This window comes from Tinamus guttatus, unplaced genomic scaffold, assembly GCF_059628265.1.
Source record: "Tinamus guttatus ecotype Peru unplaced genomic scaffold, ASM5962826v1 Tinamus_guttatus_pri_ptg000150l, whole genome shotgun sequence".
NCBI lineage: Eukaryota > Metazoa > Chordata > Aves > Tinamiformes > Tinamidae > Tinamus > Tinamus guttatus.
In genome coordinates this window covers 13,489,359-13,619,295 of record NW_028288684.1, presented here as the reverse complement: position 1 = coordinate 13,619,295, position 129,937 = coordinate 13,489,359, and the positions used below count along the sequence as shown (strand labels likewise).

General features: G+C 39.8%; 2 protein-coding genes across 5 annotated transcripts; both read left to right on the top strand.

Moving 5' to 3' along the window:
- Window positions 1-24,348: 24,348 nt before the first annotated feature.
- Window positions 24,349-33,952, top strand: CFAP300 (cilia and flagella associated protein 300). The gene is made up of 5 exons (XM_088522362.1): window positions 24,349-24,455; window positions 24,800-24,881; window positions 26,283-26,355; window positions 31,566-31,732; window positions 33,776-33,952. The coding sequence occupies exons 1-5, from the start codon at window positions 24,355-24,357 to the stop codon at window positions 33,950-33,952; spliced, it is 600 nt and encodes a 199-aa protein (XP_088378488.1). The 5' UTR covers window positions 24,349-24,354.
- Window positions 33,953-44,235: 10,283 nt separating this feature from the next.
- Window positions 44,236-128,365, top strand: YAP1 (Yes1 associated transcriptional regulator). Of its 4 annotated transcripts, none has more exons than XM_088522341.1 (9): window positions 44,236-44,766; window positions 47,174-47,421; window positions 87,894-88,009; window positions 96,347-96,460; window positions 109,019-109,212; window positions 110,736-110,783; window positions 121,861-121,991; window positions 125,963-126,075; window positions 126,573-128,365. In XM_088522341.1, exons 1-9 carry the CDS (start codon window positions 44,434-44,436, stop codon window positions 126,809-126,811), a joined length of 1,536 nt encoding a protein of 511 aa, XP_088378467.1. In that variant the 5' UTR covers window positions 44,236-44,433; the 3' UTR covers window positions 126,812-128,365. The 4 variants fall into 4 exon arrangements, with proteins under 4 accessions (XP_088378467.1, XP_088378469.1, XP_088378468.1 ...); XM_088522342.1 differs by having other exon boundaries at window positions 44,237-44,766; window positions 109,019-109,200; XM_088522343.1 differs by lacking the exon at window positions 110,736-110,783.
- The last annotated feature ends 1,572 nt before the right edge of the window (window positions 128,366-129,937 follow it).

The following is a 129,937-nucleotide window of genomic DNA, read 5'->3' as shown; positions in this document are numbered from 1 at the left end:
ATACCTCATGTTTCAGTGCTTATATTGGTGGTGTTTTGCAAAGTACTGCAGACTGACTATTGCCCTCATTCATTAGTTACATCCGATGGCCTTAAAAGTGACTGTGCTCCCAATACTGTATTTCTCCTGGCAGCTGCTCCTGCAGTTCTTGCTGAACTTGTTCAAATTTGTGGGATTTCTCCAGGTTTTCTCCCTAACATCTATCAATACTTCCTCAGTTCTTCCTCAACACCTCTGGTAAAGAAGCCCAAGCTGAAATTGTCAGGAAACTAGACAGATGCTTCCAAAGGCAAGTACAAGCTATTGGCATGGTAGATGCACTATCACTGAAGCACTTTGGAAACATCTATACCTCAAAGTCAGCTTTAGGCCAAAGCATTTATTCTGGAAACATAAATCCATAAGCACCCAGCCAGCTCACCAGCAGAACTCTTTTTTGGTTTTCCTAATTGCATTTACTTCTGAGAGTATCCCACTCTCTAAACTCTCTTAATTAGTGGGGAAATGCATCTAGAAAGGTTGTTAGTTTTGTTAGTTAACTAGCCTTTTGTTAGTTAACTAGCACAATAACTAAATTCCTAAAGTTAGTTACTGTTCTTTAGCTATTAACTTCTTAACTCCCTCTCTTTTGCTCTTCTTCTGCTGTTTCAGTACAAAATAGATAACATTGCAAAATGCTGAGAAAGGACAACAAATCTGATCGGCAACAAAAAACAATACAAGCGCTTTACGAAATCTATGGATTTTTAAGTGCTTTAAGAGTGCTTAGGAAACAATCTCCTTCTTAAAAGAAGATAAAAAGAAAACATCTGTGTCCACCAGTAAAATGGAGTGTTTATCAAGGGCTACTGCCCACGTCAGCTGTGCGAGCTACACGTGAAGCAAGTAGCACAGCTGAAATTTTACAGAGGAAGTTTGGAGGAAGATTGATTTTTCTCAAAAAAATGCTTGGAAGAACAGAACAATACTACCTTTCAGCTACAGGTAACATCTCTGGATGAAAAGTCAGATACCTTAGATGGGTTATGTAGATCTGGGGCCTGTTTAGATAAACTGTGTTTAACACCAAAATTGGAGAAAGCTGATGTCCTTTATAATCGCTATTGCTGTTACTGCTGCCAGAAGAGGGAAGCTGCAACCTACATACCTAAAGATTCTGATGTGTCTCAGTGTTATTGGATCTTTGTTGCTCTATTTGAGCAACAGATGTATCTACAAATGTAAAATTCCCTGCACAAAAGGTGTGCGTAGCCTCAGAGCAGATGAACAGGGGCCTACTTAGTTGAACTCAAAATCGGTTTGCACTGAAAAAAAATGAGCCCTTGCATCTCTGTTTGTATGCAGTATACTGCAACATTCCAGGAGGGTGAGGATTTAATATTTAAATAGTGAGGAAAAGTTTCCCCACAGAGATTAAGAGAGGGAAAGCAAATAATCCAAATACCAGAGGCCAGGGATCAAAAACAGCCCTGCTAGTGCACAAGCAGAATGCCAGCTTGACTTCTGCTCCTGTTACTGAGTTTAGGTGGCAAAAGCAAGGCCTGTGAGTCAGCTTCCTCTTTTAATTACCTCGGATATCTCAAAAACAGGTGCCTGCATTTAAGTTTCAAGGAAAATATTTTCAAGAATTAGTTTGCACAGGGTCATAGGCTTCAACTAAAAGATAATAATCTTGTATTCTATATCACGTTGACTCCTTTGCTAATACTAAACATCTTCATTAGGTGTCTAAACAGTTTGATTCTCAGAAATAGGGAATGTGCATTACTACAGTGCTTGGAATAACGTGCACATTTGAAGAGCTAGCATTTTTTTCCCCCAATAGTTGATGATTATTCTCCAGATTGATGTTTCCAGGATTTTCTATTACATTGAAATTTAAAAAGGCTTATTTTTTTTTTCAAATATAAAGAAAAAGTAACTATGTCCAACCCAATAATCTTGATTCAGACATGGACATATTAGAATTTGAGTACCTTTGATTTCTTTCAAACAGTCTTCCTACCATCTTCACTGATTTTTAAATAGATTTTATAATAAAATTTTAGAAGACAAGGCTGAAAGAGGTTTAGAAGGCTTACAAGAAAAGATGAAAAACAGCTTAAAATTATGGCTTTCCAATACAGGCCTAAATAAAAAATAAATAAATAAAGCATCTTTAAATATGCACATGTATGCCTGGTTTTCAGTTTGATTGAACACCCACAGAGGTGGTTTCAGGTGCAAGATACCTCAGTGCTTTTACAGAAACACATCCAAATGGTCGCCTTCCAAACACAACGATGTATCCTCAGTACCTGTATTCCTCTGTGTAATATAAAGCAGACTATAAGCAAAAGACTAAAGACTAACAAGTCACAGGAAAGCATACAGGAGAATCTGAGAACCTAATTAATTTTTAATTGATATATTCTTTTTGATTTGATTGATAAGATAAATTTTCACATTTCGCAGAAAGTGAATGTGTTCCTCTCCTTGGAGAGGAATTTCCTGCTTTGCATTTCCCTTTAATTTCCTCCTTGAGCTTCAGTACCCTGGGTAAAGTAGTACATCCATAAATCATGGATTTATAAGGGAAATTTAGCTGTGGCATAGTATTTTATTTATATCACTGCAATGCCCAGGCAAACCCAACTCTAATAAGCACTGCAGAGATCAGAAAAGACAAGCAGACAAGCATTTTGCTCCTGGGCAAAATGAAGGCAAGATTGCAGCACAAGATGGCAGTTCCCCAGCTCTTCTGAGGCAGGTGTGTGACAACAAGCCCGTTCCAGCTTTGCTCTAGCTAGAAGTCACAGCAGTAGCACAGCCTCCAACATGACCAAGAACACAAGGAGCAGAGGTGAAGGTATCCTTGACAAAGTGGTGCCCAGGGCACAGATGAGGCTGGAAGAAGGCCAGGACTTCAGGAAAGGGTGCGACTGAGGTTAACGCAATCTGTATGCCTGGTCAGGGGGTGCAGGGCATGAGAACACCCCTGCCAAAATCCCCTTCTGCCAATGTCCCCTTCTGTGTTGGTGTGGCAGCCTGCGAAGCCAGGAAGATGATGTCCATCCTGGAGGGCGGCACCAGCGGGTGGACATGAGGTCTTCTGCTCAGGGTGGGAAGAGTCCCTGGCCACTGTTGATGCTGGAGGCAGGGAGGGCAGCCATGAAGGAGGCAGCTGAGGATGTGATGAGTGGATGAGACTGCAGCCACATGGGAGCTAAACCAGCTCATAAGAGGCCTCAGCTCCTGTCTCCTGATGAGAAGATAGGCCCTGGCTGGGCCTGGCATGACAGCCTGGGGTTGTCTGGGGAATCATTCTCCTTCCTCTTCTGACCCTTTCTGTCAGCCCCGGGAATGAGGCAGCAGGGTCCCTGCCTGTCCTGTTGATCAGGTCTTGCTGATAATGATAACTATGGTGATGACTGGAGGGAACAGGGCAGCTGGGAGACGTCACCGGCCTTCCTCCTTCAGCCTTCCCCCACGCATGCAGCTCCTCGCAGGGAGGGGGCCTGCCTACGGTGGGCTATGAGCATCTTCCCTGAGGGGGGAAGACGTTTCAGGATGGAAGTGGAGGCTGCAGCGCGGAGGGAGAGGGGAGTTTCTAAAGAGATCTCACTTGTCAGGCTGAAGCGGGAAGCCTGGATAAGGAACAGCTCTGAGAAAAGGGAAGAGAGACAGACAAACTACACATAGTATCCGAGGGTGATGAGAAGGGAAGAGGCAAGGAATACATGAAATGGGAAGATCTATGCAAAGGGAAGGAAAGGAAAGAACCCATTCATAGTAGGTGGGAAATCCTAGGTGGAGCAGAACAGGTGGAGAAGAAAAATCTAGAACTGTTAGACGGGCATGTGTGCGTGTATGTGTTTTTTGTGTTTTTTTTTTTTCTCTTTCTAAGAATAAAATAGCAATTATAAATAAGGACGGAGCAGTGAAGGAGTAGAGCACAAGTGAACAGGTAGAAGGAGATTGTTCTGCCCTCAGTCTCACAGGGTCTGTTTTGGGGTGGATTCAGACTCCTAAACTCGGCCTGAGTCCAGCAGCTGCCCACAGGGTGTCCCTTCTTGCCTTTACCTTGGTCTTGATGGAAGCAACCAAGGGTGCTGCAAGCTGGTTGAGCATAGAGGTCTTGCCAATATAGCAGAGACTGAACATGGAGAAAATGAAGGAGGGCATCATGACAAATCAGTTGTTAAAACCAGAGTCAAAAAATAACATGAGGGCAATGAGAATCCCAAGGAATATTTTAGCCTGGAATTTTTGCCCAGGACCCAAGCTATGCAGGTTGTTGAAGGTTACAAGAAAGAAGGTGAAGCACCAGCAGCCAGCCTTACCTTGTCAGCTCCTCGGTGGAGGGCAGCAGTCTGCTGTATACCCTTAACCTGCAATGAACAACAGCAGGGAGAAAACAAAGGATAATAATAGAATCTGTTTGTATCTCAGGACATGTATATCATCTCCATCTATAGCCATGACAGAAAGTAGCATATACAGGCGTGGATCTTTAGTCTGAACCAGTACACGTATTATTATCCATTTCTATATATGCAATGGATAATGTATGTTGGATGGATGAGGTTTTGCATGTTTTCTAAATTTCCAAGTTTTCATTTGTAGTCCAGCCTCACCACTGCACTGCACTAGCATGCATTTAATGCACAAGTCTTCAGTTGCATGGCTGGATCCAAGGTAAAGCTTCCGTTATGGTAGACAGTCTGACTGATGTTGAATTCTGCCAACAAAACCAAAACGACGACACACATTAGAAAGAAAACAGTAAGCAAAATGTGGGCAGAGTGAATAGAGGGAAGCACATCTAAAACATGTTGGTGTGTGGCCGTAATCAGACACAGTTGTCATCCCATACAGCAATATAACTGGATTTGCTGGATAAAATTGACAGGAGGTTCCATATTCTTAATTGGCCTCATCTTAATATTCATTAATAGACCAATTCAAAATCATTCCTGCTCTAGCTCTACTGCTTTTGTAAGAGAAAATTCACCCAGAGTGAAATTGACCCCACATGACTAGAGATGAGCCAGGAGTATATGGACTCCACGGCTTTCCTGGAATTGTATTTCAAATTATAGCCTCAGGATTCCTTCAATATTGAGCGTAAATCCTAATCCAAAACAATAGTGGCACTGCTCCAGGTGACAGAACCAGCTGTGTGTGACACAACTCTGCATATAACATCTCCATTATTGTATATACTTATTTTACATTTGTTTTGAGAAGGAAAGGATAATTCCACAATTTTATATAATCTATGTTCTTGCTCTTTGAGGCGAAGGGAAGAGAAGGGAAGGGAAGAGAAAAGGAGAAAGAGGAAAAAGAAGAAAAGAGAGAGAGAGAAAAAAAAATGAAGAATGAAAATTGAAAACTGAAAAGCAAAAATTGAAAATGAGAAGAGGAAAGAGGAGAATTATTTTCCTGTGCCTTCTCTCCAATTTTCAGCAATGCTTGTTTCTTTTTTTTCCTTTTTCTTTCTTTTTTCCATATTAGTGGTGGGATACAGAATCTCTTTATTGCTGTGCTATTATACAGTTATGTGACATATTGTCTGCTTTTCAAAGGTTGCTGAAGAACAGTGCCATTGAGCAAGATGAAATAAAAATATTTATTTCAAAAGGAAAAAAAATATATCTGTGAAATACTTCAAAATCAGCTAAGAGTTTTGGTCAAAGAGAAGAAATATTCAGAAAAGTTGAAATATTTCTATTTAGATTTAAAAGACTATTCTAACTTTTCACATAAAAACAAATTCAGAGGCTAAATATAGCTTAATAAAAGATTGTAGCTTAATAAAAGATCGTCTAAAAGCTATATAACATGTTTTGTTTCAGGTCTAGTTAAATATTTTGGTTATGTCTTGCCAATGGAAATTATTTCCCCTTTTCATTTCTCATTTCCCCTTCCATTTTCATTTCATTTTAGTTCATTGAACTAAAAATTATTTTCACAATCAGTTCAAGACCACCATGTGCTCTATGTGAACCTCTCTTCCTCCTTGCAGAGCTCGAGTTCTACCAGAAATGAAAGGTGACTTGATACCTCCACTCTAGAGTGATGGGTGTATATATATGCATATATATATACACACACATATATATTTATGTGTATACTTAAACAATTTCTTAATGCTTGCAAATAAATACTGTTTATGAGAGTGACAGGCATGATAACTTTTTCTATTATTTTTAGAATTCAGGCTGTAGCTACTACAGTGCCACCTCTATAGTGCTACCTCTGTGTTGTTGCTACAGAAATACCCTGCTGTGTGAGAGGGGGGGATTGGTCTTCATCTGAGGGGGGGTTTAGACCAAATATGGCCCAGGCTGGTTTGATAGTTCCCTCGTAAATGAAATGATGACAATCCTCTTGTGACTAGGAAACATTCCAGAGCCAGGGTGTAGAGTTACACAATGGTACAGTGTCTTGCCCCTGATTTATAATTTGAGAAGCAGATTGCGTTCAGACAGAATGTGAGCTGAACAATGAGGTTTCTAGTCCTGATCTCATTAACAGAGATTTATACCAAGAGGCTATTGTATCTTGTTCTTTTGCTTTGCCATGCCAGCAAACATTCATAAAGTTATTTAAAAAAGAAAGCTTCTGTCACATGCTTAGGTCAGAAAGTTCTCAGGGAAGCATCCAGTGAAATATAAAGTGGTCTCAATCTGCAGTTATTTATGGCTTATGTTTTTTGGCCTTAATAAGAATCATGCGAATGATTGCTGTATCAGACATCTCACATAAGCTCATTGCATGTAGGATCTGAGGAGATATGGCTTAAAACACCTTTACTCGTATTTATTCACAGTTAGGTCACTTTCTGATAGCTTAGTATGTGTAAATGCACAGCCGTGGAAAGGATTTTCTGTCAGTGCAGAAAAACCATTAGCAGGTGGAACAGCAGCCATATCCCGAGAGCGGCTTCCCATCCCCAAGCCCAGAGGCTCTGCGCTGACTGAAAGGTCATGAAGACACTGCCATAAAACCCATTCTCTGCCGAGGATGCACAACTCAACTCCTGTTTCAGCAGTGCTGCCAAGCAATGTGGCCTGACGAGCGGCACCGAGAGGTGCAGCCCCAGCCTCACCCTGCTCGGACGGGCTCACACGGCAGCCCAGGAGCCCGCGAACCACCGCCGCGAACGCCCAAGTCACACAGGGACAGAAGCCAAAGTCACACAGGGGCCGGCAAAGGCAGCTGGGCTCTGACGAGGGTAAAGGAGGGGGTATCTGGAGCAGGGGAGGCACGCGGCTCCGCGGTGAGTGAGTGCCACCCGGCTGTCACCACCGCTTCTCCGCACTGCCACCAACACAGGCGTTCATCGTTATCCGGGCATGTGACTTACTGGTCCCACCTGCACTGACCCCCGTGCTGCCGCTGTAAATACCCCAAAAGGGGCCTGTGAAACGCTGTCAAACGCTGACCGCCCGAGGGCTGCTCCTGCAAGCCAAGTTACATCCCCCCATGATGCACACAGAAGATAGAGCCCAATTTCTGGAGCCAATTTACATATATTAAACATCTTAGAGTATGTGAGAGGGCAGAGCAGAAAAAAAAAAAAACACATGCGAGGCAAACTTCAGTTGGCAGCTAGCTCCACATCACGGGAAACTGCTGCTAAGTACCATCAACTGCAGCGAGCGTGGACCAGGCCCATGGTGTGCAGAGATCACTGCCCAGGGCAGGGCACTGGGAAGGAGGCTGTGCACGCAGACGAATGCAGCTGGGATTTCCAAAGTCTGCGCTGTGAAAATAAGACACATTTATCCCATTAACAGTGCACATTTTCAGCTAGCTCTTCCCTTTGGGTTCTTCTGCTAGAGATTCAAAGCAATAATGCAACACCCTCTCAGTCACTGCAAAGAGTTTCATGGTATTCGTGGCCCTACTTTTTTCAGTCAAATTTGAAATCAGTTCAGGTTATCTCAGCTTCACAGCATGTCCCTTTGCGCTGGTGAGCCTGGGGAAGCAGGAACAACTTGCTCACTTTTTCTGTGCTATTTGCTGTTTTGTGGGCTTCCCCCAGAAGAAGAGTTCAGACTGCGCTCCAAAGGCAACTTTTCTATATCTTGCTAATGACATGTCACCGAATGCCAGACAGACCAAATATGGAATAATTAGAACAGTAATGGATGATGTTTTCTAGGCACTATGTGCATGATAAGCTGTAACTAACTTTGTCAAGAATTCTGCTTCGCAATTCGGAAAGTGACAATCCAGAGAGCTTGTTCTACTGTCGCTACTCTGTCAAAGTGCTTTCTTGAAAGCTGCTGCCAGGTCAGTAGCTAAGGGAATGGTAGCATTGGCTGGTCCGGAGGTTCAGCGGCTAGTGGAGGAGAAGAGAAAAGGAGGAGCTGCCAAACTGAGCTGTGTACAGACAGCTCAGATCCCAGGAGACCCTGCAGCGAAGTGCAGAGCTTGCTGAAAGTTGTTTTCTCTTTTGTTTAACAGGCGGCTCAGGCCCACACTGCAGTTTCCACAGCTCTTCTGAACTGCCTCCTGCCCAGCTGCCACCTAACACGGTACCGTGTTCAGCACCTGGCTTCCAATGCAACTATCCTTCGAGGGCACGCATGGAACAGAGGGTGTTGCTGTGAGCTTGATGTTATGGTTTATTGTTATATATGCTAGACTGAGTTTCCAGACTCATGTTTCTCATGTCTTCTTTTATCTAACTCCCTGGAATGCTATGGGGTTTATTTTGTTTGAGAGACTTTGTATGAATGAGCATACCTGCATTGTTTTCCTTTGTAGCAACCCAAACGATGAGAATAACACCAAGGCAATCTTTGCCTGAATAATATGTGGAAAACTTTGTTGAAATTGTTTATAAAGTGGATGATTTCCATTCCCTATTCAATATGAAAAGAAACACTGAGACTAGTTCTAGGTTCTTCTGCTTCTGCCAGTAATGAAGGAAAAGGGACCCCATACAGACCAAAACCCAGTTCCAGAAAAGAGCTAAGGAATTTCAGTCTCATCTGCCGGCAGAAGGTCTCACAAATACATTCTCTGAGGTCCTACCTAGGCTCAGTTATTCCAGGAAAATCAGTAGCTAATAGGATTCTTCCACCTCCCTTTGCAAGTAAACTTTTCTGCTCATGGCATTTATACAAAGAGGCTGCTCCAGTGAAGCAGGTTCACTGGTTCCAGGCTCCCTTTGGTCATTTCAAAGCTGCTAAAAAGAAACTATGCACAGGACAAAGCCTTTTGCTTTGAAGGCTGGATGAAGGAGATTATTGCGGGACAATACATGTAAGCACCATTTGTTAAAAACGTTTATATTCTGGAGCAAATCAGGTAAAACGGATCAGATGATATAGTCTGTGGACTCTGATGTCCCTAGTAACTCAGAATGCAATTTAGTTGCAATTTTTTCAAAATTTTGGATATTTCCGCATAAGATTAGGAATATATAAAGCATATGGGGAGATTAACTTTTCTTTTGAATGTTAAAGATAAATGCTTCTGAAGAAAAGTGGTGCCCATCTCTGCAAAATATTTGTATATTGCTTTGTTACTTTTGTAAATCCAAGACAAAAATATTGATATGAAATCATCAGAAGTGGGTTTTTTTGTTTTTAGGGTTTTGTTTGGTTTTTTTTTGTTGTTACTGTTGTTTTGGGTTTTTTTGTTTGTTTTGAAGGAGAAAAGGTGACCTAATTTATTCAACATAATGAAAGAAACATTTCTGGGGACAATTTTGTCATAATTGTCCAAAGTTTTATCAGGTAGTTTCACAAGGTTTTATTGTCAAATGAAGGGATGGAATTCGAAGCTTACATTCATTTTAATAGAAACTGGGTGCCCACATGTCTCTGAGGTACTTGCAAATCTCAAGTGCAGCTCTTAGGCCAAGTGCCAACACGGCGCGTGAGCAGCACACATCTGCACAGGGAGCAGCCAATGTGCAGAACAACTTGCCACAGATTAAGGTGCATCCGATGGAGATGCCTCGTTCAGTTCCTGAACACCAGCGTGCAAATCCTTTCAAGAAGTCTTACAGCAGAATCTTTAAAATAAGATACTACTCCAAAATGTGCAGACTTTCCCCAGCTCCATGGATCAAAATTCCCTTTTCCAGTGGCACGTGGCTGTCAGCCCTGCTGAGAAGTGAGCGTGAACACGTGGATTTAGTTCACGGCACTTACACCTGAACAGTCCTCTCAGCTTGGCACCGCATGCAACATCTGGCCCATAATTAATACATGATTTAAAGATCCTTCAGGTGCTATTAAATGCAAGGTATATTAAAACTAATAAGTCTAAAAGTTACCCTCCTTTTTTGCTGGAGAAGAACTGACGGGCTCAGGAAGGGGGGGTTATTAGTGTATTTTTAAAAGCAGCGATACTGGATCCTAGATCTCCTCTGTTCCTCAGATCTCTTTTGTTGCTCATCAGAAAGCACCTGCACATGACTAGGGGGTTGGAGGAATATCAGATGGCCCATGTCTGCTTAGATGTTTCCTACAAAAATATTTGTTTTCCTATAAACTGCTGCGGCCACTCATGTTTCCTTTGGCAGCTGGGAAGCTGAGGTTTAACGTGTGGTAAATTTGTAGGCACAGCAGAGCCTGGGTGCCGCCACGTCCATGTCCACTATGTGCAGGGGAGGCCACCAAGCTGACCAGCCCAGGGGCCACCACTGGCCCAGTGCAGTGAGCCACCATCTCAGCCACGTGCTCTGAGGCCTGCGCCTCTGCCGGCTGCTGCTCGGCTGCCTGGGGAGGGACTGGATGCGGTCTGGAAGCTGCCCCTCACTGCCCTGCAGTTGCTGGGTATAGCTATGAAGATTCAGTAAAATGTTATCTGCGTGCGAATTCCTGACACACCTGGTACCACCTGATGTACAGAAAATGAGCTGATCCTGCATAGATCTGTTTGGCTCTGTCTGTAGCAGTAAATAAAACGAAGCAGAGCCAAGTCACCAGCTCTGAAAGGAGGTAGCATGCTGCAGCCTGCAGCACGCACATGAAATCTCTTCCTACCTAGAATAGGATGCTGTCTTCATCCTGCTTATTGGTAAGCGGGCTGTGTGAGCCCCTGAGCTGAGCTTGGACATGGCCAAGGAGGGAGCTCGCTGGCAGAGGTCACACCGCACCAGGCCTGTGCTGCCTGTGCAGGCTGGGCCTAAGCACATGCCCTGCTTTGCTACATGCCAGTGCAGCTAAACGTGTTGATTAAGACTCCAGTAAGATGTATTGCCCAGACATAGTGCTGCATAAATAGGGTTATGGTATCCAAAGGGAGGGTGGTCTTCAAGCAGCCACCTCACATGTCTCTACAACTAGGCTTATCCACAACACAGATAATCTGGCCACAGCTGACAGAAAATTGGCTGCATTTTCAAAATAGTATTCCACTGTGAACATATCAAGGGAAGATACTATATACAGCAGCATGCTCAAAATTAAAATGGAGAGGGGTTTTAATATTACACCTTCCTTACCTTCTAGACTTGCTCTTCAAAACTTTATAGGAGGAAGAACATTTTCAGTGCTACCTGTGTAAGTTTCTCAGTTAAATCTAACCAACTTTGCTATGAAATTTTGAGTTACTGTAGGTAGAAGATTTGAGAGACAGGGAGAAGCTATTTCAAGTTTGGTAAATAAAAGATACATCCATACTATCTTTTTGGTGAGTGCTAGTCTTGTGCCCCCCATATTGTCTCCTGATTGTCCATGCTGTATACATGTTTCCTCATCCCCAGTCTCCACTCCGGAGTGAGCTCACATGCTCCTAGGCTGGGAAAAACTAGGCAGAGACTAAGAGGTGGTGTGTGCCAGTGTCCCACCCCCACTCCTGGTGAAGATAGAGCGTGAAGTGACTCATGTTGTGTTTGGCTTCTCCCACACTAACCAGTATTTCAGCAAGCCCCTCATGGCCTCACGTCCTAAGCCACCTTTGGTATTAACACAACGGGAAGACGTGTCTGGCAGGCCGCAAGGAAGACTTCTCAAGGGCAGCCCTGGGCAGCATCTTAAAAGGACCGTACTCAAATCAATGGTTCCACTGTGGGGAAGATTTCTTAGCAGTTATTCGAAGCTATGCTGAGTGCCATAGCTCACACTGGTTTTAGACAAACTGGAGAGTAGTACTGGTTGAAATTCAAATATATGTATGTATCTATGTATAGATGTATATATGAATTTTGATTCATGTGTATATGTGTGTGTGCATGCATGCATACAGGAAGGGCACCCGGCCCTGGGTTGCAGCCAGGCATAGTTGCCTTGTCCATACCTGTAATCTTTGTAAAAAGGGGCAGCAGCAGAGTTCTTCATGACCCATAGTTGCTGTGACCATCATCTTGAGAAGATGGTTTCTGTTTTGCTTCCAGATACCAGTATTGCAGGGAGTGTCAGGGAGGAGTCCTCTTTCTGTAGCACCCCAATAGAGACACGTGGTCTTCTAATTGACTCCTTATCACTGTTGCTCTGGATGCTTTTCTTAAGCTTTTGCAGCAGCTGCTTTTTTTTTTCTTGAGGGTATATCTATATTGCTAAAAGAAAGATGAGCAGATATCAAGCATTGGCACTTATAATCACATTGCTTAATTGTTTGTCCTCTTCTTGACTCTATTTTAAATCACTTCTTATCTTTAAGAGAAGCCACTTCCAGAGGGAGCTGAGCCTGGACACTGTAGACACAAGGCAGGCAGCGCCTCAGGGCCCCGGTCAGTCCTTCAGACAACTACAGCCAGTGTGAGTGCTGCCTGCTCAGTGCAATGCCAAGGAGCAAACAATTCTCATTGCATTTAGTGCCATTTTGGGGCTCTTAACACCACAGATGAAGCTGTTGAGCTATCTCGCTAAGGGCCTTTGTCTGATTGATAGGGTGAAAGATTGCAAAATCTATCATCTGTTCTGATTGAAATTTGCAGTGCTGCAGGGAAAGTTTAGGTTTACTATCAATGCTTCAGGAGGAGGAATTTAAGATGTTGATTTTGGTTAAAGAAAAGTCTGAAATAAGAAGGACATTCAAAATAAACAGGATCCTAGGAAGGGCATTCACTTTAATTTTATGTTTATTTTTCCCCAGAGGGAAAGAGGTAGAGCTTGCCAACTTTTTAAGTTGCTTGCTAACTACATAATAAATGGGGAGAAGTTAACCTTGACTGTGTTTTTAATTTCTTTTGGGAACTGGATGCCAATGCATTTGAAAACTTTCTGTTAACATCTGAATACTTCTATGCAGGGGCCACCTTATGCATCCAACATGATCTGTGCTGTTTCCAGATTAATCAAATATCTTATAGGTAAATAATTTGTCAGAATTACAGTCCAGAATATTTGGCACAGTTGATCTCATTTATGTATTTATTTAAATAAACAGATATTAAAAATTGCTTTCTGAGACTCCTTGTTTTATTCCTTGGATACTTTGCTATTTCATTAACACTGAATGTGGTTCTAAATCTAACTTTAAAAAGAAGGTTCTTATCAAATATGTATCAAGATTGAAAATCTAAATATCCTCCAGGAGTGATATATCAGCCTCTCTAGATATTCACATGTGAAAAATATGAATGACTCCAGCCCTTCTGCTGTTAAGAGGCAAAACTTCAGTAACTGCTGTGGGAGTGTTGTCCTGAAAGTGTAGCATCTGAAATTTTTTTATTGACTTAAAATGAAGGAGAGAAATGTCTAAATGTCTCTCAAATAAAATTATTAATAATAATAGTAATAATAAAGACCTTACAGCCAATTCCAGACATGTCCATCAAGAATAAGTTATATTAGAAGCCTTTTGAAAAAAAAATGCATCTCCTTGTACTTTATTTATAAAATAGAGAAATGCTTATAAGCGCTCTAGAAAGTTAAATGATTTTTTTTTTCTGAAATGTATAGGCTTTTCTAGATAGGAGTATGATGCACCAGACTGTGTATCATTCTGAGACATAATTCTGGTATACAAGCATGATTTTGTAAGCTCTGAAGGACGCAGTGGGTTTATTACAAACACCTTCTCCTTTTCCTGCTTATTGTGTCTTGGAGTATGGGCTTGAAAACTTTGAATTCCTCTCCCTCAGATTATTAACTTTTTTATTGTAAATATATCTGGCACAACTGCTCCATTTTTTTTTTTGGCAAGGATGTTAGTCTGTTGTTATATAAATAATTCCTCTAAATCTTGCTGCCTTTTTTTTTTTTCCTAAAAGGGTCTTAATACCCAAACATTTTAACACTCCAGTCTAAATATTCCTCAGATGAACTTCAGCATGATTAGGAAGACAACTGCAAATTTAGAGAAAATGGCAACAATCCCGTTGCATCCACCCAGGAGCCAGACTGTGCACTGTGCATCTTCCAGGAGGAAAAGATCTCGTGTCCTTTCATCAGGACTTTTGATTTTGAAAATATTATTTTGTAAGTTGAAATCTTTATCAGTTACTCATTGGTCCAAGCTCTAGCAAAGAGAACTTGGATTTGGAAATAGAAAGCATTAATATCAAAAGTAAAATGTTTCTACTGCTCTTCCAATCTTCGAATTAAAATCTGACTATCTGTTCTTCCCCATTTCAGTTAAAAGGGATAAGGTGCATCCGATGGTCTCTCTTTTGCAGAGGACAGAACTGATTGAGTCCATCAATTTTTATAATGTCTGGTTCAATTTTGCTTCTTATTCCAAGTAAAATATGTGTATTCTTGAAAACACTTTCAGAGAAAAAGTCATATCATCTTATATAAATTCTTATATAAATAATTTGGGTCAAAATAGCTCATATTTTAGAGTAAGTTTGTGGTTTACTCCTCAAGACAGTAATATTTTACTAAGCCAATTTCATTTATCCTGACTCTTTCAGAATGGAGTGAAAGGGGAGACAGGACTGACAGTTCCAGTTACACAACAGGATTGGTGTAGCCTGATGTTTGAAATAGGATGGAAACACCAGGTAGGAAAGACCTAGGTCAGATTTATAGATTTTAAAATAATTTTATGTACTTACAAAGTCTGCTTTAAAAGAATTTTATGTGCTTTACAAAGTCTGCTATCCTGCTACACTTACTGTGCATCTACAGCTTTTTTTTTTTTTTAAGTGCAAAATTATTCCTATGAGTTGCATTATAGAAGCAAATCACTGTCCATATCTAATTGGCATCTGTAGCCAAAAAGGTGAGCTCTTTGATCTGGTTTCCTCCCGGAGGACACGCACAACATTTAGGCTGCACATTTCATACACATAACTGAGCAACCCGCAGTCTCCTTGCAGACTTGGACCTGCATCTGGGGAAAATAATTGCTTCAGCATGACTTCTGAGGCATACTACTGCCGTAGGATCCACACGCTCCACAAAACACTCCACAGAAAATCCACACAACCCCTTGGAAGAGAAAGTAGAGAAGAAAAACTCCAACTGCTCCAGGAAGAAGAGTCTGTAAAGATAACATAGCAATCACATTCTCTGATGTGCTATTTTATTCACTGCATAAGCAGAAGTTTTTGATAAGCAGGCTTTCATTAGAAAAATCCATTTATATGACCCAAACCCAACTTTGCCCAAACACACAAAACTCTGAATAAAACCCCTCCTGGCCTCCTGTAAGCAAGAAAATCTGAATTACCTGGTAGAACAATCAGGAGCTTAGGTTTACCTGGCCTATGAATTCAGCACAGTTCTCTGGGCAGACAGATTGGGATTTCTAAGCTTCTTATTATGACTCAAGGGCCTAAAATTTCTGATTCTCCCAAGTGCTTCACACCAACACTGAGGAAGAAACCTAGAAGTTTTTCAGGTTGTAGACTTTCTGTCCTGCACTATTTGTTTGCTTCTTTGTTTGATCTTTAGAAATCCTGTAGGCTTCTCCAAAACCAGCAGAGAAGCCCAGAATTCTTCCCCCAGGTGTGGGGGGGAAGATAACGCACATAATTCCTGGAAGCCAAACCATTTTTTTTTCTTTTCTTTTTTTACAAAATGCACATACTCTTTCTTCTGTAGGCAGTGTCAAGTTTTTCTTCAGCCGGGATGAACATTTTTCTTCAACAACGTCAGTGTTTCCTAAGTTGACCCCATATTTGCTGACTTAGGCTGTCCTGCCCTAATGCATCCAAAACAGATGTTCCTGAAGGGCTACCCTCACTCTTCAATTAGTCCTGATTGCTATAGCCCATCAACCTATAGGTGGAATAGACTGACAAGAACCTTTTGCTTCAGACATATACATGGCCACCAATCTGCTCCCAGGTACTTATTATCTGTATATCCTTAGACATGTTGTCTCTTCTAGCATTGAATTTGCAGCGGCGACCAAGGACACTCACAGTGCCTGATGCTTAGCAAGGAACTCATTAGTACTGGCAGAATCTTGATCTCACTTTGAGGGGTGAAGCTGGATGAAATATCTTGGTTTCCCTGACTTTTCCAAGACAAGAAGTGTTGGCATTACCTTTGGAAATAAATATATATCTCGGCTAGTAACCTAATGGCTCCTGGAGAAGTCTGTAATTGTGGAAGAGAGCAACAGATGTTTGGAAATTTTCAAAGCAAATTAAAAAAAAAATCCAAAACCTTTTCTTGATTTTTTTTTCATTTCTCTGGACATGTCTGCAACCACCTTAACCTGAGCACAGTTGTATATATACCTATACCTAAGTGCCATGAGGATTCACAGTGTGTGCTTTCCTTTTTTACCTGCCTTCCTGAGCCCACTTCAGTGAGGGTTCTCAGGGCTGTCTTGGTAGACAGAATCTTACACAAAACAATGTTTACATTAGGGCCTGTGTTTGCATTACCTTTATCTTTTTGTCTCTGTAAAGCTCAGCTTTACCCAAAGGGGAAATGTGTCTTCAAATAATCCTCTTTGTAACTTCCAGATCAGAGGGCACTATAGGATTGATATCCACCAGCCTTGCTGTTGAAACCATCTCTCTTTGTGCAGAAATGTAATTCTTGGGAGGCTAAAGTGCATACGAACGAGTCTAGACTCAGTGGCTGGGGTATTCCACTGAGGCAAAAGAGGCTTCAAGTCTAGGGCTCACTTCTGTTCTCATGACTCATATGAGCCTTCTTCCGTTGCCAGAAGATATTCCTTTTGGCTGGCTTAGGTGGCTCTTTGCTTACAGTGGGGGGTTTTGAGAGGATCCCTACAACTTCACATTTTGTTGTGGCAGCACAGACATTTCACAAAGGATCTTGATCTTGGCAGGCCCCTTAGCCCAACATCCTTTGTGGATCTAGTATTAAAGTACCTGCTTAAACTGCAGCAGAAGCTTTGTGGCCAAACTGGGAACTGACTTCAGTTCTCCCAAACCCAGAAGCAGCAATCTGTAGTGGAACCAGTCTCTTCCTCCCTTTCTAGGAAAAACAGTAGCTTGAAAGAATGTGCACAGGAATTTAAACAAAATAATTTAAAATAACCCCCCAAACTTAAGGCATTTTATAAAGGTCAAAGAACAAATATTGCAACTCGGTGAAGACCTCAATTTCAGTAAACAAATGCTGAAAAAAAGAGAGCAGTTTCTCCATCCTCTCAGACTGGTTCAGGGCTTAAATTTCCAGAATTGCCAGCCACTAGATGGTCTTGGTTCAGATTCATGATTATGCAACGAAGGATGTCTGTCAGGCTGAATGAAAGAAGTCATCTGGATATATTTTTTTTTGTAATGTCTTAAAAACTTTGTTTAAATAGTATAAACAGCAGACAAAGGAAAGTGGATTTTGCAATAAAAGCTATTTTTATGAAAGCATATGAAAGCAAAACAGTCACATGACCTCTTACCCAGCTTTTAAAAGAGCAATAGAACTTGCTTTGCCTGCCAGCCCTGAAAAAAATACTAAATTTAAGTCAAAGACAGAATTCTTGTTAGGCAACAGAGCTACATTCCAAATCTTACATGTTTATAGCTTCCCCCACTGCCATAGCTCCACCTTCTACACTTGACAATAAAATTAAAAAAAAAGGCAATTAGGCTTAACCCTTCGTAGCCTTTGACTTTTAGCACAGCTGAGCCCATCCTGGTTTCTAACTAGGTCAAACATGTCAATATGTGGCTTTACACATAGTGAGGCATGTTTGCAAACACTCGGCTCACATGTACTGCCAGAGAGAAATCAAGGTCTCCATCTATCTTAAATATGCTGATTTTCAGTCATTCATGTCAGAATATATTCAGAATTGACACTGAGATATCCCTCTTGACACAAAATCATTACCATAGGCGATTGTTTGCTAATTCCAACACATGCACATAAAGCGAAAGTACTCAAGGAGTCTAGAATAAGAATATATTTTAAATTCTTTTTTAAGTTCAGTAGTCAAATGTAAAATGTGCAAAAAAAAAAAAAACAGAAAGAAACAGTTTAAATATAGAGACAATATTGTATATAGAACTTTTCAGGAAAAAAAAATATGAGAAAGAGTGGCAAACTAATTTTACAGAAAGTCAAGAGCAAACAACTGGCTGGCTTTGGTGTGCAGTGGAGCTAGGGATGAGACATGAATGTTGTGGTACAGAGGATAGCAAAGGATGCAGGGGTTATTGAGGGTCAGTGGCAGGAGAAGGGATAAGGTAATCCAAGATCATATTGGATGCAGCAGATATGGGAGGGACGTGAGGGAAGGTGCACATGACCTGGGATCCTGGAGATAGCTGTTATTTCTTTACAGGTATAAGAGCGCAGGGCTAAGCTGGGTTGTACAAAATACTCGTAGGGAAGATGTTCATCTTAGATGCTTTATCCAGTGTACAAGTGGAAGAGAAGGCGCCAGTGGGCAGATGAAGTAGGTTGGCAATAGGAGGTAGAGGTGGGTTTCTTCAGCCACTCAACCAGCAGCTCCATATGGAATTCAGCTCTGAACCCCAACTTTAGGTGCCTGTTGGGTAGAGGCATACATGTACAGAAGGTACCTACCTGTGCTGTCATACAATCAACAGAGATCAAGTTATTGAAGATTGTACTGCTTCTCAGCCCTATTGTAGACATTTTGTCAACTGACTAATTCTGTAGACTCTGTTGACAGTACTTGGGACTCTGATGCCTACACAAGGGTATCTAGTTCCATCTAAGACAGTGCTTAGTGTCTTCCTTATGGGGTTAGCAGATATATCATTACTTTCAGCAGAGTCAACCTCTAGCTGTCATTCCAGATAATGAGCAGAATATCCTTGGGCATCTGAAATACATGTAATTAAATTAAACCTTGGGTCTTCCCTGATGATAATGATAAGCTAAGCTTAGCTTAGCTTATCTGTAAATGTCTAAATGCAGACACCTAAAATTAAGTATCCAAAGTTAAAGCACACCCCTAGGTCTCAACTCAGTTGCTTTAAAGTCTAGTGCCATTTGAGATGCCCACCTGACCTTCAGCCACCAATTTGAAGGATCACAGGTCTCCTTTAGGTCTTGTATCCTGACAGCCTCATGAAGATGCTGAAGATGCTCTACAGCATTTCAAATGGCAGCAGACACTGAGTTTGAGCAGAGCAGTAAAGCCTCTACTGCCCAGAACTTTGCCCAGTTCCTACAAATACCCTGATCACTGCCCATACACACACCTCCTAGTCTGGTATTGCTATGTTCATGTATATGAAGTGAAAGGAACAGTTACACTTTGAGGAGAGTGCAACACTTGATCAAAATATAACCTATTTTCAAAATAAGAGACATGAGCATCCAATATAGTGATGACAAAAACACATCCTTGGACAAAATTTGTTTTTTAATACATCTGCAAACACTCTGCTGGGTGACTAACAGAACACCTCACAATATGGTTACAGAATTGCTTCCCTTTGTACAAATAATAATAATAAAAACCTACAGTTAGAATCAGTAAAAAAGGGGTTTAAAATAGGATTACTGAAGAATCTGCATGCCTAAATCCAAGACCACTTCAGTATTTCATATTAGTCATGCAGCCAGTGTATAGAAGTAATAAACAGTCTTTCGCACTTGGACAAGCCCCAGTGCTATCCCCTCCCTTCTAAATCCTCTAACCAAGAAGTTATAGGAACACACTCATGTTAATATGCTCTAATTACTATAGTAAAATGTTATTTTATACATAAGGAAGCAATTTCTGAGACAGAATTACCACGATCCATCTGTGAGCTTTGCTATGTAAACTGCTCATGAGAGTTGTGTGTGTTAGCCGTGTGTTTTTCACGTACATTCCTTGAAAACAAAGGATATAGGTCTGAACTCTTCAAGTACAGGGTGGGTCTGAAACTGGGTATTTCGCTTCCTGCATGTGTGCCTGAACAACTCAGGTATTGCTTTAAGAGATGAAGTAACTCTGCTTTTCTGTGGGTAAATAAATAAATAAATAAATAATCTAATCTTGAAAAAGGCTGTCTAATCTTGAAAGAGTGTGTGTAGACACTAACACTCAAGGTCTAGGCAGTGAAACTCAAGAGGACTGTGTGTCTTATGAAAGCGAGATGAGATGTAGGTGCCTCAGTCCTCTTCATTTCCCTCCTGGACAGTGTCACACACAGCAGGTTTTCCAGGCCTCACTCTATTCTTACTAAGCATTTTCAGGCACCTCACATTTCTATTTCAAGTACAAAAGGAAAAGCAGGAATTGTAATACTTATTTCTATGCTTTGTAATGTAATGGTTTGATGTCTAAACTTACTTTCAGGATTTAGTCTCACATATTTTCTCTATTACATATCTCTAAATACTTCTCATGGAGCAAATTATAAATGATCTATTTTGGCATTGCTTTTGGGTGAAGCCTCGTAACAGGCTGTAGTGCATATACAACAAAGTACCAGAAGTGCTTTGGAAACCGAGGTTACTAATGGAACAGTCATTCAAATATATTGAGCTGATTAAACTGGAATAGGGAACACAGACAAATCTAGCATAAAAAGCCACCTTTTTACCACATACTGTGTGCCATGCAGCAGCAAGAGCGAGCTGCTCCATGAGAGGAGGCGAGCTGGGGCCTGGTGGTGACAGCAAGGTTGGCAGGAGCAGTGTCCGCCCCAACAGGAGCAGCCCCACCACACCCGAGCCACAAGAGCAGAGCAGGTTTGGTGATGGTGACCAGTTTGAACTGTGAGCTCAGACCGCCAGACAAGTCTGTGGTGATGAGGCAGCTCTGAGGTCAAGCAGGGAAGTCAAGTGAGGCTGAGGATGAGGCAGGTTTATGATCAGGTAGCATTAACACAACTCAGACAAGGAGCGCAGGCAAAGGCGAAGCTGAAATGCAGCTCCCAAGCCAACAGGAGGAGATTCCCACCAAGGCTTCTCACAGCTCTGACTCCCTCTTTCAGTGGTCAGACCTCCAGTTACACCACTGCAGAGCTGGCCTTGAGACAGACAACCACATCACTGAGGAGAAAGGGTTGCCTTCCCATCCCACTCAGAGCCCTGACACTGTGCTCCAAATGAGCTTGCTAGGACACTATTGGGTTAATCTGGGGAAGATGACACCATCCCTAGTAACTGAGGTGCTTAAGAGATGTGAGCTTGGACTTTTCTCAAGCTGAAAGAGGCTAAAATCCACATCTCCCTCTTGCTGGGTAAGCACTTTAGTCACCTAAGACACTGCTTGAAAGTGGTTACCATGAGCTTTTTCATTGTGTTTAGAAAGAAAACCTCTCCTCCACAAGCAAAGGCGTTGGTGTTTGCCTGTGTTTGAGGGCTCTGGAGCTCCGGCATGGTCAGGGACCTAACTGAAGTACTGCGCCTTCGGAGAAGGGATGGGGGTAAAGTGGGCACTCAGATACACCATAGCCTTTCCTATTTGGTAGTTTATACATATTTCTAGTTGTCTTCGATGGTGTTCAACTCTCTAGTTGAACCTTCTGTCTCTCTATAGTCAATTTGTGAGTCTGGACTCTTTTATCAGCCCCAAGTGCCATCATTGACTATTATTTCCTTCAAGGCTTTTTGGTTATTTATTTATTTATTTATTTGAACAAGCATTCACCATAGTACTTAATACTTTCTACTCTGGAGGGCTGTAGCACTCCCTACGGAAAGTCTGCAGGATCTTGATCTTAATTTCCTCTCAAACAGATCTTTTCCCTACAGTTTTTTAAGGCTAGAAACACTAACTTACGCCACAGATGATATTTATCCTTTTCCTCCTCTCGGGGCTCATTCAGGCAGCTTCACTGCCTCCTCAGGGGTACTGAAGACTCCTGCTAGCAGGGAGGGAGCAGCTGCCCTGCAAGTCCTGCTCCCTCCCCAACAGGAATGGGCTGCTAATCTGCCACCAGCTCACCTTTGCCTTAAAAACTGATGCACTCAAAGGTCGCAAAGGTGCAATCGGGCTGCTCCTCTGTAGTCTGATTTTTGTTTGCCGTGGATAGGCTGGTTTGTTTGCTTTGCACTTAAAGGCCACAGTTTACGCGGTGCTGTAAAACTCTTAAAAATCGCATATAAGTAAATATGTGCAAAACAAATAATACTGAAAATTAGTCTGGCAATAAAAAAGTGAGATATCACTATTGCTCAATAGTGAGATACTGTTATTGTTTAATAATGTATACTTACAAGGCTTCATTTTGCTGCAGAAAAAAAAATATTTCCTCAAAATGTCTTCCCTGAGACCATGAAATCCTTAACATCCTTTTTTAAAGAAAACAAGTTAAACTACTATGTTTGAAAAGTGCTGTGCCTCACTGTCTGCTGCACAGCTTTGTAAATGACAGCCATGTATGAGGCCACTGTTCAACCGAAGAATCCCAAACATTGCTAACAACTTAAAACTGAAAATGTTGAATTACAAAACTAAGATATGTAGATGCATAGCATTAAAGAAATTATTCCATAATTTAGAGCTTCCTTTCTTGACCCTTCTGAGCTGGTTCTACAGTTACTCATTTCCTTACTCCTGATTCATCAAAGCATTTAAATAGTCCAGATTTCAGTGGGATTTAAATGTACACTTGTTGATTCAGTGCTTTAATCAGAGAAAATCCTTACTGAAGTCAGTAGGATTTTTTTGCCCCTGAACTCCGGGAACTAAAGTTTAGATCTTTCTTTATCCGAGTCTGCACAACTCTAAGTTGTTAATTAATGTCTTTGGTAGTTGTTACTACACACCACTCACCGCCCAAACCAGTTCTTTCACTCTGGCTATTTAATCTCTGGTTAATAATATTAGAGACAAGAGGAATTTCACAGATGGGGCAGCACTGCTGGACGTGGAGACAGGCTGAGAATAAGCTTCTAAAAACATGTTACAGGTGTCTCCTTTTTACATTGCATTTAAATACGAAGTAAAAAGACACACCTTCCCCCTGCTTATCCCCTCTTGAATTGCCACTGTAGTTTAAAGTATTCAAGTATCTTGCTGGCTTTGTTTTCTATCACTTTAAGGGCCCAAGTAAAAGCTTTTTTGGGGGGGAAAACAAACAAACAAAAAATGCCCCAAACCCCCCAAAAAACAAGCATGTGTTCAAATGCTTGAGGAAAACGTAAGGGAGAAAACATACACAGAGAACTGCCATTTAAATACAGAGCAGCTGCTACACACGAATTATTTTGCTGAAGTTTCTAACAGTGTCTGCATCCTTTCACAGCACTTAGCACGTACATAGGCAGTAATAATTTCTACAGAAGCTACTTTAAAACATACTTTTCCAAACAGACTTGTAGCACCTATTTATTTTGGACTCTTTCTATACAATCTGGTTCGCAAGGCAGAATACTTGACTAACACCTTGTAAGGGTGAAAAGCTACCAAAGGCACCAATGTTTCGGTGGTTCCATAGGGCTTCCAATGCCTTCCCAATGCAGGTGCAGGTTTGTAAGTTTTACCTTGGTTCTCTGCTTTTGTTCCACAATATATATATATATATATATATATTTGCCCATTTAAGTTCTGCACATTTATGTCCTAGTTTCCACTAAAATCAAATGTTATTTTTGTTGTTGTTTTAAATTAGGAACAAAAAGTCAGAGCACTGCTGGGCTTGTTACTGAAAAATCTACTGTTGGTTGGTCTGCTGTTTAACCAAGGCAGCAGGAGACGGGATTTTGTGTGTGTGTGTGGGGGGGGGGGGGGGGGGGCGGTGGGTGGATTAAGGCAAAGCAAGGTCTGCTTTTGGGCCAGGGGTGCATTGCTGGGGGACAAAGACACACGATGAGTTTAAACTCCTTGCGCAAAAGGCAGGAAATCCCCCCAGTTTTGCAAGGTATAGGTTGATCCACCAGGCTGTTACAAATAACTCCCTTAAGCAACAGCGTCCTTTCCTTGGATCCACCGCGGAAAGCTTGGAAACGTGACGCGGGGCTAGCGGGCGACTGAGATGGTGGCTGAGGAGGCTCCTCGGCGGCCCGAGGGGGCGTTTGAGGGACGGAGGCCAACGCTCAATGGCGGTTTCGGGGGCGGCGCAACCGCCCGCGCGGCGCCGTCTCCGCGGCGACGGCGGCCGGCGGGAAGATGTCGGCCGGGGAGGCGCCGCGTTTCGCCTTCCGCGCGCTGCCCCGGAAAAGCTTCGGCAGCCTCGAGAGCCGGGAGAGCCGCGAGCGGCTCCTCAAGTGGTGCGAGGGAGGGAGAGAGCCCGGCCCGCGGGCGGCGGGCGGGAGCGGGGCCCTCCATGATAAGGGGCGAGAGATAAGGGGTGATAAGAGATAAGAGGAGATACAGAGAAGGAAAAAAAAAAAAATGCGTAGTTGTTCCTCAAGGCAGGAGGGCTTCCTATAGTGCATCTAGGCAAGCACGAGGTGCCCCGTGTGCCTCAGAGTGCCGCCGTGCCCAAGAAACGTGCAGTTGAGGTGCTTAGGGACATGGTTTAGCACCATGGTAGCGATGGGTTACGGTGGGACGTGATCTTGAAGGTCTTTTCCACCCATAATGATTCTGTGATCTCATGTTTCCATTGCAGGTCCATGCAAGGCAGGATCGCAGCGCAGGCTTTCAGCTTTGACCAGCCATTCAAGCCCTATCTGAAGGATGACTTTGTTATGGTAGCTCTCATTCCCTTATGTTTGAATTTGCTCTTTTTCTATGAAATTATAGCTATTGGAAACCTGTGCAATGGAAAATATTGCAGCAGTGTTTGCGTGCTGCTTTGGCGTAGCCTCCTCGCTGTCCTGCTGGAAGTAGGTGATTTAGGTGTGGTGCTCCAAGCCTTATTTTGTGGATTAGCTGCATTGTCCAGGGAAAATATTTTAGTCTGTACTTATGTTTCCCCCTTTCACGAGGGAACAATTCAGCCATTCAAGCACAAGAATGGGAATCTTGCCTGGATGCTGATCTTGGCCACCACATTTAATGATGGGAAGTCCACACAGGGATACGTGCAGTTACTACCCTTGGTAACAGCTATTCTGACTTTGGCACAGTAATTAGACACACAATATACCACACTTCTGAAAATGCAAGATTTTTTAAACATACTGTGCCCCATTATTTTATAGCAGAATTGTGGCTTCTCCCCTTTATGAGACTCAGGTCGCCTACTGGCTTCTGTTCTCCATTTTTGTTGACTGCAAAGTCAAATGTGCTTATGTAGTTGAAGGGGAGAAAAATATTACCTGTAGTCTTAAAAACAGTGAATCTTTTCTCTCCCAGAAGAAGAATTCAGAGTTCCCTGTGTGAATTCACTTGATATTTTAAATAAATTAATCAGAAAACATTTTAAATGATTGAAGTTTATTAAAAATGCATTTGCCATCTCAAGGCTTGTCCCTTTTGAATTAGAAACATAAAATATCACTGTGAAACAAAAAACTTGAGTAGCTGAGATTCATTTGAGAATAAAGAGACCATTACGTTACATAGTCTCTCTGTATTCCAGAGAGGTGATGCAGAGACTTCATAGAATCATAGAAAATTTAGATTAGATTCATACTTTGTATTTCATTTTGAGTTCAACAGCATTGCATACACAAGTAGAAAAATTGCTTTATCTCCTTTATTTTTTTTTTTATAACTCCAAAGTTTTCAATCATTCTCTGCATATTCTTTAGTATTTCACTATAAAAACCTCACATTGCATACATAAATCATAGAATCATAGAATTGTTAAGGTTGGAAGGGACCTCTAGAGATCATCTAGTCCAACCCCCCTGCACACACACGGTCACCTAGAGCACATGGCACAGGACTGCATCCAAGCGGGTTTTGAAGATCTCCAGAGAAGGGGATTCCACAACAAAAATATTTTGAATGTATAAATAGAGAGATTGGCTACACAAAGTTACAGAAACATGTATTGAGTGGTATGATACTTTTTAGTTATACAAACTAAAAAGTCTACTTACTAATAGGATCCTTATAATTTGTTTTAAAAGTATAGAAAGCAGTGTATGATGATTGTATGTTTGTGACTTCATTAACTCTTTTCTCTTATTTGAATTTTATAGGCCTTTTTTAAAGATCAAAATGTGATCTCCAGTTTAAAGTTGCTTTCAGCTTCAGGACAATGGACTACATTGGGTAAACATTTATTTAGAATAAATTAGTATTAAGGAAGAAAAAAAATATGTTGTAACTGTTCTAGCTTATTTTGCAATAAAGGTAGTGCATATATCCATATCTTCATCTGCTTGAATTATCTTGAAGAATGACTCCTTTTATTAAGCAATAGGAAAAGATTCGTACCTAGTTTGTTACTAAAATGTCAAGCTTTACATTTTTTTCTTTCCCCCCCTCTACCCCCCCCCCCCTTGAGACCCGTATTGATCCATAAGTCAAGCTACTGGAAGTATATGAAAATGATCTAGGACATTGACATGGTCATGTTGTATCCGGAGATAAGCAGCCGTGCAGTGTTCATGGAACTACCTTATTCACAGATGTTACTGGCAGAAAGACACTCCTCTGTGGGTGCATCTGCACTACTTAGAGCAAACTAAAAATGTTACAAATTGAAGCTGAGGGAGCAGAAGATGAGGTCGAGCACACTCCTGAGATTGCCTAAATACCCTGTCTGTACAGCAAGAACAACTTGCTGCAGGAAGAGAGCCATGGAATAAGTTGCTCTGTTTATAATCATCATAAGGATGACTTCTCATTCGTTGTCATATCATTAACTGCTTGTAACATTTGGTTATGTTTGTAGATGCAGATGATTCATTAAAAGAAAAAAGTACCAAGCAGAAATAACATGTTGAGCTTGTGGCATCACTTTATAATTGCATTTTTGATTCTGTTAATGAGAGTTAATTTTCATGCAGATTGTGTATGATAATGTAATGGGTTTTTATGCATAATACAAACTCTCACATCACCACACTACTTTTCCTTTATAGATTTTAAAAGGGCAGTGTGGGAATCCCACAGTTTTTTCAGTTTGTCTGTGAATAAACTTATTGCATGTAAATATTTAATTAAGCTTTGGGAATTACTTTTCCATTTCTACTCTGAAATTGGCATGAGTATTCCCCACTGTATGCTGTGATGTGAGGCTTTGCCAACATTTGCCAGCAGAATCTGTTTTCCTGAGATGCTGTATCGGGATGTTAAAACTATAGAGACAGAGAAGATGCAAAGAATATTTCTGCCTCAAGTTTCCTCTCAGATGCCTCTTTTTCATTCTGGGACGCAAAAAGAAATTCATTTCAAAGCATGGACAACCCTTTTTCTTTTCCTGCTTTGTACAAGAATCTTAGACTATCTGTCTAGCCTGTGACTTGCTGGTGCCTATAGTGAGAGAGGTCAGTAGGTTACATACCTCGTGTTAAAAGCAAAGGGTCACCTGCCAAGTATCTCAGCTTCTTAACAGCCGATTTTCCTGAATCCATATTAACACAAAGGTAAAGCATTTTATTCCGAGGACTGGAAGGGCTCCCTCTCTAAATCCTGAACAGCTGGTACACCCCATTTGCTCTTAAAATTTCATCTTCCCATTCTTTGCCTATTTTGGGTGAGGAATGTTGGCACATTTTTCTATACTTAGTCTTCATGTGCATTTTTTAAAAATATAGTAAGAATAAGCTTTGAGTGGGAGGAGGTACAAAATCATCCTCCAGTATTTTCTTCTGAGGACATTTTGTTAATCCACATAGCTGTTTACTTGTTATTAAGAGTTACTCTCTAGTGACAAGTTTCTTTTCTGGCAAGGCGATAGTGAAAATGGGCTTACTTTGCTTTTAAAAAATCTAAAGAAATTGACATAATGTAGAATTCAAATTAATTCTCTTGCAAACAATAATATGTATATATATATATATTTCTACAGGGAGAGGAATTCAGGATGCATAGTATAATGATAAGTGGGGTATAGGTAGATTTTTAAAAAGCTCATTCTCCCCTCTCTGTGAGGAGAGATAACTGTATCACAAAGCTGTTATCTACCTAGTAAAGTGCTATCAGCATAATATAACGGATCAGTTATATTATTACTATATATATATTACTTTACTAGGGTGTTTAATTTCATAATCCTTTTGTTTTCTTTTGTTTTCTGCAGGCTGCAGTGCATTTTTCCCCCTAACTAAAATGATAAATTATCTTTCTTTAGAATCCAAGTGGTCCTGTTTTCACTTTCACGTATATTTCTACCTCTTCCCTTATTGCTGATCTCCTTTCCCTAAAGTCTATGTTTTCTTTACAACTTTTTTTTCCTCTTTCTTATCTCTTCAGTTTTGTTCTTCTCTTTATTTTCACCTTTTTATCACACCATTAACGTCCTCAGTCACCATCCCTTAGATCAAAAGGTGGCATAAAACTTGAGTTTCTTGAATCCACAATAGGACCTTGTCTAAGGGACTCCAGCTTTAATAGAAATTGAAATGCAACATTTTAAGTAAAGAGCACTCTGGGATATTCTTCTGCTTTATTTGATTATACAAATACTTTGTTTTATTGCCCCTCCTCACATCACTTTTTTTTTTTTTTTCCCCGTTGTTGTCTTGGTTGCTTCCCAGAGTACCCAACAGTTCTGTCATCGTGCTTTAAGGCCCCCTCTTCCTCACATTTTTCTAAAATAGAGACAGCAAAATGAACATGGTTTGATGCATATCAATTTACATATTAAGTCTTGCATTTTAAAATAGCTACAATGAAACGTAAATAGCAGTTTTTCCTTTGACACATCACTGGCCTTGCACCTGTCAGCAGCTGCAGGGAGGCAGGACTGTATCTGCTTAGACTCAATTAACACTTGAAAAGTTATCTTCAAAGGCATAAGGATACTGTCTTTTTGTGTAAACAGAAGTTTAGTATTTGCTTAAGAAAGGCTCTTAGTCGCAATATGTGCTTCAAGCTCCCATGACTGCTGTCTTAAGGTTTAAAAATCTTAAGTCAGCAAGTTTTCTAGACTGCTGTTGCAGGTTTTCATTTGCTAAAATTTTAGATATCATTTGTTATAAATTGGTGTTCCATACATTTTACTTTAAAAACCAGTGTTTTTAATGCCTCAGCTTTAAACTTGCGTTGTATATGTTCTGTGTTCAATTGTTTTTTTAAATAGTAGGTTGCAGGAGATGTTCCCAATGAACAATTTTTCCTTAAGCTTAGGAGGAATTTTCTTGGTTTTGTTTGTTTGTTTTCTATGTTTAAAATACAGAGCTGACAGCTTAGAAGTAGAGAGGAGAAATGAATGTCATTTGGAATTCAGTTCCCCATGCTTGTTTAAAAGCCTTCTCTTACAGATATTCCAGAACTAGCTGTTGCACAAAGTTCTGCTTCAGTATCTCAGCTCTTTGTTTTCCCCTCGCACACTTGTCGCTGCGTTGTTGAGACATTACTTCAATTTTATTGCTCACTTCTGCAGCGTTATTAGAACTGGTTACTCTTTTCAGGAAATTCTGAATCTCAACTTCCCCACCTCACCTCACCTCTGAAATGGAGCATAGGAGCTTCCAGCACATTCAAATGTTTCTATTTTACAGTTTGCTTTTTAAAACTACTCAATATATAACAGAACTCTTGATTGATCTTTCCTGATGGAAGGTTTCATAAAATCTTGCTTGGGAGCAGAATGTGTCTCCTCCTCCCCCTCCTTCTTCTCTCCAAATAAAATCCTAACAATGTGAAGCGCTATAAATAGCTCTGAATTTCTTATATTTTCAGCGCAATAACTGGGAAAATGTTAATATGTCCTTTGTTTCAGGTCATTTAGCATCAGGTACTATTAATCTTGAATCAGTTTTTGACTCTCGGTCTTTTCCAAAATCATTCCTGTGTTAAAGGCTGATTCAGTTCCTATTAAAATCTTTATGAAATTTCTATTTATGTGAGGGAAAGTCTGACTGAGAGCTAAAAATTAGAGGCATCTTGGGATAAGGGAGTGGGACGAAATACAAGCAAATAAAAAACACCTTTTTTTTCCCCCTAAGGTTTTGGGCTCCAAATCATGTTTGTTCTGAGTTGTTATTTTTATTTTATATTTTGATTATTTTTGATCGTTATTGTGTAGACAGCTAAGAGAATGTCCTATACAATTTCTTGGATAACAGGCACCCTTCGCCAGAGGCATATGTGTAAATGTGAAGCCAAACAATTAAAGAGCATGCTTTTTCCTATAATTGATTTTCTTAGCATCATATTTTCCCAATAAATTAGTTTTAAAATTTCATGTCAGCATTTTCAGTTTAAGTACGAGCACAATTTGTAGATTCCTTTATTTTCTTATTTTGTCTTAAGAGTGATCACATAGGTGGGAATGTTTGCCCAGGTTTAGATATCAAAATGGCAGCTGACTCCATTTATGAATAAATGATCTCTGTGTAATAATATGTGGGAGAAATCGTAGGAATTTGGGGGAGTGCAGGGAAGAGAAATGCTAGGCTATACTGTGCTTGCTGATATTAAAATGGAATATCGGAGATTTATGCTCTTGGAAGCATTATAGTGTGTACATCCTTTTGACATGTTTCTCTTCCTGAAATATTGTCCTATAGGGTGAAATTAAAACTCCTTCAGAATATTAGTCTTCAATTATTTTTTTGGGGTCAGTTTGGCAGGAAACTGATTAATTTTATGTTTAAGTATACAGTCAGCAGCCTTCCGATATTGTGATGTTGTGTCCCGTAGAGGGAATCTACATGGAACAAAAGATAATCTCATGGAAAATGGGATTTTCAGGACTGTTATCTCTGCAAAGCTGCACTGAGCTACCTTGTGCCCTCCCTTGCACTCGGGTTCTCCCTCTCTCTCTCTCTCTCTCTGTGTCTCTCCCCACTCTGTTTGGAAACAGAATTGTGTCTGTTTTTTAAAAGCCTTAAATCCCGTTTTCACTTTGTGAAGAGTTAGTAGCAGTTAGTGACTTCAGTACTCGGGTCCAAATGTGGTTTTCTCCTCAGATTCTTTCAGGCTTAAGTAGTGGAATTGCAATGTTCTAAGGTGTGGTGTTGAGTTTCAGCGCGTGTTTCATCTGTTATTTGTTTTGATTGATAGCATTACCAACAGAGGGAGCAAACGCGGGAGCCTTAACGTGAGGCAGCGTTCAGATGTTCTAGCCTTTCCTTTGCCCTTGTTGCTCTCTTAACTTTCTTTCTTTCTTTTTTTTTTTTTGTGATTAAACATTGTGCCTATGTGATCTTTATTTTTTTAAGAATATGCCACACACAGTCATTTAATGAAGTTAATTATTTTGGCACTCTATCAAATTATGAATTGTTATGAAACCATTAGTACCTGAAAATCCTGCTGTTACATTTTACAGTACAGCCTTGAAGTGAAGCCTGTCTATTATATTCCAGGTTCCAACGTGATAAAAGTTGAAGCTACAGTAGTGCCCTGTACACAGATTTCAATGTCATTTTTTGATCGTTTGTACACGGAAGGAGTTGTTAGAGAAACTGGACATATTGTGAAATGCTATGATGACTATTATGATGGTATTGTCATCTCTGATGAGTTAAGGAAGGTCAGTAAAGCGCACAATTATTTCTTGTAAATGTTCATACTCTGGTACTGTCAGGACACATTGTTCAGCATTTTTTTTCTTTTGATACATACTTTTCAAGGTAAAAATCGTGCTCTATAGCCATGTGATATAAATAACTGTCCAGTTCCCAAGTGTGTCAAGACAATTGTTATTTTTCAGTTGGTCCCACTTTCTCTTTAGGTGGGGGGAAAGTTAAAAGCGTCTCCTGGTCACCCTTTTCATAAGTAATCACTAACTGTAAAGAAAAAAAATGCAACTCATTTTTTTGCCTAGGAGGTGAAAACAAGAGGTTTCAGTGGAAAATTGAAAAACTCGAGGCTGCAGGTTCACCTGCAGGTTCTGAACATAAAGTTGAAGGTGCTCAATAGCTACATCCTGAAGCTTTCCTCACCAGGATCACGTGTGAAGGTATTTGAGGAAAGGCACCTTCCTATATTTCAGACTGAAACAAGGCGAGGAAACTATGAAAAGGGAAATTACTTTGAAGTGACTACTGAAAGAGGACCTTAATTTTAGGGGTCTTTTGGGGGTCTATGTAAGTAGCTCGAGTTTATGATAGTAAACAAGAGACATGCTTTTTCTGTTGATTTCATTCTTTAACGATTGTCTCCCCTTATGCTTTAATGATGTTTAACTGAGTGTATTTAGTGGCGTTCACTTTCAGGTAATGTAAGCTCCAATAAATACAACTTCCTGAACAGGCCTGTGAGGTAGTAGTTGTCTGGTACGTTCCAGTGGAGGTGTTGGAGAGCAGATTATTTTGAAAAATAACCTTGCGAGAAGTGGCACCTTCTTAATCAACATGTCTTCATCCTAAGTGTTTCTTTTGACTTCACAAACCCAACCAAATTCTTATTATTTATGTTTGTTTAGCATTAGCAAGGCATAGGCTGGGAGAACTGGATTTTGCTCTTCCTTGTATATATAATCAGCAGAAGTACTTAATAATTACAGAGTTGCACTCATTTGCACTTGGCAAACCCTTTGAAGACGATGTATGTGAGCAGGCAGTGACACTGCTTACAGCGTGAGGCTTGAAAAACTGGTCTGTCTTGTGAAGTTCTGGGAAAAGGACAGAGCTCAAACTCGTGTTTGTCGCTCGGACTTGGTTTGCAGGCTAGCTGTTCAAATACTATGTATTTACTTACAAATTGGGTATATATTGGATTTTTTTAATTAATCAAATTAAATATTTGATGTGAAAAGTAAGAGGCAACACTTAAAATGATATCATTAGGGTTTTAGTCCCTGTTCATTTGCAAGTTGAAGGAAAGTTGAAGTTTCATCTGAAAGTTGAAAGAATGTTCATCGATTTGAAGTGGACATGATTCCCAGTCATAAGGCTTAAGATGGCAGAAAGAATTTGGCGTCACAACCCCCTCCAGGCTGCCTCCAAGCTCTAGGTTGCCTGGTCAGCGCCCCGGCCGGGCAGGCTGCAGGGGGCAGCAGACTCTCTAGTCTATTTCTGTCACAGAGTAGGGGGCAAAATTTACTTCTTTTTCCCCCCTTTTGCTATGTGTTCACCTTGGTTCCACCAAGAGGGGGATTGAGATATGTGTGAGGAGGCCAAACATGGCATTAAGCTCGAATCTCTTTCTCCCACTTGCATCTCTCTGTGCTGGTGTATCTGCTGTTTGGCTGATGTGACTCAGCCGTTTCGTAAATTATTTTCAGATTACTGGTAGTTTCACTAGCAGGATGAACCAATGAATTACAAGGCTCTTGTAAAGTCTTCCATATCTCTTGTGGGCACAGATCTGAGAGCTGATATTTCTGCTGTTAATATTTTATATTGTACCTGTAAAGTGTGAACATGTTATTAATTGCAGCGTTGGGAAAATAAGGTCTACTTGGAGAGAAGTGTTCATCTATTTCCATTCTGTTTCTATATTTTATATGAACCTAAACTCTGCTTAACATATAACAAATAAATAGCTGTATTGTTTATTTATTTAATGGCAAATCAATTATTTAGATATCACATAGCTATCTGACCTTTTTATTACATTCTTGTTCCATAAGGTCTTGCTTCTGGAAGATTCAGACCATTATGACTTATTCAGTCAGTCAGATCGCCAGGAGTTTCTCTTTTGCCTTTTTAAGCATCTTTGCCTTGGAGGAACTTACTGTCAGTTTGAGGATATGCTTGGCCCATACTTAGAAACCACAAAAGCTTTATATAAGGACTTGGTAAGGTAAGTGTTTTCTGATTTTGTGCACTTACATATGTATGTGCTGTGCGCTTGGTGTCCATTTGTGTAAGTGCTGTGCATTACTGCTTTGGAAATAGGGATGCTTTTCATCAGTCTTCAAGCTCATTTATTTTCAGGTATTAATCTGTAACAAAGATAGCACTTCATTGACAAAAAAAATGTACAGTTTTAATGGCAACTGTTCTGACTAAAAAGATTCTACTGTATTACAGACATGGTCCCTGCTGTTTCATAATTCATTCCCATTTTAGAGACTTTTGTTTCTGAAATCCTCTACTGAAGATGGGGCATGTTACTGGAATTAGACTGTGTTCAATTGTCATTGATATAATTTCAACTATTGGTCTCTGTGTGTGTGTGTATGGACCATTTTTAAACTTTTGATTAAAAAAATATTTTAGTTTTTTTTTTATCTTTAAATATTTTATTCCACTTTTTTTAAAAAAAAAATTTGGATTTTGCCATTCTCAGGTCAAGAAATAGTGCAGTGACACATGCAGCTTAAATCTAAGGGGGCAGAATCTGACTGTTAACATGACATAGAGGATTAAAACATTTTTGGCCCAGTCTGGTGTATGGAACTGTCTGGAATTCATTTATTTTTGGTTAAGATTAGAGGCAATTGACTGTGATGGACAATTCAGAAAAAAAGGCTATTTTTTTTTTCTGTTTAGATATACACATATGGTAGAGTTCTCACAGTTAGAGGTAAATGTAGTGTAATTAAAATGTATAAAGATTCAGTCCTAGCTGAGCAGACAAGAATATAAACGTCATCAACAAATTTACTAAAATTTAGTGGTATACTTTGCCACCTATGGTAAGTATAGGTAGTGATAAGATAAAGTATAGTATTAGCTTGAGCAGTGAGAGTAGTAATAGACCTCAGATACGTGGGATAGTACAAGAACTCTGATAACACCAATATGAAGGGATGCACTGAAATGTGCGATACAAAGACTGCAAAGTTCTTAAGGTAGAAATTGTTATTTTCTTCTCCCTCAGGCATATTTGGTGTGCTGGGATTACCCGTTGTTTTTTCATCTCCTGTTTTAAGACAAGTGAATTTAAAAAAGTCCTGTGCAAGTTATATTCATTGCTGAGTTTCTTTTTTAAATGTCTTTGGATAAACTTAAGAGAAAAACTTAAATGTTTGAACAAAGATATGGTAGAAGAACCAGATCCAGCAATTCCTGCACACTTGAGTATTTCCTGACTTGTGTAGCACTTGTATAAATGTAGCTTGCTGTATCCAAACAGAATATAAAACTCAGAATAGTTGGCTCCCTTTTAGGATTTTTTTGTAATACTTCAGCAAAGAAGTTTACAAAACTTCAATTACCTCAAAGCAGCTTCATATTTTCTAATTGTCCATGCTTTTCAGGGTGCAAGTTGTTTCAGTCCTATGCTGTTTTCCAGGGTCATCTAAAATCAGTACTTAAAGTAGAACAGCTTATACAAAAAAAAAAAAAAGCATAAAGTCATTCAAAGAAAATTTTAGAAATAGCTAACTTGTATTGCTGCATTTATTAATGTGGATATTATGATTAGTCACCAGTGATTTCTTAATAGTGTGAACGTCATCTTTGGCATTATCATAATATATGAGAGAAATCCAGTGCATTCTTCAGAAATGTATAATATAACTGAAAAATAATTTATCAATTCATCACTAAGTCTCCCTTTCCTTTTAAATAATTCGCTCTGCACTTGAAACAAGCTGTTTGCTACTCTAATCCTTGGCCTTCATTCATTCTGCATTGACTACAGCTGTTTCTGATCTTGTGTTGTTAAATGACCTATGACAAATGCCAAATCTAATCACTTCTTTTACTTTCTTCCTTTCTTTTGCTATTTTTCCCCTATACAGGTCAAAGCCTAGTTCCGAAACACTCTTCCTTTTTGCTTTTGTATTTCTTTTCCCTACAATATAACCTAATCGGAATATTAAGAAGCTTGCATCTGCCAACATTTTTTTTTTTTGTGCCGGCTTTTTATTTCCTTTATATGTTATCAGAAGAAAACCTTTCAAGGTCCATTAAGTTTTTTTTCCCCCACTTGTCAGTTTTTTTCTATTCTCCAAAGTTTTAAAATACATCTATTCACTTCAGCAGATACAACTACTCATCTGCCCTGTACCTCTCCCTTGCCTGCATTGTCTCTTGTTTTCTCACTGACTCGTGATGGGAAAAGCTCATGACAATTTATCTCAAGCTTTTAACTTGCTCACTTGACATAAAGTTATTTGACAATCCCGTGAGAAAAGTTTTCAATCTTGATGTTCTGCTACCAGCCTCCTGGGAGAGAGAAAGCCCGTGAAGGGAAAAGCAGTGTGACTCTGATGAGGAACTCTCATGCCACAGGCTTGACTTAGTTCATTTCTAATTTCTGGTCCATGCTGTGCACTGTAACACTTCATTTTTGTAGAAATTACAATAAAGCAAGGAGCAAGGCCTCTTATTTTCTGTAAACTTTTGCACAGGACAATAATGGTCTCCAGAATTAGGATGACACTCCACCTTCCATTCTACCTTCCAATTCCAGTTGAAAACTGACTTTTCCTTAAATTCTTCTGTTCTAGACTGCTATCCTGTGTCTGGCTCCTTTTCATCATGAATTCTTAAAGCAGTACTTCAGAGTTTTAATTTTCAGTCATGAGCTTCAAAATGCTTGGTGAAAAGTGGACAGTACAAAAATTATTACCTGCTGGCTGACAGGCACTAAAACACTAGAGTCCCTGCAGATGAACTTGTTCTACATGATATGCTTATAAGATATAAAACAGCAATATCTGCTTCCATAACAGTTTTTTTTTTTTTTCAAAAGACCATCTTAAGCGTGAAAAGTTCTACAGGAGTCTCTCTGATGCCTAGAGTGGCAGGCAACCTTTTATGAGCTTTTTCCGACCTCCCTTTCCTACACTTTCCTGATAGTTATTCCTCAGTTCTAACTCCAAGGCACTTAAGATAAAAATAAAGCCAAAAATCTTGACATTTCATTTTATTGAAGCATTTCCATGTATGCAGCTTAATCACGAGAGAATCCAATAACTTTTTGAAATTAACTTTTCTAGATATATTTACAAACAGACCTAGAGAATTCCAAAGAAAACTATTACATTTTACTTTGTAAAAAGACTAATTATTACTTTGTAAAGTATTTGTGCACAACTGGTTGTCTGTTACTAAGTCAGTAGTAAATAGTTGAATCTATCCAAAATCTGAGCATACGATGTGTTCTACATAGTCAAAACCATTTAAAAATACTGTAATATTTTTCGCTTATTTAAAGAATCTATTTATATGATAAAACATGTTAGTTAAAATGTACTGTATGAATCTTGGTGATGTCCTAAATTGATAACTCTGTCTTCTGTACTTAACACCTGATTTTTTTCTAAGGGTGTCTCTGCAAGACGACAGCTGCCTCATAAGGCATCTTGTACTCGCTGTTCTCCTTCCTTCCATGTTGCCCACACACCTTCTACACACCCTTCCCCTTTAACAAATTAGTTTACCTGAAGACACTGATTGCTCTTTTTGTGTTTGGAAAGCTTGATAAAACATTGCAGGTGAGGTTAGGATGCAAGTAGAACTTGGAGTGAATTGAAAGAAAAAAAGAAAATTTAAGAAAAAATTCTTGTCTTTAGAAAAGTGGACATGCAGATTATAATGATAAAGGAACTTCCATAGTCAATTGGTAATATAAGAAAGAACAATTTGGAAGAAAAAAGAGGGATATTATGATTTTTAATGGAGTATTAACCTCATCAAGAAGAGGAGTTTTTTTTTCTAAAATTTTAAGGAAATTCAGCAAAAAAAGTCACATAAAAAGGCAAAATCCTGGTTTCCATCAAGTCAACAAGAAGAGTCTCATCTGATTTTGTCAGATATACTATTCTGCCCTAACAATTGAAGTAGGTGAAATAAACATTCAGTCTGAAAAGTGGTTTATGGGAAGCTAATCACAAGGCATTTTTTTCTTAATTTCTAAGCAATGAAGTAAATACAAAGACATTCTCTGACACCCATTTCCTTGGTATCCTAGGTATATCCTATACATAATAGAGAAAATAAGAAGCTAGAAATCAAAAGTTGTCATTTTTAGACCAAAGAATGCGAGTCCAGAGTGAGTTAAACACAAGTGTAGCTTTTGAAAGGACTGGTAGAGGGCAGAAATAGTCATCCCGCTGCCTCTCTCCCTTGCTCTGCAAGTTGTCATTCCCGGCAGGGAGGTTAACCAGGTTCTGAACTGCTGCCGTTTACAGCCCTGTGGCTCAGCATAAACCAGCATCCACTTGAGTTTATCTCAGTACCGGGCTGTGAAGGGCAGTGGCCCAGGAGCTGAGTCACGAACCAGTTGAGCTGTCCCTGCTGGGAAGGCAGCAGCTGGGGCCACCACCAGTTTCAGCAATGCTGCTTTAATCCACCGTGGAGCATCTCCGTATGTGAGCTGCAAAGATCAGCTTCACCACGCAGGCTTAAGGAGAGTTCATACATCCTGTCACTGCAGATGAAATCAGTAAATCATAAAGTCAGTGTTTTGACTGGGAAAAGAGATTGAATTGACAAAAACTAAGATGGTTAACTGAGGTTTGTCTGCTCTTGGTACAAAAAGCAACTTTGCAAAAGCAGTGGCACTAGGGGACTGCTGTGATAGGCAGCCTGGAGCACTTGTGCTAACATGTGTCCTCTAGCCATTTGACTATGTCGAACCCTTCCTAGAAAGTGAACCTGTTTATTGTAAGGAGTATGGAATTTATAGGGCTCAGCTCTTCCATGGTACGTTAATGAAATGAGGAATCATAAAATAAATACATTGGTAGATGTTACATTATATAATTCATGAAGAAATGTAAGCATCACTTAAGAGCAGACCTGGGGAAAAATGAGACATACAAAATATCTAAATATAATATGTGTTGAGATGTCTGGTCAGTGTGCAATAGTGTCTTAGCATACTAGTAATTATGGTGGAAGAAATAGCATTTTTCACAGCAATCACGGTCTAAAAATATAATGATTTAGTAATCATAATATCATACTAAGAGGCAGAAAAAATCATCTTAAAACATAATCATATATTAATTAAAAATAAACTATCATATGCATTTCTTTACCAGTACTGCTGCTACTTCTTCTGGTCTTCAGTATATGCCATTCGGTCATAGTTTTTTTTTTCCTCAAAGAATGTGTAAAAAAATAAGAAAAATATTTTAACAAAATGTTTAGCTAGATCACTTTCATTATATATGGAAGTGCAAACTTTACGTTGGAGTCACCCAGGCCTGGTAATATTGGTTTGATTTAGTAGTTGAAATCAGTAAATCAACCCAACCCAGATGACTAGATATATTTTCATTCAATAGTTTCAAGTAAAATATTACAATATCTGTGTTATCTGGGACTGATAACGCAGCTTTTCATGGTTCATGTGGAGCAAGTTGAACGTTAACTGTTAGCTTGATCATGGCAAAATTTGAGCAAGCGTATAGTGCACTTTAATTATTGAAATGGAGGACTCTAATATTTGTGGTGTAAATATTAAGCTTGTGTTATTTCCCTGTATTTCAGTGTTCAAAAGAATCCAGAAACAAAAGAAATAAGCATTACTTCCACTGTCTTCAGGGTGTCTGCATATGTAAGTACTACCCATTTTTGGTACAGCATTTTACTGGAAGTAACATGCATAACGTGAAAATAATGATTTGAACTAACATTTGCACAAAGAAAGCTTAATATTCATTTCAAATGGGTTATTTCTACAAATTTGTAATCATTCTTTATTCTTGAACCCTCTTCCTGGTCTCATCCTGCTTTCGCTCTTTAGCAACAGTTTTATTTTGTAGCTCACTAAAAACAGGTTAGTTGGATTGCATTTGAAGTCATCATAGTTATCCAGAAACTAGTTATGAAAAAAGTAGTTCTGAGTAATTCTGTTTATATAGGTACATGAAAGAGAAGAAAGGATTAAGAACCCAGTCTTGACTGTAATTCTGTTTTTAGAAATGTTTTTAGAGAGCTTTCTGAATAGTCTGTCTGGCATCTGCCTCTGCAAGGCAGTTCAGTACACAAAAGAGTTAGAATGGTGAGACGAACCTCTCCCTTCTCAAGTCTTGTTTCTGTGTGTTTTTTCTTGCAAAACCATGTATTTACCATGAGGAAGAAGTTGAGAATGGGCAGCATGTTTACTGGATTCAATGTATCTGTCATTTAATTGCTACTGTAGGCTGAATTACTCCTAATTCTTCCTAAGTAATCAGTATATAATAATTACATCAGATAATGTACCACTTCCAAAAGAAACAGCTGATGTCACTCAAACTGCACAAACTTCCCCGTAACTTGCCAATAGCTCAGTTGTTCATCTGTGGGTCATCATCATTTAACATGTGATTCATAGAAGACTCAAAATGTTTTCTAAAAATGACTAATTCATGGATGTATCACAATTTACCTCAATTTATTAGGTTGCAGGCTTCAGATTAAAAAAGAAAGATAACTTGGTATTTTTCTGGTAATACTTTTTTTCCTGAGACATTTCTGGATCACTAATAGAGTTGCATCAACTTTGTGGACTTCTGTATTTAGGTGTACCTGTTAGTTAAGAGCTTCCCTGTGTCTGTCATACATTGAGTATCATCAGATAAAAAACAAACAAACAAACAAAACACCAGGCAGCTTTGAGCAACATTTTGAAAGCAAAGAAGTAGATGGGCAAAAGAAAATCCAATGCAAACACAGAACATGCCATCTCTATAGCCTTTGAGGAAAAATAAGGCTTTACTGCCAATTCTGAAAAGTGAAGAATTCTGAAAATCTCTTTTTCACTAAAGGACATCGTAAAGCATCTTCTCTTAGAAAAGAGTTTATCCCAAAGACGTGCTCAGGCTTAACGTGAGGTTACTTCAAAATGAAAGGTTGCAATGGGTTTGTCCGGATTGTGTGAAGGTTTTAAGAATCAAAACTCCCAAAACTCTGCTGGGAAACTACAGGAATGGCACTTACTGCAACAAATGTCCTGTGTTTCTGATGAGAAGTCCCTCTAAAGAAGACAATTGTATTTCTACAGTAGATGCAGAGGGTTAATTTGGAAAATACCTAGAGTGTGTTAAGGGAGTCTTGATGCGGAGGTGACAGTGCACATGACAGTGTATTTTCTTAGTCTGAAACGGCCACGAGTCCTTGGTCTCACATAGAAAAGGGGAAGCTGTTCTGGTGAAAGTTGCTTGACTGTCAGCTAGAAAGTGAGAAGAACCCACATTTTTGCAAACAAGATTAATAAATGGACAAATAAAGGTACTTGTATACTTGATTTTACGTAACTTTATTTTGACACCACCACTTTCTGTTTATTTTGTCTAACTATGGCTAAGATGACCTTATTTAGGAAACAATATAGAAAAACAAACAAACAAACAAAAATGTTAAAATCAGATAGTACAGAGATGAAGCTGGTTGCCATCATCAATATACCAAAAATTGTGTCTCATATCTCTTTTCTAACATATCTATATCCACACATAAGTATCATACTGGCACGGACATGTAAAAATCAGTGAGAGAAACTGATCTAATCTTTGAAAGTGTAATGGCATGTTTCAAAAGCAGTTGCAGGCAGACTAGTAAGACCTTTTAATTTAAATATTTCAAGATATGGGAGTTTAGTTAGATTCTGTGTATGCTAGGTATATAATATATACATATATTCTGAATTATTTTAAATCACGTGACCACATATTCTGTTGAATTCCAAAGCCTCACAGTTTGCATATAATGAAACTTCATGGAATCTGAGGTATTTGGATATGAACTGGTACTTATATTTACATTATGTTTTGATGTTGCTCTCCTCTTCCTTTTTGGTGAGCTTAGGTTGTTTTTGGATGAAATCCCAAAGATATTGTGATGCTGAGTATTGTAAAACCTAACTTAAAGCTTGCTCTCATTAGACAAATGGAGAATCTAGTGTTTCATACACCCAAACCCTACAAAATACCCCAGAAGACAGTGAGGTATCTTAACATTGGAGCCACAAAGCTTGCATGTGGTGTTGCTTAAAACAGATTATTTTTAGCTTTCTGTATTTCACTATTTAAAAAATAAGCCGAGAAAAAATCTCTACCTACTCTTCAACAGTGCTTTTTTATCTTAATTTAAGATTTATGATATTGAGTAATTCCTCAAATGAAGAACATGTAAAATAGAGTTCATTCTCTTCTAAATAACAGGAGAGAAATTTGGATGCCAGTAACAGCCACTGAATGAAAATCAAAAATTGCCCTCAAAGCAGAAAATGGAAACAAGGTCTTTTCCAAGTTCCCTGCCTTAAATTAAAGATAGGAAGTTACAATTCTTATGATTCCTTGGTCCAAAAAAAAAAAAAAAAAAAGATTCTGCAAAGTAGAACAGCTCCTACAGAAGAATAAGGGAAATGGTCTTCTAATATGGAATATTTTGCAGTCTGTGAATTTAAAATTTTCCTGGAGAAAATGGACACTATACTCAGTATGGGAATTTTCCTCTGGTAAAACGGGAGACAGAGGTTACATGTCTGCAAATATTGTGCAAAGGTGGTGGGGAGCAGCCAGAAGCTGTTATACCTATTTTGAAGGAAAGGAGGGGTCTGCTACGTATGTGTTTGTCTCCTAGACATCTGATGACAGGACTGAATGCATCCAAAAAAGGGAACATCTCCCTTCTGAATCCACGCAGGATTTGAAGCAGATGTCCAGCCTTGCTGCCCTGTCAAGGCTGAAGCTTTTAATGACATGCACAGAAACAGGATTTATTTAAAAATTATTTAGAATAATAAAAAGTAGGAGTCTAGTTCTTGCATTGTTGGTTGTCAGGTAAGGGTAGTTTTTTGGAATGAGAAATTTGGAGTTAAGTGTCTAAATTCTGCTTACGCACTTTGTGAGTATCCACAAGGAAACTCTTGAATAACATTTTAAAGACGTTAATAAGAGATTAAAAAGGGGTTTTCTTATATGCAAGTATTTAAGACTGAACAGATGCATTAGCAAATGTTAAGTGACAAGAAAGATAGATTTCTAATTCACTTATTAATATGTGCTTCTTAAGCATCTTTCTATTTCAAAGGAAACAGTGATTGAATCCCTATATATTTAATCATCTCTATTTCAGCTCTAATTGTGTACTCACAAGCTTACATGCTTAATCTCACGTTTGCAGTTGATTTGACACTTCCATCCAGGTAACTGGCAGCATTCAGAGGGATGGAGCTGCCTTTGTACATGCTGCAATGTGACGATCTCAATGGAGGAGTTAGAATCCTGCTCAAACAACCCCTAGTTAGAGCAGGACGGGGGATACGCGTCACTCGCACCGTGCGAGTGTTCTCGGGCTGTCCCGTTGTCGCTAAGGCCGCGTTTCCTGTGCGCTCCCCAGGACGAGAGCGGCCTGTGCTTCCCGGCGCGGCGCAGCCACGAGCAGAGCTTCGCCTACCTGCTCGTGGACCCCTGCAAGCGGCACGTGCACAGCCTCTACCACAGCTTCGGCGCGGGCTGCGCGCGCCCCGGGCCCTGAGCGCGCAGCGGGGCCTCCTGCTTCCCTCTGCACGGGTCCAAGGAGGAGTCCCGGCCTTTCCTTAGGAGGAAGCATGTGTTCCTTGGTGTCACCAACTCTGCAGGGTTGCGTGTTTATGGAGATGCTACTAGAGAATTAGCGAGGAAAAAAAAAAAGTTCAAGTTTTGTAGGTTGTTTTAAGGCGTATTCTTAAGATGTTTGTGTGACTTTGCCCTCACGGCATTAGCAATAAAAGCCATTTTTTCTGCTCCTCTCGCCCCTGGTTTTGAACCACGAAGCCTGGGAGGGGGTAGCCAGGTGAGCGGGGCTCCCCGGCGCCATCCGCCCCCTCGGGCCGCTCCTGCTGCCGTTGCGAGCCTGGGCGGGAGCCGCTCCCGTCCCGTCCCGTCCCGTCCGGGGCGCGCGGGGCCTGGAAGCGGCCGTGAAACTCGAGCGCTGTTTGACTGCGCTGCGTGGCGGCCGCGCGGTGCGGGCGGGCGCTCCTGGCCCGCAACGGGAGCGGGGCGGCCGCGGCGGGGGGGTGGGACGGGCCCCCGGCGTCCCACGCAGGGCGGCGGGCGCGCGGGCGGGCGGCCCCCGCGGCGGCGGTGCGGGCGGGCGCGCGCAGACCGCCTCGCTCGAATACGCTGCGGGCGGGCTCAGGAGGGGCGGAGCCGGCTGCGGAGAGTGATTCGGGCGGGCGTAACTAAGAACTTTTGTTTGGCGTGTTGCGCGAGTTTAGTTTCCGCCGCCGGGACGGAGGCGCCGGCCGGGCTGGGCCGGGCTCGGGGGCGCCGCGCGGCCGCGCTTGTTTTGCCACCCGCCGCGGGGTGAGGAGCAGGGGCGAGGCCCGGGGGAGCAGCGGGGCATGCGGGCCCGGGCAGGCGCGCTCTGAGCCGCCGAGCCCCGCGAGGGAAGCGCCGGGGGTCCCGCCGCAGCCATGGATCCCGGGCAGCCTCAGCCGCAGCAGCAGCCGCCGCCGGCGGCGCAGCCCGCGGCGCCGCAGCCGCCGCCACCGCAGCAGCAGCCGCCGCCGCCGGGCGCCGTGTCGGGGGCCGCGGCGGGCGCGGCGCAGCCGCCGGGCGCGGGGCCCCCCCCGGCCGGGCACCAGATCGTGCATGTGCGCGGCGACTCGGAGACCGACCTGGAGGCGCTCTTCAACGCCGTCATGAACCCCAAGGGCGCCAACGTGCCGCACACGCTGCCCATGCGGCTCCGCAAGCTGCCCGACTCCTTCTTCAAGCCGCCCGAGCCCAAGGCCCACTCGCGCCAGGTGAGGGGGGCGCCCGCCCGGCCGGGGGGAAGGGAAAGCGGGGGGGGGGGGGTGGTCGTTCCCTTTCTTCCTCCGGCCGCCCCGTGGGGGAGCCCTGCGCCCTCCTCCTCCTCCTCCCCCCGCGTGTTTGTGCGCGGAGCGCGGCGGGGGGAGGGGGCGGCCGTTGGTGACCGTTGGCTCCGCGGCGGCGGGGCCCGCGGCTCCACATCCGCTGGGCGGCCCCATGGCGGCTCCGCGGGCTGCGCTGCCCGGCCTAATCCCGCCGCGGGCGGGCGGGAAGGGAGCGAGGCCCGTGGCGGCCCCCGCCCCCCGCGCGGAGGTCCCGCTTCCACCATTTCCTCGCCGCGCCGGGCGGGATCCGCCCCGCGGGAAGCGCCGCCGGCCGCCGCGCTCCGCGGCCCCGCTCGGGAGCCGGCCGCGATGCGGGCCGCGGCCGCGCCAAGAAAGTTACAGTGTCGTTATAAAGTGCTGAACTTTGTTGCCAAGCTGTAAAATGGGCTTTATTACTGGCTCTTGTCGTGTTATCTGCGTGGCCGGCAGGAGTTGAAACTTGCTCCAGTGCTGGTGTTCCCGTCGTTAAGGGTCTGTCAGCATTTCCATTATTAAAGCCCCATTTTGAGGGATTTATAGCTCGGCTTCAGGAGTTTACTCCAGGCCGGACCTTTGCACGGCCTCCCTCAGCCGGGGAGTTAATTCATTTTCCAAATACTCGAAATCAATCGGGCCTTCGCCTTCCTAGGCGGAAAGCGAAGTAGAAAGGGGTGGAGCCGCCTCTGTAGCTCTGTTTGCTTCGGAGCTGCCGAATTACCGAGTAAAAACCGTGTTGTTTTGTCAGGGCTGATAGTGTCCTGGGAGCCGCAGAGGATCCGCTGGGAACAAAGTTATCTGGCAGCTTTTACTCCAGTCGGGCGAGTTTGCCACAGTTTCCCCAAGCACACCCTGGTGTACGCGCCCCCATTGCTTGTTGCTGTGTCCTGTTAAATACAGTCAGTGCAGCTAAATGGCTCTCGTGGTTGAAATGCACTGAACTTCTGGGACACTTGTACACTGTGCGCTTTTAAGCGTAGCATTGTCTTGCTTGTGTATGTTGCTGCACATCTGTAATGCATACGGCTTAGTTGGATTATTGTTCCTTGTTACCAGTTGGTAGCTCTTAAAATATAAACTTAAAAATCCAGCCAAGGCTAGAAAATCATTTGTTTCCCCATTGACTATCTTTTAAAGTAAGTTTGTAATTTTCCGTTTTTGTTCATTTGCCATAGAAATTATAGAAAAAAAGTCTTAGGGTTCCCGTAATTCTCTCAAGACTAAAAGCACCTCAAGTGAATTGTAGCTTGCACACTTTATTAAAACATGAATGTAGGGTAGTTCTTTGAAACACATCTCGAGTTTGATACGTAGAGGTTTTTGGTCACAGATAGACTTAACAAAACATAGAAACGTCAGCCTCTGTAAGAACACATAAATGGGGCCTCACGAATGGTGCAATATCCCATGTGAGAGGTGTGGGAAGGGCCAGTATATGCAACTTATTATAGGTGTCCATGTTGTTCTGGTGCCTCTGCAGACGGAATTGATTTGTGAATTTATGTAAAAGTCAATATTATTTGAGCCCAGTTTTCAAAGCTGCTCTTCTGCTCCGTGGTGGACGCCTATTTCTGACGAGGAAGTGCCGTGTACTCAGGACTGGCAGCTTTCTGGTGAGGAGTTTTGTGACTCACTCTGACTGGCAGAACAGTTTGGCAAAGCTTTGCTAGGGATGAACCCCGAGCAAACTGTTTCTAAGCTGCACGTCCCCTTGGAGTGCAGTTTGTGTGAGGCTTGGGAGGTTGTGCGTGCAGGATTGCGTGGTTTCCTTATGGCAGCATCCAGGAGCTGTTCCTCCCTTAGAACTGCTTGGTGGCAGTGGGCAGAGGTCTTTGCTGTTGCTCTCCTGGTGAAATTGCCTAAACCTGTGCAGGGGGTGGATTTAGGGGGTGGCTGTTCCCTTGCCTGCTTTTCGAAAGAAGAGTGGGAAATAAACTCCTCCATCAGGAAGCAGTAGAAAGGTGCAGCCTGGTGATGAGCCAGGCAATGTTCTCTAGTAGGTCTTCTGACTGGGGGCAAGTCTTTCCTTAGACTTTTACTAGGTAGAAAGAGCTTAATTTTTCAAAATAAAACTAAATGCAGTTAGAAAAAACTTCAAGTTCATTTTTTTTGACTTACAGAAGAATTTTTGTGATGCTAATTAACCAACCTACTTTGAGGTTCTCCTGAACGAGCAGCAGCTGCAAAATAAAAAGAACTTTACAGTGGCTAGCTTAGGAATTTATCTTGGAAGACATTTCACTTTATTGGAATCTTTCAGCAAGTGCTTTTTCTTTCTGAAATATAAGAGTCTTAATGGAAATAATTTCACTCCTGACAGGCCAGCACTGATGCGGGGACTGCAGGAGCACTGACTCCTCAGCATGTCCGAGCTCACTCCTCCCCAGCATCCCTGCAGCTGGGGGCTGTTTCTCCGGGGACGCTCTCCCCTTCTGGAGTAGTGACTGGTCCTGGAGCTCCATCTTCCCAGCACCTCCGCCAGTCCTCGTTTGAGATCCCCGACGACGTCCCCTTGCCACCAGGCTGGGAGATGGCTAAGACACCCTCTGGCCAGAGATACTTTCTTAAGTAAGTAAAACAGCTCTGTCTCTGCATTTTTCAATGTTTGATTTTTAGCTAAATTGATTGTGTTTAAGGTATGTATTCTAAATGCATGGCTCTCATTTCCAGTAGGAGATAAGATTCTGACACTTCAGTATTTCTCCCTTTTCAACTTGCTGTTTCTGAAAATTGCATCTGACTCTTTGAATGTTTATCTTATTCTTAATTGAAGAATCTTGTCCATTATATTACACACTAAACCTTAGTGAAATGTGCAGAGATATTTAAACAATGTGGCTGTTGGACTTGTTAGATCTAGCTGGAGTTTTCGTTCAGGTCCAAGTGTGTGTGTGTATATATGTATATATTTTACGATAAAAGTAAATATCTTTGGATACTAGTTGAGTGAGAATATATCTGAAAGGCTTTTTTTTAATAGGTATAGTGGGTAAAGATATAGTCAAAACATTTCTGCCTACTCTGTACTTTCAAGAAAATTAATTAATATATTAATATATATTTATTTGATTGCAGTACTTGGGTCCATAACTCCTGAAAGTCATCTATATTCCCTGCAGTGAAAGGGAAATTGCAGAACTTTTAATATTTTTTTCTATACTGCAGTATACCTTTTTTTTTTCACACAGTGAAATTAGTATCACCTTTTCTATAACTGAGGAGAAGTTACACATGCCAGCCATCTGACGCATAATTCATCAGGGGGTATTTTCTTTTATGCTGTGTAGTTTTCTGAACCAGCAGGAGCCTGTCCTGCTCTCTGAAAGTGCCCACCAAAACACATACTGGGCCATTGAGTATTTCGACTATATTTTGAATGTTTTATTCAACTGGAAGGCTCTAAATTCCATTTTATGTCATTTTCAGGGCTGGGAGAGGGGAGGAGCAGCAAAGTATGTTATTTATATAAAACATGCTTCAGCCAAGTCAAACATCTGTATTCTTACCTTTCTTGCTAAAACATCATTGTTGTTAGTATGTGCATTTGACTGAAGTATTTAGCGTCTATAGCTCTTAAAGCGACACCTGCATTGCTACCTGCAATGAAAATGGAAATTGCTGAACTTTTAAAATGTATTTGTTTGTAGAACGGTAATGTTTTTGCACAGCAAAATTGGCATCATTTTATTTTATTTTATTTTATTTTTAAACCCGATGAGATTACACAAGTGACAGTTATCTGACACTATTTGAGCCTAAAAGTAACTTTTCAGACACTATTATATGCTAAGAATGCAAAAGTGAATGTTAGCTAAAGAGGTTGAAGTTGTATTTATTTCTTTTATGAAGTTTAACAAATAAATGTGTGCTAGAATGTGAGATCTTCAGTGGGCATAGACAGAATTACTTGTAGCTGTGTAAGTCTATATCATATGAAAACTATGGCTCTTTGGGCCTTGAGGAAAGCACAAAATGAGCTTAGAACTGAAAAGCAAACTTTGTTTTGACTGTGCTTGTGAGAGCTCTTAAAGAATAGCTTTTAAAACATGAACAGTGGGTATTTGGTTTGCAAGTTGCACTGTCACAAGTGTTTATTTTTGCTAACGCTTTAGATTTTTTTTTAGAAAATACAACTGCTTAAGACATGCAGAATGTCTTTACACTCTTATAACTGACGATTTAATTATGCTCATTCAGGTGAAAACAGAGGGAAGGATTTGATCTTGGAAAGCTTTTCTACAGTTTCATTATTGCCACAGAAAATCTTTTCCTTTTTTCTGCAAGTTTTTTTTGTCCTTTCTTGGTGTCCTGGTATCCATTTCAAAGGGTCAGGTTTCAGCAAGAACAATAAAGAGCCTGAGCCTGGAAAGTACACACAAGTCTGGCAAACTCATCTGCATGAGCAGGATCGTTTGTTCTCAAGCAGACATCCAAAGTAAATGATTGAAAGAGCTGCTAGCTGTGAAGGATGTGTCTTGAAGGGGAAAGGAGTGGAAACAAACCAGGTTGTTAGGAAGAAAAATAAAGGCTGTACTTTCTGAACCTCTCCCTGCTGGGTCACATGCTGACCTTGGGAGATTTTAAACAGCTTAATGGGCTGTTTTCTTTTGGCTTTCCTTGGGTGATGCTGTGGTATGAGAGTGTCTAATGAGGACAGTTCTGAGGGCTGTGTTCACACTTGAAGAACATTTTTTCTTCCAGAAAGTTGTGTAGTACTGTCCACAGGTGAGATGCACCTACTTCATTGCAGCTCATTACGATTTATAGATGAAAGAATATTTATTTGTATGACCAAGAAATTCAAAGAAATTTAAGAATTACTTTTAAGAAGTAGATGCTTCAGAAGCTGCTTTCAGTAGCTTTTTTAGTGTTAAGTTCTATCTCATACCTACAGGCTTGTTAAAACACGTCTTGTGTAGCTATACATTAAGCTTTTGCTCCGAGAGAGTGAGTACCCAGATTCCTGATGCTGAATACACTTAATATGGTTCCTTGTACCATATGCAGATTTTTGGTCTGTATTCCAAGTAATCAGCTCTTTTTGTAGGGTTGGCTGTGCTGCTCTTTGTTTCCATTTGCTCTGTTCTGTAGCCACTCCATGAACAGTCTGGTAATCAGGCTCTAGAAGGATCTTTGCAGAATAGGTAACAGTATTAGATTTTTTCCAGATGTCAGTAAGCCTTATGGTTGCAGTTATGATAATATCCTATGTTGCAAACAGAATACAAAACTGAGTGCTGTACTTAATACAGTGAGGAATATAGTCTATAATCAGTGGGTCAGGCATTTCATGAGTAGTAGTTCACATAAGGATGAAAAACAGCATGTAGGGGGAGAAAATATCTCTGGTTGAGTAACTGTGTGTGTACACGAGACATGAACACACACACACAGAGTTATTTGGCCAGGCGTGTTTTATATGCACACCAGCCGTGTGCGCATACATACTAAAGAGTGTGAGAGTAGTAGTTTAGGGTCTGATCCAGAATTATTCTTGTAAATCAGTCCATCATCGTGATAAATAGGCTCCTTTAGATACAAATGCCCAACACAGGGTTTGCCAGACACAACTTATTGGAGTTCATCCTCTGTAGGACTCCTGAGTATAATTTTCCGTTAGTGAAAAGGCAGATGACTTCAAACAGTGAGTTAAGACACGCTTGCTACAGCTGGTAAAACTAATTCTGTAATATTTTACTGAAATTGCCACTTAACTGGAGCTCATTAGTTAAGACTTGTCTGGTTAGCAAGTGGTCATAGCTGAGTCAGCGCACGCTGCTGCGTGGGGTTCTGGAGCCCGCTCTGCAAGGAGGACTCGCTTGCCGTGCGTGGAGATGTCATCTGCATCCTGCTAAACCACTTCCTGCTGGCCAGCTGCTGCTTGACATTGCGGTGAACTGTGGAGAGTGACTCCTGCATCGCGCTCTGGGCAAAAGATAATATACCACGGTAGTAGCAGACAGCAGCTTGCAGAAAAGTCCGTGCAACTTGGGCTCAATTTTAGAATTAATATTGTATCTTTTTAACTTGCCATTACTGCAGAGGTTCCCTAATTCATCTCCTCATCTTTCAGTGCGAGAAGTTAGCTGCTTGTCCAGCAAACAGTCTTGTAATTACTTTTCCTACAGGAAGTACTTCTTGCAAGCAGTTTATCAACAACTTCCTATTTTTTCTGTGAAGTGTTGAATGACTTCCTGAAGGAGGCCAAGGTGGTTTTCATTAGTGTCTGTGGGTGTGTTGGTGGTGTTTACCCATCTGGCAGAAACCTTAAAAATGGATTATTGTTACACGCTTCTTAAGTGCTTTGTAAAGAGGTATGGATAGGTGTTGCTTTGGATATTGTGAAACCAAGTCACTCTGAGGTAATGGGGTGTTTTGTTGCTATGTGGTTTTCTTTCTTTTTTTTTTTTTCTCTCCTATGACTCAGTGTGTACAAGAGTATTATTTCATATATGAAAAAACAGCCAACAGTGTTACATTTCTCTTGCCTCCCTATCTAGAACCCTCAGCACGGCTGCCCACCTACTAACTTATGTCCCCTTTCTGCTCTCCTCCCCACCAGCCAAAGTGATCCTGGTTTTGCAAGGCAGAAAATGCCTATGGGATTCTTTGCTGCAGCAGTAGTGTACGTTTTACTAAATGCCTAAACTTACTGGGGAGATGCATGTTCAGAATTATCATTTTGTAGAGTTCTTATGTTTTCAGGTCTATAGTTCAAGCTGGCTTAGCACTAAAAGAACTGTGTTGTTGGAGACCAAAACCACAACCACTTCAACAAGAAGTAGAATATTTTTCTCTTTGTTCAGTTTAATTTGTATTAAGTCCAGTAAATAAATTTCATTTTTATTTTGGTAATTGCCTATTAATTTTCATAATATACTCTTGAAAAAAATTTGTACAGGGAAAAATGGGAAGTGGTGATTTCAGAACATAGCTAAGAAAAGAATTATTGACTCAAATGCTTTTAAAGTGAAACCTACTGATATTTTTCACAATTAAGATTTTTTGGTCTTGGAGGATGGTCAGAGTTCTAAGCGTATATCCTTCCCTCTGCCTCTCGGCCAAACAGTCTTTAAGTCTGTTCTGTGAAATGATTTTTATCAACTATTTTGAATTTGGAGTTGCAGTAAAGATTTCCATATCTTTAAAAGTGGGGAGGAACAGGAAGGGCAAAACCTGCCCATTTGTGCTGCAGCCCTCTGGCCAGAGCTTCCAGGTAACTTAGTGTGTGGGCACAAGTGGCAAGAATGGCCCACACCACTCACTTGAGCTCTTGGCTTTAAGAAAAAAATGGCAGGCATACTGCCGGTTCCTTTGCATTTAATACCCTACAATACAAGGTGATTTTTAAAACAAACAAAAACAACAACAACAAAACAAAACAAAAAAAACCCAAAAAACAGAAGTTTAAGAGATGTGATGAGGTAAAATAAAATTAAAAAGATGTATCTTATTATTTTCTCTTTTTTTTTTTCCCATAAGTATATTGCTGCTAGTTTTCAGACAAAAATGGCTTTGAGGAGAAATGCAGATTGCAGCAGCTAACTGTAAGATAATCATTTAAAATATCTCTGAGGATTTCCTTTGTTATTTTTAATGGACTCTTGATCTGTACCTTTTTAAATTGAACGATAATCAATTTAAATAACCCTGAGTGTTTCCCGTGCTATTTTTAATGGACTATTAAAATAGTCATAAGATCAATAATCTGCTCCTTTTCTCCTTGCAGATGTTGTGCATTTCAGTATACCTTACAATATTGCACACATAGTTCTTATGAATCTCATTTGGTGCCTACTGGCTTATTTATTTAATTTTCTTCCATGAATTATAAAAAGCACCAGATCAGGCCTTTATTGAGAGCTGGTAGTGCTGTGATGGAGCACAGGCCAGCTGTAGAAAATACAGCGTGATGAACATAATTCTTACAACTCTGAGGCCTAACTGAGTACAAGCGCTGGAGAGAAAGTAATGGCATACTTGCAGATATAAGATTGTATTAACACCATTTTCATTACGGTGGGAAAACTTGTCTGTTTCAAGTGGCAAACAACTTCCTTATGGATTTGATCAAAATTACTTTTGATTTAGTTGTTGAGAACACCAGTGTAGTTTTTTTATATATATTTTAAAAATATAATGCTGTTTATAATACCATTTTACAGCATTACTTTCATATCTCCTGGTTCAAATTTAAGATTAATTTTATCTGTGGTTTGAAGTACTTTGAAAAGTATTTATTTAAAACTGTGGTTTGAAGTACTTTGAAATATATTAACAACTACAATCATTGCACAGATCTTTGCTTACTAGTGTTTTATAAAGAAAAATCTTGGAGTCCCTCTGATCAGTAATAAGAGGAAGATTTTTTTCATACAGGTTTAATAAAAATTTATATTTGATACTTTTGCTATTCAGCTTATTCAAGATTGTGTCAGGCTGCCTTTGCCTAAAAGTAGGAGTAGCGTGAAGTTTGTGTGAGCAGTTACTGCCACCATGGAACCACTTGTGTTTGCTCAGGTCTTGACCTCTTCAAAGACAAACAAGAACCCGATATAAATCAGGATGAGCATCTTCTGGGCTGTCCCATCCCTTCCCCTTTCCTCTTCTGAATGCTAAAGATGACAAAGAATTATAGTCGATTTTTTCTCTTTTTTTGGTAGTCATCTGGTTTGTAGCATGGGGTAATCTGTAACCCATCAGTCACATCATGGAAATTGCCACTCAATAGAAAGCAGTAAAAAAGGGTTGTTAATTTGAAAGTTCCCATGGAAGTAAGACAGGTATCACCTCCCAGTTTTTGGAAAAAAAAAATCTAATGGATAAATGTGATTTAGTTCTGACCAGTGCTGTGTGGCATAAGTCATACCTACTTTTGCAAGTTTCATCTCTTACTACCCTATCTTTTCAATCTGGAAAGAGGCAAATGTAAAACCTTCATTTACAGTTTGCTCAATTTCCCTTTACGATTTTGACACAACAGCTGCAAATTCTCTAAAGCAAAGTGGATTTTTCAGTTTATCCATTTTTACAGTAGACTTGCAAGGAGCCCTGGGTGTGCTGAAATGTGACTGTAGCTCTAAACGGGTTCCCATGTAAAATGAAAGCAGAGAGGTTGTGCCTAGTTTGCTCCAAAGAAACATTTCCCCGGATTAGACATAAGGAATTGCTGGATGATGCCCAGGAGAACAAGCCGTGTTACTCAGGACTGAGATACTACACCAGCTATTGAAACTGGTCTGATGGTAACTACTAACTATTTCTATGGGGCTCTTAGCTTAGAGCAGAATCCTCCCCCTCCTCCCAACTAACCAACCCCTTCCCCCATTGAGGTAAACAGCTGTAGAGAAGCCGCCAGCCAAAAAAAAATGTTGCTCCTCTTTTTATAAGTGGCCAGACCCCTGAGTGTTTTTTATCATCACAGCTGGGAATGAATTCAGATAATGTAATTAGATTTAGTTTAACCTTTTGAAACAATTCTCTGTATAAATTTGTTTTCTACTATTTTGGTAAATTGCAACATATTCATATATATTTTTGTACAATACAATCTCAGTTATTCAGCAAAAAGTCGTTAATGGTGGAGCACACGAGCTTGCTCTCTTCTTGTAAATATTGCCTCTTCTTTGAAGTTGTTTGTTTCTTTTTTGGGGGGAGAGGGAGGGTATTTGTTTTTAAGCAGGCTGCACAGGATTATGTAAACCCTGAAATTTAAATGATTTGGTTGCTTCTGTAAACTCTGAAGAGAATTTTACTCGTTTGAGCGCAGCGAATGTCTGCAACTCCCAGTCCCCTGCTGGGAGCCCTGGCAAGCGGACAGGGGAGCGGGCAGCCGCCCTGCAGGGAAGGCGGAAGCGGCTGCAGGGGACACCCAACATCCCGGGAGCCGGCAGGACCTGGAGGCAGCCCCTGCACAGGAGGCTCTGCGGGAGCGCGAGCGGGCAGAGGCTGCCGTGGCTGCAGGAGGGCCTCGCACAGGTCGCTCTCTAAAGCCCATTTCATTGAAGGACATAGCTGGCAATTTGCCAGGTGTTCTGTACTTTTTGTTTGGTGGTTAACTAGGAATCTAGAGCATGGGAGAAGTCTGTCCTTATTATGAAAATGGTCTTTATTAGTTATTTTTTGCTAATTAAGACTGGAGTTTTGGAGAACAGGTGACTTGAAGTGCATGGCTTGGTTGTGTTGGTGTTTCCTCACAGAATGGTTGAGGTTGGAAGGGACCTCCAGAGATCGAGTCCAACACCCCTGCTCAAGCAAGGGCCACCCGGAACACATTGTCCATGGCCTCCAGGAGTGCTTCATGAAGCCCGTTTTAACTCTGGGACTTGCTCAACTGGTGTTTTGGCTGTTTTTTAACTAAGCGTCTGCAGGCCGTGTTTCAGACAAGTATAGCTGGGTTGTCTAAATTGCTTTCGAAGTCAAGCTAATAATTCAAAGCTGCCTCGCGAAGACAGACCTTTATCTTATGCTGCATGTCGGACATGCCAGTTGCCAAGGAAACAAAACCGTCTTGAAAACAACGATGGACTTTGCTTTAATTTCTCTAACGAGACTTTGCTGTGTCATATTGAAAGACCAGATCTCTCTTGTTGAGTCTCATACCTGCTGGTTGGTTACTTGGATCAGTATTAGCAGTAAGTTTAGTTATTGATTATTACATCGGGGTCATGAAGCCTACTTTTTTTGCTGAACTGTTTTATGGCAAAGTCAAACAAAGGCCATTTGCTCCTGCTAGTTATCTCCAAAGGATTCTGATTTATGGAGAGCTTTGCTGGAAGTCTGTCTGCACTATGCTGGAGTTTATTTAAATAGCATTATTGCTTTGAGAATGCCTTCCCCGTCTAATTAACTATTGTGACTGAAATACTAAGTAAACTTTTTCCTTTTTTCAGGGATGTTTTAAAATTGCACATTTATGTCATAATAAAACATTATTTGAAAGCAAACAGACAGGATGTATAGCCAAAATGGAATTCCTTCAGTAAGGAAAAATCCCAGTGCACCGCATGCCATTTTTTAAATTTAATATAGCAGGCATATGTTCTCAGAACTTCTCACTTAAAAGTTTTCTAATTTATTGTTCTTATTTCAAAAATTTGGTTTGCCATTTGAGTCCTCTGTAACTTTATTCTAACATTCATGTAATTTATTTAGAATGCTGAGATGTAGAGTTACAGGATCTTTCTTCCATATTTGCTAAGACCTTTGATAGGTTGATAAACTGATATACCCAGTTTTCATGGCCTTCATGTTCGTTTATGAAGTTTATGTCACAGTCAGACTAAACCGCTTCGGGGGAGCTAAGGATGTAAAATGAGAAGTACTTACAAGGATGTAGTCTGAAGTATGAAAGACCCTTATAAAGAAAAGGTAAAACTAAGGATTAATTCTCAAGAAAGCTATTCTTAGGGTAAAGGCTTTCAGGAATGTAAAAAAAACTTTCTAGGATGCCTGTTATTGTTTGAAACACATATTGATATTTCCCTAAATGGGATGCTGAACAGTTGGAGATGCATGTGTTCCTGTTGTTCAGAAGGGACTGTGCCTGCACTTTTTTGGTCTCTAGCTTGAGTTTAAAATGCATTTGTAATCTGAAATACTCACTAGTGACTGCACGTAGTAAAAGTATCTTCACATCTAGGTTGCTAGACTTGGAAGAATCTTCTGTGCCCAACTTTACAGGCAGTTTTTGCGCGTATGAGGAAAAATCACATGCTTGTAAGCAAAACAAAATAATTTTGCCTTGCTTTTTAGAGTTTAGATGTCCATTGACTATTTTGCTGGTCTTTGGGGCAGGATCTGTTTTGCTTCCAGTCTTGAGGGAAATCATCTAATAATACTGTGCTAGAGTTATAGTACTTTACACATGACCCCTGATAAAGTGAAATGCCTTGTGTTCTAATTTGTATTTTAGTAGATTTTTGAGAGAGATTTTGAGATTTTTTTTTCCGGTTAGGTTGCTAGTGACTTAATTATATGTCTTTTATCATCAGGGTAGGTCACTGCATTTTTCCTACTTTTGTCCCTAACACGTGAACACTTTATTTCCACCTGTGTATGTCACTTTAAGCTCACGGGCTGGAGGAGTTGAACTGGTCTTTCAGGTTTTTACTTCTTGTGGGAAACTTATTCTGAAACTTGAGAATACTTACTATGTATCTTCTTTGAAATAAATCGGGCCTGAAATATTGCCCCTAAATAATTACAAAGAGAGGACAGTAATTTTCAGATTTGAAATCAGATAGCTGTGATAATCTGTATGGTTGTGGCGTTTTGTTTTTGTCTTTGTCTTTTTTTGCTATAATGACTAATAAGTGGGAAAATTCAAATGACTATTTCACAATATCCTGATAAGTTAGTCACTAGCTAAGAATAAGAAAGAAAATGTGAAACAGACTTTAGCTTAAACAGTTCAGAATTAACTTTTCAGCATCCTTATTAACAAGATCAAAGGAAGTACACTGTTAGGTTCTTGACACTGTCAGCTATTTGTACAGTAGAGATTTGTTGTGGAACTTGAACAGCTCTTTGTTTGCTTAGTGAATTAAATGCCAGTTGTGGATGAAAAAAATCATAATTCATCTTAGAAATCGCAATGCCAGTTGTTCAGCTTCCGGTGTTCCGGCTGTGCTCGAGCGAGAGTGTGTTCGGGGGGTGCTGGGGGTCTCTGGTGCTGCAGACCTCTGTGGCTCTTGCTCAGTGATGCCCAAGGACTTGGAGAGGGTGTGTGAGCTTTGAGGCGTCCCGCTCTGCGGTCCTGTTGGAGTAGGAGGGTTGGCCCTTGGCTGTGCCAAGTCTTGCGCTTTCTAAAATGTCTTCAAGGGCTTGTTCTAGGGAACTGAGGGGTAGGATTGGAGCATTTTCTAAATCAAGGTAACAGCATCAAGTAGTTGAGGGAGTTGCAAATGAGGTAAAGATTGCTATTGTATCTGCTATTGTATTTTTTTTTCTTTAAAGAGAAAACTTTAGTAGTGGAATTCATACTGTGTAGACAGTGTGAGCTTTTTTAAATGTTTTTATATGCATTTTGTACAAGATAACCTGTCTGGAATTTATTGGAAGCACAAGATATTATGGTGCTGATACTTCTTACCTTGCCAGTAACTGCACATAATTTACCTATAGTGTTGTAAAACTCTTCACATGCAAGTTGGGTGTGTATTTTTGCCATGATGCTTTTACTTCAGAAGTAATCAAAATAACTACTATCCACCTAGTTCTAAAAATAATATATTTGATCTGTGCTGCCTTCACTTGCAGTTGTGATATGTAGTTACAAGATGAGAGCTTAAAACGCTAACCATTCAGTTCCTTTTGACTGCTGATAAAATATCCAGCCCCACCTACCATGTGCCAGGAGGTTTGCAAGTACTTTCTTTGTCTTTTACTTCAGTCAAGTTACACCTTGAGGATTCTGTGGCTGTGAAAATAAGTAGATACACAACACATTCTTGAGTTGTACGGATATAATCAAATTCTTGAATTACAGCTAAACACCTTTGACCGTTTTGTGAGGTGCAGGAAAGTAAAGATGTGTGTTCTTGAAAGCAGTTACTTTATCAAATTGCTGAGCCTAAAAAAGAAGGTATATCACACTGCAGTAGTCACTGATACAGTCCCATTCCTGTGCTTTGTAGAACAAATGTTTCATTATTTTTGTACTAGTACCTTTTTAATAAAAGGGACTAGTCATTTTTAGTAGGTTTAATATATCACTTGCGTGCTGTTTGAGGTAATATTAGTACTATAAAAAAGTGCATCTCAAGGCTCAGTAACTTTGCTTATGCTGCTTCGCTCAAGCTTCTGCACAGATCAACTGAGAATTTGTTAGTTGCTGCCTCTTATGAATTATAGAGATAATATTTGGCTTTCAGAGGACATTGCAAAGTTAAACTAAAGAATTGAAGATGGCGGGGGTGTTTCCTGTTGGTATAATTTGTGTAATACATCTCCAGCTTACATACATTTTAATGTTTACATAAAGGAAAAAAAATAGACCATGTGTATTTGAAATGGAGACAAGAAAAAGTATCGCTAGCAGTGGTGAGGCAGGAGTCGTTAGGTTTTTCTACCCAGATGTTCATCTGCAGCTCGGGAACAGCTGTTCCAGGCAGGACTCTTCAGAACCTCAGAAGTTATTGGGCCCTTCTAGCATTGCTTTCCTAAGAGAGTTTACTGTCTGCCTCTTGCCAGATCTGGCCATGCTGATTCAGACCAAGGGCTTGTCCAGCCCAGGATCTTGTCTCCATTAGTAAGTCACGAGTAAACTTCTAGGAAGACAGAGAACAGGGCAAGCTTATGTGATACTTCCCTGGAGTGTTCTCGCAGCTTCCAGCTGCCTTCAGCTCAGGAATTTCCTGAGCCAGGTGTGGTTTCTGTCTGTCTGTCTGGTGCTTCTCTCCTCCAAGCCTTGTTGCCCTCTCTTCTTTTGAACCCATGCAAATCTTCAGCCTCTGCAACCCACTGCACAAAGAAACATCTTTCTGTTTTTTGCCTGTTTGTTTTATCAGCCTCATTCCATGGTCCCTCCTGGTTCCTATTTTGGAAGTGACAATGGAACAGTTGATGCTTATCCATGCTGCTTAAGATTAGTGATTTTTTTTTTTTTTTTTAAGCTGAGATGTCTTAACTTGCTAAGAGTTTGAGATAGCTTTTCTTTAGTCACTCCTGTAGCTCTTCTGTAAGTTTCTTCCAGCTTTTGTATGTTATTTTTCAGATGAAAGGCTCAGAGATGTGTTCAACACTTGCTATTCTAAACCCTTCAGCAGAAACACATGTTCAGTGTGTTCTTTCTACTGCCTCTTGCCCCTTCACTCATTAGGGCTTTTCAACAGTTTGTGCAGTCTACACTTGGCCATGAGTAAATTGCATCGTTGTGAGACTCTGCCATGATTCTGCTCTCCTTTTTCCTGCATAGATCCCAGTGCAAGGTGACTGAAGGTCTGGGTCTGTCTGATTTCTACTTTTTTTTTCTTTTTTTTTTTTTTTAAATACTGTTAATTGTATGTTCGTGTCAAGACAGGGCCCATCCTTACCCTGTTGCACCTTCTTTGTTTTCTTAAAAACTCACTCTTCCTAATCAGATCTAATTGTCAGTTTTTGAAAATGAAAGGCTGTTGCTATAGGTGAGCTTTCTGCTGTGTCTCTAGGAGAATATTCCTTATGAATTTGGGACTTCTGTTGGTGCATTCATCTTGAAAGGAGGAGTTCTTCTGTATTCGCTTCCAGCCTATGTCTGGGATCCACTCCAACAAAAACAAAGTCTATTTGTGTGATAGAGATGTTTGTGTTTGTCGTTTAAAAAAAAAATCCAAGAGATTCAATTTTAGAATAATATGTCTCATGGTTGATAGTACATGTGTAGGTAGTGTGGAGTTGTTTTTTGTTTTTGTTTGTTTTTTTCATTGAATGGACAGGTTGCTACATTACTAAGAGTAACAAAGGTATTTTGTTTCTTTGTATATACTCAGTTCCACTAATTCCAGTAATCTTTGTTTTGATGTTGCTTTAGAATTGTCATTCCATACATTTGAATATCTGTCAATACCCTGCCTTACCTCTCAATATCCCAGTGCCAGATACTTGTACTTTATTTTCTGTGCTGGGTAATATGCCTGCATGTCGAGACTGTAAGTAAAGAGTACAGTAGCCAGAAGGAGAGTATTTGGCACTCAGATTTGTGGTTTTCTTTAGATTGCTAACCTGACTTGTAACTGCTCCTGGTTGAAATGTGGTGGTCTGTAGTCAGTCAGCTAAAAACAGCTGATTGTCCAAGTCTATAAGAGAGCGATTCAGATGAAAGTTTTCTTCTTCTGCCAGGGAAGGTTCATTAATTCTCCACAGAGGCTTTAGGCTTGTTGGAATCCTAGTTTGACTGGAAATAACTGAGAGACATGGTTTTACCGAGTGATCTACGTGTGTCTTTTTTGAAGCGCTCAAAAATGAGCTGTGTCTGTTTTCTGTGGTTCCTTGGAAAATGACTCTGCAGTTGAGTCGAGCACGAATCAAGCAAGGATCTTGATAGGCAGCTTGCAGCTAATGATATTTTAGATGGGCTAGAGTTTCTCTTCTAATCAAGTAAATGAAGTGCTATTTTTTAGCTAGGATTAAAAAAAAAAAAAAATACACCTCCCCCCACCCCTAATTCCAAAATTGCCTTGGCCGTTTCATATGCATAGGGCAGTGTGATGAGATTCCACTTTTCATCTCACTTAGCACGATCACTTGGATAACTTGTTCTACACTCTGCTGCGGTCTTGTATGTCCAATTTATGTAGGGATTTGGATTCCTGACATTTCTGACACTGTACGTCTCTTGCTTGCTATATATATGTGTGTATATATATACACACACATACATACATATATATATATAAAAGCTTTGTAGGTTATTGCTTAGTACTGGGATCACATCTAGGCAATTATCCTTCATTTGCTTGAAGTTTTGACATATTATTGGATATGGCAGCACAGTAATCACTTCAACCGGCATATGAAGTGAGTTAAGTTACTTATGTTGTGTGTTAATTCACAGTAGCAGGGGATCCTTTTTAAGATAGAATAAAATGTTTTTTGTGAGATCATCCTCTATATTTGTGTTCCTGGTGTTCTATTATTAAGGATTTTTGAACTAAATAAGGAAATCAGATAAATGCATAGTTGGTTTGGGTTGTTATTATTATTACTTTTTTAAAGCAATCTTTTAACAATAACTTCACAGTTGATTGAAGTACTGGTCCTAATTAAATTTGGGAGGCGGTAAAACCTTTTGTTGGATGTGAAGGGTTTTGAGTATTATTTTTCCTCTTATTTTTTCAGAAGTGTTTCAAGAGTTTTCTGCAATACAAAACCATACTGCTATCATTTCCTATGGATAAGTACATGAATACTATACTGTCCTGCCCTGGGCAACTTTGATTTGTTTGTATTGTCAGCAATAAACATATTTTAGATATCACAGGTTCTTGTTCTTACTGTCTCCTGACCCATGCGTTAATTACTGTGGTCCAGTGTGCAATCTGTAGCTGATACTTAAAGGTTGGCTCTCTGAACTTCTAGCTCTATATATAAATTCAGTTTTGCTGTGATTATAAACTTGATGTGTGAACCAAATCCAACTGAAATAAATGCAAATTTTTATTAACCACCCTTGATATTAAAATGATTTATTGTCAGTGTGGTGTGTATCAAAGTTAATTTGTTAATTAACCTATTTTGAAACTAAATATTGTTGCCTTTGTATAGAATCATTTGTTTTGTTTTGTTTTCCTTGTAATTTATTAGCACTGAAACACTCCAGCTGAACTAGAAAGCTAAAGTAGTTCCTTTTTTTGGATGAAGTTTCAGAGGGAAGATGCTTAGCTTTTGTCACTATACATAGGCTTATATTTTTTAAAATTAAGAAAATTAAAAGAGCCCTTTATGTGATTTGAGGTCTGTTGGGGAATAAGTCTTAATGTAGACAACTTTTAATAAGGGCATCTGAATATTACTTATGAAGATTTTATGCAATTGGTATTAGGAAAATACAGGAAAAAAATGTACCTGGGAAAGCAGATGTCTTGGACATAAAATTTCTATCAGTGGAACAATTCATAACCAATGCAAGTTTTAAAAAGGAAAGGACCTTAACTCAATTTTGTTTGTAACTCTCTGCACCACAGTTGGATGGAGCAGCTCGCAAGTGTTGAAGCACAGCTACCAGCAAAATGGAAGCACAGAGCAACATGCACATCCAGGCAGCACGCGGTGCGAGGGAGGATTTGCAGGGAGACCCTGCATTGAAACTTGGCATTTCCTCCTCTCTCCCTGCCTTATCGAACAAAGTTGCTCCACAAAAGCAATAAGACAGGGGATGACTTAGTTTAGCTCTGAGTAGCAGTGAAGGTTGAGAGTGCTAATTGCATGTTGTAAGTCTATACAATAGTGTGTTGTGTTTTCCGTGTCATAACAAATAGTTTGCTCTTTATTTCCTGTAGTCAAGTCAGTCTTCATCCTGAAGCCTGACAAGAGGGTTAGGCCTGTTTTGCACTCTTTTTTTTTTGCTCAGGAAATACAGGTCATCTTTATTTCTTTCCTTGCCATGGGTATATCAAATAGGACCATGAAAAATACTGCATGTTTGACAAGATTTAGTTGCTCTGGGAAAACAAGAAAGTGCCATATGTGGGTGTAGGTCTGCTAGTAGAGGAATTTGTAGTGACAGTTTGTTCTCATGGAAGCTGATACGAAGCTGATACCAACATCATTGTTGTTTCTTCACCTAGTAGTCCTTTTAGATGTGCATAAATCTCAGTATTTTACAAACTTTATATAAAGTTTGATGCTTTTTAAAATCTCTTCTTGGTTCTTTGTTTAAATAGTTTCTGCAGTCATGGTTAGTCTCAAGCATCAGGGCAAAAATTGAACTGTTCCCTGCAACATGCCGCTTTTTGATTTATGACTTGTTCTTCCAGTCAGTCTGCTTGTTTTAACTGCTGTGCTGTGTAAAACAAAAGTAAACTTAGAATGCTTTAATTAACTTTTCTACTATATGATGACTGAGCAAATAGTTTCAGTGTATACGTTCATTTACAAAAGGATGTGTTCAGCTCCCTTATGAACCTTTTATTTGCCCATATAGTCAGATACATTAAATCAGAAGGTGAGCATTATTCTAAGCAGAAGTTCTAACACTCAAATCTGTTAGAAATAAATGTTGTTAAAATTTGCAGAATATTCGGTATAGAATTTTCAGTTATCGACACAGCCATTAAATAGACAGGTGTAGCACTGTTAGATCTTCACGTTGTGTAAATCTAGTGATAGTTGTGGTCTTTGTTTTGCAAGAGATTTGTGCTTTTAAAGCACAATTCACCAGGTGTGTCCGAGACCTAAATGTTGTAGTTCTAATGCAGAAATGTGTATATTTAACTTTAGTTCAGGTATTTATGAGTAATCTTAGGGAACTACTTGTATTTCTATGTATTTTTATGTAGATTAGCCAAAAATCAACTGGTGGGGAAAAGAGAGGGGGAAAAATCTCTAAGAGTTATATGCTATTTTATGCTCTAGGTTGTGACCTATTTTTTTTCATTTTAGTTTTCTTGGATGCACACTTTGACAATGATGTCTCCTGCTAATAGCAGGAGAGATGACTTTTATTTACTCTTTTTCATAATGCTCTGTATCAAGATGTTAGCCTTTAGATTGTACAGTTAACCACGCCACATTTGTTGTTGTTGATCCTAAGTGCTTCCTCCTTATTGAATGGTTCAGTGTTAATTGTACTAAGATTAATTATTGAAAGTCTAACACTTTCAATCTGTTTCTATTTCAATCTGTTTTCATTCCAAGATTATGTTTTATTTGATTCTAAGAAGTATACTGGGAACTGAATAACACGATGCAGCTTCTCCTTAGTGACAAGAGGAAGAGTTAAGATGATAAATCAGTTAATGCTTTCAGCATTGCTTTTCGAGGCAACCAGTGAGTGTCTATTGGATGCAGTAACTCAACTGCTCCATAAGGAAAGCTTACAACGAAAGCTTGGGGGCTTCAGTCTTTATTTCTGGCTTTGCTTTGGCTTCTTTTATTAAGTCCATCAGTGGTCATTTACTGGTCAGATAGCTTAGTGGTAGAAGAAATTGGCTTCTAAGATTACAAAAGTTGATAGTTATGGTGGGTTTGATTCCGAAAATAAGCAAATATACTCAGTTCTGTTTGCATGTATGAGTGGCGTTATGTTGGTAAGCTGCTTTAATGTACTTCATGCTCAGTAACATAGTTTTTTTGTGTGTTGCAAGCCTTATAGTTCTTCTACTGATTGCTTTGCAAATCAAAATCATGTAACTTGGAATTCAGCCTCCTGTAGTTGTTACTAGTTCTTCAGATTTTAGACTGCATGAAAAAGTCCAACTTGGCTTTAAGATGAGATGGTGCACCTCTACATGGATGTGCCTCCTAGCAATAGCAAGAGAGCCTAGAAGCAACAAAGACTGTTGTCACCTAGTTTGACCTTCTTAACCCAGGCCAGGCATCTTAATCCATGAATTTCTCAACTGACAATATGTAGATTTATTCTTACCAAATTTTGTCGCATGAAAATGTTTGGTTTTTGGGAAGCTATGCAAGGACTATGCTGGAGAATCTGAAGCTTTTTTATACATTAAATAGGGGTAGGATTCTGAAAATACCTTCTCTTTTTGAGAGATCCTAGGGAGAATTTTATTCAGTTTATTAGAGCAATGAAAGCAGTAGTGGAAAATAATTGCAAATAATGCTTAATGTTAAGTCTTACCCCTCTCTTGAAGGTATAAACTTCACATTGCTTTTAGTCCTTGAACATTTTGGAGAATTAAGATTGCATCAAAATAGACTCCCAGAATAGAAATGGAATGTGACAATATAAACAAGACTTCACATTTTCCTTTTTGTTGAATAGAATCAGAAAATATAAATGGCAGATAAAGGTGGGTTTCTGCAGCTTGGACAGGCAGCAGGTTGTATATTGGCTTTACCTTGCAAAGCCAGTGCAAGTGATTGATATATGTTTTAAAGCCAATTTTAGTTGGCGTATCAGAGTTGGTTTGAGACTTTCCACATTTTTGTGGAGTTAATTAGACGTCCTATTTTAATTAATAGCATGTAAAGCAAAAAAAAAAGGTTAGTTACTTCACAGCTATTTGTTGTAGAAGGAGGCAGTGGATTAATTTTGAGACCTAGTTTTCCTGACAGGGATTTCATAACATCTCCCACACAGTACTTTACTTGTCTCAGACGTTGGATGAATGTGTGTCTAGATTTCTGTGGCTTCAGTAATTGCCTGTTTGTTTGCTGAAGCTCTGGTTTCCAACTTCCTTTAGCAAGACTATTCAAATTGGAGAGGTGGGTTATGCAGTGAATTGTAAAAGCAAAACCTACACTTTATTTTTTACTGCAGTATTCATCAGTAGATGAAATCAAAGATCAGCACTTCGCAGCATTTTGTGAATAGTTATTAATATTATTTGAAAGGCAATATGCCTAAAGCATGTGTCAGCTATTTGTAAGGAGGATAGAGACTTAGAGGCTGATACCAGAGAGTGAATTCAAGATCAGTTAGGTTTAAAAGCAAATCCACCTCGGTGTCAGTCTGATAGGCACTTAATACCTTCATGTTCCTTGCTCCTGCAAGGAAGTAAAGGGAAAGGAAGATCTCAAGATGTGTTTTGGCAGTGTTCTTGGTAGACGCAACAGTGTTTAACCATGTGTTGAAGAATTCTGGGCAGAAAGACTGAGGCCTTATCTGTGAGGTTGAATGATGAGAATTGTAGAATAACTGGTGCAAGGAAATGCATAGTACATACTGAAATTGTTATAAAACTTATTACTGCCTGCGGATACGCTTCACAACAAAGCATTAATTAAGAGCAGTATGATCCTGGCAAGACGTGGAGAGCAAGACTTGTTCTTGTAACAGAAGCGTAATTGCAGTCTTGTCAAAATATCATTAGCCCCTGTAGCAATTGAAAGAGCATCTTTTCAACATGATTTTGGCTTTTTGGAGTCCATTTCTATTTTTATTTTTTTTATTTGTATTCATTATATAATTCAGTAGCTTTCTATCTACATCTTTTTATTTTAATTTTTGCAGTCGCGTTGAATAATGGTGTTTTTGTGAAGATCAGGGAAAAAAAATGAAGCAAATCAGTCCAGATGCCTCTCAGCATGTTATTAAGGGGAATCATACATTGTTTTTACAAAGCTGTTTCATACTTCTTTAATATAAACCTGACAGCTGCTTAGTATGGAAAACCAAGGAGAGCTGTGCTGGAGTAGTTAACTCTCCATGTTAACCATTGTGGTGGTGAACTTAACTCTCCATTTTTAGAAGCTTTTTGAATTCCAAGTTGCAGGTAAAGCACAAGCCATGGCAGTCGCTTTGCGCCTTTGTCAGCGCTGTATTGGATGCAACTCGCTGAGCAGTGTCATTCGTGAACGTTGTGCAAAGCACATGTCAAGAAATGTTGCACGTGCTTGAATACGTCATTTTTAAAATGAATATTTGTCACCTGAAAGGGAAAGGGCTGTTGCTGAATGCTGTCTCATCTATGGCAACAAAAAGAACTAGCTCAAAGAGAGTCTTCTGTCCTGCTAACTGTAAAAATATGGAAAGTAAACTCATCAAGGGACCGGTTTGTATGTAAAAATGTATGTGTATGCCCAAATGGATAGCTTTAACATTTGGTTGAAATTTAGTCTCTGTATTTTTGGGAACTGTTGGGTGGATTTAATTTGGTGGTTTCTAGCTGATTTTAGATTAGTAGATGACAAATGACTTTCAGCTCCTTAAAGACCTGTCTGCCCCTATCAGAGCTGTTGGGCAGCTCAGCAAAGGCTTCAGTTCTGCCACCTACAGCTGACAGTGGTTTGGAAAGGCCCAGTTCAATTGTTGTGTCCTTTTTATTTTTTCCTCAAGCTGCTCGAGAGCTTTTGAAATTCAACAGTGTTGCCTTCTAAGGCATCTTTGTTAATTTTGGAGAGTGGGAAGGTGTATTTAAAAAAAATAAATAAAAAGATAATTGCTTAGTAGATACCAAGATACCGAACTGCAGCTTTCTAAGCAGGTTCGAGGACAGTTTGAGTTTGTTTATTTCTAAATGGAGGGCAAAGGAACCACTGCGACTCATAAAATTAAGCAGCTATTTTGGTAGTTGATGCATAAATATTGGAAAGCGTATGTTCCATTTCACTTTTGAGTTACTTCATGATTTTTATATTGTGCAAACCCTTAACATTTTTTTTTGTATTCTGATCTCTCTCTTTTTTTCTTTTTTTTCCCCTTAAGCATGCATTTTCCTGAATGCATTTTTTTATCAATACGAATAAAACCTAATCTCTTAGGAGTTAAGAACTTGGGCTGCCTGAAACAGTGAAGGTAATCTTTGTTTAAATTAGTTCATGATTAACAACTTTTTGAACTTAAAGAATTGGGTTGATTAATTTCTTTCTAAAGCCTTACTTTTTGGAAGTAACTGGAAACAAATATTTAATAAACAATGAAGGTGGCTTAGTCCAGTGTTGGTGGTGACATGAGTCTGGTACTAAGATTTTTCTTTCTGATTTAGTCCATTTTGCCTGGGATGTATTAAAGAGCCTGTTGACTCCCGTGTTTTTTTTTTAAATGCTTGGACTTTCTGATGACTTGTATTGACTGCAAAGAAATGGTTTCAGAAATGCATATTTTGGGTGTATGTGTTTATGCATATGTTGAAGTTTGCCTGGTTTGGGAGCTGCTAATCCAGTTGCAGTGTACAAAAGCATCCATTTGTGCGTTAGAAATGTGGCCTGTAGGAAAAGCTCAGTCTCCACAATACGGCATTGTCTCTCGAGTCAGTTAAGCGTGTAGGTTTAGCTAGATTGGGAACAAGCCCCAGCATGTGACATTATAAATAGTACTCACATAACAAACGTAGGCTTGGTGAGAAGGGCCATAATCCAGCCTGCCACTTCACTAGGTTTTGGGGGATCAACTCTACTGATGCAGAATTTGAGCCTTTCTGATGAGCACCTTAGGGTGCTACCACAACAGGCGCAAGGAGGGTTGGATCAAAACAAGTTTAAGCAGGTTAGTGTCTGCGCTTGGTTTCCTGGGTATGTGCTATTTTTCTGTTTGTCCGTATGTAGAAATGGGATCTTGTGTCCCAATTGCTCTGAATTCTTCTGAGTGCTGCCCACTCTTCCAATCTGTCACAATCCTCATTAGCTTGAATATGTTCTAAACACCTAATCACTTTATCTGGTTTTAAAAAGGAAGAGTATTAGCAGCTAGAAAAAATAAGTACGCATATGGATTGTTTTGACTCAATTTTCTTAGGCATCATTCAAGTTAAAGTTAGCAACTTCTAAGTGGTTTTCAATAGGAGATCAATGAAAAACTGTTTGTTCTTTAGACAAACTTAATGATTGCTTCTCTGCAGCAAGTAAAGAGGTGTGGTATGAGGGGAAGCACTGTCTTTGTAGTAGCTGCTGCTTTTCAGGAGAGACCAAGCTTCATTGAGGGCTATGATCCATTTCTGTCTTCTGCATTTTGGACTTGGCTCTGTACTAAAACTACCTTTACTTTCTCCCTTTGCTCCTCCTCCCAGTCCTTGGAGAGTTATCAGTACTGGGTTGGAGCATCAAGTCCAGGTGCCCTTGAAAGGTCTGAAATGCAAAGGCAGCAGCCATTTGGGGAGGTTTCAGTTTAAAACTCCTAATCTTAAGTAGGATTCATGGTGTGGCTAACTAGATTTTCCAGTTGCAAAGACAGAAGTATGAAGTGTTTTGGAGGGTAACATGTTGCCTGCTTTGCCCTCCCTACACCACCAGAAGTCTTAGCAGATTTCTGTGGAGTATAACAAACGTGATCCTTCTTAAAAATAAGACTATTAAGAACAAAGATACCCCTACATACGTGATTTTAGTCTAGATTAGTTGAGATTTAGTATAGATCTTAACTGCCGTTACACTAGCTATGCAACAAATACATGAGAATAGAGTGGCCAACCTGCGCTTTTTAAAATCAGTTTAAGTAAATGTGTTTTTGGCTATATTGGAAGGATTTCATCATTCAAGATCAGAAATTCAGGGCATTTCAGGATGACCTTCACCATTTAGGACAGTCCAAGCTATCTAGTAGCAAACATTTTAATGTGTGCTTTTTGTTCTTGTCCATATTCCCTTCTTTGTTAGAGAATCTCTTTTTTGCTCTCGTGTATTTAAATATAAAAACATTGTGAAAAATAAATGCAGTTAGTTTTTAGTTGGTCAGGTTAAACTGCATTGGTATGTATGAGCATTTGTCTGGTGTGAACAATTAAAATGTGTTGAGATGGCTTTGATTCAGTTGCTCTGGTGTGAAAATCTTCAGGAATTGTATTTTTTATGATGTTATAATTTACGTTCTCAAGAAATACTGTTTGTAAACATTATAGCAGTGTAAGGCTTACTGGTATTTATACTCTGATGACAAAAATTAGTCTAATGTGTTTTTTTTTAAAGATCTAACTTAGGTGACGGAGGAGGTCAGATGGAGTTTGACAGGTTGAGTCACGTTGCTGGAACAAGTTGTGACTTCAGCTTGTTTTGGTCACAGCCTTGTATTTGTCTGTACTCCTTCCCTCTTGTTATCAGTGTAGTCAATTCAAATGCCTTTTTTTTTTTTTTTTTTTTGTAATTTAGAAATGTTAAGTGTCTTGAGCTCTTGCTCTATGATAAACCATACAGCTGAAATAAACCTAAAGTATTTACTGAAATGTTTATGTTTTTTTGCCATACTCAAAACATTTTTCGCATTTTCAGAAGAAGAGGTGTGGAGGCAGCTGTTAGTAATTTTCCCTCTAACTTTGACTTTCTCTACGAAAGCTCTGAATATCTTTCTGTTGTACGGTTTCAGCATGTGCTACATGTGGTTCTACGCTTGATGCTACATGTCCTTGGCTGATTTTTATCTTGCTGAAGTTCTGTACCAGGGTAGAACTTAAGTATATTCTTAAAAAGCCCCTTGGGAGAAGGTTACTTCCAGTAGCTGTCTCAGAAGTTGCCTCTGTTACAGACAGCAAGAAGAAGGGCTTGATTACAGTGTGCCTGTTCCTTGGCCCAGTTGTGTCATCATGAAAAAATTACTGCAATATGAACCTTTAGCATAAAAACTTACACAAACATGACCAAACTTTTAGCCTTCTCCAGTATTACAAGTTGTGTGGGGTCCTGGTCTAGCTGCTTATATAAGTTTTGTTCATTCATGTCTTCATTTCTTTGGTTACTTTTGATAATATTGGATATTTTAAGGCTTTTTTGTTGTGTGTTGTGGTGGATTTGATTTGTTTTGTTTCCTTTGTCTTACCTGTGGTGTCTGCTGCTACAAGAGTTGCAGCAAGTCATTGTTGCTCTACCTTTTCCAGATACCAAAATTTTAATTACTTACCTAAGGGCGGGTTAATGAAGTCATGAAGTGCCTCTTAGGAAGCCTGGTTACACCAGCAGAGCCCCCTAATTCAGTAGGTGAGGATGAAAGTTTCCTGCCCAGTTTTACCGTCTGAGAAACAAAGGCAAAGCCAGGAGAAGGGCTCTAATCTTGGCATGGTGGATGCCATGGATGAGGCTTTGCCTGCGCAGCAGCACCAGCCAGGAACACCAGATTGAAATTTTTGTCAAGAAAAAGATGTGCCCACCAGCAAAACTACTGAGTTATGTTTTTTTGTTGCTCTTTATTCAGTTCTTTCTCCTCTGAGGTATTACTGTCCTGGTACATTTGGGGGATAAGTGACCTGTTTCAGGTACTGCGGTGCCTGGCTTTGCGTGAAGGGAGTGTGTGGGTGTCGTTTATGTGGGAGCTGAGGAATGCAGGTGTTGGGAGATGTTAGGTGCTCTGGCCGTTGCACGGTCTCTCCAAGAGCCTTGAGAGGTTTGGCAAGGCTTGCAGGGAGAGTCAAGATCTCTTACTGCATCAGCTAAAAAATAGACAACTGTTGGATGTAAAGGCCCTCCTACACAAGAGGCAGGGAGAAGTTTGGCAGTGGTTTTATGTCTTTTTCTGTTTTACTTATTAAAAAAAGACCTCCAATTATGACTACTGATAATTAAGTGCAGCTGTTGCATATGACTTTTCGTTTCTTTTATGGGATGGCTGGCATAAGGATTTGGCTGGCAGCATTTTGGCCTGATGCTCTGCATTTGAATGTGAACTTGGTGGGACAGTTTTGGAGGACCTTTGCCTGTACTTTGTCTTGCTTAAATGTCTTCCCATGTGAGCAGAACAAAGAAACCGTTTCAAAGTCCCATTTGCGCTTCCTTACTTTTATATGAACTGAATTTACAAGAATTCCTTCCTTATTAATGTTGCCCTATTGTTTTTGGTGTAGTTTCTTTAGGATTTTTGCATTGTCAGTCACTTACTACTGTCTCTCAATACAAGTGGAGTTTTGTAAACAGGTAAGAGGAGAAACCCTGTAGATTTTTCAGAAGAAAAGAAGGCTATAGCATGAGTCTGTCTGTAACTGGCACGTAATGATCCCCAAATAACTGCTGAGGTAGGTTCAGCATCAAATACATGGATTGCTGAATTCTGATATGTTACACTTAGTTCAGCATAGCACTGGATGGTACTGGGGGCAGAACCTGACACCTACGCTGTACAGAAAGGAGCCTGGCTTGATTTCCAGGGTGGCAAGAAAGCTTTGCAAGCAATGCAGCGAGTTGGACAGAGTAGTTTGGGAAATGGGTAAATTTGATGTGAAATTGGAGCCCAGAACTATAAACTCTTAGAAAAGTTCCCTTTTTAAACTATGACTCTGTTTTAAGGTGTTACATAAAATAGTGTTTTCACATAGTCCTTATCAAAATTGTCTTCCTTACTTGTTCTTTGTTTTCAACCCAGAGATTGCAAGTATCGACTTCCTCCCCACCTTCGACCCTCTTCCTTTCAAGCAGTTCAGATAAGTGAGTTCTGGGACATGTTTGTTCAAGTCTGTTCAGGTTGTTCTACAGACTTTCCTACTAGGAGGAGGTGCCCCAAACAGTTTTGGCTGTTCGAGGTGTTTTTGCTTCAGTATTGTTAACCTGAAGCAGTGCAGGCTCTGGGGATAAGGCCACTGTATCTCTGAAACCAGTGTTTGTACTGGTATAGCACAGTGCTTTACAAGATTTCTTTTTCTATTCTTGTTACAGAATGAACTTCACTGGATATTATTGTCCTACCTGCCAGGGATGCAGGAACAGTTTACCAGAAAAAAAGGTAGTGGAGCAGAGCAGCATTACAGACAGATAACATATTGGTCTAACTAACATAACTAACAAGCTTAGAGTTGTTTAAAAGAAGAGAGCGTATGTGGGTTGGAGGATACTAGGGAGCCCCTGGAAGTTAGCATAGGGCCTGTACATGTGAAAAATGATGTTAAATGGTGATAGTGGTCTAGACCAACCTGAAGTTCTGAAAGCTTTGCATATGTGTATACATATATATGTTTGATGTTCAATTTTGAAGATCTTCAGTTTTTTCTTTATCAGTTTTGTCATTTATCCTTACTTAAAACAAGTTGGCCCATGTTTCTTTAGAGTATATACTTCAAACTGGCTAGAGTTCAATGTTAAATTCTTGATATTTAAGAAAAAGATGTAGCAGCAGTTGACTCTGGATTGGTGGGAGCTGAATTTGTAGAAAATGGGGAGTGTACTTGATCTATGGCTTGATATATACCTGTTGCTGTGCAGGCTATTCCAGAGCACCTTTAGGACCTAGATACAGCAGGAGAGTGGTTCTTACATGTATAAGCTGCCCAAAATACGGATCCTCTATCCATTCTGAAAGACGCCTCTGGTGAGAGGCTGCTCAGGAGCTGGAAGCTGCTGCTGCCATGGACCCTGATCGGTCCGCGTTCCTGGGCCTTCCCTAGGAGGGAGTGACGGTGGGTCCAGCTGTTTGCATCTGTGCATGGGGAAAGCAAACAGCTGCAGAAATCACTTTTTTTTTTTCCAGATGAAGACAGACCAATAAGCACTTGTTTGTTTCTAAGAAAAGACAAACTCACTAATAGATTTTTTTTTTTCTTGTGAGGTTTAGTTAAAGGAGAAGAAAAAAAAAATGCCTGCTGGAACTTTTCTTGGGTTTTCCAGAAATAGATGCACTGTTTTAGCACACTGGAGTTTCAGACTGCTTGGAAAGACAGAACTTCTGGGTGTTTTTATTTGCTGTCCCTCCACAGCATTTCCCTCCTCCCCCAGCACGTTCCTTCATATTTAGTTTCCATAACCGATGTGCTATTGTGAAGGAGGGGAAGCACAGGGAACTGCGGGAAGGCAGCCAATCCCTCCGGCATGGGAGCGGGCTCCGGGCCTTGTGGCGCTAACCTCGCTGACCTCCGAGGGGCCTCGCCGAGGAGAGCCCTTTTTCCTGCCTTGTAATGGTGAAGGAAAACTTGGCAACCGCTTTGATCAGCAAAGCAAAAACAAGGAGAGCAAGGAGCAAAGGGGCAGCTTTGTGCACAAAACTGCTAAGTCAGTGCTCGCTTTTTGCGCTGGGAGCAGCGTTTCCACCTCCAGCAGGACACACACGCACAGGCACCCGCGCCTGCGCGCCCGGACCTTTGTGGGGGCTTGGGATAGCTCGTTGCATAGTTTTACAAAATACTTACATTCGAAAGTAAAGGGAAATCTTGTTTGTTACAGACTGGGGTGGAGGGGAGGGGGAGAGGGAAGTGTTTCATTTACTACCTTGCAGTGTGACAGCTAAGTAACCTTCCCATGTTTTAGGGCAGGATTTTCAAAAAAAAGAGCAGTTGCACAGCAGTTTTTTTTTTAATAATTCCAGTACTGAGAGATGGATGTTTCATGTATGCAGCTGGCATATATTTTTGCTATGAGATTTAATGCTTTTCTGCTTATGGTTGTGTTCTTGTGTTTTGGAATTGATGTCTGTAATGCATTTGAAACTCAGTGAAAGGAACAAAGGTCTTGTTTTCACAAATTCATTGATACAGATGTATGGTTTTGTTTTGGTCCATAGAGCTAAAGAATTGTGGTTTTTTTGTTTGTTTGTTTTTTGTTAGCTTGTTTTGCCAGCATTTTATACCACCTTTTAGCATCACTTCTCCTTCATTATGTTCTCTTTACGGTTCTTGACCCCTGAGCTTCTGCTGCAATTCTGGCCTCTCTGCTAAGCCCTGCTCCTCCTCTGTGCCTGCTTTGTGCAAATGCAGCTAATTTCCTTACCTGAAATAGTCTCCATTCTCCGGCCCAAGTGTAGGAGAGGCTTCCCATTGTTTTTTGTACAATATTCTCCCATTTTAGTTAGTTTGCTTCCAGGTTTGCTCCCCCAGCCTAAGGTATTTCTGCCCAGACCCTGAGTTCTTTCCCACTTCCTGCCCTTCAGTCCTGCAGGTTTCTGCCTCCTCCTTCCTTTGCTGTTTCAGCTCTGCTTCATGGAACTCAATTCCTTAAGAGATGTTGAAGTTACCAGAATGCCAGATTCCTATGCAAGTCATATTTCCTCTTTTAGACTTCCACCATTCACTTTCTTTTGATGTTTCATCCTTTCCTCTGCCACTCCCAGATTAATCGCTCTTAGTACAGCGCCTAAGTCACGTAAAGTCTTCGCTCTTGTGTGACTGAAAGCAACTCCACTTTCAGTTATGGAGCTCGCTAAACTATATTTTCAGATACACGTTGTTTTGAAGTTGTACTCTTTAAATTTTTGTAAGTGGTACAGACCATGTCAGAAAGTACCTATAGGTTTTCCTTAATTAAATAACTCCTTGCACAGTCCTAGATAGGATGTAAGTCTTTTCCAAGAAGACGGTTTATTTTTGTGCAAATTGTTCCTTAGCAGGTTTCTCTTGCAGGACATTCATTAGCCTGAGATGTACAGTGATATTTTATTCCAGATAAGATATTTAATACCTGAAAGATATATAGATGTCTGAAAGACATAAGATATGCAAGAAAGTAATTAACATAAAATAATTTAACTCCCTTATCACCAATTAATTTCTAAGCAAAATATGGTTCTAAGTAAATCTCACAAGTAAAATGTAGTTGAGTGACCCAGGTGATGGATTTAGTTGTCTTGTGTGCACTGATAGGGTGACAATGTGGTGTGGCCTCACTGCAGTCACTGTGTTTGGGGAGACAGCCCCTGTTCCCTATGGCAAAAGTGTGAGAGGTGCAATAGGATATAGGATAGGCTGCTATAGGACTGCCCTGTAGTCAAGGCTGACTCGGCTGGGCAGATAAACTGAAATACTGAAGAGCTCCGAGGATAAGGAGTCGAGCCAGGGGAAGCAGGGCTGTGAAAGGGAGCCCGCTCAATCCAGGGCCTTGGCTGCCAGGTCCCAGTTCTGTGATGCTTGTACAGTAGGTTTCTTGTAGCTTCTAGAGCATGGTGTGTTCAGATCCATCACAGTCCCACTTATTGCTTGTTTGAATGTAACAATTTCTTACCAATTTTCTAAAGAAATAGATTTCCTAAAATGTGTTTAAAAGATAAGTTGAGAACAAATGGCCATGAAAATAATTATTTGTAGAACAACATGTATCATGTGGTAGCTAGATTTTGCACTAAGCAGTACGTGTTTGCTAGAGGATTTTGAGAGTGTGATAAATTCTGGAAGCTGCTGGATGAGCACCTGGACTGGAAAGTGTTAAACCTCAGCTTGGAAAGCATTAGCCAAGTGGATGTTTACTTTTTTTTTTTTTTTTTTTCCAATTTATTCAAGCCTCTTGATTCAAAATGAAGAAATGGAAGATGAAGAGCAGGGTGGCTTGTTTCCTTCTTCTATGCTCTGAATACAAACTAGATGAGAGAAGGTGATACCTGTTCTGTAAGCTTTCGATGCATAGTTTCACTAAATACAGATCAGATATTTTGTAAAAAAAAACCACTGGAACAGGGCACAGCAAAGCACTGCATTAGCTCAATTCAAGTTTCTACGGGGCAATTTTAGGTGACAGTGGAGGACTACTAATTTAAAAAGAAGATATCATTCCCCTCCCTGTCCATCTTCCTTTTTCCTGTAAATAGTGGTTTAGGACCTCCTGGTCTGGAGATTGCAATCTAGGTAATTTCGATTGCTGAGTTAAAACACCAGCAGTGGGCACATACTCCATGAAAACATGTGTCCTTTCTAGCCCGTTTACACCGCTGAAAGCGATGTTTGCTGTGGCAGTGAGTGTCCTGGTGTTATCATGCACGTGTTTGCTGCTCGCACTGCTTGTCCTGGCAGGGCAGAAGCTGACATGGAATTGAGATGAGTATGGCTCTGTTGCCTGTGAGCTCTCATTTGCTGCTCAAAATACAGAAAAGTTCTGTCCTATTACGCAGCTGTTGGAAGGCTGGTAAGTGCTAGTGCATACTGATGCTTCAGCAGCAATGTAGCTTCCAACACAGGCTATAGAGGAAACACAATTTGTGTCTGTCATTCTACCTGCTTAGCTACTGGGTAAGCCACACCTGAGAGAGTAGACAAGCAAAACAAATGTTACTACTTTCAGTTACAATTTTATTTAAGAGGCTATAAAGCCCCTAATTATGACAGTTGTGGCCACCTGGTTGATGAACATGGGTCAGAAAAGCCCTAGAGAATAGTGATAAGAACTCTCTTAATTAGAAGAAAACCTGTATTTTAGAAGAGATTAAAGGAGCTCAGTGTGTCCATGAGTTCAAGGTGATTTAACCTGATGTAAAAAAACTCCCCTGCTGACAATGGATTTTTTAAAACCATTTCTCAAATTTTGCAGACAAAAAGGGAAGACTCATCCTTGATGAGGAGAGGGAAGGCATTTGGAATAGAAAGGGAGTGGAGGGAAGGGGGTTATGGAGAAGCACTGACTGATGGTCAGCAAATGCTGCAAATGGATGCTTGTGTCAAGAGCTGGCTTCACTTCCCCAGAAGAAAATTAAATCCAAACTATTAAGCATAAAATTTCAGATGAGGAAGTTGCTCGACTGGACTATTAGATGTAGAGGGATTGTGCTGGAGGTGGATGTTCATTTTAATGATGTTTCTAACCACTTAAATAAGCAACATACAGACACAAATAGTTAAAAAAAAAAAATGGTTTTGCCTGTATTGTTCTATTTTATGTGGGGTGGATGTGTTAATGTTTTTCTTACATCAGAGAGACCTGGTATTTATAAAAATATTTAAATTCAATTTATATTTTGTGTGTAGCTTTTTTGTAAAGTATGACCATAAGCAGAAATAATCTCTCTCCCTGGCATCCCCAAATGGCTGAATACTAGTTACAGAAAGTGGTAGATAAAGCTTGCTGAGATTCCAAGTACAAACTTAACTTGTGCTAAATTAAGAATATAATTTTCAGTTATTTAAGAGTTGAAGAAATTGCAGATAAATCCTATTGCTAATTTCCCATGGAAATTTAGTGAAAGTTGGAGATCTATATTTTTTGTTCTGCATCTGAGGGCAGGGTTAAATGCTTCCTAAACAGGCACTTCATTGTGTTGCTGCAATAAGAATTTTACACAGGCATTATTTTGACTATGTAGATTATTAATATAGCATGGTATTTGTTAATTTTTGTACTTTGAGAACTGTTAGTATCTTAAATTATATGCTTTTGAGCTTTGAATACTCCTCTCTGTATGTGTATATGTATGTATATGTGTGTGTGTGTATATATAAATGTATCTATATATGCACTCAAAAAGTAAAGACTGTCCTTACTATAGATTACATGTATGAAAGCTGAGGTATCAGTATTTATTGTTTGTTTTATGGAATAAATTAAAAGGTAAGTTCTTTTTTTAAGGCATTTTAAGTACTACAGTGAAAATGTAAATAGCCTTAAAGGATACATGGGTATTTGTATTTTCTCTTTGGAAAGAACATAGGATTTGTTTGGCTCCTGGTGATTACACTGTCAAAGTTTAACTTTCCTTATCATTTCCCAAAATGCATTATCAAATAACAAAACTGAAAATTTCTACAGTTGAAATGAAAATACTTTAAAAAAAAATCATGGACTTCAGTAGTTTTTGAAATTCAAAATTAGTTTAACCTTGCATTATTTATACCATAAGCGCCTATATTTGTGTTTTTTTTAACTGCTACTGTTTGAACGCTGTCACTGGTGATGACAGAGTATAGCCCTTGAAACTTGAAATTCTTCAGGTTGAAAACATACATTTATTCCAAAAAGTGACCTAATATAATAATGATTTTATTTGAATATATTATACATTTATTCCTATTAGCTATCATTTAAAACTGTAAAGTAAGCTTAATCTTTTCCCATCTCTTTTCACTTGCTTTTTTTTTTAGCCCAAATTAAATGAGCAAATAAAAATCAGTTTCAAACCATGTTCTTTAGTCTTTATGTTGTATCCAGTTACTAAGAAATCTGCTGGAACTTGACAACTCTGTCCCCAGGGGCCAAACTGTGGGGCAGGAAAAGGAGAGGCACATTGGGGTGGTGGGAGATCCAGGCCGCGGGACTGCGTGCGGGGCGCCCAGGTACCCTCCTCTGGGAAGGTTTTCCTTTCTGCTCTCTGTGGCAGCCTGTAGAGTCTTCATGGACATGAATAATCACTGCCAACCTCAGCAGCACCTTGGTATTTGAGTTGGAAATGTAACAAGACCTGAGAGGTGATAATAAGAAAGAGCCCAAAAAGGGAGGGGGGGGGGGAAAAGTAATATAGGAAATGAAAAAGTGGAAAAAATATTTAACAATCAGATTAAAAAAAAAAAAAGTTGCCATTTCCAAAACACACATGTATAGAACAAGCAAGTAGGGAAGGTCTTGTTTGCTAAGCCTTCCTGAAGGTCTTGGGTGAGGAGGAGATGGTGCATGAGGCTATTGGTGTGAATAAAATGGAGAACAGCTAAACAGCAAGTCAGTTTAAGATGTGAAGTGGGAGTTCAGAAGTTTTAGTAGCAATAAAAGCATATTCACTTATTCTTTGCAATAAAAAACCTTGCGTGTGCATTGACTAGCAGTAGGTCCAACGTGATGGTCGGAGCCCATCCTGTCAAGGCCATGAGGGAACAATCTTTGTCTGAAAACTTAAGCAACCAGTTAGCACTGCCCTCTGAGACTTCCTACACAGAGCAATGAGGAAGCAAACTAAAGAATGTCTTTATCTCAGTATTTTGCTTTCCTTGGTGGTGGTTAGCCTCAGGGCGCCTCAGCAGGATTGCTAGGAACCCCCTCTAGATACTGAGGCAGCTGCTGCAGCAGCGTGCTCGGGCAGGCTGCCCCGCTTGAAAAGCTTCAGGCAACCAAAAATAGAGTGTGCAGAACAGAAAGGGGTGTAGAATTGCTTGGATTCTGCTCCAAATGAGAAGGGGAGTGTGAAGAAAAAAAAATTGACTTTCCTCTTGCTTTCTTTGTTTCCTTTTAAAGAGCTCACTAGGGAGGGAGAAATGAGATAAGAGGTGCAGAGATAAAAGGATAAGAGGACAAGAAGGTGATAAGGGGTTCTTTGCCTCAGCACTTCTAGAAATTGTTTGCCTTTCCCTTAATAACATGAAAGTTCATGTTTGTTTAATCCTGTCTTTAGTGCTACAGAAAACAAAATAGTTGCATTTTGAGGAGATGCTGTCCAAACCTCCTCAGTGAGGGCATAGAAGAACCTCTGTGGAGAGTCCAGCAGTTTCCCATGAAATAGCAGCAACGGCCGGTTCTTGCTTTAGATTTGCCCTCCATCTGCTGCCTTTATCTCTTTCATCTATCATTAAGGAGAAAGAAATCTATGAATTTTAAGTGTGCTGAGTGACTTAGCCAGGGGAAACAAACTTTTCATCTTTGTGTGGGGGAAGGTTGAGAGGTTCCTTTTAAATATAGTCTCTTTTTGATCTGTGGAACTGAGAGGGCAAGTTTAAAATTAAATAAATTAGTCTTATTTAGCATTTAGTCTTCCAGAGCTTAGAAAATAATTGAACACATACAAAAACCATAAGACCAAGGACCTTTTAAAGTCTGTATAATCCTGCTGTTTCTTATAGATGTGCGATAGAAGGGACTTTGGAAATAATGATATCTTTTTTAAAAAAAAAAAAAAACTCAGGAGTGTGTGTGTGTGTGTGTGTATATATATATATATATATATATAAAATTTTCCAGATCCCTATGTGGATTTCCAAATTAAAATATATTTTTAAGGATCAATTTAAAAGAATTTGGGCAGTGATACTAGCCCTGTTTTTCTAGATGAGGGTCTTCTGTGCAAAGTGTGAAGAAAAACAGGATAACATGCTTCTTTCTGTATTTATTTCTTTTTATATCTTCCATTTTTGCTTCAACAAATGGTTGTTAAAGAATTCGTTGTAATAAGAGGCTACCTTGGCAAGCCTTGGAACATCTCATGGCTTCTGCTCTCTCTGTAGTGGAGCATGTAGCCTGCCCGCTGTCCATGGCTTCTCTGCAAGCAGGGGCCGAAGGAGGACAGTGCTGTTCTGCCTCCCCAAAGCAGCGAGATATTTGTAACTACAATTATAAGCTTAATGTTAACTCCCTAATGTACCTGTATTGTGGACTATCTGCATACAGGTGAATTCTAATGATGAGTTCCTCGAATGCCATAGTAATGAATGTTGTATTTTGTGTACCTGTAAAAATGCTACACTTCAGGTAGCCATGTGGGATATACACTCAGGATTTTTCTGTAGTTCTTAGGATATTGCGAGGTGGAAGCACTTTAGGACTAAATTTCAGAGAGGTTTGTAGAAGAACTCACCTGACTATTAGGGACTTTGTGTGAAATGTTAGGCTCTTAGGGACATTTAAGACTCCTACTCTCCTTGTTACTTGGTTCTTAATCAGATTCAAACCGTTCATTTGTTGAATATCTGCAGCCTAGGACCGTGTTTAGGTGATGGAGCCGTCCGCGGGACCTTTGTGCTCACCGTTCTTCCAGTGCAGTCTGCTCAGTCTTCTAGTACAACGGTCTCAACGTGAATGAAATCAGAGTTGTAACACAGCACTTGATTGCCCACTCAATGTGTAGCAATTCTAGGACACGCGTGTGCAAACTGAGAACAGGGTAGGGCTGCCCACATCGCCTTGTCACCATTGCGCTCACTGTCATGGTTCATCTGGTGTGATTTGGTGAGCACCTCATCTGCAGGGTAAATCAAGAAGCCCGACAGTTCGGTTTGAAGTATAAAAGCCTGTCAGCTGGGAGAAGGAATGTCTTTATATTTTGTGGCGATATGAGGATACGGAAACTTTATCCACTTTACCCGCATCTGTTTTTTTGAAACAGTTAGGTCATAGCTGGAAGCATTGGTGTCCTGGAGAGAGAAACTAGCGTAAGAATTTTAGAGTATTTCTGACCTTCTTCCCAGAAAGACAGGGAATAAGGGGTTCCGAATTTTATTACTGCATGTTTTTACATATAGTAGAGTATAATAGTACAGAAACCTTGAAACTAAATGTGGAGAGGACAAGTGGGAACACACTGCTTTCCCAACCCATAGGTGGAATACTATCTCTCTCTGCAGATGACACTTCATTGCTGCATGATGAGCAACTTTTTTTTCGTTGTTCTTGTTTACATTTTTTGAATTTTTTATTTACAGAGACAGTTGGAAAGTCCTTAAGGAGCTTGAACTGTTTAGAGGGCACCCCCTTGCTTAGCAGTGATACAAATTTAGGAAAGTGTTGTTGAATTACTAGACTGGGAACCTAGAGAATTGCCAAAAGAGCTATCTTGCTTCACCTTCAGGCTTTTATCTTTACTGTTACTGCTAGGAGTTTAAAATTGCCATCTGAAACGATGTTGCAATGCTACCTAAGATATAAATCACCTGTAGCCTTGTTACTATTTGCAAGGAACCATGCCACACTAAGCTAATAGAAGTTGAAGAATCTGTGTGTGTATGGGTGTTTTCCCCCGTCGCCCACCGCCCCAAATTCTTGAAACCCCCTGAATAGGATAGAAAAAAAGGTGTGCGAAGGAAGAAATGGTGGACCAAGAATGTCACAGCTTCCACCCCCGGGCAAGGCTGAGCCCATTCTGTTGAGGGCTCCTAACAGCACCATTAGTCAAACCCAGGCATCTCTGTGGCTACACTCCAGGCATTTGGGTGGTAATAAACACAGCTTGTGCCTAGGCGGATTTTACCCTAAAACTTTCTTCCATATCTGAACCTTGAAAAATTCACCCTTGGTCCCATAGCCCATCAACCTCTACAGGCTGATCTTGGCCTCCTGGCTGTTACTGCCCTGGGGAGGAATTGCTGTTTAGCTCTGTTCCCGAGTTGACAGAAACCGTCACTTTCACAGCTGTCCTGCTGTCAGGCTGCCCATTCGGGAGCCTCACTCACTATTTCTCTGAGGTTGTAGATACGTGGGCTTTTTCTCTGCCTTCTAGCACAGCTTCAGTGGGAATCTTGCCCTGTCTAAACTGCCTAGAAACAGTACAGGGCTTCAGGAGATTTGGCAGAGCTGGTTCTCTGAGAGCATTTATGGTAGAAGAATTGTGGTTATGGTACAACATTATGGTACAACAAAGCTACTCACTCATTTTTTGAGTAGTGCAACCAGAACACCTAACTTTCCATGTAAATATATTCAGTCCTGATGGAGAAGAACATACTGGTGAGAGCTCCAATGTAATTCAGTAATAGCAGTTATGAGACACACCGGTCATGAGTTGTCTAGGCTGCAAGGTTGGGTAAAAAGAAATAGATGAGAAAAACTTTCCAGATTATTATACAATATGTAAATTGAGGAAAACAGCAACATAAGACAGGGAAAAATATATGAAAAAATAGCATCTGCAGCTCAGCTGTTTAGGGTAGTATTGTACTATAGATTCACATAGATTTATATTTGGGGTTCCATGAGAAGTTGAAATTTCACATCAAGTGTCAAAGAGTAAGGTTTAACTTCATTTGTGCACTTGCTTTTGTTGCATAAAGGCTTTCCCCTCTCTCCCCAATGATGCTGCACTTGGTCTGCCGCAGTGTTTGATGTGTATTTGTGCTTTGTTTTTAGTAATAGCTATATATATATATATTTAAAGATTTCTAGTGAAGTCTTAAATCTAGCCCCAAAATCTAGATGTTGTTTGTAAAAAAAATAAATAAATAAATAAAAATAAATAAATAAATAAATTTTTCTTCCTGCAGTTTTCTGAAAGCTTGTGCTGTATTTGTTCTGTGACGTTCTTTTATGCAGAGTAATGTCCAAACAACAGCGAAAAATGAGGAGTGATTGTTTGCGTTGTCTTCTTTTATGCTTAGATCATACAGACCACTTCTCTTTTTGTTACTGCAGAGATTTCATATGTTCATCTAATACCTAAAACTAAGATATTCTTTGCGCCTTTTTTTTTTTCTGCTTTTCCTAGAGATACATTTCTGTTGCACGTTTTGGTGTAATGATTTGACAAATTCCGACCCAATCATGTTAGTAATAGTTTGTCTTTTCGGATAAGTTTCTTCCTCATGAAAGGAGTGTTCTCAATCCAAACCATTGAACTGAACTTCTGCATGAGGCTCACACCAAGAGTGCTTTTGTGAGCATTGTATATAAAATGCTTTTATGCTATGTAGGGCAAAAGAAAGGAAGAAAGAAGCCCACTTCTCTAATAGGCAGGAATTGCACCGAGTCAGTGAAGTCCTCAACATAGTTTGAGAAGAGTGTTCGCAACCTGGAACATGATAGTTGCAATACTACCCAGTAGCAAAGCTGAAGGACCCTTAAATAATGCTCGTAGTTGCCCATTTGGTTGCATACCTTAGCCATGTATGTACCTCCTAAGGTCTCTCTCGAGGGATTTAAGTAATTTTTTGAGCATCCTTTTATGTTAGTTATGAGGCTGATGTGGCATCCAATGTTATAGTTCATGTCATGCCTAGTATGAAGATACATAAGTTCACAGATTGTAGGAATGGTGCCGGGTTTGGCATAGGTTTCTTTTTGTTTCCTATTTAAATTTGTTCAGAAATTTAATTTGACAAACTTTCTGGCATGTGGTACGTTGCATTAATACCAAAAAAATGTGCTTGGAGAGCTGCAATGCAAAGCTGTGGTTCCACTTCACAGGCAGGTAGAATTTAATTATAATTTCAATATTTACATAGATAATGAGAAATACATATTTCTTGCAACATATAAATGAGTTACCCTGCTGCAAGTGCTGCAGATACTGAATAAAATTAAGAGCTGTGTTCATTAGCTTAGTGCTATAATTTATTATAAAAAAATCCATATATAAATGATAGCTTGCATTCCTTACGTTGATTAGCATGTCTTCAAATCGTAAAAAATTGTTTTGTGTTTTGGGGTTTTGTTATGTCTGTCTTATTGTCTTTGTTTCCCTTCCAAAAAACCATCATGCAGGGAGATGAGGAAAAGCAGTCTGTGCAGGGAGTGAAGTTTGGAGGAGGTGGAAGCAAAGGGTTTTCGGGAATGTGGAGGGAACTGAAATGTGGGTCGGAAAGCAGAGAATCGAGAGAGAAAGGACAGGCTTGCCTCATATTGAATCAACCCTATGATTAGTATGATTTCAGCGTAATCAGCTTCCTCTAGACTTGCTTCCTGGGTGGCTCTTGCTGGTTGGGAGTTCTGCGGAAGGGAGAAGGGCGCTTTTCTCCCGTGGTGCTCAGCAAGGGAAGGCTGGAGCTGCTGGATGGAATCGCCACCTGTGGTAGCAGATTTGAGGAATCAGTAATGCTGCCCTCGGGCACAAACTTTGCTGTACTTCTGAAATTACTTATTCCTGGGTCCTTTCATCTATTTCATATTCCAATTTTTGGGAGATAGCTGAATTTGTTTGTTTGTTTTGTCCCAGTAATTCACTCTGCAAATATCCTATAATGCAGTGAGACAACTTTTCTCCTTTTTTATTCATTTATACTATTTAAATAGTAATAAAAATGAAAGCTATAAATAAAACTTATAGGCACATTTGTAAAGATAAATGCAATATACATTTCCCTTCAGGAGAGTTTAATGGGAATAAACAAATGTGTAATCCTGGATGAAGTGGTATTTTCCCACCATTTCCACTGTTCCCAGCACCGAGTTAAGCCCCTTGACAAATGGGAGATACAGGGGAGGAGTGGCACATGCTGGTACTGTAATTTAAACACAGCCTGTGAAGCATTACAGTGCTGCAGTGTTCTCACATCTGTACTACCTGCACCTGCTTTCATTGCTTTGTAGAACTGACTAGCAGGAGAAGGGGAAAAAATGCATTTTATAGTATGAAAGTGCATAATCCAGTGCATAGAGCTAGTCTTTATATTGAACCCTCTTATGTTGATAAATAGGCTAAAAAGGAAATAAAAAAGTTTTGCTGCGCTTGATAGGTGCTTTGCAGTTGAGCTGAATGTTGGAAAATGTTTGCAATGAAAGCTGCAAGTGTGCTCTGTGCTGCCTGTGTTCACTGAGCTTCACCACGGAAGCTGACGTGGCAGCGACACCATTTTAATTCATGCTACCGTAATAAGGGGGTTCCTCTACATGGGAAAATGGGCAATATTTGCCATGGGGAGAAACAGAATTGTTTACTGATATATGTTTATATATATATTCATACAAAAGCTATTTTCACCTACTTTGTAGACCTTTCAGAGTACATCAGTAAGTTTTTGGCCTGGAGTTGTTTGTATGCATGTATGGAGAGGTTAAAATCCATGGAGTGAAAAAGTCACATACGTTAAAATAAAACTTTATCTTTAATACCACTCATGATACTTTCCATCTTATAACAGAAAGTCCTCTAATGATTCTTCATGAGTAGTTAGTTTGAGCAATGCCCCATTTTATGGACTTCTGAAGTTGTGCTTGCTCATTTTCACTTCTTTGAAATAATGAACCATGTCCAGAAGTTCTTATTTTTGAAAAGTCAATTTTCTGAACATGAAGGAACAAATTAGAAAACACTAATGCACTGGAGCATGTTTTGACTAATCAGAGTCAAAAATTTCCTTAGAAAATTTCCAGGCATAGAGGCAGGGAGGAAACAACCTTCTGTTTTGCTTGTCCAGTTGGGCCCAGGGTGAGGTCTTAATTTATGACCAGGGCTCTTGGCTGCGCTAGTCATGCATATACGTATGCAAAGCCTGGGATTCATCTCTGCTAATGGCAGTGTACTTGACCTAGTTGCCTGAGATTCCCTTTATAGTTAATGGAAAAATCAGACACTCCTGGAGCCTGGTTCACCTCAGGCTTGAATATGTTCCCAAACCTGGCCAGGTGGTTACGTCCTAGCAGAGCTTATGTAGGTCTTCCAGGCAGCGGTGACGAGGTCAGATGTTGATGTCCCCAGAGCATCTGTGCTGAATGTGACCAGGTCTAAATTATCTGCCCTTTTTAAGTATCTGAGGTACAAAGATAGTAAATTTACAGAGAGATGAATATTTCAGTATGAATTCCTGTTGCTCCACCAGGATACATGGCACAAAGTACAACACAAGTAGAAGGCAGAGGTATGAACTGGAATACCTCTTTTTTGAACTCAGTTGACCTGTATAATTTATATTCCAGCATTAAATAAAATAAATTGAGGTTTTGCTGAAGGAAATGACATTCCAGGTAATCCAGGAAAAAAAAATAATAAAGTAACTTTAAGAATGACTAGTATAATGAAAGAATGGGACTAGGTTAATGATGTGGCTATTTTGAAGAATAACAGCTCTTTTGGAATATCAACCCTATCTTATGACAATTCTAGTTGTATTAATAAGCTTTACTGTCAAAGCTTAGTGTAGTTTTATTTTTGCCTGAATATACTTTTCAGAGCAATTTTGATATTATGATACTTGTTGAGGAATAGCCTGCATGTGTTACTTATTTGCAAAGCGTAAGTGCATACTCCAAAGCATAGTAATCTTTCATTGCATTTTATTTTTTTGGTTGACCTGAGTAATTTTGTGAATGATGATGCTGAATGTGTTTACCAGCTTCTCAAGGAAGGTCAAGCTCTAAAAGTTTTGCCATTGGATTCTGCAGAGGGCTGAGACACTTAGCAATCCAACGGTCCTCATCTTTTCCCATTAAACTGAAAGGCAGCAGAATTTTTTATTTTCGTTATTGCTCTAGTGTGGCTGTTGACTTAAGTCACTTCAGAAAGGCTGCTGGGTTGCGAGTGGTGAGGGGGGAGTCGCTCAGATGACCCATCTCGAGCACATGGTGTGTGCCCAGAAAGGTGACACGAAGTGTTGAGTACAAAACCTCGCTCCAAGGTGCCTGACTCTGCTCGACATTCCAGATGTAACTGGCTTGGTCTGAAAAATTCGCAAGTGGCGTTGAAAAATGACAAGTAACTAACCAAAGAGAAACAGGAAGAGAATGTTTAATTCGTAGATAAAAGTTATGGCACAAGACCGTGGATTCTGATATTCGTGTGAACCCTTATCTGACCAGCTCTAATCGGTGCAGCTGTGGTGACTGGAGTGAGAGTTTGAGCGTCTGACCTACAGTAATGCTTGGAAAAAATCCAGAAAGATCTTGCGCCTGGGTTTGAGCGTGCCTGTTGTTTGCTGGCTTAACCTTTTGTTGCTAAACTCTGTGCTAGCAGGTCGCTGTTGTGGGTCCGTGCCTGTCCTAACCCCTGCTTTGTTTTGTCTTAGTCACATTGATCAGACAACAACCTGGCAGGACCCTCGGAAGGCCATGCTCTCCCAGATGAATGTCACGGCACCCACCAGCCCTCCGGTGCAGCAGAACATCATGAACTCGGCATCAGGTAAGCCAAAGCAGCATTTGGGAACATGCAGATGAAATATCCCTGTGGATTCTGAAGCGGGGGGTCTAAATCCTCTCAATGTCCTTCCAGCTATCCTGATTTTAAGCTTTAAATTGGAAAAGTCTCTTGTATCAAGTAAGAGGCTGATGCTTAATGTATGAGAATGATGTGTGGAGGGATGATTTCTTTTTTCTTCCCCCCCCAAGTGGATGGTTCAAACATTTAGAGGAGCAGAAGTTCTACCTTAATTTCTTCTAGCTTGAAAATGCCACTAAATTTACTGAAAACAGGATTTGTGTTAAATTGTTCTTATTTCCCATTAAAGCTATTATGCTTTTGCAATATTCTTCTGCCTCACCTTGCTTGCTTACTGGGTTTGGTGTTCTTGTATTCTTTTACATATCCCACACTTGTTATGAACACCCATTCTTCAGACTTCCTTAAGTGAATATAGCAAACATATGTAAAAATCTTGTTTAGCAGCAGAGATTTTTTTTTCCCCCCTTTCCTCTCCTGTCATTTCCAAAATCCTGCATCATGGCAATTATTCCTTCAGCTGAGGAAATCAGGGAGTCTCTTCACAGAATATAGGTATTTTTTATTAACATTATATTTTTATTTTTTTAGATAGTCTGTGAGGGCCATGACTAGACAGCAGTATAATATGTTTGATTTTAAGTACAGCTACATATTTGCAGATCTCCCATGTCCTGATGTGCTAGATAGTAGATAAATTGAGCCCTGTGCTAGTTTGACTGCTGCAATCTTCCCTGTGCTTTGTTAGCTTTTGTCTGTCACTGAAGTTTGTGTTTTATTTATTTTCTCACGGTCTGAGTTTTATTTTATGTGTCTGCTGTTCCTGTATTTTGCAAAGATTATTCTCGTGTGCTGCTTTTTGTTGTGCATTTAGAAAGTTTTGTTTTGTGCTGCAATTCACATGCTGCCAGGCAATGCCAAAAGATTACCCGGCAGGAGCAAACAGTGCTGGTCGTGACAGCATTGGAGGGGAAGCTCAGCAAACTGTATCTCAGCTTTTTGTTGGCTAGGCACTGAAACAAATGAAGGAGTCCTGTTCAAATTTAAGAAATTGTGATTCAAAGCAATTATGCTTTCATTATGTGATGTGGAAATAAAATCTTTTTATTTTCTGTAAACTCATCTTAGGAAATCTTCAGCACTAGACTGACAACACAGTCATCAGAGTAGACTAGATGACAACACGTTTTTGCAAGAATGAGAGAAAGGGGATGGTTCCCTTGCGTGCCTTGCCTTTGGTTTATATCCATATTAACATTAAAACTAGATGCTCTTTGCTTGAATATCGACACAGATTCTGTATTTTAAGGTTGGCTCCTCAAACTTTCCGTTGTGCTAAGAATGAATAGGGAACAAATGTTGGTAGTGAAGTAAAATACACATATGTATGTGGAAAAAATTGTATCATCACAGCTATATCCTACTGAAGGTTCCTTATGAAAAAAAAACACTCTTTTTATGACAGTAAAAAGCTTGAAGAAGAGTTACCACTCAATAATTATTTAAAAATCAGTGATTTATATGAAGGTGACTGGTGCAAGCTGGTCCAACTGGTCTTAAGTTGATCTCACTGCTCATGCAGTAGAGGTGAAACAAACCTATGGGGGATTGTCTTATGACTTGAGGGGACACTCATTTAAATACAAGTTCATTGAATGTTTGTTTAACTGCGGAAATGTTTTTGTACTGGAGATGAATTGAAAGCCCCTTTTCCCAGTGCTCTCACTTTGATAAAGTCCATGAAGAAATCAAAACTTCTCTGTGTATTAATCGTTTCTGTAGCTTTTTTTAAAGCTGATGTGATTTAGAACTGACTCTTTTGTTTTGAATGAAATAATATTGAACCTGCATTTATTATATATGATTTTATATGTATATGTTTCTTCTGGTACTTTTTTTTTTGTCTAATTTCAAATTAGGAGTATTTATTTGATTTTTAGTAATGCTTCTTATGTCTGATTCTGTTACTTTTTACTGCTGAGTTTATATAATGTTTGCTTCCTTGGTGGCTTTCCTAAACAGTAAAAGAAAGGGAAAAGCAAATAAATAACTATCTTCTGGGCACAGTGGAACTTAAAGCCGAGTGCTAGAATCATTTAAAAAAAAAAAAAAAAAAAACTATTCTAGTAGTTCTAATTTGGATAGTTGTCCCCAAGAACTGGGACCTAAAGCTGAGACTTTTAAGTCCCCAGTTTCCTGATATGAAATGTTGGCAACGAAACATGCTCTAATGCTTTTAGAGCCTTTATGAAAGATACTAGGGGGAGAGAGAGGAGGTAAAACAAACAACAACAAAAAAACCAACAGCAGCAAAAAAGCCTCACATCTATAAGCATTGTGACAGCTGGAAGTCACTGACTTGTAAAGAAACATCCAAAGTGCCACAAGAGAAGGAATGTTTTCTTTTCTGAACATTTCATCCTCATTAATTCTAGCTCTTAATCAGGAGTTCCTACCAAATTTTAGTACACGTCAAGTGTATATAATTACCCTTAGGGGCACTTGAATATGATGGCACTGTGATCAAATACTCAAATAGCAGATTTTCAGGAGCAGTCTTAAAAACCATGGAAGGTTTCCATTAACTAAGAATGGGAAAACAAGCTGGAGAAGGAGTCGTAGAGCAGAGCTCGGAAAGTTGCTAGCTGCACGTTGAAGGCAACATCCCCTTCTGGTGAATGGGACCAATGGAGCTCAAGGGAAGTAGGAAGAGAGCAAAACTAAAAGGTATGGTAAGAGTGATGGCAAATCAAAAGAAAGGTTTTAAAACTAAATTCAGAACTGAGAATATTGTTTTGGCTGATGTTGAGATTTCTAGGTTGCATTTTTTAAGAAATTCCACCTCTTTGAAGCAGCTAAAACACGGTATATCTCTTTGCAAATTGCATTTCTTCCAAACAGCTTCATGCTTTTCCAGCATGATTTTGTGAATGAGCAGTTTTGAGTATTCTTTAGTATACATCTGTGGTAGGAAGGAGTGCATTGGTGTGTGGAAAATGACTCTTTGGGGGGAGTATTTTTTTCAGTCTTGCCAAACATGTTTCATGTAATCAACTGAAATGTAACATAAGAGGAAACCCACAACACGCTTAGACAGCATTTGCTGTTTAATCATCTTCAGTGAAATAGGATCAAATGAAAACATTAGAAATACATGCATCTTTCTGTCAATAACGGAAAGAAAGCAAGCTTTTTATTGCTGAGTATGCAACAAGTAGATATAGTTTTATTTCGGCTGATCTGATTATTTTTAATGCATTTTGTATATTTTTTCTCCTAGGGGTGTTTATAGAAAGAAATTCTGTCTTTTAAGGAAAAATGTAGTAATAAGAAAATATATACTAATAAAACCGGTCATTATACTGAGGAACCTATCTTATGCAATCCCTACTGAGATAAAGTTGAAATTTGAAACTAAACGATGTCTGTCTCTTATAAAATTAGAGTGATAAGTGTATTAATATACTGCTCTTCTCCAGTTAGTTTTATTATCTGAGTCATGTTTGACTGCACTGCTTCTCTTAGCCCTTGCTTAGCTTGGGTGCAGATTCCTGTCTCTGTGCATTTTCCTCTTACCGTAGACTACAGTTTCAAAATGGGTTTTTTGGTGAAAATTCATAGCCTTTGTATCATTTTGGGCACCTTTTAAAGTAGATCAGGGTGGCATCTTTTAAGGTATGTTGGAAAATGAACACACTGTGGATAATAGCTCTTTTTTGCCGTCCTCCTCATGGAGAGGGAAGAATATGCCAAGAGCTAAACTCTGTTTAAGCTCTTCCCTTTATGTTCTTGGTTGCTTCAGATGCAGCTTTCCCTCTTCTGTGTGATCTGTCAAACTCTGCTTTGTGTCCAGGCAGCACCGCCTACGTCCTCTTGTGGAACTCAAGCTTCTAAGTATCCGTATGGCAATAGTGCTCATTTCTCACTTCAAAAGTAAATATTGCCCGCTCCCCCACTTTTTTTTGTGGTCTTGTTGTAATGTTTACCAATTCATCAGAATTTGTTTTCCTAGGTTGTTCATATGTGTTCTCTTAATAGCTAAATGAAATATTCTCTATTATGCATTAACCTAGCAATGTTTTGTTCATCTTCTATGTGGCAAACCCCTGCTTTTTCTTAGCTTTATTTACAGTTATTTTATACTTATTTAACAGAAATTATAAAGATTACCAAGATTTACTTCATTCTAGCATAGTGCATAGCTTGATTTTGTTAGTTTTTGCTTTAACATTACTCTTGCTGTTGCTTTCTCTCTGCCAGCAATGAGCTTTGCTTTGTGCTCTAGATAAAAACGGTATCTTAAAAATTGATGGGGGAAAAATCACATGCACCAAAAGGAGATGCACCCACGAAAAGGAGACACACATACACACCTTTAAAATTACATGTGTATTTTTACACATATAGGGAGCTACAACACTCTCTGAATGTTTAGTCACAAAGGTATGCCTTATCAGTGCTTCTCTAAAAATAGCTTACACTTGAAAATTGGAATCTATTTTTTAGATAACTGTCTTTAAAAATACCTTAGTAAATGACAGGGTGAAGTGGGCAATTCCTCTCTCCCTGTACAAGTAGCCTCGTAGAGCTGCAGGTTTGAGCTATGATCGTGATTGTTTCAGTGTCCAACAGCGCTAGTAGGGGACCGTGTCACAGGGTCTTGCTCAGGGTAGGCGGGAGGGGGCTCGAGATGTGTCCTCCCTGGCTCACTCAATGGACAGAAATCACCTCGGGAAATCACCTGCGGTACCTGGAGGCTGGCAGAGTGCTCAAAGCCGCCACCTTTTGTGTTTTGAGGGATTTGGTTGGTTATTTAAAATCTGTTTGGGCATCCAGTGTTTTATTTAAAAACTTAAAAGTCTGACAGTTATTCATTAGGCTGTTTTTCAATCGGCTACCATCAATAAACCCATGTCCCCAAAACAGATGAGTCTCCTGGTTCGTTCCAGTTGAGAGACTTCACGACGCTCCTCTGCTCCTTGGCTGTGACTCCTGCTGGGCAGTTGGTGCTTGGGAAGCCGGTGTGTTTCCTGCAACGCTCCTTGCAGCTTCTTGCTCTTAGGGACCACTTCTGGCTTCCTGTAGCTGCTTGCTTAGCCCCCCGGCGCCCCGAGGCGGCTGCGCGTAGCCCCCGGCGCCCCGAGGAGGCTGCTCTTAACGCCGGCTGCCGGGAGGCTGCAGCTGCTGGGCCTCAGCAGCAGCCGGGGCTCTGCAGGGGTGAGGGCCGCGTGGCTCAGAGCGCATCCCTGCGGGTTCCCCTGTGGGTTCTCCCGCTGTTGGACATGTTTCTCTGGGACACTCTGTCTGCAAATGCTCTTCAGCCTCACCTGCCGTTTTTGTGATGCTTGGTGGTCACTGTGACCTTGCTACCTGAGCTGGATGCATTCTTGGTTGGACCCAGCATGGTGGTGGTTATAGAGCATGGGTTAAAATAATTATTAACGTTTTTAATTCACAGATCTGCAAAAGAACAATACAGGGCTTATATAATTTAAGATGCTTTAAAGCTTGAGCTAGTGCTGAAAGTTCTGTTCCTGTTGAGCCTTTTGGGGGAAGGGGACATGTAATTGCACAGGAATTTTCCTAGAAGTACCTGAGTGAATGTCTGCTGCTCTTCACTGGGGTGTTTTATGTTTCCTCTGTTATTGCTTCTCACAGAGAGTTTGTCAGAGAGACAGTTACAGAATTGGCCTGATAGTCATTGGTTTCACCACCTCTGAGAAAAATAATACTAATCAAATTTGGAACTGCCGTTTCAAAGCATAGGGACAACAGCAGGAATAGAAAAGTTTCCTGGCTAGGAAGGAAACCAACGTAGTGTTTAATGACGAAAGTTTCGGAGGGTGAAAGTGTGTTTCTGCAGCTGCTGGTGGTGCTTAGCAAGGCAGACTTGCTGCTGTGGCAGCCAGGTGAGCAGGGGCCTCTGCGGCCCCTTGTGCTGCTCGTGTATTTTATTTGGAAAAGGAGCCCTGCCCAGGTTTGGGTCTAGCAAACTAATAGGCCTTAGATCATTGAGTCTAATAAGCAGGGTGTTTCCAAAAGGCAGGTGGACCGAACAAACCCTGGCATTCCGCTTCAAAGGTGTTTTGTTGTTCTCTACTACAAAGGAACATGCCAGACCAGTATTGGCTCTACTCGATGTTCAGAAGGACTGGCACCCCAAGGCTGGTTTGGGTTTTCCTAGAACCAGCCGTTCCCTTAGCTTTGGAATTTAGAAGATACTTTCCCACCGACCTTCACCTACTAAAGACGTGTGGAGTAGAAGGACTCTGAGGAGGATGGTAGTGAGGAGGCCTGTCACTGCAGCGAGGGCAGTGCCTTAACCCCCAAGGGACCCACCTGGTGCCCTGTGGGGTTCTGCGCCTCAGTGATCTGGGGCAAGGGCCTCAGTTTTGTGAAGCAGTCTAGAAGTTCAGCTGCATGGACTTCGGGGTGTGACGACATGTACCAGGTTCTTCGCACTTGAATTTTGAATTCTGCATAGATGTCCTTTTATACTGTGGATATTTTAGAATTTATGAATGTTTTTCAGCATTCTCATGGAACCATCTTGCCCATCATGTGCACTGGCCTTTAATAAAAGCCAAGGTACTTTTGTTACTTTGTACATAGTGTTTAAAGCTTGTGAGAATAGGAAGGAGGTATCCAACTGTTAGATCCCTGCTTGTCCTCTCTTGAAAACTTGTATCCCTAATGATGGAGTGGTGGGTTTGAGGAATTACAAAGCTTTCTGGACCAAAATGGAAGAGTATAGGCTAGAAATATAGTTTGCGGGGCATTTACTTGGGCCAAGTACTTGAGTAAGAATTTTTGTTTGTGCCTTGGGATATTCCTGGAATGCAATCTAGTGGCTATTTCACTCTTTTTGACATTCCCCTGAGAACATAGTTAGGGATTAAGCAAACAAGTCAAGTCTATTTTTTTCTCCCAGTGACTTTTAAACAATGGAAATCTTCAACAGCCTCACTTCAGAACAAGCCAAGGCGGGAAGAATCAGTGTGTTCCAACACTGGTAGAGTAGGTGCTTCAGGCACGTGTTTGGATTTTTGTGTGTATATCTGAATCTCATGTGTGAAATCTTACTGACTGTACATGCTTCACATAATGCACCTTACGCTTTACTGAGTAGCCTGTTAGTCAAAGTTTAGTAGCCAGGTGACTCTTACTAATGTTTTGTTATAGTGCATCGAGGAAGAGCAGGAAGAAAAGTTAACCTGCTTCCTGGTCCTGTTCTAATTTCTCTTACTTTCTTAAGATTTGTAGTGGATCTCTTGGTAAATCATCTTAAGATTGCATTCAACTCTAAAGAAATGAGAGTAAAATGTCCTGTATCCAATCTAGATAATTTTGAAAGTCTATGTCTACATGATAGATCTAAAAATCGAAAACATGTAAAGCACCTGCGATGAGAGGAAGCCAGCCTGGAGAATAGCTTTCAAACAAAGCAAATACAGACGAATGTACATGATCCTATATACATGGGAATGAGTGGGTCACAGGCAGTATCCAAGTAAAGGTTGTTTTCTTGAAAGCTGCAGTTTGGAGCACAAGAGAAATCCCTCGACACTCCATATTCAGGCATTAACTGGACTCCCAAACACATCTGTCCCCCTCCTCCGTGTCCTAAACGTAGGTTCCCGTGCACGTGCTGTCCTGCTTGTAGAGGTGACACTGCTCTTCCTAGTGCTTCGTGTTCCTGTCCGTTCCTGCTGGTTTTGACCTTTGCTTTTCCATTTGCTTTTTGTCCCCTGCTTTTACGGTTTGTGTTTTTCTGTTTGCTGCAGCTTTTAGCACTTTCACAGCAGGTCACAGTATGAGGAAAGGGGGAAATAAGTCCTGACTTTTTAATTGCTCTATGGAAGAGACAAATACAATTTTAGAATCTTGTCATGTTCTCTTGCTACTGGCCTCTATTCACTAGCTGAACTTTTCCTTGCAAGGTAGACTGTCCTCATTCTTTTTTTTCTGGTGCTCATGCTGGGTTCATTCTGGCAGGCTTGACTTATTGCTGGTTTTGTACTATGTGGCTATAGCAAAAGGAAGTGTCAAAATCATATAAAAGGATGCTAACACCTTCTTCAAAATTGAACTCCAAATCTTAGATAAAAATGATAGAAATACTTTCTATACTTTTATTTCTCATTTGCCACTTTGTCCTTATCCCAGAAATGTTAGACATGAGCTTGGAACTCTCTTGTTTCATGTACTGTTATATATGTAAAATGTTGCAATTTTTTTTAGATCAATTTTCAGCTGGAGCAAACAAGAGCGCGCCATGAACTCCTTCCTTCTATATTGCAGGCCCACTCCCCGATGGATGGGAACAAGCTATGACCCAGGATGGAGAAATTTACTACATAAACCATAAGAACAAGACCACATCTTGGCTAGACCCAAGGCTTGACCCACGCTTTGGTAAAAGTTCATCTCGCTTCAGCATTTTTGATCCGCTTCAGTTCACTTAGCAGCTTTCATTTTGCAGACATATTTTGGAAACTTTTTGTAGTAAGATTAAATGAGATTTAAAATATATTTTAATTTGAATCATAGAAACCTTATTTAAAATCCTCCTTTTTTTTTTTTTTCCCCTTCTGAAGGATTAGCTTATATCCTGTAAGAGTGTGTGTCACCCAAGGTGCTAATGCTACGGTTTGGGATTTTTGCCATATGATCCATACGGTTCCCAAACTTGGTGGCATTCAGAAATATCTTGTCTGCCTCGACTTTGTCCAGTCTCCCTTAAACTTGCAAAATTTTACACCAGAAAAGTCTTTTAATTACCAAATCAATACTTTCCTTGGTCCTGTCCTAAAGAGGTCATTGTCTAATAACAATTTATTCTCTTTAAATATGCGTGAAACATATACCAGCTTATAATTCCAGCTTGTCACAGTGATGATCATGGAAAAAAAATCTCTTTTTAAAAAGGGAGAGATTTAGTTCTGTTGCTTCTATCATAATCTTCTTTTGAGGGGTAAAGAATATTAATTAGACTACGTAACATTGCACATAGAAATAGTAAATTCCATCTAGATCTTCTGATCCCTAATTTAAATATATAATGCATTAGAACTGATATTTGGGGTTTGAGGCATTTTTTTTGTACGCTCATGTTTTAGCAAAGTTTTTGAACGCTAAAAGCAGAGTTGCAGACTCTGCAGTAAAATACTGCCGCTATTGATACAAATAGCAATAGAATGTAACATTGTTAAAGAGACATCTAAATGAGCTCCTTAGATCATCCAAGTGACTGTTCTTATGTGTTTACAGTGAAATTGCTATTTTATTTTTGCAAGAAGTCATGACCTGTGTGTATAAACTCTATTAGACATATTAATTTGTTCTTGATCTGTTTTCCCAGTAACTTACTATTTTCATCTCGTTTGGATGTTAGCTATTTTTCCACAGCAATGGAAAAAACAGTAGGGTAAAAAAAGAAAAAATCATTGTAGATTTGAAGCTTTGCTTTTGGCCTCGGAGCAGCTAAATGAAAACAGTGTGCAGATCACCGCGTAGGTCAGGCCGAGGGGATTCAAAGCCTTTGAAGCTTTACAGGGGTTGACCTAACAACAACTGTGGGCCCCTTTTGGGAGAGGCATTAACTCCATGAATGCCATATAAACAGAGAGCTGCAGTGCTCGCCAGTGCCTGCTCCGTTTTGGTTTTGTGAAACAGCTGTTAAAATTTTCAGCAGTTCTGTTTTGCAGGCTGAGTGCTTGCATTAAACATCCGCTTGCTCTTATGGAAAACACTAGATTGTCACGCTGTTTATCAGCTGCTCGCTAGCTTGTAGACAGGTTGAACCACTGTGCAACTTGAGCCCAAAGGTGGCACATATATATGTGTGTGTGTATATATATATATTTTCCTTTTATTTTGATTACCATCAGCTTTGACAGATGCCCATGTTGGCTCTGACACCCGCCTGCAGGTTTGTGCATCGCAGGAGGAGTGTGTGGGTCATTGGCAGCTTCGCAATTACTGAATACGTGACTAAGGCTTTAAGAGGAAGGAGTACTTCCAAAAATCTGTGTTGCCTCTTGCAGCAGAGAGAGGCAGGCGGGTTATATTTACTTAAGTAATCTTCCAGTATATGTGTATTGCTTTTCTTTGTATTACCGTAGTGTTCAGAATGGCAAGAGCCACAGAGGCCAGCTGGAACTAGAAAGCAGTGTGGAAAAGGTTTTAATTGACAAAGGTCACGAGTGAGATGAATCTTGTTTCTCAGAGCTGTTTTGTATTCCTGTAAATAGTACATCAAGCCATACGAGGAAAAGCTACTTGTCTTGTGCCTGCTGAAGCTCCATGAAATGTTAAGGCTGTGCAGTTAAACTGAAAGAAGTTAGAAATGGCCAAAAGACTGCATAAGGGTTGCTTGCTGCATAGCTTCCCTTTTTGGGCCCACTGTGTATGTGTATCCCAGACAGGCTTGAGTACATGCCAAGGCTCTTTATTTTGTGGTCGGACTTTTAATCTGTTCCAGACCTTTTCAGTCAAAGAGCTCAAGTGTAACTGAAAGGGGCAGGAAAGGAAAAAAAAGCATGTGGGCTCTTCTGATCTAGAGTGACAGCAAATAGAGACAAGCTGCTAGCTGCTGTGGAGCTTGGAGGAGTTTTCCTTGAAATCCAAAATTGTATGCAGTGTATTGTGGTTTATGTTTTTATCATTTGAGCCAAGAAAATAGAAAATCTTATTCCTGTTGCTTTCTCACTTGTGACCCTCTTAAGCCACTCCAATAAAGAAGAAGAAAATCTGTTTGACAGAGCTAACATACTGTGCCGGACACTTATTTATCATGTGCAGATCCTCAAGAAATACGTGCTGTGACCCTAAATAAAACGGGAATGGCTCAGAACGTTACTTCCAGTGCTCAGGATGGGTTGACACTGCTGTTTGTTTCTTGTTGCCATACTGTTGTATTCTGGTGCTTTAATATAAGGACTTGGTTTTCTATATGTTTTTAGCATTAAATCTTTCAAAAGCAATAGGTGAATGCATCTTCATAATTCTTGATCAATGCAGTGGTATTCATGTTAATTGAAAATGAAGGAGATGCTTCATTTTCTTCAAGATCTTCCTTGAAGCTGCCTTTCACCCATTCTGAAAACACTGTAAACCGTAACATTGTTGAATGGTGTGTGCAAACCGACTCTTCTGTTGCATAATTCAGACACAAAGAGGATGCTGAGTGTTTCCCTTTGGTGTTTCCGAGTTCTCCACTGCGAGGGAGTCGGCCCTTATCTCTCTGTATGTTCCTCATCAGATGGAAGCTTCACATTCATCTTTATTTTGTCTAGTAGATGCACACTGAAGTTTATTTTCCAAAGTGGTGCTGGGAACTATTAATTAATGTGGCTAGAAAAGAAGAAGGAGGATCAGTTTAAAGGCAAGCACACCTCCTGACTTAATTGGTAAAGGTCATTTGGGTATTTCGTTCCTGCCTTTAAACAGAAAGCAAAAGGATGTGGTTGGTATGGATTTTTTTCTTGGAACAGGCTCTAAAGACTAATGCATCAGATAAGAGTTCCCGTCAGAATATCCCACTGCAGAATAGGCTGCTCTAAGCTCTGCTTGCTCCAAGCTGAAGATGGGAACTTGGATCCAAGCCTCGGCTCTAGCACATTTGAAGTGGGCTTGAAGTCTTCAGCTGCGTCACTTAAAACTGCAGCGAGGTCTTGCTGTGGTTCTGATACTAATCCTGTTAGTCTATATATGTGGCTTTAGAGCAGTTTTGAGTTAGGAGAATTGCTGAACCTTTAAATCTACGAAGGGACTAAATATGGAAGGAGGATCTTTCCATGCCAAGCACAGACCATCATAAAAGATCACATGGGATGAAAGGAATGAGGCTGGGGTAGCGTCCCTGGGCCTCTGTCTGCAGGATTCCTTGTGCTAGCAGAGCATCTGGTACAAATATGTTGTCCAACCTTTTGCAGTGCCTTTGCAGGTTTATTTCTTGGAGGTTATTTCCTTAAGAGAATTAGTCAGGTTGAGGTAGCTTTCTGGAGAGATCTGTGTCTTCCAGCTTCTTCCCTTCTCTGCTGTTGTGCACTGGTCATTCTTCACAGATCCCAGTAGTTCTTGATAGTCAGAGAATGTCTCAGTAGGAAGTAGATCAGCCGCTACACATGCGAGGAGTTGGAGTTGATGAAGTAGGAGAACATCTGCTTTTTCTATAAAATTTAATTTCCTAGAATCAGTTAAAGAAAAAAAAAAAAAAGAAGTTTGGAGTCGTCCAACTTTATTGCTGCAAGTTTCCAAGATTTGGCTTTTGCCTCCAATAGCATTAAGGGCTTTTAACTATTACTTCAGTTTGCAGATGGTAGGACTGGTGCTTGAAACACAAGCAAAGATAATTGGCCCTTTGAGGATACTTAATTTGTTAATTTTGAAGATGTATGGTGAACCTGGAAAAAGGAAGAAAACATCAGAAACTGTTGATTCATTTCAGTGTCTCTACTGATTTAACCTGAGTCTTAATATTTTCACACAAGCACTCCATTAGAGTATTTCGACAAATCTGTAGGAATTGGAATAAAACAAGATAGAGTTTCACATTTTTGTTAGATTATTCCAAACTTCAGTTTTATAGGTTTGTTACTAGTGGTCACACCAGCCTTACACATGTCCAGCTTTTTTCCTTCTGTTCTTTCCAGCATTGGAGCTGCCAAATGGGGTATGAAGCAAGAGATGTGACCTCAGATTGAAATCGTTGCCACGAGTTCATTTTTATCACTCCCAGTTAAGGATCACGTTAATGTTTATTAAGTTCTGCATGGATTTTGAATGAGGGCGAAGGCAAGACAGTGTTTGGCATCATTATGGAAAGGTGCGCAGAGCCTCCCTGGAATATAGTTGCTTAAACTACCCATAGAAAAGGAAAAAAAGTGATGGTAAGAGCAGGTCTGTCTGTGTCCGTGATCACAGTGCGAGACCAGTTATCCTTAAGCTTGCAAAGGGCTCGTGCAGAGCTGCCGGAGGGGAACACGGCCTGCAGGTTCATTGCAGCTAGCAGTCAGAAGCAGAAGAAAGCATGAGACTTTAAAGCATGAGTGTATTTTTTTTATTTATTTTTTATTAAGAACAAGAACATCCAAATACATTGAAACATGTATCTGTTTTCTACAAAAAACTTGAAATGCACTTAAAACATCCTAAATTTTAGAAACTTAAGCTTTGGAGCCTCTACTGTTTTCTTACTATTGGGAATTGAGAGGAGTATTTCATAGCTCTGTCCCTCACCTGTCCAATGGATGGTTCAACACTCATCTTTAAACCTGCCTCCCTAAAGGCAGATTTGGGGGCATTGTAAACTGGAACGCTAGTCCAGAAGACTCATGTTAGGCCTCTCAGGTTTGATTATTATTCACAGAAGGATTGAGGTTGGAAGGGACCTCTCGAGGTCATCTGATCCAACCCCACTGCTCAAGCAGGGACATCTGGAGCACACGGTACAGGGTTGCATCCAGGCGGGTTTGGAAGATCTCCAGAGAAGGAAATTATTGTTATTTTTTTAAGCTCTAGATCTGTCTTCTCTCCCTGCCCACAAGCAGAGCGTGAGGATGTAGGCCATAGTCGTTCCGGCTCTGCAGACGCGGTGGCAGATCCTCTTTCCGTGCTGTGTCATTAAAACTAAATTGTTTTGACTCATCTCAAAGGTCTCTTGGTAGTTGCCTTTCCCAGTTCCTGTTTTTCCAGAAGAACAGTTTCAGGAGATCACTCAGGATGGAGAAGAGACTAATTATTTTGCTGCGTATTCCAAAGAACATGGATGTAGGGAGCAGGATGAGTTTCCAGGGAAGTGCTGGTGTGTCACAGGGAGGGCCCCTGACTCTACGGGAGGTTTTGGTGCTTAGCAATCCTTTATAGAGGGGGTACTGCCCTATAAACAATGGTGCCAATAAATGCTATTAGTTATTCCTCATGGCATATGAGAAAATGAAAGGATGTTTTGCATGAAAAGTGCATGTTTTTCTGCTTCCTGACCAGAGTTTGCTGAAGAAATCATTATATCTGCCCACAAGGAACTTAGAAACTACAGTATGTAAAATATGGGTGCACTAATAAAGTGAAAAACCCCTTATTGAAGATTTTTGAGGGCAATAGATTTATACGGGCTTATAGCTACTTTTGTTTCAGAATAGTTTAATCCTTTAATGAGAAAGGGGATTTGCTGCTGGTAATGCCTCTATGCCCGGGGATATAAATCCCCATGTGCCCATCGCGGGGCTGGCACGAAGGGAACCACAGAATCATAGGAGGGTTGGAGGTTGGCAGGGACCTCTAGAGATCATCTAATCCAACCCCCCTACTCCAGCAGGGACACCCAGAGCACAGGGCACAGGGTGGCATCCAGGTGGGTTTGGAAGATCTCCAGAGAAGGAGACTCCACAGCCTCTCAGAACCGCCACAGCCGCGTTCCCGCTGCGCCCCGTTCCCGCCGTCACGGCCAGCACCGCGCTGTGCCGCTCCCTGCGGCCTGGAGCGGCAGCTGCCCCACGCGAGCACATCCGCCGTTATTACCTGCAGTCTGTCAGCGTTCAAGTAAGAAAAAAATATACATTTACTTACATACACTTATATAAAGTTATGGGTATATAAAGTTATGTACTCTGTAGGTGCTCCTATATAATTTAAAATTCAGACATGTTAGTGTTTTTGAGTTCAGTCATTTTGAAACATGGTTTTCATGGTTTTTCTTTAGTTTTTTTAATTAAAAGTTTTGTACCGTTTCTTGACATATGCTGCTTATTTAAAAAAAAAAAAGGTTTTCTTAATTGGATTTTGAAATTTTTATGTAATCATTTGTAATTGGCATATGATGGAAATAGAGAATAGATGCACACATGTGCATATGCGTATACCCAAGGTATAAATTGGAATACATCAGAATTCAAAGGTGAATAAGTCAGAAATTATTTTTAAATGTAAGTTTCCTTTAATGTAATGGCTTTCCTGATGTTTTATAGAAGAAAGAAGTTTGATTTTTGACCTGGTTAACACTGGAATTAATTTTGAAAGTGATTGAACAATTGAAAGTGTTGGAAGCTGGTGTTGTTTTGGATACTCTTTACTGGTTAAATTGTGGTGTAAAATGGAGACTTAGATTAAGTGTGTTTTGCCACATCTTCAATTGTCAAGTGTTGGATATTGGTCAGCCGAGAGTCCTGCACTCTCTGTTGTCCTTGCCGTGTTTCATATGTAGCATTTAAGGGTAACTGGCAGTAGTAGAGGTGTCTTCTCATCATCTGTCCTTTACGGTCTTCTACTAAGTAGTTCTCATGTAGTACTAATCCCACTGGGAATACGTCCTGGGAAGACAGTTCTGTTTGGTAGGTAGATGTTAAAATATTGAAGTCTTTTGAAATTGTTTAAGTTTCCAAAGTTAAAATTGCTTTTTAAAGAATAGAAAATGTTTTGGTGCATACAACATGTGCTGGACACAAGTTTCTTACAGCTAGTTACTATTATTATGTTGTTTATATTTGCTCTTCTGGCTGAGCAAAGTATTTTAGTTCTTCTGAAACTCACGTTGTTGCACCTCAGCATTTTAGGATGCAAAGAAGAGTTTTGAGGACAGCAGCTTTATCAAAAGCAGACTAGGAACCGCTTAGTCAACTATTGGTTTTTAAATTACAGAGCGCCTTGGTGAAAGAGGAGAAAGAGGGAAGATACTGATTTCACTTTAATGTAAATAATTGATAGATGCAAAATAATCAAGGCATAATTTGGAGGTGCTGCTGTAATAGTATTTTCATGGCTTACACCTTGCTTTAAGCAAGAGCCCATCTTGGGGCTGTGAGAGTTTTTATTGCTACTAAGTTGCGCTGCCGCAGCCAGGCGGAGCCCAGAGCGCTCTCGCTCCTGCCCCCTCTCAGCTCCAGCATCCTCACATTAATCTTTGAACAACATAGAAACCAATGGAGTTGCTTTATTGTGATGAGTTATAGGTTGGGGTTTATTAATGCTGCTAATGCAAAACAACGTGGATTTCCTTAAAATAATTTAGCAGGCCCAAAAACATACCTCGCATCCTGACTAAACAAACTGTTGACAAGCCTCTGGGGAAAAAAAGGAAGAACAAGTTTTAATTACTTCCGAGGCTCATTATTTTAAATCCTGCTGGTAACTTTTTCTTCTCGGCTCTTTTCAATTTAATCAAAGCTTTTTTTTTTTTTTTTTCCTCTCCCCTCTGTTATGGTGCTGCAGACCAACATCAGTCAGAAACCTGGCTGTAGCCAAAAGTGATGCTCAAAGATTTGCTTCTTCCTTTACATGAAGGTGAAAGGAAAAAGTGCTCTGTTTTAGTTTTCCCTTTGCTATAAACCTAAATCTTGCTTTTAAGAACTATAGTTTGCTCAGGTGGCAGCAGGATCTGGGACTTTTTGAGTTCTTTAAATAACCCTTGGCTTGGAGGTTAAAGTGAGTTTCAGTTTTGAGGAGCGAAGGGATAGCTGTGAGCAGCCATCCCGCCTCCACGGGAGCTCTGCGGGATCCTGCGCCCGGCGCTGCGCGGGGAGCCGGCCCTTTCCCGGGGACACCAGCGCCTGCCCGTCGTTCCTTCGCCTCTGCCCTTGTCCTCAGGCAAGGTGCAGCTGGTGCTCTGGAGCAGCTTCGGCACCGCCGCAGCTTTGAGCTGGGCCGAGGGAACGCTTAACGCGTAGTATTCGAGGGCCCCAAACTCTGATAGTTTTCAAAAGCATGTTGCTACTCCTACGATTGACGCGTTCTGCAGACTGTGAGCTGCAGCCATGTTATAGGGCTGCAAAATCCTTTTTTTTTTTTTTTTAAATTGTTTTAAGTTGCCAGTGTTTTTTAACTTGTCTGCCCCTCCTCCTCCTCCCTCAAACCCCCTCTTCTAGAAACAAAGACCTGTTTGTTCCTGCCTGCCTGTGAGGTCTCGCAGCTCTTGCCCTGGTGGGTGCAGAGCCCCTGCTCTAAAATCCTTTCCCTGCCCCAGGAAGGGAAGGAGCAGGCGCTTCAGAAAGCTGATAAGTCGCAGCTCTAGCAGATAAGCAAAGCCCTCTGCCTTTAAATCTGGGACTTTTAAAACGAGCTTAAGGAGCACCACAAAACCGTGAGGTGTGAAAACACAAAAAGTGCTTCTATGACACCTAAACTTCGGAGCACACGTTTGTCCTGCAGTCGTGTCCTCAGCCTGCAAGAGAGAGGTTAAAAAAAATCTTTTAACCACTGGTTGTCCTCTTTTCAAAATGTTATGTTGCAAATGATAGGAAATTACATTCTCCTTTCTACCTCCCTTGAAGATGACATACTTGTGGAATCATCTGGGATGGCTGAAAATCATTCAGTGTTACTGATACTTTATTTATTCATTCATTTATCTCCCCCACTGGTTCTTCGCTTGGGTGTGTTAAGCCAATAAAATGGAGTGATAAATGTCTTGGTTTAATTTCCAAACTCACGGTATAATTTCATGGTTAAAAGTATTCCCGTGTCGAAGATCTGTCCTGAGACTGGTTTAAAGCCATGTCAGTTGGGAGTCTCTGAGACTTGCATTCCTAAAATATTAAAATGCTTAAAAAGAAAATCCTTTTAATAGATATGTGAATGAATGTAGAAACTAGATCTTAGATCCAGCTTCTAAGGAGTAACAAAAAAAAATCATATATGATCATGTAATTGAGCTGTCTCTGCAGATTTATTGGTAAACATGAAGTATACACCAAAGTCTCAATATCTTGTGATACTCCTGTTTTAGATACAGTTTTAGGTATAAGCACTAGTGTCAAAATGCACATTAGAAAGCGTTTCAGGGGTCTAGGATGGTGGAGTAATATGCAGTGTCAGACAAACATTTTTGTTACATTTTAAGTTGCAAAATCAGGAGATCGGAAGAGTGGATTGATTATATGATCAGCAGAGAGGACAGAAATGATACAAGCAGCTGTCAGGAAGATAAATACAGGTATATAAATAATAATAAAAAAGTCATGAGAGAATTATTCCCAAAGCTCTATATTAGTGGAAGAGACACCTAATGAAGTGATACTTGCGTGTTGCGTATAGAAAAACACGTTGAAAGCCTGTTGATGGTACACATGTGTCTTTATCTGAAGTTCTGAACTGCTGAATTTACTTGAGTTGTCTGTGGTGGAGCGGGGCTGTCAGCTGCAGGAGGCAGCGGCTCTGGAAGCCGATGGTATAACTGAGACTAGAAAGTTAAAGATGAAGTTTTAATGAAATGAAAACTGAAATTCCTCAGCTTTGGGTGCTTTATTTTTACGAGTTGGGTAGTTTGCTCTAAATTTAAATGAGTGTGGGTGTTGGTGGTTGTGTTGTTGTTGTCGTTTTGTTTTTTAGGTGATTTCATAGGTAGTTGTAATTTTCTATACTTTGTCCCCTTTTACTTTCAGCTGTAATTGACCTTCCCTTGTGTTTAATGACAGGGTTTGAATTCTGCAACTCCTGAGTTGCAGCCCAGACCTCTACTTTGGTTAGAGGGATGGCTACAAGAGTTAGCAGCAGAAGGCTGCTGTTTTCTGTTGTCCCTTCCGTTTTTTGCTCTCAAGATGAGAGGATAGGATGCAAAAAGCAAAAGACATCATCCCGGTTCCAGATTTGGTCAGAATCTGGGCAGAAAGGAGCAAATCCATTCCCCATCTGGCAGTGTCACGTCTAGCCCCTAAGAGAGCTGCTACGTGGGCTGCCCTTCACTTCTGCACCCCTGTCTCCTCCTTAACCTTTCTCCTGCCATCAGGCTCCCAGCACAGGCTGCCCAGTGGACTCCTTGTGTTCCTGTTCACCGCTCGCGTCCTTGCAGGGCCATGTTGAAACTTCTGCCTAGCAGTTTCTGATACTTGGGCCTTGTGAGCCCCCAGTGTCCTGTTCAGCAGGGGCACAAGCTGTCCTGCCTCTGGGTCTTGCTGGCCTAGGGGTGGTTCATGTTGAAAAGCTGGGTGGTTGACGGATGCCCATCACTTTCTTGCTGAAGTTCAGTTTTGATGATGAAGTACTGGATGTCTTCTAAGAACAACTGCTTAATTTTAAGCTTTATTCACAGCTTCTTCGACTTCCTGTAGTTATTTTTTTGTTCCATCAGGATCGAACTTCCAGTTGGAGTTGACCCTCCTGCCCCTGAGCATTCATTTTGTTGCTTTTACTTGACATTGGGATCCTTTTTCTGCTATTTTCTACTTCATCCATTCACCTGTCTTGCTGGAAATTTTATCTTATTTGTGATATGTACAAAGCTCTCACAAGTAACTCCATAAAAGATCACTTATCTCTTTAGACATATAATACTTCATTTTATTTTCACATTGGACTCATGAAAATAGAACTATGTTTAGTTTAGACTGTAGAACTATGTTTAGTTTAGACTGTGTGCCTGATCTATAGAATGGTTAAAAATGTAGATTGGAGAGTTAAGTCAGTCACTGTTCTTGGTTGGGATTTTTTATTTTCCCTTTCCGTTCTCCCTGCAGCAAGTAAAACAGTATTTCTTCTTCATATGTTCCCTCTCAATGGAAAGATGAACTGGTGAACAGTTGTGCCAAGGGAAAGGAAGCAAGACTGTGAGGCTACAGCACTTCTTACTGCTTTTTATGAGATGGTTAAAACTATGTAGAATTTCTTGGAGCAAAAGAAAGGCACGTCTGTACTTTACAGGCTGTGAGTGGAGCACACGGAGTTGAGTTAAAGGAAAAGGGTGATACAGAATCTTTACAAGATAATGCTTTTTGCTTATATTAATTAAAAATGTTAGTGTTCTAGGAATCCTATTCTATGATGAATTCATTCAAACTAAGATAACAGATGTGGTTTTTATACCAAAACAACCCATTATCCTAAAAGAAGCTCATTGCCTTTCCTTAGTTCCCATAAACCATAATCCTCATTCCCAGAAAAAAATAATAAAAAAAATCCCTACCACTCTCCCATTACTGCGCCAGCAAATGTGTTTTGCAACATGTTCTAAGTGTTAGCAGATTCGGGCTGTTCCAGAGAACAGGATGGGGAGCTAATTCTAGGACTGAAAGCTCCTGAAAGCAATGTCCTTCCACATTCACCTTTCCCAAGCCCTGTGTGCCACTACAGGGACTCCAGGGCATCTGCTGACCTTCAGCAGGTCTCTTGTGAGGGAAAAATCAGGTCTGTCAAGTAGCTAGGTCCAAATTATACATTATTTTATGAAACAAAATTTACCTTAGATCTTGCTTTCATGGGAAAAGGGGAGATGAGTCATCATTATGTATTAGTTATATAGGAATAAGCTTTTTCTTTCCACCCCAGAAAAGATGCCCTGCACACCTTGCAGGGGAGGTGGAGGAGGGGAAGAAGCGTCAGCAAAACACATGCCATGTGCTGATGGCAATATTTCTGCCTGTGTTATTTACCTGCCATTTCTGTACCATCCCTAGTTTTTCATCTCACGCTGCTCCAAATGAAGTTGGTGTCACACTCAAAACTTGGTGTGGAAACATTGTGAATGGTTGATGCATGAGCTGCAGCACAGATGGAGGAATGTAGCCTGTAACCAAATGTAGCTGGATATAAGGGAGACCGTCTGTTTTGGTATTCAGTGGGTTACAGAGCTTAAGGATACTAAGAATTCACCTGAATAAGTAAATTGTATTTTTTTTTTTGCACCTAAGTCAAGAAAAGTATATTAAAAAGAAGAGAATAAGAGAGAATTAATTATTCTAATTACACTTGAAATATTTTATCACTAGTTTGGACTTTCTCAGGGACTTTCTCTCTTTCTTACCATCTTAAAAGTTTGGCTCTTTTCAGAGTTGGACCCTATATTCTTTAACCTGAGAATGTCGCTTCAACTGCGAACAGAACGTTTCCCATTCTGTGGACATCCGTGCATAGCTGCATGTTCTGTACTGTCATAGTTCGTGATGTGTTACAAGTTTTTTAACGTACGCTGTCTAGGCCTACTATTTTGCTCGCAAGCATTTTTCTGAACTTAATTTTAAAATGTTTCTTGTTTTGGTTCCTTAGCTATGAATCAGCGGATCAGCCAAAGCGCCCCAGTGAAGCAGCCGCCCCCGCTGGCCCCGCAGAGCCCCCAGGCTGGCGTGATGGGTGGGAGCAGCTCCAATCAGCAGCAGCAGATGAGACTGCAGCAGCTGCAGATGGAGAAGGAAAGGCTGAGACTGAAGCATCAAGAACTGCTTCGGCAGGTGAGGCCGCAGGTTAGACACCTACTTCCACTATTTATTTTTATGTTTTATTGTTCTGGTTAAGTTGTTGTTCTAGTGTGTGTTAAAAACTAGAGACTGTACAAAAGGCTTTAAGATGTGAAAAAGTCTTAATTTTTTCTGTTTACTGGTATCAGCCTGGTAGTGAAAGTGTCCGATTTATGAGACAGAAGCGTTTTGCTTTCCTCCCTCATTCCTGTCTAACAAAACTCTCAAAGAGCAGGCTGCCTTACTAGTAGGATGACATCATGGACTGCTGATCTGATTGGAGATTCCTCTTGAGAATCTCTCTCACATTCATTGAGTTCTGAGTCATGCAAAAAGGCAGAAAGTTTGGTTCCCACAGCTGCTTTGGTTCTGCCTTTGAAGCGGAGGGAAGTCTTTCCCTTTTAGAATGTGTCACAGGCTGCAGGATTCCAAAGTACTTTTCAAGTTTGTATGTGATGCATTGAGGAGACACCTTGTTACTAAAATCTCATCTGTTTAACAGAGGAGTATGGAACAACTGAATCACGCTGGATTCTGAAGCTGTGATTTTCTTATTATGAGGAATTTCAGACTTCATAATTAGGCTGTAAACTCTTCCTTTCAGAATTTTTCTAGTACATGAATATAACCATAGTGAGTGACAGAGGGTAGGGCTGGATATTGGGATTTCTGGATTTTCAGTTCCACCTCAGACTTCTTTTTGACTTTTATTTAAATCCTCTGCTTCATTAGAAAAGATTTTTACCATCTGTGCTAGATGCTTAGGATATTCTTTATTTTTGACACTGCCAGAGAAAGCACTAATCTTCTCTTTTAGGAAAATGAACTTTTAAAAATCTTACTCTGTTCCCTTCTTCACTTTGGGTGATGGGCTTTGTATCAGGAGAGGAGACATCTTAAAAGACAACTTTTTTCTTTCTTCAGTATTCTGTCCTGGAATCTGGCTCCCATTATCATTTTTGTGCTCTAGGTTTGTGTTTAGGAATCTCTAGCATCTCTTGATATAAGATGGGTCATCTTTAAAACCCGATGCTTCCTGTAGTACTCCAAATAAAAAACACACTGCAAAAATGGCATCAGGAGTTTTGCTCTCTGCTTAAGCACCTGGGCTTCTGCTATTCCTGCTTTGCTATTAATCCACCAACAAATGTTTTACACTATGCTAGCATGCTTCTAGGTAGGCCTTCTAATTTTCTTCTTGCTTCAGTTGTCATTAAGAAACCTGACTAACTTTGGACAAGGTGACAGTGAGTTCCTCTCGTGTTGTTCTCCCTGGCCGTTAAGCTTTTCTGTCAATACTCATCCTTAGTAAAGCTGCGAGTTTTGTTTCCCTGTTTCATGATTTTTTTTTCTTTCTTTTTTCTTTTTTTTTTTCTTTTTTTTTTTTTTGTGGACTCTCAACTCCCTTATCCTGTCTCATCTGGCTTGTCTTGGGGACTTTATACTACAAGATGGTGTTTATTAGACAGCCTGCACAGCCAAACTATGCAGCTAAAGTAATCGTTATCCATCTTATTTTTTACTCTTAGGCATTGCGGAATATCAATCCCAGCACAGCAAATTCTCCAAAACATCAGGTAGGCTCTTAACTGATGTTTCAGCATAATTAGAAAAAAATAAAGCATTAAATCAGGCTAGCAGAGGAACTTTGTTACATAAAAAAACATTCTAGAAACAAGCTCTGTCATACACGTTTTTGAACCACTTCTCTGGTCATGACCCTAACATTTGTTTCTGAGTGCAGCATTACCACAACTTTATATCAATATTTAAAAGCAAATGAGGAATTCATTGCACGTTTTTCTGCATTGAAAACGACATTCTTGTTTAGCATTCTTGTGGATACTGCTGTTCCAGCCCTGATGTCATCAAGATGTGTATTTAAAGCAAACCTTCCATTACATCTAAGGTAGTAGTTTGTGACTTTTAAGTACTTACTGTTCATATGAATATTCTGATCAGTTTGTTTAAACAGGTTTGATCTTAAAGAATATCTGCAAATCAGTCAAAAATCATTTAAAGTATTTATGAATTTTTCTTTAAGCATGTGAAATATAACAAATATTTAAGAGGTTAGACTAACAACATACTTGCTAAGGGGATATAACTTGTAGTCATTCTGTTCTGAAATTTAACAGGGTCCTGCATAGATGCATTTTCTGTGTAGGAAACATTTTTTACAAGTTTTACCAACTCAGAGCAAAAGAGAATTGGTCAGAATGTAAAGCACAATGAGAAGCTGAATGTGCATTTCTCTTAGGTTCTTAAGAAATGGAATATTGCGTGTATTCCTAAAAGGGTGAATTTATGGATATATTCAAAGATTTTCTTGCTTCTTATTGCTACCAGTGTTCTTAACCTACTGTTTTTAGGACAGCATTTACTTTGGCTTGTATTATTTTTTTGTTTTTTTCTTTTTGTGCAGTGAAGATAGCATATTTCTTGGAAAAATAAAGAAGTATCCTGTGTTTTGTTGCCATGAGTACTGCTGTGTCAAATTCTCCTGTGAAGTAGTACAGAAGTTGTACATTACTAGTTTGGAGAAGGTGGTCTTTAGAAAAATGGTCTTCAAACTTCAGGAATAGTGTTGGCATCCTGAAAAAAATACAGTCCCATTTGGCAATATCAGGGCAGCTCTCAAACTTAAACTTGAACTAAGGTGGAATCAGCAACCAATTACTTAATTCATTTACAGAGCATTAGCTTGGTAATGGTCTTAGCATTAGATTCCATTACACAGGAGGAGGAAAAACTGTTAAGAATCGCTGGTATATAAAGATATAAACAGAGAAGTGCTTTCCTCCACAGCAGTTCAAATCATCTTATCCTCTATCACAACCAAGTTATTCAAAAGGGATGCTTTTTCCATTGAGTGCCAAAACCCAAATTGTATTCTGTGTTTCCCCATATGTAAGAAGCTCTATCATGCTTTTGCTCCTTCTTTCACAGTAACTTCTGCTTCCTGTTGGCAACTGAAAAATATGCAGCAAATAATAGAAATCTTTAGTATCGATTACAGATTTAACTCGGAAAGATCACAATTTTGGAATTACCTGAAATTTTGACTTAAAGCACTATAAAGTTGCAAAAACTCAAAGGATCCTCTTGTAGAGTGACATAATAGACAATATGTGCAATGTCACTACACATGACTGCAGTAGTCTCCCTTGGTTCGTTGCTTGGGATGAAAAATGGTAAAAGGATATACACAAAGTTCAAGTTTCCGATTATATTTAAACGGACTTTGTCAGGCTTTCTTTATACCCACCAGACTGGGTTTTATTAGCCTGCAGTCACTAATTAAGCCAAGTTGTGTTTGAGTGATCTTACTGATAGAAAAGTGTGCAACTGTGTCAACTTCAAAGGTTTATAACACAGGATTATTCATGTATGATTATGATCTGCTTTACTTCTGTACTTTCATGCACCACTTCAATGAAGTGGTGACCAGCCATATGTGAGAGAAGATGCTTAGAGAACTGCCTTGGAATTTGTTCTGTGGATGCTTCTTGAGGCCGTATGCCATAGTTTCAGTCTCTGTTGTCTTCTCTATGATACTATTTTTTAAGTCCAAGTATGTACATCAGATTCAGGTCATAGTCAACCCAGTGAATCTGGAAACATCTATAGATAGAAATAAAGCTTTTTTGGTCACACTTTTCTTCTTGTTGGAACCTTTCCTGCCTTTGATGATAATTCATGAAGTTGAGAGAAATTATCTGTTTTATGATAATACACTTGTGTTCGGGGGACAAGTAATGGCTTCTCTTGCCGACTTGTAGAGGTCTCCTTAAGGAATGATAAAAATCTTCAAGAAATGTTCAGTATTATTAATTCTAGGAAGATGTGGTCTGCTTTGGGATGATATTGTCAAGGTCTTACTTTTGTAAAGTAAGTCAATCATGAAATATCAGAATTCTTAAAGCTCACTTCTCATGAAGCATTTCTTTTATTTGGGTAAATACTAGAAGACTTTCCTTAACCTTTCAATGGGATCTTTGAAATTTTCTTAGTCATAGAATTTAGGGGGTTGGAAGGGACCAAGGGAGGTCATCTAGTCCAACATCCTGCATCTAGTCCGACTTCCTCTTTCTTCTTGACGTGTTTGTCCGTGTACTTGGATTTGGGGCCAGCAATACATTGATACTTCTGGTCATGTTTCTTGGTGCTGGGCAAACACTGTGTCTTTGCCGGGTTTAATTCATTCTTTTGTGATATTGTAATATCTCTTTAGGGTTGCCAACACTGAGTATTATGAGTTCATGCAAGCCTTTCCTCCTTGAAAGATTAATCAGTTGCTCAGATTCATCTTTTATCATAGTCCTGTAGAAGACTCTTGTTTTAATGAGGATGTGTTTTCTCATAATCAGAAAAATGTCTAAATCAAAGGTATTTGAAGCAAAAATTGCAACTTCCATATTTAGTGTGTATAGCAACTACACACTACAAAAGAACTCTCAACTATTGACACATCTTGGGAATTTGAAAAAGAAACATCCATCTGGTTCCTTATCAAATCATGAATTATTTATGTAATCTTAAAGCTGCATGCTTAACCAGTTGAGACTTACCCTTTACCACCCAGTTGTCAATAAATAAATAAATAAATAAAAGCATCTATATTCTGCTGAAGTCAGCTGTTACATAAATTTCAAACTTGGCTAGATGTTGGGTAACGATCCTTTCAACAGGCTTGTTGATAGGATCTCTGATAGAAAGAGAGGAGCAAATAATGTTGAAGTGTATTATTTGGCATGCTTGTGTGGTGTTATTCTCGGGTATTGTGCAGGCTGTTTCCTTGTCTCCTTGTGCTCAAGCTGCAAGTGTTTTTTGTTCTTTTGTTTTTGCTTAATTTCTCTTAATTTGACTGCAGCTGATAATGGCACGTTTGCTAGTATGATCAGTTTGTTACAACCGGTTTGTAGTTCCTGTGTGTGTGTTTGCCCTTTGAGTGTCTGCTCTTTTCCTCCAGCTCTGTAATAAGGTTCTTGTCTTACAGAGCCAGATGCCATCTGGCTTCCTTGTCCCTCTGCCCGACTCTGCTTTCTGGCTTACCTTTCTGTTATCTCTGGGCCACTGTCTTCGTGGCTCTGCATACGTGAAATGTGTAGATTTTTTATTTTATTTTTTAAAAATAATAAAATACTACTCTGATTCTCTGTCCTGTTCCTCTGTGGTTTGTTTCTTACCAACAGGGAAGAGTTTCCAGATATGATATGCAAAGACATATGACCACTCGCACCCTATCTGCTGAGTCATTTCTTTTTGATGCATCTTTACTCTTAAGTAGTTAAGTTATAAGTGCTAAATAGTGCTAAGTGCTTTCAGTGCTAAATAAGTAACGTTTTTTGAAAGATTATTTCAATTTCCTGTATTTTTTCTGTTTTTACTGATGTTTGACATCTTTAATCAATTTAAATCAAAGTCTGACAACTTTAATCAACAGGCAGATTTTTTCAATGTTAAGATAAATCTTGAGATAGAGGGGAAGATACCAATTTCACAGGATACTATTATTCATCAATAAAATATTTTGTGTCACTTTGTGTGTACTCAGCGTAAAGCTGTTTTGCTGTCAGATTCGTGGCATTCTTCTCAGGAGAAAGCAAGGAAGGCAGCATTAAAATCAAGGGCTCAAATTCTGCAGGCACCTTTTGTTGTGGTAGTGAAGTTAGTATTATATTACTGCAGACTTGAGGATTTTGTGCCCTCCCCCTACCCCTTCACCATTTTATATCATTAAATAGATCAGCATTATTTTGCAGATTTATACCTTCTTTTATTGGGGAATGGAGTGCAGCACTACTTTGGCCTATGAAGGTGTTTCATGATTTAAAGAAAGATACAGACTGTATACAGGAATGCTGGTGCCTTTCAGGTGACTGCTGTGCCTTTTATATGCTTTTTTTTTTCATAATTGATTATACTTTTGTTCGTGTCTCATTCCAACTGGAGTCCAGTGACCACTTTTACTGGTAATTAATCCCTAATAGGGTTGTCTCTTGACTCTCCTCCTTCCCCTCCACATGTTATGCAAAGCTGACCTAGATTAAGGAGATAAAAATGCTTTGCAGCTGTTTTCACCAAGTTGTTATATGTAAGTCTGTTTTCAGGGTTGTTTTTGTTTTTTAAACACAGATAAGGTACTGAACCCAGCCATTTGACCAGTGATTTTAAACATAGCTTTTTTTTTTTTTTTTTTTTTTTTTTTTACTCTAATATTCAGGAACTTTTTTCAATAATTATATTTATAGAGTTCAAGAGGAAAGTAAGTCACACAGAGTAAACTGTATAGCTGAATTGTGCCCTGTGTTTTCCTTTTGCTTGGTTCTGTGGTGTTTGATAGAAACAGTGGTCTGTGATATGTCTCATCCCGAAAAAGATCTGCTATGTACAGTCTTGAGAAGAGCTAGATGAGATGCAGTGAAGAGTCCTTCCAACAAGGATTTTCCACTTTGCTCTTGATTGAAGTTTTGTTTTTCTAATAACACAAATAACATCTAACCCCTCTTACTTTAGTAATTATTGTATCCTTCCTTCCACTTGTTAGCTCTTTTTATTAATAGAGCTACAATAGAGCTTGACTGTTCTGTTTCAGTGTTTTAATGTTGCTTTTTCACAGTGAACAAAAATTGTAACCAGTTGCTTACTCTCCAAAACCAGTACTGAAATCTGGCTGAAGAGCAGTAGCACAGGACTAAGGATATCAAGCAGCCCATGCAATATCAGAAGTGGATCTTGAAGATTCCAATTAGGCAGAAATCAATTTGTAGTTATCTCAAATTTCCTTTAATTGTTCTTATTTTACTTTTAGCAGGGATATTTTATTCCAGTAGGTAACAAGCTGTGTTATTCAGTGGACTACTTCTAAAAGTCTTTGCAGTTAATGAAGTAACTTTTTTTTTGGTCTGTCACACTAAATGGAGCTTCTAAGAACAACTCTTAGTGTATTAGCTCTATTCTTGTAGACATCTGCTTGTAAGAAAGCTCTTGCAATTTATATAGCTAGAGGTTAGTTCAGATACTCTGTCGAATACGTCTTTTGATGTGTATCAGTTGCACAGAGCCTGACTATAGAGTCCCACCAGGGTTACACATATGGCAGCATGCCCGTGCAATGGAGAAGTCAGTGCTGTGGCTCTAGAAATTAGTTCAGTGTAATATTTAAAGACCCGCATAGAGCCAGCCTAAATTGGAGACGAAGACTGTGATCAGGGAGTTGTGTAGTGTTTTTTAGCAAAATATTTGCTTCTTAACAAAACAATTGAGAGCTCTGGTAGACAAGCTCTGGCAAATTGGACTGCAGCAGGTAAAAACATTGGTGCTCTTGGCTGTCTGCCAGAGATTGCCTTAAATAATAAGGCAGCCAAAATGGATATGTTTGCTCACTGTTATTCCTAATTTAGTAACCAAAGCATTTGTGTGGTGAGGCAGATCAGAGAAAGGCAGCTATCGGAAAAATCGCTTTTCAGTTTAGTCAGTTTTCTAATTTGTCTCAGTGTACAGCCATACAAATGGTAGTTCCAGCTCAGGAGAGGGTGGGAATACACAAAGGCCACCTGCCATCCTCAGTATAAAGTGACGGAGGAATTGTCCCCTTGGAGATGGGGCGTAACCCACAACAGCTAAAAGTCAAGGCAGGCTACACCGACTCTCAGTCTGTGCCTTGAAATTCTGTTAAATATAGCCATAAGTTTTGCCAAAGCATTGGAAAGTACAACTCAGATTTGGATATTTTTAAGAAATGATGAAGTGGTTCCTTAATCTATTTGTTGCTTAAAACTGTCTTATTTCTTGTGAGCAGCACTCTATGGTATTATTTAAAGAGTGCCCAGAAAATGCAAACACAACTGGACATAAATAGTCATGCAGTAGTGAAAGGGAGTCCTGTGTGGCTACATCCAGGGGGGAGGGACTATGTTGACTGGCACAAAAATACACAAAATGTGGAACTCAGTTGCTTTTACTATAAAAGCAACATTACAGTTCCTGAGCCTTCTTGTGAACATAGTACTTTAAACTGTTCTTTGATTTCTGAGGCAGAGTATAGCCTTATTCTTTACTGAAAGCAATAGATTTGAGTTAAATGGTTTTTTGTTAGTGTGTGTGGCAAAAGTTGTAGTATTTATATTACAGTTACATACAGTAGAAAAGATACCTGGGTTGCATGACAGGGATACACAGTGGAGTGCAGGGACCGTGTCGCGTCAGCCCAGTCTGACTGTAATGCACTTAGTGTGTATGTTTGTCACAGTTAAGCTACAGAAGAGTTGTAAGGAAAGTTATTTTTAAATGATTTTTTTTAAAGCTAGAAGTACTGCTAAAGCAATTGGTCAGCCGAAGAAATGAATCCTGTTTGAGTATGGGGTGGCCTTGAGTACCTGCTCTGCTGGCAGCAAACGGGGGTTGGTGGAGCAGCCGCCTCGGCCTGTGCGGCCTCCATGAGGCGGCTGCCTCCTCGCACGCGGCCCCGCGCCCAGAGGTGCCGCCGGGAGCACACGGAGCGCGGAGCGGTGCCGCGGCTGGGCCTGCCGAGCCAGGCTGGCCGCTAACGTCTCCTTTGCTCCGTGCTGCCCTACCGGCTCTCGCAAACGGGACTGGAGGTGGTTGCCCAGAATCTCTTGCTCACAGATAGGCAAAAAGGTGACACACAGAAATGAGAACTGTGCCAAGCACGTGCAATACAGTTAACTATCAGTGCTCCTCTTGCATCAGTTTTGATGGTTTTCATGATTGCAACACTGGATGATTTGTGTTTTCCCCTACTCTTCGTCTATTGCGTAACTCCATTTCTGAATTTGTTCGTTGTCTTCTGCCCATGTGTTTTCCCTGTTTCTTTTCTACATATGCTAGAACTTTGTGTTTCTCCAACAAGAACATAAATATTTAAAGTGAAGAAATAATTTGTGCAGATGGTCTGTGTAGAGATGGAGTGGTCTTCTGTTTCCCTTGCTACCTCTCCCCATACCAGGCATTTTAAAGCATAAAATTATCAAAAGACAATTATAAGGATATATTAATTCAAAATGATCAGCCTGTCATATTTTTGATATAGTAACTGTTGTGTATAAGTAGTGCAAGGGAGTCGGTCTCCACCTTTCCTCAATAGTGTGGTGAAGGTAAAAACAAAAGTGCTCTGAAAAGAGTACTTTTATAAGCTTAGTTTGAATGTGATGTGAATGACTTGGAATTGTGTAAAGCTTAATCCTTGAGCAACTATGAAAAAAAACTTGGGAAAGGCCCACCAGATAAATTACACAATGCTGGCCTTATTTTTAAAATTACTTTCCCCAAGGAGATGACAGATCATTTTGGCCTTGTGTGTAATACCCAAAATTCAGATTCTGTGCTAACAATGGGAATGCTAAGCTTTTATTTTTCTGACAGTACTAAAAAAAAAAAAAAAAAAAAAAAAAAAAGTTACAAAAATAGGATGAGATCAAGTCATAGAAGTTGAAGCCAGGATTTTGTCATGGTTGCATTTTTACCTCCAGACTTTGTGTACTTCTAATAAGGATATGTTTTTAAAGCATGATTTAAAACCTAGAGTTCACATTGCTCTGTTTGGAGATGGGGAGGCTTGTACCCTCCCAAGCATTTTTTAAACCATGGGTAATACACAAAGCAAGTTCACTGCAAATCAATTTTAGAAGGGGGAAGAAAAAGACCATTCTTCAAGCTATGTGATATTCTTTCTATGTACCTTTAAAAAACAGTATACAGCATATTCTTGAAGGCTTGTAGAAAACATCAGATATGTTATGGAGTGATTAAAAATCACTGCATTTGTTTCTCAACAGGTTCACTTTGGTAGTTCCTTTTTCAGACCATAAGGTTAACATAAATTTGTTGCTCGAGTGAGTGTCAGAGGTAGAACTCTTCCTAGTTAGAGTAGATTAGAATAAATCCTGCATTCCTCCCAACTACTTCCTGTAGTTCTTCCTGTTCTGAATAAATAGCGTTAATGCAAAATGTTACAATTTTGCATTTTGGTACTGTTTGTTGAAACAAAGATAAAATTAGTATTAAATTTAATATTATCTGTCTCCTGGTTTATGTGAATCTTTAATAGGTCTTTAGTGAAATATAATTATGTTTTGTAGTTACCCATTATCTGAGCTATACTTATTTTTATCGTGCTATTTCAAGGTCATGTATTGACAAAACTGCATTCAATTGCTCCTGCCCTGTAAGTATTTAGAAAATACAAGGGTAACTTTCTCCCTTGGCATTTTGTTAATTCCTTTGTACTGATTTCTTTTTCTTCACCTCTAAGTTTAAGGTACAGAGGAGAAATTTTTCTTTCTTTCCTCCCACTGTGGTACAAGAAACATCAGATGTAACCCTTGAAAAGGAGGCCTGTGTGTTATTTGTTGTTGTGCTTTGGGGGTTGGTTGGTTTGTGGTGGTGTTTTCAGCTATGGGATCACTAGGCATTGCTGAAGGTGTGGTAGATCAGGCCCTTCCCACGAGAGGTAATGTCATTCCAGGGCTTTGTAGGCAGAAAGGACTCCAGCTGGCTTTGCAGGGGCATAGCTGTTGGGGTGCTAGTCTCTGATTTGGGTTCTTCTGAGAGTGGCACTTGTGCCCTCTGCTCCCTGTTTCCTAGTCAGGGTCCGCAGTCTAAAGAGACAAAAAGGCCTTGTGCAGAGCTAAGGGGAAAGGCCAGGGAATTCTTGCCACATCCAGACAATTATAGAAATATAGGACTGGGGAGGTGGTTAACTGACTGCTCTGATGTTGCAGTAAAGAATGCACCTATGGCATAGTCCAGCAGGAAGGTTGCCAGGTGTGAACCCAAGGCTGAAAAGAATCTAAATGCAGTGATGCAAAATCAATTTTTTTTGCCCCTTATTTTTAATGGGAAAATAGTAAACTAACTAATGGAAAGTAGTGATATCATGTTAAAGGAAGTTTATCGGAGAAGGAAAGGTGTTTGGAGGAATTTTTCTGCTCTCCAGTGGAAGAACATAAAGTATGTGGTGAAAGTGACTAATTCTGGGGATGTTTTAAGACTTCTCTCAGATCACCACCGGAGAAGCATTCCTGGAAAGCATACTGTATTTAAATAAAACAAAAGGATGATTCCACTTGTATATCATATGAATATCAGGCCCTTCTTGGATTAAGGCTAGTATGACTGATAAGGCTTGTAAGCTAAGATGTAAAATAAATGTTATATATTCTGTGTGCTCAGTTTTATTACATAACAAAAGGAAAGACATTTGAATAAGCCTATAGAAATGAATAAAGGGTGCCTGCTTTCCTCTGATGTGAAAATGAGGGGAAGGAATATTATTACCGTTTATTAGAACATAACATGTGTTTGCCTTTGCATAACCTAATGAATGGACTGTGCTTACCTAGGGGAAACAGTTGCATGTGACAAAAACAATTGGTACATTCGGATATTTCCACAGGGTCTGAGCACCTGGAGTGGGAAAACGTTCTACTGCAGTACATGAAATTTGCTATTAAAGGAATATGTGGAATTATAATCCACAGCAATGCGAGTGAAGCACAGATAGCTGAGAAAAGAAGAAAAGCAGGTGGTAGAGGAGCATTGTATGTTTGGTACAATCTACTAGAAAAGAAAGTTACCTTGGACTTTTTTAAATGAAATTGGTGAAGAACTGGAAAAAATGGGAAATTAAAGTTGATTTTTATATTTTAAAAATTTGCAGTGATCCTCAGGTTTGTTTGAAATGTGTAAAGACCTCCCCCCCCCCAATTTTACAACTTGAAAAATCTTGAGTGTTGTCTTTATAAAATACTAGCTTCGTAAGCAGAGATGGGAAATAATATACTACGAAAAGCAGTCACAAGACAAATCTCTGTATTAACAAAACAGTGACTTGTTGAGCCACTGATCGTGGTTCAAGAAAGGGTATTTTTCATATGTTTTACCCATGGAAGTAACATGAAAGCAAGGAAGTAATATCTCTGCACAACCTCCACTTTTAACTTTGTGCATTTTATGTTAAAAAGTGATGATAAAAGTTTTATATGGATGGATCAAATGGTTATACATTGATTATTTGGTGTACAGTAAGAGAAAAAAATACAGATGTAATTTGAGATTCTTAACTTTAAAAAGGCAGGCTTTCCTGGTTTTTCTAAGAAGTTGTCAGTTGTTGAAGTATTTTAAGATTTACAGATGGAGGAAGTCACTGATTTACAGAAATGTCAAAGTATGTGCCTCAACAGGAGGAGTGAACAGGAACTTTTAAGGAAAGTTGCTGGATGAATACGAAATTAGAACTAACCAGGGATTGCAAGGAATAGGCAAAAGAGATAGCAGACATAGCTGTATCTTAGGATTCAGGAAGTGCTGACAACTCTTTTTGACTTTAAGAAAAGACTTAGAAAAAAGATACCAAATTAAACTTGAAAATACATATGTAAACATAGAATTTTAATATCCATAAGTATATTTACAGTGAAGTCCCTGTAATACTGGGCGTGACTGGATGAACATTTTTTCACCGAAGCTAGTGAAAATTGCTGCTTTGTCTGCAGAAGCTTATTTCCTTTAAATATGGTAACTGAAAACATTAAAGCATCAATTATCCTATAATATCTTTTTTTTTGCATATTTGAAAAGTGCATTTACATGCCTAACATCTTTTCTTTTCTCCTCCTTCCCCTTTTTTAGGAATTGGCTCTACGTAGCCAGCTTCCAACAATGGAACAAGACGGTGGTTCTCAAAATCCCGTGTCGTCTCCTGGAATGTCTCAGGAACTGAGAACAATGACTACAAATAGTTCTGACCCCTTTCTTAACAGGTTTGTAGGAGTAGCTACTGGAGGGGGGGGAAATTGATTTAAGATTCTGTTCAGTACATGTAATAGTTTATTTTGAACATCTGTCTGTGCCAAAAGCCACAGCTGTAAATGAATCTTTCCTTAAATGGCAAGTCTAGTAAAAGTTGAGGATTAAAAGCTGTCTCCTGTGGGAGGAAGTAGTCTGTTCAGACTTGTAGGAAGGTTTTTTATTCAAAGTCATAACATGTTTGCCTCTGCATAATCTGTTGACTAACAGTCATTTCAAATTACTGACTCAGAAGAATTTGTGAATAGCTTGCTGTGAGATAAATGAACTGTTAGTTTCATTCAGAACTACACCTTGAGGTTCATGTTAAGGTTTCTCCCTTCACCCCTTCCCTCCATTTCAGGTATTTAGCCTAACAGTATTTTTACTTTGTTAATATTATGTCTGCAAATAGTAGCATGTTTTTCTTTAAACGTTTTTATTTGAAGTTCTCTCTTTATTCAAGAGTTAAAGCTTTTACTAGATAGACTCTTGCTATTCATATAACTTTTCCCCTAAACCCTCTGAGTTAAGGAGTGTTTGTTTTGTTGGAAATAATGCTAATTACAGTCTGCAAATGCTGTAACTAATGCAATTTTGGGCAAACTGGTGTGGCTTGAGATACATCGCATCCATATTTTTGTGTAACAACTAGGAGGGAAAAAAAAAGATCAAATGGATAAAAGAATAAAAACCGAACCATGTGATTTTTAAAAATCTGCTCCATAGTATCAAGCAGTTAAACCTCAGTCAATTTAAGGGACTTGTGTTTATTAAATACTTAATTTTGTAGTAGTTCATCGGACTGTTCTGTCTGCACTTTAAAGTGGTAGCAACTCAATATATCCTACCATAAGAGAGAGAAATTATGTATTTCTGCATTACCTTGAAATGTTAACCTGGCTTTAGGTTGCCCATTGTTAGTGCCCAGGAATTAGAACAAAATACTCCTCCTTCTCTTGGATGGTATATTACTATATTCATGAAAAAGCCGTTAAGATTCTTCATTGTGCTTTCAAAGTAAGTTAACTTTCATGTTTTTTTTTGCCATCAATATAGTTTCCAACCTACTTATAAGGTAAGAGGTCAACATTATGTAGTGTTTGCATGATTTTACAATTGGTCAAGCTTAGATACCTGCCATAATTCTAGAAGCTCATACTGTTGCTATCTTTGAAAATTCTTTGTGCGATTATAAAATAATTTTCTTTATGTGGAAAAACTTCTGTACTGTGATAGTGACTGGGCCCAGGAGCAGGTTGCCCAGAGGGTCTGTGGGGTCTCCTTTCTTGGAGATACTCAAAAGCCACCTGGACACAATCCTGGGCAGCAAGCCCTAGGTGACCCTGCTTGAGCAGGGAATAGATGATCTCTAAAGGTCGCTTCAGTCTCAACTGTTGTGTGGTTAGGCGAGTTAGAAATGAGAAGAAAGCCACAGGGACAAATTCAAACCTTTACTTTTTTGAAAGGTTGCTGTTTAGCGTGGGTTATTTACTACAAAGCACAGTTACAGTTTGCCCAGCTGCAAATGGCTAACCACGTTTGGCTAGTTGGTTTGATTTATTTGGTGGGTCTATCTACCTCAGACAAAATGCTGAAAATCTGAAAAATCTGTGCCTGACTTGAGCTCAAAATATTTTAATGTGCATTTTGCTTTGAGCACTGTCCTCTTCTGGATAACGTTCTGTGCATCACTGCATTTTACTGCATATTGCTATCGGAAAGGGCGACTTCCGAAAGGATATTTGTTGGTATGAGTAGCTGTCGCTGCTGGATACAGCAGTCCAATAATTTGCTCCAGAGATCTACGTAATGTCCCTTTCACTAAATTTCAGGCCTACAGTGGTGCTTTTATCTCATTAAGTTACATAAATTTCCTGATGAGATCGTCTTAATTTGGGTGCTGAGGTTTGATGGATATCCAAAGTTTAAATAGTCTGAATATTTTCCACTGCCTACATAAAAAGAACACCCAAAGAGTACCAGAAAACAATGCTATTTTGGAGAGGATTAAGATGATGTACAGTGGTGTGTTCATTTATCCACTAAATCCTTTGCCTGTGTCTTTAGTACTTATGGTCTTTGCATATTTTATTTGTAAAATGGGACATTCCACAGTATGATCCTTATTAGGTGGTTTCACCTTTTGATTTACCACTGTTTATATATTTTTGTCTATTAGATATATGTTGTTGGTGGTGATAGTACTCCATTTAACTCCTCTATTTTTTGCTTTCTTCTTTTGTATATGGATATTTTTAGCAAGTATTTCTTAAAGGAGCATTCATTCTTCCTTGGATAATGCTGTTAAGTTGCATGCAATAATTGAGGGGTGTGACTATTAAATGGAGGGAAGAGATCCCCATTGAAATGAAGGGCAGAGACTGTGTATGTTAAAGATTCGAAGGAAAAGAAGTGCTGGCCATCTAAAATGATAGCAGCGGCCAAAAAACTTTCTCAAATAGAGTGATTTTGTTCAGTATCACCTCAGTTGTTTTTAGCTTTTCACCTCACAGTCAAACATTTTTCACAGAAGTTTTAAGTAACTTTCTTACTTCAATATGACTTCTGCAGGAATAAGAAAAAAGTATAATAGACTCAGTGGTCATCAAATGTGTGGTGACACTATTCTTAAATTTTTATGCTACAGCTATATAGAAATGTTGGGTCTCTTGCTATGCAAAAATGACTTTGTAAAATCTAATGTGTTCATGGTTGATGGCATTTTACTTGCATCCAGTGTTGACCAGCCTTCTCCATGCTTAACAACAAGGTATATGCTATACGTGTCGTGAGCACATTACACAAAGGACCAGTATTTCTTCATGCTAATTTGAGCTGCACATGAAGCTAAACTTCACTTCATATTCAAGCTGGAAAATTAGTAAGGATTCTTAGTAAATGCTGCCACAAACGAAGACATGTGAAAGATTTGAAAACACATTGTGGAGCTTGCTCATAGTAACCATGCAGGGGTGTGCTTCGGGAGCTGCTCAGCAGTGTGACTGTTGCATCTTTAGGCTCTCGGAGCTTAAGTCTTGCAGACTTGTGCCTATCTGTCTTGTATAGCAAGTAGTTTAAGGAAAAAAAAGTTTTGAAAATAATTATTCTGCTTAAGATGATGACTTGGAGTCTTGCGTGTATTTTTTGTGGTTCTACTTGTAGGGAAATAGTTTATCTACTTTATAAGGAAGTCAACTACTAAATTTCCTTCTAAATTTCAAAATTTTCCACCAGTGTTCTTGGTTTTGCTTGTTCTTCTAGTAGAGATGGCAATAAGAACACAACATATATAGGGCCTTTTGCCACCTGTTTTGTTAACTGTTCTGTCAACAAGATCGTTTGGAACAGGGTTTGTTTGCAGGATGGCTTCTGTACCAGTGTTTGATTTATATTAGCTCTGTTGCCGTGACATGTAAAACTGAACTAGTAGTAATGCAACAGTGGGAAGCAATTGAAGAATTGCTAAAGTAGTTCCAGCTCTAACTCCTATTTATAACAGCAGAGAGCTAAAAATAATTTCAGTGGGTGATTAAGCAACAGGACATGAGCATTTATAAGTTTTTTTTATCCTTATAAAAGAAGTGTGAAATGCTATACCATTATTAAGCTTTACAATCGTTAGAGACTATCTGTGATACATTTGTAATGGGTTTGTGGTGGCTGTGGGTGTGTGTGAAACTGCTTTTAAAACAATGTAGACACTTACTTAAAGCCGCTTAAGTATGTTCTCATCAAGTAAAACTGAATCCAAATAATAAGGTCTTAAGTGGTAAAAGCCCTCATCTCACACAGACAAAGGCTTTTACTTAGAGTACTGCATTTCTTGTGATAGCAATGCCATCGAAGCCCTCAGATTTCTTCTAAGCCTTGCATCTTCTAATCATTTTAGCTTTTTATCCTCATGCCCTACCCTCATTTTTTTGCTGCTTTTCCTCTGTTATAGTGGAACATATCACTCCAGAGATGAAAGCACGGACAGTGGACTTAGCATGAGCAGTTACAGTGTACCCAGAACCCCCGATGACTTTCTGAACAGTGTTGATGAGATGGATACAGGTTTGTTTTTTGTTTACCTTGATGCACGTTTTTCAGCAATGTTTGTGTCCACAGAGTGCTCAGCTGTGCTACTCCCTGCAGTGTTCTGGCATCTTCTCTTTTAGAAATGTTACAGCTGAATTTGTGACAAATATACCTGTAATACATTCTATCCAGGAGGAGCTCATAAATGACATCACTTCTGTAATTAAGCAGAAATTGAGTGTCAGTATTGCTTGTTCTGAGCTAAGGATCCTACCTTATCCATTACTGCCACGCGATATTGCCCCAAAATACTTGACTTGTCAGTGTTGTCTTTTAAATATAAAAATAAGAAAAATAAAAACATGATTAGTAGAGATTAAAGTCCAGAAGTGGAAAAAGTTGAAACAAGATTTCTGTGAATCTGCTTGTATGATGTGAGAGCTGGGGCTAATTTTTGACTAGTTGTCCTGATAAATAGTGGGCTTGGTAATTCCAACGTTTTTAATATTCATCTTGCTTTCTATTATGACTAGGTGACAGTATCAGCCAAAGTAACATACCGTCCCACCAGAACCGTTTCCCAGACTACCTTGAAGCCATTCCAGGGACGAATGTGGACCTTGGGACACTGGAAGGAGATGGGATGAACATAGAAGGAGAGGAACTGATGCCAAGTCTGCAAGAGGCTTTGAGCTCTGACATCCTTAATGACATGGAGTCTGTCTTGGCAGCCACCAAGCTAGATAAAGAGAGTTTTCTTACTTGGTTATAGAGGCCTCAGGGAGACTGAATTCTAAATCTGTGAAGGATCTAAGGAGAATAGGACATCTGTATCTGAAGTTCAGAGCAAGCCAGTGTGGGAAACTTGGGCTTGTGTTCAGAAAAAGTAAATGAACAAATACTCAACAAGATTCTTTCATTTTGCTCTTCCTTGTCCATCGCTGCTGTTATATATTGCTGACTTTTTTCCACAGTTGACTCTGAAGAACAGACATCTTCTTGATCTTTCTCTATTGCTGTTGCAACTACTGTTCAAGGGGGTGGGAAGGGATGATGAGCCTATTTGGGTGACGAATGCCATTCCTTTTGTCCTAGTGTGCGCTTGCATATCACCTTATCTAAGTACTCAGATTTGCAAGTTAATTTCTGCATGTCAGTGCTTGTAGTTTGCTCAGCTAGTTGTCTCCTGCTGCCTGTGGCAAGTGGTAAAACATGACATACTGGGATGACAAGCCAAAAATGATGTATCTGGTCAAAAGAAGTCAATACTGATTTGGAGATACGACTTAAAGGAGGGCTGAAGACTGTTTGACATTAAGTGTTTCTACTAATAGCTCTTTCATTAGTCACAAAGTGCTCTTGTTCATATTTTATGTTATAGTAAATCATGAGTCATTTTACATAGAAACATATATGAACTTTGATTGTTGCCACATATTCTAGCCTAACTTTTGTCAGAAATACTTTGATTATTTTTGTTAGTTGTTTTAACTGTAGCTGTAGGGCGGGAAGTAATAATAGGTGTTCTTTTTTTAATAGTGAAATCTAAGGGTTTTTTTCTGATTTCACACAGTCTTATTTAAATCTGAATTGTCTGCTTTTTTATACCTAAAACATGCCTATTTTAGCCTAATAAGCTAGTGAGTACATAAAACAGTGTGTTTTGCCTGTAACTTTTTTTTAAAGGCTAGCTTTGAATGTAATCATTAGAATTCATGACCAGTGGCTTATTTTTCATGTTTATTTGCAATAATTTTTAATTAGAATCTGATCCACAGTGTAAAAGTTAGGATTCTAAGCCTGGTATGTACAGTTTTTAAATGCATTTTGAAGTAGCAGAAATGGTTTAAGATGACAGATGCACCTAATCTCTCTCTGATTTTCAGTTTTGATATCTAAGTGAGTTCAGCTTTTGAAATCCTTTTTGGAAGAAAAAATTATGGAAGCTTCTCTTAACATGGAAAAATAGTTTAAACTAATTGATTTCACTCTATGTTGCAATGAAAATGCTGGCACACCAAAAGAAAGAAGTCCTCACTGAAATTCTTAAGTAAAATAGTTATCAAATTCTGTTTGGTGAAAAATAAGCCCTGGGTACTATATGTAGAAGACTGTAAAGATACGTGGTAGATGGTGACATGAGCAGGTAATGACGTGTATATTAGTAGTAGAGCTTAGTATGGGGTAGAGGTGAATATGAGTTATCTATATTTTAACAGGAAAAGATGTGTCACTAAATTGTCTGCAGGAGCTGACACAGTTTCCAAAGAGTATTTTTAGATGAACAAAGTGAGCATGAATCAAACTTTCAGTATAAGCTATGAAATTTTGTGATTTGTTTTTGCTTGTTTTTGTTTTTCTGGTGAATAGTGGTGTCACCAGTTAGCACCTCTATAATTAAGGGCCTGTCGCCATTCCCAACGTGAGCCCTTATTTTCAAGGGTATGTAACAAGGCTGTAGAGATGCTGGTGTGAAAGGGTGAAACTTGGTTTTGGAAAATCTCAGCTAACAGGAACTAATTGGGGGCGGGGTGGATTTTTAAGGAATTGTTTATTTTTCAAGTTAGGAATAAATCAGTAATCCAAAAAATAACCCATTTAGTAACTTGGATCTTTTTATATATGCTTCAGAGACAGATATGTTTTAAAATAATTTAAGGTGTGAAAACTCTGAAATAAGAGTTTGTTTTATTACAAACCGAAGCAGCAGAGGCAGAAATTTGAAATTTGCCACACTAAATGTAAATTTACTACTTTACCTAAGTAGTACCTTAGTATTTGAAATAAGCAAAATTATGACTTGTAATGAAATACAGGCAGGTTTATAAACACTAATTTTCAAAACGCATGCACAATGACATATGTTCTGCTACACTTTCAGTGATTAATAGGCCACTTATATTGTGCAATGACACGGTAGCTCTTAAAGCAGTATATTGTGTCCAAGATAAGACTTTTTAGTAGCATTTTTACAATTCCATTATGATTTCTGTCTTCCCTTCAGGAAAGAAAAAATGACACTAAGCTGTTAAATATAACTTGAATCGCCTGACTTAAAACCACACAGCAAGGAGATGCAGAACTGTTTCCATTTCAGTCTTCCCCACTTGTATCTCGGTGTAATAGCACATAGTGCTCTCAGTGCAAACTCCTGACATGCTGTACCAAGGTACAATAAGGATGAGTATAGAACAAATTTTATTTCCTTGCTTTTGTGTGTTTGACACAGCTTTAATATTTGAATGTTTTCCTCTCATTGTAGAAACACTAAATGGCTTATACTGTATTTGGGTAGCACTGCTTAGGGTAGATACTGACAAACTGGGAATCCTTGAACTGTTCTAACACTAATTCAGTTTTGTGATACTTATTTTAATTGATTTTTTTAATACATTTCCGTTCTTTTGTTTGTTAGGAAACATGCCTTAGAGATGCTGTATTGTTGGCAATCGACATTAATTTGGATTTTTTTTTTTTATTCTGCAATTGCATTGTTTGATGAAGTGGTTAAAATTGTTTGAAATGCAAAAGTGTTCTGAGTAGCATTTTATACTGATGTATATATTGAAACAAATCATTGTAATAATTGTAATAGCTTTTAGTTATAAATACACTACATGCAGAAGACAGAGGGGGCTGTACAGCGCCGTGCACCGGGGCAGGGCTCCTGCCTGCAGACAGGTTGCGGTGTCAGGAAACTGTGTGGATCAAACATTGTACCAGTCAGTGTTGGCGCTCGCCAGCGCAAAAGGAGAAGAGACAATTTCAACATGATTAACGTGACGTAGCTTTCATACATCTGGTAAAGTTAGTACTAAAGTGACCTTTTCACTTACAAGCATGTTTTTTGTTTTGTTTTGTTTTTGTTTTGTTTTATACAAATTAGCAGGCGTGCCTG

Excerpts from the sequence above, each read along its gene's own strand:
- CFAP300 (XM_088522362.1), top strand. The coding sequence starts at position 24,355 with ATGTCGGCCGGGGAGGCGCCGCGTTTCGCCTTCCGCGCGCTGCCCCGG. Across the intron at positions 24,456-24,799 it reads CGCGAGCGGCTCCTCAAGTG|GTCCATGCAAGGCAGGATCG; the intron begins GTGCGAGGGAGG and ends TTTCCATTGCAG. Across the intron at positions 26,356-31,565 it reads AGGACAATGGACTACATTGG|GTTCCAACGTGATAAAAGTT; the intron begins GTAAACATTTAT and ends ATTATATTCCAG.
- YAP1 (XM_088522341.1), top strand. The coding sequence starts at position 44,434 with ATGGATCCCGGGCAGCCTCAGCCGCAGCAGCAGCCGCCGCCGGCGGCG. Across the intron at positions 88,010-96,346 it reads CATCATGAACTCGGCATCAG|GCCCACTCCCCGATGGATGG; the intron begins GTAAGCCAAAGC and ends TCTATATTGCAG. Across the intron at positions 96,461-109,018 it reads AAGGCTTGACCCACGCTTTG|CTATGAATCAGCGGATCAGC; the intron begins GTAAAAGTTCAT and ends TTGGTTCCTTAG.